Source organism: Amblyomma maculatum, chromosome 3 (genome assembly GCF_055883805.1).
Source record: "Amblyomma maculatum isolate TAMU_Amacu chromosome 3, ASM5588380v1, whole genome shotgun sequence".
NCBI classification, from domain to species: Eukaryota; Metazoa; Arthropoda; class Arachnida; order Ixodida; family Ixodidae; genus Amblyomma; species Amblyomma maculatum.
This window is the reverse complement of record NC_139346.1, coordinates 196,861,024-196,987,243: the sequence shown is the minus strand read 5'-3', so window position 1 is coordinate 196,987,243 and position 126,220 is coordinate 196,861,024. Positions and strand designations below refer to the sequence as shown.

The 126,220-nt window shown below is 46.0% G+C and overlaps 3 protein-coding genes across 3 annotated transcripts; 1 reads left to right on the top strand and 2 right to left on the bottom strand.

The window, feature by feature from the left end:
* The first annotated feature begins 12,345 nt into the window (after positions 1 to 12,345).
* LOC146197364 (sodium- and chloride-dependent GABA transporter 1-like) lies at positions 12,346 to 83,931 on the top strand. Its single transcript, XM_084599175.1, has 13 exons — positions 12,346 to 13,657; positions 47,992 to 48,126; positions 57,873 to 58,042; positions 58,870 to 59,120; positions 67,046 to 67,313; positions 67,401 to 67,504; positions 69,290 to 69,417; positions 71,374 to 71,486; positions 72,383 to 72,523; positions 77,362 to 77,461; positions 77,551 to 77,651; positions 78,736 to 78,909; positions 82,922 to 83,931. Exons 1-13 carry the CDS (start codon positions 12,946 to 12,948, stop codon positions 83,120 to 83,122), a joined length of 2,598 nt encoding a protein of 865 aa, XP_084455301.1. The 5' UTR covers positions 12,346 to 12,945; the 3' UTR covers positions 83,123 to 83,931.
* A 7,237-nt stretch (positions 83,932 to 91,168) lies between these two features.
* On the bottom strand, positions 91,169 to 105,291 carry Ufd1 (ubiquitin fusion-degradation 1-like). Its single transcript, XM_084599174.1, has 12 exons — positions 105,186 to 105,291; positions 104,569 to 104,686; positions 104,208 to 104,240; positions 102,997 to 103,118; positions 102,053 to 102,183; positions 100,226 to 100,298; positions 98,513 to 98,581; positions 97,434 to 97,511; positions 95,726 to 95,767; positions 95,126 to 95,214; positions 93,262 to 93,340; positions 91,169 to 91,331 (listed from the first exon to the last, which is right to left on the bottom strand). Exons 1-12 carry the CDS (start codon positions 105,186 to 105,188, stop codon positions 91,257 to 91,259), a joined length of 912 nt encoding a protein of 303 aa, XP_084455300.1. The 5' UTR covers positions 105,189 to 105,291; the 3' UTR covers positions 91,169 to 91,256.
* Positions 105,292 to 110,372: 5,081 nt separating this feature from the next.
* LOC146197362 (uncharacterized) lies at positions 110,373 to 120,105 on the bottom strand. The gene is made up of 3 exons (XM_084596476.1): positions 116,095 to 120,105; positions 112,872 to 113,119; positions 110,373 to 110,682 (listed from the first exon to the last, which is right to left on the bottom strand). The coding sequence occupies exons 1-3, from the start codon at positions 120,100 to 120,102 to the stop codon at positions 110,553 to 110,555; spliced, it is 4,386 nt and encodes a 1,461-aa protein (XP_084452602.1). The 5' UTR covers positions 120,103 to 120,105; the 3' UTR covers positions 110,373 to 110,552.
* Between the last annotated feature and the right edge of the window lie 6,115 nt (positions 120,106 to 126,220).

Sequence of the window (126,220 nt, the reverse complement as noted above, 5' to 3'; positions counted from 1 at the left end):
ATCCTTCTATTATTGTAGATTCAGACCGGATGGGTGTCCTTTTATTGACCCCCTTCTCTGTGTTACCATTCGCCCTCTTCCTTCAAGCCTCCACTTTTTTCCGCTTCCTCGTCACGTGCTTCCTGGTATCACCCGTAAATTATTAAGCCTTATAGTGTACACAGAGGCTTCTATTTGACATCCGGAGACCTTGGCTGAGCAGGTTACGTGATTTACTCCTCGAACTCCCATTCGCCCAATGTCCACACTGTCGGCCATTTTACGTCGTCGTAGCCGCCTTCCCTTACTATGGACGTTTATCTGTCCTGCATTATATACCTGACAACACCACAACCGAGCCTGACCTTTAACCAGATCTCAATGTGGCTCTGCGCGTCCTCTCTGCTTCCTCTGTTAAGATATATTTGCCTCGTTACCCAGACACAAGGTGTTGAAATGACGCACAAGTTTGTTCATGACATCAGGCGGTGCTACTCACCGCTCAACTGCGATTCTCTGGCCACGCCCACCTAACAAGGAGGTTTCATTACGTTACGGGCAGCGTTACTACAAAGGCCTAAGAAATTAGAGAGCTTTAGTTTGGAGGGTTTTGCGTAATTGAGTGCCTAGTGGAGTAATGGATTCAAAGTGCTAAGTTGCAGAACGCTAACGGACAAATAGCGTTAGCGTACGCCCGCAATTCCTAGAAGTAAGCGTTGTGGCGTTTGAGTACTTTTAATGAAAACGTGGCGGCCCCCTCCTAATCGATAGCTACCCGGTTGAGTTGAATAAGAAGCCGATACGGTCCCAGCTGACATCTTTACCGGCAAGTGAACGTGTTTCTGTCTTTTGCTGCGACTGAACTTGCTGCAACGACAATGTTGGAGCGGTAATTAATCATACTTTGAAGTTATCCTCAATTCTGCTCCGTCAAAGCCTAATGAAGCCTTCATCTGCTGTATGCACACCGTCTGCAATTGCTCAGAGCCTAGCACAACGTGGCGAGGTATGGCAGATATATATGGTTGGAGCCTTATCCACAAAGTCTCCCGATGAGATCTTTGCAACCTTTGTAATGCAGATAATAATTTGCCACTTCTTCTTTCCCCATATTACCCTATGCAGACCGTGACCTCGATGACCGTTTTATACTGCGCGAGCTTGAATATGCCTTTTTGCTAGCGTCACACGATCGGCTTTCGGTAGAGATGGAATCACTTCCATTCTTCGCAATATTACCGACAACGCAAAAGAGCACCTTCTCAACCTCTATAATATAGCCTGGGAACAAGGTTATTCACTCTTCTCCTGGACTCCCTCACTTATTTCCTTCGTTCCCAAATCTGTCAAGATGCCTGCCCCTTTTATTTCCAATCTCCGCTCCGTTTCACTGACCCTTTGTATCGGCAAGACGGAGGAGATAACGGCGATCACTAGGCTTTTATTCGACATTGGGATCCTTTCAACTTTCGTCCCCATGTGTCTGCACAGGGCCTCTTCCTTATACATCATAGCACTTTCTTCATCTAGCTCTCAGCTTCATGCTCTGGTCACATTCAATGCTCGCAAGGCATTCGACTGTCTCTCTCGTGACCATATTCTTACCTGCTTGTTCTGTGGGGTTCAACGTCCCAAATGAGAGATGACGTCGTAGTGGAGGACTGCGGAAATTTCGACCGCCTGGGGTTCTTCAACGTGCATTGACATAGCACGTTATTCTTACCTGCCTTTTCAACATCCACTGCGGTTCCCGCATGCATGTATAAATACATTCGAGCTTTTCTTCCTAATCGCGATGCCCGTTTCCGAGCATCGAACTTGACTTCAACACCTCATCGTCTCACCCGCGGTATAGCACAGGGTGCCGTTCTTTCACCCACCGCGTTTTAATACCGCCATGGCTCCTCTCACAGTTCATCATCATCATCATCAGCCTGACTATACCCACTGCAGGGCGAAGGCCTATCTTACATTCCTCCAATTAACCCCGTCCTGTGCTAGCTGCATCCACTTGACCCCTGCGAACTTCTTAACCTCATCCGCCCACCTAACTTTCTGCCGCCCCCTGCTACGCTTTCCTTCCCTTGGAATCAGTTTGTTACCCTAAGCGACCATCGGTTATCCTCTCTTCGCACTACATGTCCTGGTCATGCCCATTTCTTCTTCTTAATTTCCACTAGAATGTCAGTAACTTGAGTTATTTCTCTGACCCACTCTGCACGCTTCCTATCTCTTAATGTTACCCCCACCATTTTTCGTTCCATAGCCCTCTGAGTTGTCCTCAACTTAAGTAGAACCCTTTTGGTTAGCCTCCACGTTTCAGCCCCATGGGTGAATATAGGTGAGATGCAACTGTTGTATACTTTCCTCTTGAGCGATCCCGGTAAGCTGCAAGTCATAATCTGCGAGTGCTTGCCAAATGCGCTCCATCCCAATCTTATTCTCCTTGCTATTTCCCTTTCGTGGTCCGGATTTGCGGTTACTACCTGTCCTAAGTAGACAGATTCGCCTTCTACTTCCAGTGCTTCACTACCTAACGTAAACTGCTGTTCTTTCCCGAGGCTGTTGAACATTGCATTAGTCTTCTGCATATTGATTTTCAAGACTACCTTTCTACTTTACCTGTCTAAGTCATCAATCGTTCTTTGCAGTTCATCGCCTTAATTACTTAGCAAGGCAACGTCATCAGCAAATCGTAGATTACTGATGTATTCTCCGTCTACCCTTATCCCTAATTGCTCCCATATTCCAAGTCTATGCATACTTCCTAAGTAGGCTGGGGAGATCGTGTCTCCTTGCCTAACAACTTTCTTTATGGGAATTTTGTTATTTTCTTTATGCTTTTTCTCGCGGTTCAGTCGTCGTCTATTCCCGATCTTCACAACATTTTGTACGACGACGATATTACGCTGCGAGGCTCGCGATGCTCTTCTAGCCATGTTAAAAACACCAGTCAGCAGGGATTGGATATAATTTCTTCCTTTGTTGGCCATGCAGGCCTTTCTCCCGCGCCAGAGATGCTAGAACTCCTACTTCAAACCCACACCCCTCATCAACGAGCTCAGAACTCACTGATCTTCCTTACTTTGTGCGGCTCCCCGATTCCTATAGTTTCTCACTGTCGCGTACTTGGCGCGCCTCTGCATACTGACAGGAATGTCCGGGTTCTCCATGCGGCTGTTTCTGCCTGACAGTCTGTCACTCACTTACTTCGCCGAGCCGTGAGGAGGTCTTCCAGACTAAGGAAAGCTCACGCCTGTTGACTGGCTCACACGCCATGCTCTTAACAAATCATTTTACTTCATACCATGTCTTTCATTCACAGAGACCCAACTGGACGCACTTGCCATAGCTCTTCACGGAATTTATAAGGCTGCTCTCAGTCTTCCCATAAACACCTCGCAGAAGCTTTCTGCCACAGGGGTCTTTTATCCTCTTCGCAGTCTCCTTTTTATTCATTGCTACCGAAATGGGGCTCGCCTTTCCGGTACAGTTCAAGGGCGCTGCATGGCTTCTCAACCAAGTTACTGTTACACCATTCAGTCAGTCCCTCTCCCTACTCCTTTCCTGCCTGAGGCTACAATCTCCGTGTACATCCTCTTCCAGCCATCATGTCGCCGGTCTTGCATGCTGGCCGCCGATATGCTGCTGCATCTCATCACAGCTGCCCTTCAATTCTCACGAAGTCGCGTACGCGTACACGGATGCCTAGCGGCTCAGGAATTCAGGTTCTCCTTCATCCTCTTCTCTCTACCCCTATCACTCACACTAGTGGCCTCTTCCTCTACATTCCAGATATTATCTCGCTTGAGGTATTCTCATATCATTCATGCAATTCAAAATTTCCATTCTCTCCCACCTGTGTCTCAGCATATAATCTACACTGACTTCCATGCGGTTATCCGTGCTATCAAATCTAAAAAACTCCCACTTCATCTTTCCACGGAGCTAGAGGCTGCACATGCTTCGCTGCAGCCTTGTCCCGTCTTCCTCCGACGAACACCTGGACACTGGTCGACTGCAATGAGTTGGCTAATCAGCTCGTCCGTGAAGCTCTTAACAGGACACCGTTCATCCCCTGACCTATGTCCTTGGAGGGCGGTTGAGTCTGTCTCTACGCTCCACCATCACAGAATATTATAATGGTGCCCGCCTAGATCGCAAATTCTACCCCGCGATCCTCATCCTAATCTTTCTGTACAGGAGGCTCACGTGACGTCCTTCGACAGATATAGCTGAATACACTCATCACACCTGCACGGCTGTATCTGCGCTAATTACGCCGTGATCCTTCATGTCCAAACTGCACTGTTCCTTATGCCAAACTTTCCCACTATTTTCCAGCACGAATGCACTGTAATCGGCGCAATCTTTCCCATATCCTCCCATACTGTCGAAACCTGGCTGGATTGGCTTGGTGCTTAGGGTAAGGGAACAGCATCTACTCGTCCACTACGCCTTAACTACTATGCCACCACGTTTTAAACGGCGGGTATTTAATCATAAATTCATTCATTCATAAATCGTTATTCCCAAGGATGACCTGAGGCTACAACCTCTCTGAAGTAGGATTAAAGAACCGGCGGTTCTGAGATGGCACCAACAACCCGTGGAATCCGCAATCAAGCGCGCCCTTCCACCGGAGATGTACGGGGAGAAGTTTGCTGAGGCCGGTTAAACGTCCGCCATTTGACGCGGCGACTTCTAGATGGCGCCACATTTACAGCTAAAACTGCAGCTTCCCGTGGTTTCGCACTAGCTCCTGCCATTTTCTAATTAATATTCCGTCTTTCTGCCATCGCATCTGAAGACAATCATTGTGGAAAAAAAAAAAGGAAAAACCCTAAAATGCATGTATTAGTTATTTCATCGCAGTGCTAGCTATCCGCTATGGATGAACGAATGGAGAAGAAGGGGACCTAAAAAATGAGTCCGAACCACTTGAGCTATACGCCATCAAATATTAGACTTTTAGGTGGTTACTACACATGCTGTTGAGAAAAAGAAAAAACAAAAACAAGAAGTATCGAGATTCGAGTGGACAGGAAAGTTGTCAAAAAAGGGGATAGGAACACGGGAGGTGGCGAAGACTAGAGGGAAAGGCAATCGGCGATTTCCGCCTGTGGGGTCAGTTGGGCCTTGGTAGGGCCAGCCTGCGAAAGCAGGGGTCAATGGTGTGTTGCCTTCACCGAGCCCTCGCCGTCGGCTCAACCACCAGGATTCCTTTTTGCCCGGGAACAGTCAAACGTCGTGCACGGCTACACGTGGGTGGGCCGAAGCCGCATATGCGCCCTGGAACACCCGATGCTGCAATTCCCCTTCATCTACATATTTTACCGATGGCTTTTCGAGGAAAACTTATAAGAATAAAAAGTTTGAATGAAACCATGATACCTAAAGCATACCTCCAGGCGGAACGAAAGTCCATTTTATGATTAGCTTTTTGCACTATATGCTCTGCTGTGGAATGCCAGATGCGACCAGTTACATCTGGAATAATCGCAGCCGCAAGCAAAACCTGCATTGTTGGAGATATTCTTCACCACCACGTGGCAATATGTACTACAATAACAGTGGGAAAAGTTCTGTGGCCCAAAGGCTCAAATAAATTCGTAATGTTATTTACAGTTATGATTTAAACATCATAGCATGATCTAGAACCTACTATTATAAGGTTTAGATTTAACATTAGGCTGAAATTTACAGTATACGATAACATTACTCATTTTTATAACACTGTAGACTGTTATACAAATAAGACGAAAAGTATGCTCCATCGGTACCGCTGTCCACATTGCCGGTAATTTCGGGATGCGCATTTACTTTTAAGCGTGCGCAGAAGCGAACAGGCCGCCGCAAAGCTTTTATTAGTTGAGTCGACTTCCCCGCATAAGAGCGATTTATAGTATGAGCATTCGATACAGGAGGTCGAAGCCAAACCTCAAGCATACACCACGCTCATCTTGTAAAGCGATAGCGCTAACAACATGCTAGACCGTGTCATCTCCACAAGGCCTCCGCGTGCGAAATGTGATCAAAGAGTGCTGTCAGGAGAAGCGCCACTTTCAGGACATGACACACAGTTTACTATGCAATCGATCCAGGATTGTCGAATTCGAAGAAGATCACGAAGTAGTTCGATATATCGATATACAGAACAGGCCAACCAGATGAGCCTCTATCTAAATGAATACAGGGCACTCACGCTAGCGGCGTGCTTCCTGCAGGAACGTGCTGCCCTCCGGCGTAGCCGCAGCACCCCGCTCGCCGCGGGGCGGCGGCCAGCGAGGAGTACGGGCGCGGAACGGCGCGCCAATTAAGCTTCACCTCCCGCCAGGCGTGGAATAGGAGAGCACATTGGGTGCACTTTCATTAGAATAGCATAGAATACTAGAATACTTTTTTCCATCCATCCATGCAAATATGTGGCCAGGACAGAGCGGAGCGTCGGAGTTGGCGCTGCTCGTATACCTCGCGCTGCCTGGTATATGAGCCGCTGGAGTTGGGGCTCCTATTTCAGCTGCAGTGGACGGTGTCTTGGGAGAAACCATTGTAGATCATAAGAGGTTTGTTTCTGGTATCTGTAAGCATAATAAATTGATTAACTTTAATGCACAGTTGATTTCTACGTTAGTTTTAGCAAAAAAGCAGGCCACACGAGAGCTGATTCAAACCTTCGGTCAGCTAGGCTGGCTTCACCTTATTACAACCATGTCCACCGAAGATTGTCGTTTTCGCATGACAGCAGTGTCGCGATGGAAAAAAATGAACTGCAATCCGAAAGCCGCTTTTAAGAGGACTCGGCGCTCACCTCTTCACGCGGTTTTGCAGCGTTGAAGCAACCAGCAGGCGCCAGGGCCTCGAAGCCGACCCAGCTTCATGCACGCGAAGTGATCGTCGGAGAGAAACGGCCCTTCCAAGGGCACGGCGCAGAGTTGAATATACCGCTGAACGTTAGATCGATAATCACGAACAGAGCTGCTAGACTTTTGCATAGGATTTCCAAGGTGATATTCTGAGAGTTAGATATAAGCTATAATTCAATATATTCGGGATCGTGAGATGAAACTGAGGTTCGATATATTGTTCGCGACATCCCTACACTTTTACGTAGAATTTTCAAGGGGATAACGAGCGGCTGCCGCTAGTATCCGTACGCATGTCATGGGCCTCGAGTCAGGATCTGGATAGGGCAGCCTCACAAACCTCTATAGTTGACTTGTTTGGATTGTTTGGGCAGGTTCATACGATGTGGTGCAGTCCTTCCCATAAAGTTTGTATTTGAGGTCGCAGGACCTAGCGTGTGTTGTATTTAAACGAGCGGGTGAGTTGTATGTACCTGTCTTCAGGCGTCGCCTTCTCACTTTCGCTTTAGAAAGCCCCCTGGCTGGGGACGAATATTCCGTGTTGAATTTTCCCCACGCCACCTGGCGGGAACTCTTAGCATGGAATGAAACTTTAAAAAATTATGCAGTAGTTTGTACGTACGTTCACACCCAGAACTGCAGACGAGAAAAATGACTGAATACTTTGAGCGTTCTATGCAATATAGCGTCGTGTGCTACTACTGACATCGTAGGCCGACCTTTCGCTACACCAGCCAGTGTCATTTGAAAGAAGTAAGTGTGGGGTGTCGGTTCTCTCTCCATTTCTCTCTCTTTCTCTCTCTCTAGCTCGCTTGCGCTTTCGAAGTGCGGGCAGGCTGTCCACTGCCGTCAGGTCATTACTTTTATCCAACGCACTGATCACGCCTTGAAGTCGAGGGCGAGTACAAACGATGGGAAAGAGCTATATGATAAGATGCAACAGACGCTGAGGCTGCAGAAGCTCCGTGGCCATGGTGGCACTCACTATGAGGTACCGCAAAGCATGAGATGTTTTTTATCGCGATAATGTGGTACCAATCGCCAAAAAAAGTTTCCTTTGTCTCATTTTTTTTCTTTTTGATGGAGATTGGAAGGGTTTTTATCTAAAAGAAAAGCCCCTTTATTGCCACCATTATGAGCTCCAGTGATATGTAAAAGAGAGATACTACTATTATGCAACCTATAAGATTATCGTCATCTTTCCTAGAAGCAGCTGATAGACTGAAGCCGTCTATTTTGCTAAAGTATTCCTCTAAATCATGCCTGACAAAGTTCTCACATCCCATGCTTGAGGTTTGTCTGAATGGATATTCTTTTAATTCCAACGCTTGCCATAATTAGGTCCCGAACCTAAAACTCTACTTCTTTGTTCGTCTAATCAAGTACGTTTGCCAGCTTGCTAGATGGGAGGAAGCCTGAATTAGGAGGCTTATTACGTCAGCTCGATCGGCAGTGTGAAGAATTTGAATGAAATGGAGAGGTTCCCTTTGAACGCTCGTTAGGCTTCCTGGTAGTGTGTAGCATCAGAATGGTGCGCGTATCCCGACTAACTTCGAGCACTCTCTCATCTTCGATCACTGTTCATATCGTTTGTGAGCCCTTCGAATGATTGTTCCCGGAGTGACGCTCTTTGTGGCATTCGTGCTTACACAAATGCACCGGTGAAGTCGCTTCGCTACTCACGATGTAACCGTTCATGATGTCGGCACCTCTTACACGAACTTTGCAGTCTCTCTGCCCTCCTATGTACAGTACATAGAGCGTTATCGTTTCTGCCAGCTCCTCCGCATGGCTATCCGCTGATACCCTAGGACAAAGAGAAGACAGAAAACGACATGTAAGTACACCTCTGTGCCCTACTTAGTCGAAGGGAATCAATACTCCCCCCCCCCCCCCCCCCTCCCAGTTCATAGTAACGGCAATCCCATCTGCAAGCTCGATCCGGAAGGGACGCTTGAGGAAAAGTGGAATGAAGTAGTGCGTGAAGGAGTGAAGGAAGGAACATACGCGCTTGTGGAAGCAATTTGTTCTGCAAAGACATTTGGGAGGGTGGTGAGCAGGAGACAGTCTTTTCAAATAAATGTTATTTTTGTGCAATTGTCACATACGAACAATGTATACTGCCGGCCATATACAAGCACGAGGACAAGCACTGTTACCAGCAAGTAAAATGTTTACAATAAAAAAAAAATTCTCGAAAGAATTCTTCGCCGAGAAGAAATATTTGTCACATTACACCCTTTCGTCTAGAAGTGGGACGCAGAAATGAAAAAAGAGGGAGAGAACAGTGAGAACAGTGAGAACGTCCAATAATGTATTTGAATCCACATTATAAGCACACAAGCCTACGCTAAATGTGAAGCACGACTCCAGAGGTGTTACTCCAAATTTTGTTTTCAGGTTGTGGTAATTATAGAAGTTTCTTTTCCTTTAGGATCAGGACAGAGGTGTGGGCTACTTGGCTGTTCATGCTTCTTAGGGTGGACGCGACAAATCAAATGGCCAAGGACGGCGAAGTTAATTTTCATTTATTTATGTTTTCTCGTAGCCCTCAACTCTCCGGCTATTTCGTGAATAAACTTCTATAGATTAAAAAAAGGAGGGGAGGTGAGGGGGGGGATCCCGCTCCACCCTCAGGGGCATTGCGCAATTAACTGTTTTAATGGCTCCCCTTTGCGGCTCCCATTGTGGACCCTCGTTCACGTACACGCCCTTTGTTACGTGCTTATTTACTAATGTGTTCATTTGTGCCTCTATTAGTTCGCATGTGTTCATCACATAATCATAGGAGTGGGTGAACAATGAGAAATAAATTTGGGGAGGTTAAACAGCAAGAATAAAGGTATGCCATAAGCGACCTCATTCTGTGAAACACTATTCGACATAAGTATAAAATCCCGGTTAACCAAGCCGCATGAACGTCCCTGCGTGTCCTAAGGTTAGCCTGTAAGGTTAGCCTGTAAGGTTAGCCTGTAAGGTTAGCGTGTAAGGTTAGCAAAACGCTTCATGCGAGTCGATATTGTGATGACAGAGTGTAGGATATAAAATTCGCCACAACTGTCGGGAATTGCTGAGTAGCTGTTTTGGCAAGTCTTGCAATCTTTGTGATAAGAGGAGCGCTTGGTGTTGCTAACAGCGAATATGTATGCTTTTTTAGATGTGAGGAATTTTTTCCAGGCGGCCTGATTGTCAGTGCATTAACTGAAAGAAGCAATCGTGTACTGTTATTTTCTATACGGTCGTTTTTCCATTTTAGGTGTTTAGTAAACCATGACTTAATACGATTAATTGGAAAGTGGTCAAACATACTATACCGAGCAGATTTAGCTCATTTTTGAATATCGGCCAATTTTCGCTAATATAGTGGGCTTTGAACGTGAATTCGTACTGTTATATTCGTACTGGTATGAATTGAAGCACGGTATAGCTCGATTAATTACAACCAGGACACTGTAGGCCTCTCCCCCCCCCCTCCCCCCCCCCCCCCCCCCCTTTCCCACGAGCTTTACCGGTCGCTTCGGTAGACATTGAATTCGCGTAAGTTGGTTAAAATTTCAGCTTGTGCCACGGTAATGTTCACCCAGGTTTCAGGTAGCATAGATATGTTAGCAAAGGTATAAGTATGGAAAGAGAGAGTGGGTCGCTGTAGCAGCAGCTGGTATACAGCTTGTCGCACTTTGGCGGGCTCTCCTCTATATTTTGACATATGCTAAAGTGCTATGCAGCAAAAGAATAGCCAAACCGAACAAAGATAAACAAAATTAGACAGGGACAAGACGCGCTATCACACCTAAGACGAACTTAGCATAGCGACGTAAATGGGGAGCTATATGTTTTTTCAGCAAAATATGTATCAGAGGACTTGTAAATCATGGTGAAATATAATGGACACTATTAGATGAAGTTAAAATGCTCACAGAACCGCTAATCGTTTATGTAAGCAGAGCTACTACGAGAAGTATACAACTAGAAATACCACACGCTGTCTGGTTTAAAAAATGAGAGAAAGCAGGGAGTGGCATTGTCAGAGGTACCAAGTCGCACAAGGCATATGTTTCAATTGCTCTGCAACCTGAACCTTTCCGCGTGGCTTTTGTTGTTGTTGTTTTTTTTTTTTTTTTTTTTTTTACGATATGTGAGTGCATAGAGTGAGCAACGACCTTATTTATACTATAGGGGAAAGGGGCAGGGGGTCAAGGCTGGCTCTGGCCTGGCAGAAATGACAATCTAAGAAGGTATAGATAGCTGTGTGAATGAGGTGGCGAAAGACAAACGGGCAAATATTTGCGGACAAGGAAAGGTGGAAATTCAGCCGATGGACACATTCCCACACTTTAGTCAGTTGCTTCTAGGCCTCTCGCACACATAATTGTGCTAGACAGATTCTGGGGAAAAGTTCCTGAACGTAACTTTCTCACATATTTTTGCCGGCATCACAGCAATCAATTTATCCGCAATTCCTTCCTCGGCAGGCTTGTCGTTATTTTGCTATTTATTTCCAGAACGCGCCCCATTTGTTTGCTATGGCAGTTTTAATTGCGCATTGCGCTCATAAGAAACCCCAAACCAAGTTTTTGCTTATACAGTTCCCACTAACACGTTCATAACAGTATCTTACAACAAGCCAGAGCTTCCTCACTGTACAAAGGTGTTCAAGTAAGTTGTATCTCAAAAGCTACTTTAACAGAGTTCACTGCTACATAACGAACGAAGTCAAGGAACAAGATGGGACAATGCTTTTTTTTTTTTTTTTTTTTTTTTCCTGGTTGTTACTGCTTCACTCCCCCCGAACTGCGTTGTTTCCTGCATTTGCAGCTACGTGTGGGATCTCGGTGGCCTAAATCACATCTATTGATAAAGCTTATCTTAGATGCTAGAAATCATCGAACATGTATTCAGGCAGTCTTCTCGAGCCGTCCCTGTCTGTCATTTTAAACAGAGCTGCAACTATCTAAGAGCCGAATTATTTTGTATGTTTGTCAATTTGCTGAGGTTGCTGAACGACGAGTGAATGCGACTCCAATCGCGGCCCCTTATCCCCCAATCCCCTATCAATGTTTTTAAAGCCGGATTTCATTCATTCTCGCGTATAGCAAAGCAATGTTTCCTGTTTTCCCCCTTAGAGAACCAATAAATCCCGTCGGTCGAAGAACGCAGCCTCCCGAGCGGCCCGTGTCTATGGTGCCAGTAAACAGTTTAGAACTCGTTTTATTTCTTTAAAAAAAAAAAAGAAAAAAAAAAGTCGTGTTGCAGCGTTGTGTCCTGCAAAGCAGCGAGACGTGACGCAGCATTTCTCGTTCCGGCCGGCGTTTCGTGAGTGGCAACTCGCGCGTGCCTCCGCATGTAAAGAGTAGCCCGAGCCCCGCTTCCGCCTCCTTTGTTGCTCTCACGGCGCTTTTGAGCGCACGCTACGCGCCAGCGACGCCCGCGCGTGAAGTCCCATCGTATTGAATGCGGTGGACGAGTAATTCGTTTCCGGTGCGAGTAAACAAGCGCGACCTTGTCGAAGGAACCGACCGCTGGCGCTAGCAGGCACGTCGCAGACGCAAGGATTCCCCACAGATTGCGCAGGAGCAACGTCACTTTTAGAGGAGGATTGCGAACGAGGGAACAAAACCGAGCTTGTATCATGCGAATATGCAGGCGAGAGGTCCAGGAGAGGGACTGTCACTAATATTCAGATTGACAGGTGCTTCCATCTGCCGGCGCAGTTGCGATCCGCCATTTCGGAGACCGCGTTATCGCGAGGACACCGCTTTGGCTAGCAGTACATACCTGCTGGGAGCTCGGCGTGAGCAGCAGCGCGCAGTCAACTCGCGCGACCGCAGCGATTATTTTACTCTGTCGGCGTTGAGAGAGGGACGGCGGGAGACGGAGGGAACGTGCCTTTCAACGCGGCTTCCCACAGAAGCAGCGGCAAAGCCAGCCCGGTCGCGACGCTGCACAAGAGGACGCGGAGACTCCGCCGTCGACGCCAGCGGCAACGGGCCGGAGTAGAAGACGAGGCAATGACGACGCCGCTGGCTGATTTCCTTTACGCAGCGTGAGAAGCCACGACAATGAGGTGAAACGGTCTGCTTAGAAGAGACACGGTGGGACCATGCAGCCGAATAACATCGGTCACCTGTATTCTGCGAGCCCGCAGCCCTCGCCGCTGCTGGCTCGGATTTCTGCCTTTCGTTACCCGGACAGGAACTCGGGCAGCTTCAGCGGCGATTCCTATGAACATGCCGTGGCTGTGCCGTACTTGCCGACCACACAGTACGTGTTGCCGGACGGTTCTGCCAACTCGGGTGGCGGCGATGCAACGGAGTGTTACGGTGGTCTTGGCCCCATCATCCTGTTCCCAACGTCGGCGGGCCTGGTGCCGGGCATCCCGACCATGGTCAGCGACCCGGACCAGCCTCCCGGGACGCCGACCCGACTGGTGTTTCAACCAATCGCGCCCCCAACGCCTGCACCCGCGGACATGATGTCGAGCAAGGGCTTCGAAGAGGCCGCCCGTTACCACTTGCGCTCTTTCTCGTTCGGTGAAGAACCTCGCAGCACTTTGGGCACACGCAGGTCCCGGCGCCTGTCCCGATCGGTGCCCGAGCTGCGGCCGCTCGAGCCGCCCAAGTACTCCAAGGTGATCATCGACGAAGACTACGAGACGTCTTCGGACGAAGAGAACGTCACTGAACAGCCCAAGAAGAAAGTGAAGGAGTCTCGCTGGGTGCACTACCTAGATCTCTTGGCCGGATGCTCGCGGGAGGCCGTTGGCCTGGGAAACATATGGAGGTTCCCCTACTTCTGCTTCGTCCACGGTGGAGGTGAGATCCTGCGTCCTGCATGTTTGCAGCATTCTGCGCTTTTGAATGTTAGCTGGAAATTTAACATCTGCATTCAAAGTTGCTCCAGAGCATTTTCGTTCCTTTCGATACTATTTAGCTTTGTCTTAACTGAATGTGCCTTCTTGTACAGCTCCGATGCTCGGAGTGCATGTAATTGTCTAGCAGGACATCGCGCTCTGTAGGTTTGCTGTACTTGGATGTCTTATTTCAGCATCCTGCAGAGCGCCTATCGACGGCTAATGAGAGATTCTGTAGTGAATACATTCGCAGAGAGGGCATAGTTTTAGTGATATTTTTCCAATATTAAAAAGCAGGCATTTCTTCTAACGTACAGGACCTAGATGCTGTTGCATGGAACAACGTTAATTTATGCAAGGAAAAGAACTGCGGCCAGGTTTCTTTACAAATCATTCAGCGTTCCGCGACTGCCGTACGCGAGTCGTTTGTTACTGTCTCTTATTTGACCCTTAATGAATATCGCTTAGCCTGGTCCCCTTGGAGGGACCGGACGGTTACGAACGAAAAGCGCCTTTCCACCGTGCTTAGTGATAGTTGAATCGCGCCATTTGGCTGAGCGCGCTATTTGCTGCTACGTCACTCAGCAACATAAAAAAGAGCCTCACATGTAAACGTTCCAAAGTGGATTGAAGGTGTCCACCGAGAAATGAAACTAGTACTGTGCCTTTTTGCCCAAACAACCAAGCCATGACCAAATACGTTTAACACTTTGCCAAAGTCTGTGCCAGTCTCTGAATGCAAAAAAAAAAAAAAAAAAAAAAAAAACAAAAAAACTATCTGAATGAAAAGCGGTGTTAAAGGCGCTTTTGCGTTTAAAGTTTGCGCCCACTTTGTTTTCTTTTTTTTTTTTTTTCGTAACGGGGACGGTCTCAGGTGATCAACGAGCTGCGCAATGCATGCATGTGGCCGCGCAGAGGAGGGAAGGGATGGGGGAGGCGAGCGTACCTGGCTGAATGAGCGCACGATTTAACGTTACCGCGGAAGATGTTGCCCCGCCGGGGTGGTGCAGTGGTAAGACGCCCGACTACTGTGCCGGAGTACCCGGGTTCGAACCCGACCGCGGCGGCTGCGTCTCGATGGAGGCGAAACGAAGTGGCGTCCGTGTGCTGTGCGATGTCAGCGCACGTTAAAGATCCCCAGGTGGTCCAAATTACTCCGTAGCCATCCACTACGGCTCCTCTTTCTCCCTTTCCACTTTCACTCCCACCTTCCTCCCTTCCCTTACGGCGCGGTGCAGGTGTCCACAGCTACAAGTGTGACAGATACTGCGCCTTTCCCTTCCTGTGGACCAATCAATCAATCGCGGAAGATGCCAGGCTCGTAATAATAATAATAATAATAATAATAATAATAATAATAATAATAATAATAATAATAATAATTGGTTTACAGGAAGGGAAAGGCGCTGTATCTGTGGACACCTGAACCGCGCCGTAAGGGAAGGGATGAAGGTGGGAGTGAAAGGGGAAAGAGAGGAGCCGTAGTGGAGGGCTACGGAGTAGCTTAGACCACCTGGGGATCTTTAACGTGCGCTGACATCGCACAGCACACGGGCGCCACTTCGTTTCGCCTCCATCGAGACGCAGCCGCCGCGGTCGGGTTCGAACCCGGGAACCCCGGACAGTAGTCGGGCGTCTTACCGCTGCACCACCCCGGCGGGGAGGCTCGTAACCGCCGTGTGAGTTTCAACGCGTGCATTGTTCGCTTCTGCTGTAAACAGGCGATTCCTCTGTCTTTTTATAGCTTGCGCTAGTTTTGCTGTTGGCGTACAGCCAACTAAAACGCTCAGACTGCTGCAGGTGTGCAATAAAGCCAGGACGAAGCTGCTTGCGCAAAATCGCAGAATATTTGCCGCGCTCGCTCTTGGAGAGCTTGGCTGACTCAGTCGAGCGTGCTCGTTTACTCGGGCGCACGCGGGAAGAGTTGGGGCCGGGGTAGTTCTGACGCTTTTTTGTAAAATGTGGGCCCCTGCGCATCGCTCAAAAGACAAGGTTGTATTTGGGTTATGTTTGAAAAACGCAGGCCGCCTCCGCAAATTCCGAACAGAGGAACCAATTATGTGCTTGGAATGCATTACAATGTTACAGGGAGCGACACTGTACATCGCGTAGTGCTGAAACGCAATATTGCTGCGAGATATGCGTGTCTCTACTGATACGGCGAAACACTTCGAATGTAATAGTCGTTAATACGGGGTGCTTAGTGCAGAAAAAGAAATGTTTGCCATTCGCTGGTGTGAGTATGCACCGTTCGCAAAGTTTCCATGCCTTGAGAGTAAAATGTGGCCAGTTAAGAGAAGAAAAAAAAAAAAAATCCCCGGCATTTGTTTTCATCTTTTTTTTTTTTTCCCTCACCTAGCAGGACAGGGCGGAAATAGGGTAACTTAGCTCAGCCTTGGTGATGGACGCACTCGTCGGACACCCGTCACTTTCGACCGCGCTCCAATCAGAGGCGGTGTAGAGAAATTTGGAGACAAGAAGGTGCACTCGACAATCACCTCGAACATCGTAGAAACTGTCGCACGATCGTGACATCGTTGATGGCGTTGCAAAGAGCACTGCGTCCGCGTGCCGAAAGCAGCGAACAAGAACTTTTAAAAAGAAAACTTTACAGAAACGGCGCCGCTCTTCCTTGACCTGAGGTTTAGCCCGAAAATTCAGGGCACACGAAGACACTCCACAAGATACGCATCCGTCAGCGCGCCTCTTCACAACACACGCCAAACCTGGGTGTGTTCGGTGCCCCTGCGATGCTGTCGTTGATTTGGAAACAGAGCGCCGAGTCACCGCTGTATGGTCCAAAATAATGGGGTAACAGACCTTCACTAAGCTCTCGACGACAACCTACTATACTCTCGGCACGCCGCCGGTCTTTTAACACATGTACAGGCCAGCCGATGCGACCATTGCGCCGAGTGTAGTAGTGGCTTCTCTGCAATGCACGACCTTAAATGGGGTCTTCTCCTGCACAGCAGGAAGGCCAATATAGACGGGGCGTAGTGCAGGATGCCGTCCCAGCACTTGTTAGGCGTAAACGTGCGCGACAAGCATGTACGCGATACTTACCCCCCCCTCCCCCTCCCCCCCCCCCCCCTCCCTTCCGGTGGATTATTTCATTGATTGTTGGCTATCCCTTCCGGTGGATTATTTCACTGATTGTCGGCTATAGGTTGTGTAAGGTGGACGGCAGACGTTGTTCCCTTGTACGCACTTCAGAGGCACTGTGACACTAAATGATGCCTCAAAGATTTCTGTGCCTTTGTCAAGGCCGTCATTGGATCGCGTTGGTGTTTCCCCTGAACGAAGAGCAGTACGTACCACTTGCGCGCGCTTTGGTGCGCTCATGCCACAGATGACTCCGGTCGCAGTTGGTTTCGCGCACACTCAGGTGTTTCGCCGCTCCGACACAAGCGTGGCTCCTTCGGAAACACGTGCAAATATAAGAGCGCTTTTGTAGCACGGCGCCCACTGCTACAGAGTCATGAGCCGAGGCATCGATATACTGTTCATGGGACAACGAATAAAACTCTATAAAGGAAAAGAACCAAAATGTCTGCAGTGTGCATTTGCGCACTTTATCTTGACTAAGTAAACAACTGCACGGACGGGGTGATACGAGCCGACGCTTGCAAACAGCCGTCTTCGCCTCGGGAGAGTGATTGTCAGGTTATGGTTGTGGTGCGATTGCTCGAAGTCTTTGCCGAACTGCGGAGAAGAAACCCGCTGATAGATGACGCCCCTCATCTTATACCGGAGGTTCACAAGCAAAAAACACGCGAAGAAAGTGTTCACTTCACCAGCGATAGTCAGTTTCTAAGGAAAAGCGAGTGCTGAAAAGCAACTTATGTGCACTTTGCGCAACGCTGACGTAGCGAGTTTGAATAGCAAAGATAATATACCTGGTGCTGTTCGATCTTGCTTGTGAAAATCTAATTAACCCATCCCACTCCTCCTTTCCTTTTTTTTTTTTAAGAGGGAGGAGCAATGCCGTGGAAGAAAACTTTCCATGGAAGAACTATGAGCCACTATTTACCGGCAGGCTTTCAGTGCCCTCATTAATTTCGCTGCCAAATCGCCCAGCGTAAATAACCGGTTCTTTTTCTTCACGGCCTTGCGGGCCAGGGAACTGCGAAATCTCGAACTGCGGCTACATGGTCTACTTCGCTGAAAAACAGCACGAAAGAAAGTTTCCACCGCTCAGCGTGATTCACAGAATATCGCTGGCTCTTATGTATAGACAACAAAACTGCTTTCGTTAACTCGCTGCCGAGATCGTGCCTCCTTTTCCCTCCCCATTTTCTCTACCGCATTTCAAACGAAAAAAAAAAAACTAAAAAAAAAAGAACAGTGCAAGAAATAAGATTGCAGGTCAGCGCGAGCAATGAAAGAGGTCCTGCTGAAAACTACGCATTGGGCTCAAGGTTATTGCGAAACTTTCCGGACGTGCGGCTGCGCTTTGCCATCTGTCATTTATTCATTCTGCCTTTAATATTGAACTACTCCCGCATGTACGAAAACCTACGAGGAAAGGATGAACTGACGTCTAAAGCTCCTCCCCCGTGTGGACGTCGAAGGGCCGGCTGACGGTGATTGTTCTGCTCGGTAAACTCGCGCACACTGATTTCCGGGAGGGAAGTCTGGTCCCGTGAAATGACGGTAATCGCTACCCGTTTACTTCATGTCACAAGACAGAGCTAACTACTCGTGCATCATAGAAAGCAGTTTTCGCTGACAAGGTTTCGGAGAAGGCAGCGGCGGCAAGCATCGTTTCTGCGTGTCGTCAGCATTGTTCCGCTTTTATTGCATGATTGTTCTGTGCATCTATACCGTATAACCGGCGCAGAATCGTCTTGACCTTGGCGCATTCGCTTCGTGGCCATGTCGGCGGTTTATTTTAAAGCTATACCGATGCGTGAGTTCTGGGGAAGCTGCGCGGTAATTGCTTCGGGTTATTTCTTGCGCCTTGTAATGTGAGTGTTAATACCGCTAGAGGCGCTGTCCACTCTGGAGTAGCCGGAATAATGAAGCATAGGGCATTGTGGAGATACAACAGATATGAGGTTTTGAGGGGTATTTGGAAAGGAATTATGGTGCCCGGGCTTACTTTCAGAAATGCATTTTTGTGCCTAAAATCAGAAGTACAGTCGACAGCAGAAATAAATCAGTTAGCCGTCGGACGATTAGCACTGGGTGCCCGCGGCAAAACCACAAATGAGGCGGTAAAGGGAGATATGGGCTGGTCATCTTTCGAAGTACGGGAAGCTCAGAGTAAAATATTATATGAGGAACGCTTGAGGAAATTGGACACTAACAGATGGGCAGCTAAAGTATTTAAATACCTATACCTAAATAGCGTTGACTCACAATGGAGGAAAAGAACTAGGAAATAACCAGTAAGTATGCTGCTCACAAGGACGAAGAAATAAAGACCGTTAAGCAACAGGTGAAAAACACAGAAGGTAAAAATTGGATAAATTCGATGGAAAAGAAACAGTGCGGAGCTATACCGAAAGTGGAAAAGGTAGATCGGGAAGGAAGCTTTCTTTGATAACGCAAGAGGCAGTGCCCTATGCCTCCCTACTTTTTGAAGCCAGATCAGGGTGCCTTAGAACACGCAGCTACAAAAATAAATTTAGCAATGAAGATGACGCATGTGCAGTATGTGAACTCCACAGAAACAATTGACCATATTGTACTCGAATGTAATGGTATCCATCCGGAAGATGCAGGCGCAGTCACTCTTGCTGAAGCTCTGGGGTTTAGAGATACCAGTGGCCGGGTGAATGAACCTGCGGTGGAAGCTAGCAAAAACCGATTGGAAGATTGGTGGCTTAAAAGCGGAAACGTGACCTAATGTTAGTAATGTAGAAACAAAAATTCAATAAATAGAATGATGGTATAGTTAACCAATCTAAAACAATAAGATAAAGGGGGGGGGGGGGATGGGCATGATAGCAACTGCCACCACCCCGTTTCAAAGGGGGTAACCTCCTATATTCCATCCATCCAGCCCTTGAAAGCTTCACGTTAACAGTTCCTTATATCTGTTCCTTGGGGCTTTCATCTTCCCATGAGCCGCCCGATACTTAATAAACAAAATCATGCACCTCTGAATTTCAGAGCAATGCGTTGTTCTAATTCCTGCTACTATACCGACATGACCTGGACCGCGAAAGGGTTTTCTACCATGAAATGCGGGCCCTGCGACTCTTCAACGCCCAGGGGTCACGAATTTGCGACACGCCGCGAACTCATTACTACATAAAGCTAACACGCGAAGTAAGTTGTCGGCATGTTTTCAGTGATCAGCCCTTTCAGATCAGATTCATGGCGCCTTTGTGAGAAGAACAAGGGAAAGCGAAAGTTTGACGTTTAACCAGCTTTCAATAACTTCTCGTCTCTCATTTTAAACCACATATGTTGAGAAAATATGAAGTCGCTTTTTGGATAAAAACTGTCAACTCTTCCTGGGCCTTTGAGATGGTAAAGACCTTAACGTTGTCCTTTATCTAATCACGGACAAAGCTCGCAAAATGGACCAATGGCACATTGTTTGGAATGCACCACGCATAGATTCTATGTTTTACCAAAGGTAACAAATTTCTGACATTGTCACTCTAATTTAGGTACAGTATAGAGCATAATGTGGAAACTATTGTTTTATCCTTTAATTTCCCCATAATTAAGATGAATCCATTGAAGAACGTACGCTGGAACAGTTTTATAAAATACTTTAGAATATGTTTTGGTGCTCAGTTGAACAATCCAAGTCCAATCAAAGCAACTATATGAGAGACACGTTGCAGTAGAGGGCTCCTGAATAATTTCATGTAACCTGAGTTGTTTAACAAGCGCGAAAAATTGGGGAGGTTCAATACGATAAAACCTGGTTTATCGAGCTCAAGCTCTGTTTTGCATGGTTTTGCAATGACTAAGCAATTGTGTAACTAAAGTTTGCTCGTCAGTAGCTATCCGACGATGTACTACAATATATGTCATATTTCAATGTCAATTAATTGCAATAATTAATGTCGCTAATGAATTAAACTATCATATTAACTAGCTATCATCGATAGCTATGTAACGATATATCACGTGGATCACTACTTATATTTTGCATGCTTAATGATACTTAACTATAACTAATTATACCTTGTCACTAACTAGAAACGTGCACGTAAACTCAACACTAATTGACTTGGCCGACTGTTTCAAAGACGAAGTCCGAAGGTCAAAGCAGAAAAGGCGGTAGATTTCCGAATTTATTAGCCTGGAGTAGTGTAGCTTACGCTCTAGGAATTGAATACACGAGTGTTAATAATTTCGTAACCTTCGTCCGCAACAAAATGCATTGGATGTAAGCATTAGTCCAGTCTAGTTGCTTAGTACACCTGATGGAAGGAACAGCGTTGGAAATATTAATGTCGAAGTCGAGATTCGTGCACGTGTTTTTAACACTACTGTATTAAGTATTTCTACAGTATTTCTCGTGGGATCTTCAGAAAACAAAGCACGGATTTCACCCCTGTCCGTATTGTTCGCAGCCCCTCACCTGAAAGCACTGCGAAAGACGAGCGCCACGGGAAATCTAGCGCACATAAAAGGTCGCCAATGCTTATCTACAGCCCACTGCCAGGCGTGGGCATCCGTTGTTTATCTGGGTCCTACGGGCACAGGGCGTCCTCAGTTCTCGCAGCGAGATGCCGGCGGGCAAGGGACAAAGCCTTACTGCTCTCATGTGTGTCCCGTTGCGGAATTATTGCCAATCGAGAGAGCAGGCGAAGAAAATAATTACTCGAGCCACAGGCGACGTACGCATCCTCTTAGAACATTGGTGGCGAGCTGGACGATATCTCTGCCATTCCACATCTGAGAAATTTTTTTCAGGACACAACTGATTGGCTGATGTTAAGGTATTAGCATCAATAAATACTGTGTGCACCAAAAACTGGCTCCTACGAGTTCGGCTGACGTGATTGGCTTGCTCACCGTTGCGCTTCCGATCACGGGGTAGTTAGAGGGGTGCCTGCCAGCCGCGATAAAGTGGGGAAGACATATTTACCCCTCCCTTCCCCCTCAATGCACAAGAGAAACATTGTGCAACAACAAAATAACACTCATTTGTGTTCAGAATTGATGACGCTCTAATTCCTAAGACATAATGAACTCCATTATACATCCACAATGCAATTTGCTTACATCTGAGATGGGCACAGTGAGAAATTGTTTCCCGAATTTACTGAAGCTGCAAGCGTAGCGTGGCAACGTCACCAGCTTGTAAGTGAGGGCTATTTTCATACAGCTGTCAACAGAACTGACTTTGCCGTAAGGGGTGATTACCTGCTTCGCACGAAGTGTCACACGACAGTAACTTGCCTCCCTGTATAAGGTGCCTGTTTCAGCGCTCTTTGGATGCATTGCACCCGTACCTGGTCGTGTTTATTTTCTCCCCACATTTTTTTCCTTTTTTTTTTCGTTTACTCGCGCAGTCAAAACCAGGGCGAATATAGAAAAAAGAAAAAGCGAGAAAAAAAATTCTCTCACGGTTTCTAGATATTAACGACTTGCCCGAATTAGCCAGCCAGAAAACAGATCAAATTTCACCCCAGGTTTCTTTAGTTACCTTTTAGATAAACTGCCTTCAGCTGCTCGTTCGCATTCTGTTAGGAAATCGTGTCAGGACGCGTAAGCATATCGCCCTCCTCTACGTCACTCTGATGTCGGTGTCGTGGAGAGCGCATGATTGCATAAAGGCAGTCAGAGTGCTGGCCTTGACAGTGCACATTGCGTTATGGTAAGGGGACATGAACGATACGGACGAGTCTTCGATAAGAATCTTCTCAACGATCCATGCTGTCGTAATAAACTTCCTGATCGAGGCACGAAAGCCTATAACCACGTATTTGGGCTATACAGTATGTTGATAGCTACCTTGTGACGTGAAGCGGCTCGATGAAATGACGTGTTGTTCCCTTGCTGTCTTAAAAGCAAAGCTTAAGCGTCCTTCAAACTTTGCTGCTTGACGTGCCGCAACCACGACGGGGTGGTGCGGTCAGCGTCCTTCTATGCTATACGCGAGCAATGCATAGTGCTATTATATATCTCGCTCTTCAACTTTAATGAAGCGCTCAGCAGCCTTTAGGCCGTAGTATACAAAGGTCAGATAAAAAGCCTGCAATAGAAACTATCACAAACCTGTCAATTAGCCCTGCTCCTATTGGTTAATATGCCCATCGGTCAGTATAGGCCAATAGAAGGGGGTGTAATTGCTCGGTTTGTGACAGTTCTTGCGATGCGATCGCTGCGCAATACGCCCCCTGGCCTCCTTCTATGCGACTGAAAGAATAACGTTAGCCGCTTCCTTGAACCATTTGGACAATGCCCCTCTCGGAGGATTTGCTATTAAGCGCATGGCCGGAGAAATGGAAAACTATGAGGGCAATGATGGCTTTTTTCCGCATTTTTGAGCGACGCGGGGCTCTACTCGCGCTTGTGATGCAATTCGCCGTGAATTCTCCCCACGTCGTCACGCATCATAATCCTCTTTATTCTCTCCTTCTGCTTCTGCGAAGCAGAGTAGCAGGCCAAATATTCAACTTTCCGACCGACCGACCTCTCGGCATTTACAAGCAGTAAACTAAGCTATATATCTAGAAGCTATGACCCGTGGCGTAAGGCGATAATTTTATTTCTATCTCGCGACACACGTAGCCCCATTGTACGGACTATAGCGTACAGCAACACTGCGATCATGCATGCAGCAACAGAACGATCGGATGAAGGATGAGCAGCATCATTATCATCCGGGCCCTTCTGCTCTGCGTTCATGTGGTGGGGTGCACCACGTGAAATTTCACAGAGCACTCGAAGTAAAACGTCATCTGTTGCTCTCACACCGCGACCGCACATTTGGCAATACAGTTCCAGACGTTGCTGAGATTGGAGAATACTTCAAGGAAACTGTATAACCTTCGTTTGAGATGTTTTACGCATGGAACAGAGAAGCGGATAACTACGGCGCATTCACTGGCTGTCGCTTGTAGCGCTGGCTTTAATTACTGACATCTTGCCGGCTAGGCCGTTCAACTTCGTGTCCTATGCACATTCAGCCTATAATGCAGTAGCATGTTTTTTTTTTTTTTTTTTTTTTTTTTTTTTCACAGATTGGCTTTACAGAATGGCATCGGGAAACAATGCTTTTCTATTTGAGCTGAAATTGACAGAATGGCATCAGGAAACAATGCTTTTCTATTTGAGCTGAAATTGATTCAAACCTGCTTGAGGGCTGTGGATGGGAAGGGTTCTTTTTGCTGGATGCCGCATGAACAGAGAACTTCAGTGAATTCCGCGTCGACGATGTTAATTTACTGATGGAATATAAATGCATTACACTGTTAAGAGAATGAAGAGAGTTTAATTTGGGGCTAAATTCTACCATCGTGGGAAAGCGGTGCTGCAGAGGTTTTGTTCATCTTTCACCTATAGCTTTGCGTAGTTGGTTGAAAAGTGATACGCATCTGTCACCAACTAAGCCTCTGCTTTCACTGATTGACTGCGCTATTATTATTGATTGCATTATGATGTTGCTATAGCAACGCGTTGCTATGCAGCTGGTCCATAAGTAAGACAAAATTTCGCTCGCGGTAGTAGTCTCGGGACTAGTGCTTCATGTTAGCTTTTATTTATTCGTTCGCTTTTACTGTATTAATATTTGATGTATTACTCTTTTTTCTCTTTTTAGCCTGACCTTTGTTTCAATCCTGTGCTTTGCCCAGCTCGATTATTGCATTGTTATTTATAGTTACTCTCAAAAGAGTTAAGACTCTGAATGCCAGGCGATCGAAAATTAGCCCGAAGCTCTGCACTCCGCTGCGCATCACAGCCGTTTTGTCGACTCCGGCGCACGAGAAATTTAACTATGGATAACATATAAGCTGGCTGGCGCGGAAAGGAGTCGAACCAGCGACTCCGCCGTGTTCAGCCGCACGGCGCCAGTGCTGCCGCGTCGTCGGGTGTTTTCTTCGCCCCCGTTCGGCGTGTACACATTCAAGGCCGGGAAGCGAAGTCCATCTTGTTAATGGATCTTGTGGCTGCGATTACGCTGGCCGAACCGAGCGGAAGGAGCAACCGTCCGTCTGCGTCTGCATGCTCGCTCCCGCTATACAAGAGACACGCCAAGATAAGGCACAGGAAAAAACAATCAAAAAGACGGGCGAAGCCAACAAAGGACATTAGTTGTGAATGGCCCCGGGCCAATAGAAACCAGTTTCTTGACGGCGACAGAGTGCGGTGATGGATGGTGTCTCGGGAGCGGACGCGAGAAAACACGCTGCGCGGAAGACACATTTCCAGTTGGTAAATAAAGAAGAACGGAGCGAAAAAAGAATCTCTCGGGTACTTTCCGACGACCGCTTGTGACGTCTTCCTGTTAGAGGTGTCAAGGCCAGCGCCCACGGTCTTGGTGTGCTTCGACCGCGCTGAGTTCACAGCGCCGGAGAGCCCTTGTGGACGCCCTTTGCGCTTCGTGGTTTCTTGACTGGCATGCTTTGACGAGTGCTCCTTCGCTCAGCACGCTCTTGTGTGTCAGCTGTCGGGGGGGCGTGCTCACAATCAGGCTCTGGGCCTCTGTCTTCGTACTCTCGTGCTAGTGAATGCCAGAGGTGCCCTGGTGAAGACTTGACTGAAATAACGAGAACTATACGCGTGTTAACAGCGTGTCCAAGCATGCGGGATTCTGTAGTCAGTGGGCACTGGGTAGTAGGACAACGATGGTAGTGAGCGTGCGGGTGACGAGGTCGTACAGTGGACATGGTTTCTAGGTGAGTCGGGCCTAAATCACCCCCCCCCCCCCCCCCCCCCCCCCCCCACCCCCGCCTTCCCCTTTCAATAAGGGTGCGACATGTTATTTTCCGGGTATCTATAGCATATACTGGAGCTTCCCGCTACACTGACGGAAATTCGTTCGCCTCGCTCCAAAAAGGATTCGGGGCATTGGGTGGATCTGTTATGAGCAAGAGAAAGCATGGCTACTACTTCATTTGAGCGGACAACCGATCGATCCTTACCCGGAACCAAAGCAACACGCATCTTGTGAAGCTTTTATGCTGGTATAAGGCGTGTTTACGCTTCGACGTAGCGTCTTGGTATGGAGTTCGCGCGAGCGCCCATGACAGGGAAACGAATGCGCGCCTGCACACGCCTTTAGTATTGTCTACCGCCTAATGGAAGTCAATGCGGCACCTTTTGATAGATAGCTACAACTGGTACTGGATAAGTTGTTGCGCCATGCCGCAGCGCCACCTCTAACGCTTGGCACGATTATTCGTTTTGTACGAATATTTGTAAAAATATTCGATTCGATAGCAAAACCAACCCATTCGTATTCGATTAGAATTTCATAAAGTATACTCACCTATGGGGCTGAAACGTGGAGGCTAACCAACAAAGTGCTACTTAAGTTGAGGACAACCCAGAGGGCTATGGAACGAAAAATGGTAGGGGTAACATTAAGAGATAGAAAGCGTGCAGAGTGGGTCAGAGAAATAACTTAAGTTACCGACATTCTAGTAGAAATCAAGAAGAAGAAATGGACATGGGCAGGACATGTAGTGCGAAGAGAGGATAACCGATGGTCGCTGAGGGTAACAAACTGGATTCCAAGGGAAGGAAAGCGTAGCAGGGGGCGGCAGAAAGTTAGGTGGGCGGATGAGGTTAAGAAGTTCGCAGGGGTCAAGTGGATGCAGCTAGCACAGAACCGGGTTGAGTGGAGAAATATGGGAGAGGCCTTCGCCCTGCAGTGGGTATAATCAGGCTGATGATGATGATGATGATGATGATGATGATGATGATGATGATGATGATGAAAGTATACTTTCACACCACTTACTTTTCAGTCACCTTTACTTCGCCGCGAACAGTTAACAGCTCTTCCGCTCTTCTGCCCTTTTGCCCATGCAGTGATAATGTAATCCCCTTCTACTCCCATTATCATGCGAAATGTCCTTCGCGGCAGCCTTAATCGATAAAGCTTACTCAACTTAACGATTCCATTCGCATTTAAATCGTGCATGCGGTCGGTGAGAACACCCTTTCCGGTATGTTTAAAGCTCCACGGCACGCTACCGACCACTGCGCCCACTGCAGCCATGCACGTGCACGCTGCATCTGCCAAGCGGAGCAGTGCCCTTGCTGGCGCGTCCGGGACCGCCGGCGCTATTACACGGCGGCCATTGTAACGGCGCGGCGCTCCGGACGTGGCACGGTTCTTGCTCGGCGTGTTTGTCGCGACATCTTTATCGCGGTTCGGCGGGGGCAGCCAACAGGGCGCTATCAAAAACGCGGTCGGGGCTGTATATACAAACGGCCGTAACGGCTGCCGTGTCTTTGTCCGGGACTACAACCACGAGGCACATCACTGGACTGCCGCCACAACGTTGCGAATAATCCTTTCTTCATCTATTAAATTTGTGCTAGTTACGCATTCTAGAGTTAACCAGTGCTGTTTTGTTGCGCACTTGCGTTGTTTACTTCAGCGGGAAAGTTCGGGAAACAAAGAAGACCTTGCAAATGCAGCTGATTGGCAGGAAAAAAGAAAAGGTTCGAGGCGATTAATTGGATAGATGCGCAAATAATGATGCTATAGCATTTTTCGTGTTCACTCACTAAACTATTCCAGTGCTGGTTTTACTCTTATTCCATTTCTACTCGGATTCACTTCTTAGTTACCCGAGTAATTTTTAGTCCAGCCTTCCCCTCATACACGTGAAGAGCGGCACTTTCCTCTCCATCTGCTACCTCCCACGGTTGACAGGCGGAGGCTTCACACTGACGCCTGCGCCGACCAGTTTTCGCCTTCACGGCATTCCCAGCCATGTGGTTGAGTAGTAAGGGCACTAAACAAACAAGCAAACAAAGCGCATCAACTTAATGCGGTCGCATTTAAGCATTTTCGCACGTTTCTTTTTTTTTACTCTTTCTTTCTTTCTTTTTCATTTTTTTTTTTCCCTCTAAAAGTCACGGGGCTGGATCAAGTTACAGTGGCATTGCTGACGCAACATCTCACTGTTCAGAGGATGCGCGAGATGTCTCGAACTCGTGCCACTGGCTGCGGTCTTTTGACACTGGCGTGATACAGGGAACAACCGCGTAGAGCGATTCACTTCTATGGTGAGCTGCAGTGGGCCGTTACCAAGCCGCCGTGCTAATGTATACGGCGAACGGGCCGCGTTGCCGGGAACTGGCGCGTTCCTAGGCCAAGGCAACCTGCGGTCGCTCGCGGCGATATACGCTGGCACCGACAAAGAGGCAGTCGCAACAGATATATAGTCGATGGCAGGTGCGAGCGCGTAATTAGCGGCCTTAGGTGTGACACGCGCAGGAGCCTCTCCCTCCCTTTCTCCGCCTTAACACTTTCGAGTTACGTGCGTTGGTGTAAATGAGAAATGAATGCCGATTTAGACCTTCGCTACACTGGCGCTCGGTCTGCTGTTTGCAGTTTCGAACAAAACTTTCAAAACATTGTCCGTGCGTAAAGCTCTTATATATATTCACGGTACTGGTCGCCGCAATTGGTACTTCCATATAGTTCAATTTCATCCCTGTCCAAGTGTGGATGCCTGTGATTACATTTGTATTACTTCGACTGGCTGGCTAAAAATAGACGGGAAAAGGCTGATGCGCTGATGTCAAGCTCAATTGGATAATGACTCGTTCAGCGTCACCCATTACCATCGCCATCATTACTACTACTACTATTAATAATCTCCATCACCGCTGGCAGTTTACCTGCACGAAATGTACCCTGCAGCAGGCAGGTTAGCCGGTATAGTAAATAGGGTTGAGGCATTTTTGATAACATACATATAGCGTCGGCTTCGCGATGACGATGGGAAAGGGCGCTATCGCACAAAATCTGTTTCGTACGAGGTATGCTCAAGAAACCGTTTTTTCCTGAGCATAACGTTCCGATCACAGAAAAGCCAAGCACCATTTAAAAACTCGATGTTATTCGACACAAGTAGATCGAACCCCACTCGAGGTGCATTATGGTGCTGGCTTTGACTTTTGTGGGAGCTTGTGAGATTACACGCCTTATGGAAGAGGGCAAGTGAAGAGCGGGAGATAGAAAAAAAGAGGAAGAAAAGTAAGGGAGGGAAAGGACGGGTGGACGGTCGGATGGAAATAGGTGAAAACTTCACAAACGAGATAAGCCACCGCAGCTAACCTAAACTGAATGTTAATCACCGCTAGCATCGCATATAATTTGTCATTTTGCTCTGTTATCTAGTAATTTGAATTTCCCGAACACCGTACTCGTCTCACTCCAACATCCTACCTTACCCTCAACGCAGGGCTATAGTACTGCTGATTTCCTTTGAAGCCTGTATTGTGGCCTCCATCCGAGCATCTTGAATACAGAGATATTTCGCTCTTCGCTTCACAACTTGATGGCCAATGACAGAGAACTCCCTGGAATGTGTGAGGGGCCAAGACTTGAAGAACGCTGCCTATCGGACTCCCATGTTCAGCCTTTCTGAGAAAGACAATTCGTGGCTCAAGGAAAAGCTAGTTCGCGGCGGCGGATTCATACACGGGGCGTCCTCTCTCCTGACTGCAGTCGGCTATCGTCTTGGCCAGCGCTGCGCACAACTACAACGGTGGCCATACAATTACGACGCGGGCACGGCGCCAGCGTCACGGCGTGAGCCTACGGTAGCAATTTGCCTAATCGCTTTCAGCGCACCAGTCGCCCAGTCTGGCCAAGCGAGCGGCAGGCTAAGGGCAGGAGTGCATGCGTATTTTCTACGCGAGACTCGCAACGATGTCGCAGCGTTGGTCCGAGTAGCTCTTGTTATGCCAGTTCGTATGCCTGCCGGGCTGTGCCACGCGTGCCGAGGTGTCATTGAGGGCGGAATTAACTGCACGAGACGACGAAAGTTGAATGGCGGCAGGGACAGAACCCTCATTAGAGGCGCGGTAGGAGGGGCGAGACATGCGTAATGGCCCTCTATTTTGTATCCTCCATTCCCTCTCTGTACTTCTTCGTTTGTTTTTTGTTTACTCTCGATGTCACGGTGAAGTAGACATATACCTGTATACGATAACCTTAGATTTATAATGTGTCCTTCGTTTACTACTTACCCGATAAACTGACACTAAAAGGCGCGGTTGATTGTTCCAGGCAAATACCCTGTCGGAAAAGGCGACCTCGCTGGACTCGGTTTGCACCTGGGCACAGAACTAGAAATTGATAGTCATATTTAAGTAGTATGGGGTTAATATGACTGATGGGAAACAAAGGCAGAATGGTGCAGGTTCTTCATCATAGAACTGCAAGAAAATAAAATTGAGCTTTTCGCCTCTACGTCGTTACGACGGATATTGGCACCGTCGCCATCAAAGGCTGGTGTTTATTAAACGGCCTTTTAGTTAAAAAAAAAATGTTTTAAGTGGTTTACTTACGTGAAAATAAAACGTGCCAAATTGTTTGTTCTTCGCTATTTTATGTCTGTTTCATGCGTTTACCTTTTGAGGCTTTCAGCTTGAATGAAGGAAAAAAGAATGGAAAATGAAAATTCACATGGATAAAACATTCTTCATGAGAATATCGTTAAAAAAGAATCTTTATTGTACAACTACAGTACTGACAACGTCTCCGAGAATACAAATATCTGGGTCTCTGAATTACGAACACACTCTCGTGGAACAAACATGTAGATATTGTCACAGCTAATTGTCTCCTAAAACTATTTTTCCTATGACGCTCTCTAAAATTTGCTACACCTGCTGTGCGTTTTCTTGCCTACAATGCGATCATTCGCCCAACTTTAGGATATGCGATATCCATATGGGATTCTTTTACTAAAAGAAATATTATTAAACTAGAAGAAGTCCAAAAAAGAGCAGTAAGATTTATTTACTACTCCTGCAGCCACACATCGATCACTGAGCTCCTCATGCGAAGTGGGTTGCCGCCTGTCACACAAAGGAACAAAATATGCCGCTTAAAAATTTTCTCTCAGCTTATAAAGGGACGCTATAATATTGACACTTGGCGCATCCTCACATTTTCGGCTGGTTACGATACATGACAACGCCACTCGCTGACAATAACACCAATACTTACGAAAAAGAATTCCTTTAAATTTTCATTTTTTCTTAGAAGTATCAATAATGGAACAATTTACCTAACGACATTGTAACCCAAGGTTCACTGTGATTATTTGAATCTCATTTGTGTTTATGTAGCGATTGATCTTATTGTATTTATTTTTTCAGTCGTGGTTGTTCCTTTGTGTTGTGTCGCCAGCTGATGCTTGTGTTTGCACGTAGCGAGTGACCTCATGCGTCTTCCGTTATGTACCGCTGCATTTTGTATACTTAGTTTTTTTTAATTTCTGTCTGTATCCACCCTGCCAAGGTCTTGGAAACAAGACCGCGGTATTAATAAATAAATAAATAAATAAATAAATAAATAAATAAATAAATAAATAAATAAATAAATAAATAAATAAATAAATAAATAAATAAATAAATAAATAAATAAATAAATAAATAAATAAATAAATAAATAAATAAATAAATAAATAAATAAATAAATAAATAAATAAATAAATAAATAAATAAATAAATAAATAAATAAATAAATAAATAAATAAATAAATAAATAAATAAATAAATAAATAAATAAATAAATAAATAAATAAATAAATAAATAAATAAATAAATAAATAAATAAATAAATAAATAAATAAATAAATAAATAAATAAATAAATAAATAAATAAATAAATAAATAAATAAATAAATAAATAAATAAATAAATAAATTCATTCCTTGATTTTTAGGAATATATATGCGGTGAAAACGTGCACAATCTCCTTGTCCAAGCGTTGCACATCTCACGACCGCCACAGCTTACTTTTGCCGCGCAACTCAGTTATAACATATATATATATATATATATATATATATATATATATATATATATATATATATATATATATATATATATATATATTTCACGCAACCGGGACAACTTGTTTTTAAATATATTTCGCACCTCTTGCAGATCCCTAATTTCATCATATGCCAAATACAGCTCTGTGCAAATTGAGAGCAAGCAGTTTATCTCGCTGACTGCCATAGACGCGCCGTTTACCGCCATTAGCATCCTTCGAAATCTGCATAGTCGTATCGCAATATGCAGCTTCATGGTCGCTCATGACCAGCAACACAATTGTAGGTGGCGCCGCCTGTAGTGCATCACTGAATAGTAAATCTAAATAATTGGTTTCTCGTGTAGGCTCTAGAACTGAGCTATAGATGGAAAAGACCGCACTTTGTAAGAGTTTCTTTCGTGGACTGGCCGCAAGCACTAGAATTGGAATCCACTATAGATCAATCAACTTAAGGAATATCAATAATCTCCTAATTTTATTGCATGATCGGGGCTTACTGTTTCTATTGCTTTGCTAAGCTAACCTGTAAGGTTACCTGGTTACCTTGCTGCAAGCTATAAAATTTAACCCACTGTATAGTGTTCTGCTCTATAGAATCCCCGCCCACTACACTCTGAATGGTTTCCTAGATAACGTCTTCCCGGAACAGTTTCAATCCGTATGATAGCAAGCAAACGCCATAAGGAGTTTCTCATTGGCTGCAATGGCCAGCATCAAACCAATATTGCGAACAGGGAAGGAGGTCGGTAAGATTGTTAAAAAACTAGAAAATTCATTACTTTAATTTTTATACCCGTGCAATTTACGACAAGAAATGAAGAACCGGCTCTTCAGACGCACATCCCATTATTTACGTAAAGCGTAGCAAACTTCTGGCTCACATCTGTCAGTGCTCGATTAGCTTTAGTATAATCCTACACTTTTCCCATCGTACTCGCATTTTCTGAAAAGTAATCCGATATACTGATAACGCTGCCTGCTTGTGGACAACGTCTACCCGAAGTGGCGATGTCTTTTCCTTCACGTAAGTCGTTGTGCATTTCATTGGCGGGCTCCCATGGAAAACAGCCAAACGAAGACTTGTCGGCCGGTGGCGATGCAGCTTTAAATAATTTGTTCCACATTTCCGATTTCTCGAGAAGCACTACAGTGAAACCGAAATGAGTGCCTGCTCAGATTAAAAAAAAAAAAAAAAAAAAAAAAAAAAAAGAAAAGAAAAGAAAAACATCTGCGTGAGCGGTGCCCCCACGATCTTGTTGGTACAATGCCCCTAAATTAAAATACCCCCTTCCCTCCCCCACCCCCTCCTTTCCTCCAGAAAAAGGACAACTTAATGGCAGGAAAACCTGCTACGGATCGCAGATTGGAATCCGCCACAAAGTTTCCTGTTTTGGCATCTGTAGACCTCGGGCGGATAGTTGGAAGAGTATGCTATGCTTTGGACAGGCTACTGCTGAAGTATGTTTTTCGAGTTGTAATTCGGTTTCTCACTTGGTTGGTTCAGTTTATCCCATGGGCCCAAGCTATAGACTGTCAGTATTCAGTTGGACGCTTCACTTTCAAGGCTTGAATCCAACTGGCTTTCAGTGGCCGATTGGGCTTAATGCCTAATCTGAGTCAAATGCTATGGGCCGCCACACGGGTCCGTCGACAACGTGGAAAACATGCCTCGGCAGAAATGAATATCTTGTACCCAATTTCTCGGCCTTGTCAGGGCCGGAGCACATGGAAAAGGTGCTACCCAGTCCCTGACCAGCTTTATCAAAGATTTTTGCAATAGATAATCGGGATTGAATTCCGTTTGGTTTTTCGAAACCATGTATTAGAGATCAATCCGCTCAGTTGGTTTCATCGTTCAGATTCTTACTGCGGTCATAATTAAATAAAATGAGTATACGAGATGGGAAAGTGCCATTGGCTTCAGCATAAGGGTCCAGTAGAAGCTCGAAGGAAAATGCGTTTTGGCACTTCTGTGATGTGCCACGTCTTCTGGTTTCCAGTGATTCTGATATGTGCCGCGAAAGATTGAATCTGCCGGTTGTTTCCAGATAATCTGACGGTTTTTCGTTGAGCTTCTGGGAGCCCGCGGTTAGTCTTTTTATGCCTAAATGATTGAGGTATTCCTAATGAAACCTCAGAGCGAAATTTCGATTTCTTCCAAAACACAGTTCGGAATCCGATGATTCCCTCCGCGATTTTTTTTTCTTTCTTTTGACTGACAAGCTTTCACAAATACGTCAAAACGTGCGAGTGTCATTTCTGATGAACTCAGTGAAATATTCCAAAAGAAATGAAAAATTCATTTTCGTTATTTTAATCTTTGGTTGCTACATTTATAAAACTCAGTATGAAAACGCTATGGGCCCTTAACAAAACTTGTACCTTAGCTTGTACCATAACAAAACTTGTACCATAAAAATGACAGCTTCACCGGGCTGCTTGTAAAAGCCACCGTCACCCGTTGCAGGTTGCATAGTACCCGCCGTGAAAACAGTGACGCAGTATGAAGTCATACAGCTGTGTTGATGTCGGTAAACGGCCCCTGTCATGACGGGCATAACTCTGGTGTCTTGCATGGAGCGTAAGAGAAGACCCTCATGTCCCAAGTCGGTTTGGGGACAAATTCCATAAACCACTTCCCACTGCTCGCGTGAGAAAAAGGGGTCTTGCAACTTCTTCACATCCATGTCACCGTATCTCCTGTCGGCACTACATTGCACAGCGAACGAACGGTGGAGAGCAAGCGGACCCTCGAAGTGTGAGCAAGGCAATAACAACCTCGAAGACACTCCACTCGAAGCGATCGAGCGGGCTCCACATTATCGAGCCCCAACTGTGTTATAGAGTAACACACAGACGCGAATTCGCGTCATCGCCACGAGAGCTCCTCCAGCAGATCACACAAAGTCGCATCAATAAGGCACTGCTTCGTATCAGCACTAATCGTTCTGCGCTGCGTGAGGGAGCTTGCGACCGATTAACGTTGATAAGACGCCACGATTGGGGCATGCTGCCGACAAGTGTGTGGGCAAACAAGGTCGCCAAGACGGGATTGCCTATCGCGTTAATTGTGGATAGGATTCCCCAAGCATTTGCACCTGTTCGCACGACTTAGTAAAGGATTCCAGCGGCATTTTAAAAGGAGATAGGGAATGCACTTTTTCTTGAACTTCCGTTGAACTTCCGTTGAACTTCCGTTGAACTTTGCATTTCCTTGAGGGACCGCTTCTACACAAGACAGTCATTTTAATCGCTTAGTGAGCGAAGTGCTTTGAAGACGTATTCCACGGTGCGGATCTGGTTACAAGCGGGACAGGAATGGTTATCGTTCGATTAAACACTAATATGCGCTGCTAAAGCTTTCACAACCTGCCCAACATTCGTTATAAAAATAAAAGTAAATGGCTGCCCCTGTCGCAAGCAGCGAACCCGGAACCACCACCACGTGACGGCAACCGTGCTAGTAAATAGCAGATGGCGCGGCGAGGCCGAATCGATCGCCAACGAGAATCGGCGACCACTTGCTGTAAGCAGTCGATAGATTTGTCCTCGGCGCGCCGCCTGCCAGTCATCCACCCCGAGTAACTCAATCGGTGGAGCTGTTGCCCCATAGTCAGACTGTCATCGCGGATTTGATACCCCGATGAAAGAGTCACCTTTTATCAATTTGTAGACACGAGACAGCTGCTTGCTGCTTGTCTTTGAGCACAACGCTAGTCAGGTAGACGTTAGCGGAAACGACCACCTCATTTTATACCTACTATAATGCAGTCATGATCTCGCCACATTCCACGGCAAGTCAAGAGTGGTTCCGGATTTCTACAGGAATGTTCCTTCATCTGCTGAGTCCTGAGTGCGTTCTGCGTTTCCCCTTGGCCTGGTATACATTAGTAGTACAGGCAGGGACAGCGTTATGTATTTTTTTAACGCCACAATACGTTTTGTACAATTCTCCTGTGTATCTGTGCGATAAAAATAGCAAATATTAATGTTTCTTACCGTGAACTAGTACTTGTTACATTGCCTTCCTGTGTGGCAGTGATATGCAGCCTAACTTTGGCTACATCTCCAAAATGACAACGTCCATGGGCTTTCCGAATTGATGTGTTTCTTCTAAACTGACTTTCAATTCAGGAATGCGGAGGGCGCCGCCGAGGTAGATTCATTCGACTGGGTTCAAGAGCAGTACTTAACGGCAGCAAACGTGTCGACCTCTGCAAAAAGGTGCACCAAGGGTCCCTCAAGTGACCTTACAGAAAACCTTGACGCTACCGCGTCATAACTTTAAAGTAGACTTAAGTGTTCCTCAAGGAGAAGGAGGAAGATGAGGAGGAGGAAAGGCAGGGCGGTTAACCGGTAAAAGAAATCGGTTTGCTACCCTGCACTGGGGGAACGGGGTGAGTGAATACAAAAGTGATGGGTAAGAGAGGGAGGGGTGAAGTCAGCATAGTCACATCAAAGCCATATCACGTCACATCACATGACGTCACGTAATAGCAAAATCACAGCCTATTGATCATGTCCGTGGTTTTCATGAAGCGGAGCAGTGCCTGGAAGGACTTCACCGCCGACGATTGTCGCGTCCAATGACCTATAATCTTGATTTCAGTCAATGGGCGTCCATCTAGACGGTCCATGCGCACGGCAGAGGCACTGTTTTTCCGCACTGTAGTGTCCCTTAAAGCTATTCGTTAATGACATGCGTTCACCAGGCAGCAATGCTTCACCTGAAATTCTTTCGAACGAAATGCGATTGCTCAGATATTCATTGCGATGCGCTCGCTTAGTTTATCGAGCTTTTGCCCTTCTTAAGTGGTAGCATTACAACTGACCCGTTTAGTCGGAGGCATGCAATCATCGAGTGTCTGAAATGTCGGCCGCTCGCAAGCCGGCAGCAAGTTCAAAATTTGAAGAAATGCCTTTTTAAGCTAGTTAAGGGGCACGTCTGTAAGTTCAAGAAAATCAAAGATTTCAGGACAGGTACCATCTAAATACTTGGAAGTCGCTTAAACTTCGGCTTAACGATGAAGCGCTACAGCGCCTTTTCCTTCCTTTTCTCTTTTACTGTGCGCCATTGCAGCATTCATACATATGTTCTGGCGTCACACACACTGCAACGCATTTTCTAGGCTCTTTTCTAACGCGCGTGGACCAGCAAGCCTTTGTGGCCTATCTGTAGCGCGCTCGTTAGGCACGCAGAAAGTTTCAGGTTTGGTCCCCGACACCAGATATTGCGTTAATTTCTTTAAGAGTTATGTTTACCCGTTATAGGAAGTTCCTAGGAACCTCCTCTCCAATTTGACTTCATTTGAACTTCCCTGACCTTCAAACTCTATTTTTAGAGTCTCGAACACTTATTGCCGATTGACGCCGCCGGATTTTCTGCTCCACGAGCTCCTTAGCGCTTCAACGTTAAGGCACCAGTACAAGCCCGACTTCCACTTGAGTGTTTAGTTTTCGATATTCAAAGCAGACAAGACGCCTCGGAACGCGCTTTAGAACCGCTACTGGCGGACGACAGGTCCGGTGCGAGAACAAGGTCCGTATCGAATGCCGAATTTGCGTAGTTTTCAGAAGGCTCGTTTTCTCCCTGACCTCCAGTCATCTCTTCAGTGGAAACACGAGAGTCGGAAATGGAGCTGACATCCGGTTCCGGTGTTTCAATCAATCAGATGACTTGAGGTCAAGGAGTTAACGACACTTCTAAAAACCGCGCTAACTTGGAATACGGACGCAGCTTTCATGTTTCCATTCATGCTGCTTTTGCCTGAACAGTCACATGTGTTTTCGGAACTGGAGAAAACAAAACTTTCTTACTGCCTCACACTTTCAAGTGTTGAGTGTGTGAGTTGCACTCCATGAATTTGAGTTCGTGGCTCGGACTCCCTATACTTTCTCGTGGTTTCGCTTTCCGGTGAAGAACAAGCTGCAGTTTGCGACACGAGCCCACGCGTCTTCGCGCAGCATTATGCCTTCCTGAGCGAGACAAAGCACGTATACACCACTTGAGGACGACGCAGTTGAAGTACTTACGCTTATCGCTCCGTGCGTGATGCCTTCGCCAGCTGACGCTCCGGGACTCTTCCTTATCAAAAGGGGTCCCATTTCTCGTACACGTCTACCTTCTTTATGCGCGTCCGCTCAGAGAGACGCTGTCTGACACTGCGAGTACATTTATTCGAAGCGGCGCATAGCTGCCGTTCTTTGGCGGTAAAGAGCTCGTTGCGGCAGTTCTTCCAACGTTGTTTTCTGGGGCAAATATTATGGGCGTAATATTGCACAAGTGCGCGACTTACTGGGTTCGAATTTGCTTGGAATCTATAGTATAGGACTGGTCACAGCTTTCTCCAGTAATATTGGTTGGGAGTCGAACTGTCATCCATCACATTCAATTACGTTTATGTAAGAGAGTCACAATACGAGTGCCTGTGATTCTGCGTAATCGAAGCGGTTATGTTGTTGCGTTTTCACGCGTAATCAGCAATTAAGTTGCCTCCTGTGGCGGTAAGTTCTTACTTGCTGTGACCTCCTCTTTTCATACTATAAGGTTTACATCTGACACTGTTAGGTCACGTGCATGACGCAAAAACAGAGAGAGAGAGAGAGAGAGAGAGAGAGAGAGAGAGAGAGAGAGAGAGAGAGAGACTCTTTAATTTAAAACTGAGAATTTATATAGCCGGTTTTTCGAATTCGCTGACATGCTACTCCGCGTAAGAAGGGAATTGGGGAGAGAAAGACGGGAAGACGCTGGATGACTCCAGTGCTGGCGGTTGCGTTCGCGTTGCACTTTGTATTGTCCGCGCAACAACCAAAGCGAAAAAAAAAAGAAAAAGAAGAAAAAAAGCTTAAACCAGGGCACAACCGCCAGCACTGGAGTTTACCAGCGTTTGCTCTGTTCCACTATGCTGTTTTCTTAAAAGCAGTCGCTGACCCCATTTTTGGTTGTTACTCAGAATTTGTAGCCTTTTTATCGCGACTAAGACACTGAACACTCGCGCGCATTAGTACAGACCGATGTCCTAGCCGTCGTATTACACGCAGAAGCCAACACAATTAAATGCTTGTTCAGTGGTCTCAGTTGGCCACTGCGCTTATCCGAAGACGCTCCTGACGAATTACTATAGGTAGTTATCGGTGTATAACTGAACTTCTCAAGTGAACAAGAATCACGTACTGTCGAAATTGGGCACTATGACCGTTGCATATTGGTGATTTAGTTAACTCATACAGGAATAGTATGGTTTGGTTGTTCCAACCGCTGGTGCTCCATTAACGCGCACCAAGATCTGGGCACGCGTGCGATCCTGCATTGCTGAAGCCTTATGCTCGCCAGCATTTTAGCCTCAACTACGTTGATTTTGCGTCACTTCAAATCACGCAATCGTATGCATACCATAAGTATTTATGACAGCCGTAGGCGCTCGAGTGCAGTCATAAGTTACATTATGATTTGGTTTGGTTTGTGGGGTTTAACGTCCCAAAGCGACTCAGACTATGAGAGACGCCGTAGTGGAGGACTCCGGAAATTTCGACCACCTGGGGTTCTTTAACGTGCACTGACATCGCACAGCACACGGGCGCATTGCTTTTCGCCTCCATCGAAAAGCGGCCGCCGAGGCCGGGATTCGATCCTGCGTCCTTGGGAACAGTAGTCAAGCGCCGTAACCACTGCGCCACCCCGGCGGGGATAAGTTACATTATGAACACACTCACACACCTAAATATTGGTTATGCATATCACTTTCAAATACCCGGGAATGCTCAGCTAGCACTTTATTCACCTTCGTTTGAAAGAGGCACAGAGGTCGTTACCGTTTCCATGTCGTAATAATGCCTCTCGTTCGACCTGCAGAGGCAGACACAGATAACGCGCAGTGTTTCCAATGTCTGCGGGGTTCTACGATAGCAAAGTAAAGAGAGAGAACGCCTAATTGAATACGTTATGCCCAAAGTGCAACGCAACCTGGTTTGGTGATAGCTGATGGTACGTAAGAGAAGATAACCTTATTCGCCCAGAAAGAGCGACGTCGCTCTGTGGACATGCACGGTCAAGACCGCGGAAAGTCGTTGACCTTAACTGTGACAGGTACTCAAACTGGTCTGGATCGGGCTCACGGTGGGGTCTTTCTTGTCCCTCTTGGCCGTGCACTTTAGCGAATAAGAAAAAGAAAGTTTGAAGGCTTGCATGCATTTTTCCAGGGCATTTCAGCGAGTGAAGGACAGAGCACGAGCAAGGAAAATTTTAAAGGCCTTTATTATCAATTTTATAAAAACGGCGAGAAACGTGTAAGCATTGCCTGAAAACGTTTTTGTTAATATAAAAGACGTTCCTAAATATCAGCATGACACACGCGCCCACGTGATTCGGTGGAGAGATTAGTCATTTTTCAGGTGTGTACTATACGTTATTTATCACTGTTGTTTTCGTGCAGTCTAATTATTTATTTCTAGAATCGGTTATTCTTACTTGGTGAACAAGTTATTTCTGCATATTGATCGTGTTCATTTTTTATGCTTTCATGCCAAAAATGTTTCGTTTCTTGCATTTTGTGCCTGAGGATTTCGAAAGTAGTCAAGCTGAATTGCCAGCTTTTTTCCACCACTCCCTCCTTTCATAAGCGAAATAAAAGATATCTTCTTGGTTCCATCTATTGTTATTCTCTTCCTGTTTCGGTCTGGTCGTATGTGTATTTTTTATTGCGATCAAGGTTTGCGATTCACCAGAAAAAGGAAGGTCTGAGCATAAAATAATTTTGCAGATTTTTTTTTTTAATTTCCATGCCTCTCAGGCGGAATAAGTCTTCGCACTTGCGCGTTATTTGTGCTTCATTTCAGTAAACAACTAGTTACAGTTGGCGGCTCTGCGTGTTTTTCTGAGTATGTCCTAGTTCAATTACAAGCTGCATTAAACAAAATAATGTTTAATTTGAGCCTCTTTTTTTTTAATTCGTATTGATGACATACTTGGAATATCATCACACATATGTGGATAGAGGATAAGAGGGACAGTGCCGCAGGAACTGATCAGCTACTTTTTTTGTTTTGTTTTTAAGCTGCTGCTCGGACAGCACTTGCGGATGCGCCCCTCTTCAGTCTGTGCGTGTGTTGCTGTTTCCAAGTTATTTTGGCGGCTCCTTCGCCCGACACGGTTGGGCTCCGAGCTCACGACGTCGAAGCTAGTATATAGGCATTTGTTTGATTCGCGCTGGTTTTCGCATTCGTCCACAGTGGATACACTGCACATCGTGTGAGCAGCGCCTTCGGAAGGCTTCGAGAAACTGCGCTTTAGCCCAGACGCAAGTGGTTACAGAAGTTGTCACAATGTGGAAGTTCTCAAAACTCTCCGCTATCATCTTTGCTTGGATAAGCTGCGTGCATTGTGCAAACTGTGGATTGTAGAGTGTGGCAAATTATATAAACTGCAGTATTGTGATCCTGTCCGCCAGAGCAATAGTACTGTGTGGGTCAGAGGAGCCGTATCACATTACGTAACACTTCACAATGTTGTTATCATCGTATGCCAATGTTACAAGGAAAAAATTGTCAGTGGCTTAGCTTAGTTAAGCCTGGTAATTGCGAAAGCAATAGCTATGGCTACGCCTAGGTTCAGCTGGTGGTGTAGCTGGTTGTGGTGCTTGTGGTTATGCTTATGGTTATGCAGTGATTCACTCTGGCCACGGCATATGGTTCGAGTATTGTTTATTGCGGGGTGCTACCTGGTTATTCTATGTATAACTAGTAGCGAGGCAAGGAGTGCCGTGGCTGGGTGAGGTTAAGGCAGAATGTACAACTGCCGCTCCGGCACCGGCTGCAACGGCATTCTTTACGCCAGCAGAAATGAAAGCATCCCTGGAGACTGCGTTGGTTCCACTTGCCGCTAGGCCACCTCCTATAGTATCCAACGTTGCACCCCCGGTGGTAGCTGCGGTAGGAGCGGGAGTTAGGCCGCGGTTGGTAGCTACTGCCTCGCGAGTTGACGGCGCGAGCTGGGGGCACTGTTTTTGCGGTAGATGGGATGACGTCACTCCGGCTGTAGCGCTCCCTCACGGAGGGAGCGGGAGTTAGGCCGCGGTTGGTAGCTACCGCCTCGCAAGTTGACGGCGCGAGTTGGGGCCCCTGTTTTTGTAGCAGATGGGATGACGTCACTCCGGCTGTAGCGCTCCCTCACAGAGGGAGCGGGAATTAGGCCGCGTTTGGTAGATATCGCCTCGCGAGTTGACGGCGCGAGTTGGGGCCCCTGTTTTTGCGCAGCTGTGCTTGGCGGCGTGCCAAATGTCACGCTAAAGGTCAATGGTAGCTACCGCCTCGCTACGCGAAGGGCTGAAAATTGAAAGTAGTATTGCTTTCGCAATAAAATTCAAGGCGGTGCCGGCACTAAAGTCTCCTTACGTGCGGTAATGCAAAACCATTTCCCTTCCTGCTGCTGAATTTGTTACTGCATGCTTTTTCTTTACTCATTTGCCATTCCAACGCGAGTTTACGCTCTAATTTCGGTTCTACCATATGGTACATCCAACAATACGGGAATCGTTGCTGGAACGTTTAGTAAGGTCACATGCCACTGATTCCTGTAATTCTCAATTAATTGGTTGTAATTACATAATCAATTTTATTCTAAATTCAGTTCCGTCTATACTCAATCAATTATTGCGTAATTAGTCAGTTAACGAATTAAATCTTGACGAATCAATTTGCTTTTCATTTCGTTCGATAAATTTTTATTTATTATTTTAACAATTAATGTTATTTTAATTTATTTGTTACAATTAATTATTTAATTCATTTAATTACGTTTATAATTGCCAAGACCACTTCAATAATTAATTTTGTAATAGACGATTGACAGAGGGACGCTGTGGTGGCACGCTCTGTCCACAGCTCCTGGTGATAGGTCCCGTACACGGCACTCATGAAGCAAAATATGCTTTCGCATATATTCTCGTGCATATATGAGTCAACAGCATATGTACAGATCTAAATGGAGCGCCCACTGCGGCCAAAGATATTGGTGGCGCCGACTTCTTCTAGACTGTGCCGTTCGCTTTACCAAAATGCCTTCCATTATAGCTGTGAATTTTGAAACACTACATTTGCAAGCAAGTGTGCGGCCCTTGGCATTATGTTGGGCTTCACGAGAGGCCTCCACCTTCAATTAATAATGCCCCTTAAAGTAGAAATAAAAGTTGATTCTGGATTTTAGTTAACAAATTATAAAACCGTCAAGGCCTATCACGTACGTTGTGTCCGCCTTGCAATAAAACCCATTTGCACAGACCGCGCAGAGTATCTTTAGTAATTTCTAAAATACATGTTTAAAGTTGTTAAAAATCGCCTGGTACAGTTGTACGCCTGCTTTGGATTCTTTCGCACGTAGAAAAAGCAAGAAATGAACCCAGATGTTGTGCACGCCTCCTGCATCGTCAAAAATGCAGTATATATGTAGGAAAGCCGCTCTCCACAATGCAGCAAAACAAAGTCTATTTTCTAGGTGGGAGCCTGCGCATTGAGAAGTCTCATCAAACTCCTCTGTCGTTTCGTGTTTTCAAGCGAAATGTCATTTTTGATTAAGTGTAAAAACGTGATTTCTTTGGAGAACATGCAGCAGTACAGCGCTGTTTGTTTTCGTCTGTACTGCTGCTGTGTAGCGTTGCTCCAGCATAGTCAATAGAAATTATTCCGGGCGTTTCCGCGTTAGCATAGAGCGAACTGTTCAGGTAACCCCTCCAGAAGTGTACTAAAGATGAAATAATTTTGGCACCCCATAAAAAGCTGCTAGTTTCCGAGCCTTCTAAAGACTAAGCAAGTGAGGCATATTCTCTATTCACTTGGCTTATATTTTGCAAAAAATCAAGCGCCTCAGCCCAGGAGCTGTCCACAGAACACTACGCGGTGTCTGATAAGCACCGCGCCCTTACTCAGAAGCACGAACTCGCAAAACTACATAAACGATACAAAGTCTTAGCGTACACTTTACTACCAGCAACTTGTCCTGGTTTCCCGAAAATCACTACTCTCTCTCTTCACTGACGTCGGTAGTCACTGCAGTGAAAAATGCTGCAAAGTAACAGTAGACACGTCGAGCAGACCAACTCATAAGCGAGGTCATTGACGAATATGAGGTGCGAGTATCAAATTACGTTGATATCATACACAGAGGAACAGAAATGTTTAGCATTTACCCCTATTACTAGACTTGTTGCCAGGTGAAGACAGTTCACCTCTCAATGTACCTGCATTACGGATTCACGATCGAGAATTAAGCCTGCAGTAGATGCCAACATACTTCCCCCTACTCTCCAGCAGCCGATCAAGTGGGTACACCTTGAAAGGAAATAGCTAACCCGCTAGCTTGCTCTAGCACAGACAGGCCTTTTTACTTGCCAATGGAACCCTACGAACATGACAAGAAACGCAATCGATTCAAAGGATTGAAAGTGCCAATTGCCCATTTGTCGTTCCTGAACAAATCACGCACCATCGACCACCGATAGCTACTGCGACAGCCAAAACGCACGCACACCCTCAACCCACTCTGTGTATGATTACGCCAGAACCCAACCTTTGATTGTTTAAGTTTACGCTCAGTATTCCTCTGTCTCACATGTGTTATTATGGCAGAGCCCCAATGACAAAACTCGCATTGTGAAAATCAAGGCTCAAGAAGGCTTATTCAAATACAGCAAGAAAAACGAAATAGCGGTTGCATCGAGAGTAAGCAGAAGGACAATCCTTGACCCTCACTTGGTCTTTCGCAATGCCTTTAATTTCTTCTAAAGTTTACTCTTCTCTAAGAAATAAAATTAGTTCCCACACCATACCCCTACCGGCAGACGAAACTAGTGGACTGCCGCGCCAAACGGCCCAGAGCTCAAGCCGTTGTCACTTGACCGGCATAGATTGCCTTCGAGTCCCTTCGGAAGCTCTACGAAGTGTATTCTTCTGTTTACTTCTTCAGCCAGACTCTCCCGCATCGAGTGTTTGTCTCTGATAAGACGAACCTTTTACGGTTCGCGTACACTCTGCCGCACTCACGCACAAAAGGAAGCGCCCGTTTCGTCCCCGATGGTCCATTAAGCAAAGTCTCCCGTTTCCTGTTGTCTCCTTGTCGCTAAAGGTAGACTGTCGACTGCCGTGCGCGCGCGGCTTCACTACGCTGACTTACTGAGCGCGCCTGTGGGGAGCAAAATAATAATAATAACAATAAAGAAAGGTCTGAAATTGTTTGCCCTTCTTTCTTAGACGGTGCGTGTGCGGTCGATAACGGGCGGGAAGTCTTAAAGGTTTGCATCGAGGAGGTGCGAAAAGAGGACTGAGAAAGAAGGGTCCATTTCTTTTCTCCCTCTCCCAAACAGCGTTTCACTTTGCGCCCTCTCGAGATAGCGACGACTCTTTACGTGTTTTCCCAAGTGCATCCGTATCGGTTAAACTCTGCGATTATAGACATTTCCGAAATCTGACCCCAGAGATGTCGTCATGCTTGTTACGCGCGGCGTGCACTCGTGAGAAGCGACGAAGGCTCAGATGTGAGTCATTTTCCCAGTTGTTTTCCTTTACTGCTGTTCAAATGACGTCGACGCCAACGAAATGGCGAAAACAGAAATCTGCACAACGCGGCAGCCGACGTTCCGTAACACAGTCCGCAGTGATGTCGCAGGGCAAGGAAGGAATTCTGCCAATCAGAGCTGCGGACCGCCAGATCTTCACGGCGGGGCCTATACTTTCGCTACGCACCGACCGTAAATTGCCTAGCAAGGTTGGAGGATTTAGATATCTGTAAAATGTTTTGAAACTTATGTGAACAGTGATCCCTTGTGGAACAAGTGCATATCGTATACATTGTGAACGGTGGCGTAGCCAGAAATATTTTTCGATGAGTGTTTTACGCCGTCAGTCGAAAAAAAAAAAAAAAAACAATGGACGATAAAAAGCCCTAGAGGAGGGGAGGGGGGGATAGGGGGGTTGGGCGCAGCGCTCAGAAAATTTCGGGCGGTGTTATGACACCGATGTAGTTCTCGTAAAGAAGAGGACTATTCCTTTCAATAAATTATCAAATAAGAAGTGAGTCCGACCATTTGAAGCGCGTTTATCGAATTCCCCTTACTGGGATTATCACGCACACTTAGAGTTAGAAGGAAATATTTGAGGAGGGCGAAAGACGGTCAAATTTTTACACTCAAGCCAAACTCGTTGCTACAGTGCACCAATAATACATATGCATTATAGGACTTTCATAGTATATTCCAATTACCTGCGAACAAAATGCCGAGTGTCTGCTCTTAGTTGGCTCTAGAATTAAAAAAAAACAACAACATTTCATTAGGTAGCTCATTAAATATTCTTAAATGAACATTGAATAAATATATTGTTAACTGGTGAATAATAGTACGACAGCTACGAAAATTTTCTAGAAGTTTACTCACAATGACGTCCTGGTAATCTCCCAAGACTACCCCAGTGAACGTCCTCCGATTCTGTTTGTTTCGCGATATGAGTCAATATACTGGCACTGTTTCCGGTAGTTCCCACATCTGGAAGCAAAAATGACAAATACACATATGAATATGCATAGTCCTGCCTGAACTGGATAACAGCGTTACCACGCAATGCTAACATAAGAGTTCTCAACGTGCTCGAAATGTGGAAAAAGTCTGCTCTCAACAGTCTCTGGAGTACATAGTGCATCGACTTCCAAATAGCAATCATGCGCAAGCAGGTGCACATTGGATATCTGTGCGGGTGCGGAAAATATTACCAAAATAGCTGGCTTCATTATATAACCACACTTACTCGTGCAGATTTGAGACATGAGCTTTACTGATTACAAAACTTCACGCTTATTTCCCATTTACGAGCTTACCCGTTCAGAAATGTGCCTCTGCAATTATCTCTGTAGCTTGTCTGAACTCACTGCAGGGAAGAATGAACCGTATGGCGGTGTGTTCGTAGATTTTCCAGTGTTTCGTTCAATCATGAAGGAAGACAAGCTGAAACTTCCCGTTTTAGGTAAAGACAGCGGAGTCTATATTTAGCTTGCATAAGTGAAATGAGAGCTACTGCGTCAGGTGTTTACCAGCCCGGCCCATTTCGTTGAAGTTTCTGCATTCTTGGCTACGATGACCAAATTTATTACTTGACTTGTCCTTTCTGATTTTTTCTTTTATAGATTCTGCCACCGAAAAAAATTGCTCAAACCAGATGGCAGAAATTATCTGCCATGCTATGACAACTGATGATCTGTAAGGTGATCATAGCGGCAGTTAAAACCATATCTGGTATAAACTGGCGGGCACTTAGATATACACCGGCGCACCTAGACCCTAACCAGTGCACGTGGTTTGAGACTTTGCTGAGGACGTTTACTCCCTTGTGCACCTGTTTTCGTGTGGCTAGTGGGCTCTGAAAGAAAGCGACAGGAGCTAACCAAAGAAAAAAAAAAGAGCTATTTGCCCCCCCCCCCCCCCCCCCAAAAAAAAAAAAAAAAAGCTATTTGGCAACGCGTCAAGTTCACGCCCACGTCAACTTGTTTGCGGCGTTGCGTGTTTCTTGGCTATCTTTTTACTTCGTGTCTCCGTATTCTAATGTATCAAACGAGGTATGAACACGTGCGCCGGGCTGCGGATGTGGTAGATTGATATAAGCGCTTGATCTTTCGAGGTTCCGCGTTACGCCGACACGCGCGCTTACGTCAGTGATATGGAAGCGGCTGCCTTGACCTTGTCTGACTCGTATGCATGTATGCTTGGGTGTTCAAGTACGTTAATAAACCAGCGGTGGGGAGGGGGGCGGGGATGTGGGGAGCTGAATTGAACATCGGACACGAAGAAATGTGCGCTTTGCCAAAACTCCCTGATTTGAGGAGGGCCCAACAGAGGGTGCGTATTAAAAAAGCTCGATTTTTGTTTTCTCCGAAACTCGATTTCAAAGAGCATTCAATAAGATGCAGCGCAAGTTTCACGTGGCCACGGGCGTACAACGGCAGTGGTCGCTCCGCTTTGTTTTATTAAATATTCACCTTAAATCTATCTTAATCTCAAATCATTATTAAATCTCTCTTCACCGAAACTGACACGTTGATATCTGCTAGTTAACAGTGCATTCTTAAAAAAAAAAATGAATCTGCAAGTGCAAAAACAACAGCTACGTCAACAGCTGCAGATATTCTGGTCAATTTATTTTATTATGGCATGTGCTGGTGGCAATAATCTTTTACTTCTTTTACTAGTCGCCCACGTCGTATTAGGTAACTTTCTCCATTGCATCGGATCGCATGCAGTTCGAAAGAATCATTGCATGTGGTATTTTTTTAATGACAAGTCTATTCTTCCTCGACTACGCAGGACCCTTCATGATGGCGTACCTGACCCTGCTGGTGGTGTGCGGAATGCCCATGATCTGCATCGAGATGGCCGCTGGCCGGGTGACGCAATCGGGACCCATCGCAGCCATCGCCAAGCTCTGTCCCCTAATGAAAGGTATACGCCACGCACGCCTGCACTTCGCCATATGGCTGAGACACCTTGTTGCGTCCTGAACATCGGTAACAGGGTCGATGCTTACATTTTGATGAAATTTAAGTGCAAAAAAAAAAAAAAAAAAAACTGTCCTGCCCTAGGTGCCGCGATCTTCTACATCTATATCTGCGGACAGTAGCATAGTGATCGCGCATTGGTAAGAGGTGTGGAACCAAAGGTATGACGTCTCTCCTGCAGCAACTCTCCCAACCATACCGCCGTCCCGCGAGACCCACGCGTGTGTGAGGCCTACATGTCTCTAAAATTTGTTCTCCGGGTCATTTCTCCTCTTTACGCTGGAGGGTTTGTAAGGGACCTGAGTGCCGCCGTCGCCTCGTGCTCAGCAAGACACCAGGCACCTTCGCGAAGGTCTTCGTTCGCAGCTCCCTCACTGCCGCCCTATACTTGTGCAGTACATTCGCGTTGTCAGTAAAACTTCGGAGTATAGTACTTGCATTTTCGTTCAGGAGGAAATTCGACACTATCTTCGACGTTTCATAAGCATAAACCCCTCTATTGCGCCCGGTTGCAGGACAGCGGAATAGTGGGGGATATGGAAATAGTAGAGTTGGGGCTATATTTATCGCATGCCGTCAATGTCGTCGCATCGGCGAGCACTGTAGATTGCACGAGATAGCTGTAATGGCGCAGTTGATGGTATTATTGCATTCATACATCGGACGCAAAAAAAAAATCAATTTTAAAGCTCCTCGTGTCTGGATTTTGATTCAAATTTAGGGGCCCCAAGAGGTCGCGAGTGATGCAGGGTAGAAAGCCCGGTGCAGCCATGCACTGCCCATTCTCGCCGGATCTCGGCGGCAGCGCTTCATGAAACCCGCTGACTACACGTTTTTGTGTTCCCTCTATGTGTAAACTATTCCGTACATGTTCTTTTGTTGAAACCGCTCTATGAGCACTGCTGAACGCATCGCCTTGTCCGCCTTCCCCTCTCGAGCTTTGTGGCGGCCATTTTGCGGTGCGTGTAGCACGGCAAAAGGGTGCAAGGATATCTAATCACGTTGTCACCGCCTGTGCCTGTCTGCACTGTTGATGCTGTGCTATGCACCACAAAATGCAACCGCGAAGTAACTTTAATACCTTTTATACTAACTTTCATACACCGTCACCCATCCAGCCACGTTCAGAAACCTTCGAAACCGCAGACTCGTGTGAAAGCAAATTCAAATATTCGAACTGGTCGTCAAACTGCTGAAGCTGTGTAAGGAGGCGCAAACAGCAGACAGCCTATAATTAGTGCATACGCTTGCGTACGAATCACACTGAGCGTATGTGAAATGCTCAATGCGAAAGCATTTCTTGTCTCATGACTGGTGTGGACAGGAATTGTAGACAGAGTGGGTCGGCAGAGCACGTCCGCACGAACTGTCAATAAGACTGAGAAGAAATTATACCTGTGATTACGATACTCTCTCATGCGAAACTAGAACGCAGTTATTTAAGCGCTTTTGAGATATATTGAGGCAAATGAACTTGGGAGATGCTTGTACCCATGTACGTAGTAAATCAGAAGGCTTAAGTGCACCCCTATAATTTTTTTATTCTTTTGCTGGGTTACGTGTAGTTAAGGAAGTTATCTCCCCAGGAACGCTTTTGAGTTTTATTGACCCCTAAAAACATCGCACACATTCTCAGTGACAGGTGCGGGCAGGAGGCGAAAAAAAGTAAGAAATACGTCGCATGGACATCCCATGCAAAAATGTCTTCGTGCACGGTACGTATTCCAAATGAATAATAAAAAAAAGTCGGGGCTATATTCTACACAGTGCATAAAATTTTCATCAAAATATGTTTATTGCAGCTGAAGATTAGAGTAATTAAGCAGGTTGGCGCATTTTCAACGAATAAAGCAGGTTACGTTCTCAATTGATAGTGCATACCGCATATAACAGATGCTAACTCTCTTTTATATAAGCAGTCAACTTTGTAACGTTTCGTAACGTAAATAAAGAACACGTGCAATTGCTGTAAGCTGTCAGCTAGTTTAAGAACAATCTTTTCTTCAACTCTTAGGGCACAATTATTTAACAGAGTAAAATAAATAGGAAAATTTACTAAGCATCTGCATAAACATATGCCAAGTGAACTTTCCATCATGGACAACTCGCAGTAATTAAGGGACAAACTCAAAACGACAACAATTACTTACTGAAATCACTCAGATCATCTAGCTACTCTGTGAAAGTAATCGGAGTAGTCTCTTCAATACACTCGGCTTGGAACAGCCGCATAAACTACCTCCAATTTCACAAACATTCGACGCTGTCCCCAGAATCAGACGCTTGCTACCTTATAGAATCCTTATTTTGTTGGAAATGGCGCTTGTGTTGCTGTTTTGCTGGATGTCAGCTTAGTTTTTGTTAAATTTTATGGCAAAAGAGAACATTTCAATATAGTTGGCTGTAATTTATTATCATCCCCAAATGAGATTTTTTTTAGGGATTTAAATATTGCACCAGTGCTTTTGTTTCAGTTGCAGAGTTAAAACAAATCATTCGAGACTGACAAACGCGACATCAGGAAAAATGTATTGTTCCAATATCTCTTACGTACTCATATGCGCTGTCTACTCTGTACTGCTGCACTCAACTTACTAAAAAAGTTGAATAACTTGAATGTTGTCGGAATTGACCCATTTTTTTCACCTAATCGGCAGGTTATATTTCTTGTCTGTAACAGTTGTGAACAAAAAGTATTGCTTTCGGTGTGCTTCCCTCTAACATTTTTGCGTATTAGTATTTTATGCTTATAAATTATCGTTTTGAAGACGCCAAGATGCCGCACGAAGAATACACATAGTATACTAACTCCTTGTGCGGCATATTTTTTATGTGCTCAAATAACAGAGTCAGCGTGTCCTTTTTTTCATACTAGGTGTGTTCAGTTTCGGACATGAGAGCATATTTTTATCCTACCCTGCTGCCGTGGGTCTCGGTGGTTAGCTTGCTCGATTGTCGAGCCCGCGGACGAGCGTTTGATCCTTTCCTCGGCAGCCGCGTTTCCTTTGCGACGAAATACAAGACGACCATGTACTGTGCGATGTCAGTGCACTATTAAGAATCGCAGTGGTCGAAATTAATCCGGACCTTCCCACTACGACGTCCCTGATAGTCGATGTAACTTTTCGACGTTAAACCAGATTTGCGGTACCGTATCATACCATAACATACGATTGTTGGCTTGGGCAGGCTCGTATTTGTATGTCATTTTTGAAATAAATAAGTAGTTTAATTTAATTTAATTTAAAATACCATATCATACGATACCATACCATAGCTTACCCGACCATACCATACCATACCATACCATACCATACCATACCATACCATACCATACCATACCATACCATACCATACCATACCATGTCATGCCATACCGTGTCGTGTCGTGTCATGCTCTGCTAAGCCATACCACGGCATACCATATCATACAGTTCTTGTCCTATCCGCTACTGCGCCACCTTTTGGTTGCAAGGGCACCGTCGACATTATTGCGAAAGCAATGCTCCGACAGCCAAAGCGAGACCTCGGGTGGCCGCAGCTACGCTGTGAAGAGGCGCACCTACGGTCTCCTCATTAAAAAATCAGCCTGCCTTGACATTTGAATTCACGTTACCCCTATGCCACGGGCAGGAGCTGCCAACTCGGGTCGCTCCTTTCATTTGGGAGGGTGACATCAGAATTAGCCTGCCAGAATCGTTTGCATTCTCGTCACCTCTACGACACGCAGGCCCGTCCATACGGCTTGGTTGAAGCGTGACTTTATATGTGGGCTGGTAGCTTACGCTCTCGCGTCATACCCTTAAAGGATGAGCTTAAGTGTCCAATATAATGTAGCACCTTACACTGATAGGGAGTGATAGGGGAATAATTTAGCAGGCAAAAGAAGTTTCCGCTATTGCTTTCGCAGTTCAACTAGGGTTAACCAGAGCTAAACCACAACTAATTTTTTTTTCTCAGCTAGAATCAGCGTCGGAGTGCTCTAACCACGGATCCGCCGTGGCGGGTGCAACTGGAATAGCTGGGAGGAAAAAGTACTGAAATCAACCGTACTTGTGGTGAGTATGATACGCCACCGCTGTAAGCATAAAATCTCGTCGGCACTGAGTGTGTATAGGCCCCATTGCCAGCCTAATGAGGACAACGCGAAAGGTCATGGCTGCGTACAAGGACAAGTTTGGTCGTGATACAAAAAAGTACGCGTGCTTGATGTTGTAACGTTCCGGAACTCGGCGGCTGCGTTTGAATGGTGGCTAAGAAAGCCGTTCGGCAGCAGGTGAAAAGCCAGTCAGACGCGGGCCGTTCTTGGTTATTTTATGGACCCCCGTTGCGAGCGACGTGTTTGATTTTAGTCTCTTTGCGCCCAATGTCTCTTGCGTCCTCTCTTTGCGGAGAGGAGCGGTCGGACGATTTGAGCTTGAGGTGCCATTTTGTTTTTCTCTTTCACTTTCACTTTCCCTTTTCCATTTTTCTTTATGGTCTTTTTACTCGAGCTCTTAGCATGACCGGGACTCGTTTCCACCTCGTGCGGCCTTCATGTCTTGCACCGCGCCAAGAGGGGGAGGGGGATAGGTAGACGGTAGTGGAGAACGCGGCGCCATTGTGCAACTGGTCACGCGCCGATGCTCAGAGTGATTGCCTCTTGTGTGAAAGGACGTACCATGTAAAAAAAAAAAAATATTAAGGAGCAGCAAAGCGCACTGCTTCAATCTGGGACAGGTTCTTTTAGTTCGTTAGCTTTACTGCGTTCATTTGTGAGTTTCGCGTTATTCCCGGGTGCGACGTGAGCATACCGTCCCCAAAATCGCAATCAAGTCTACCTAATCTTTCCACTCGCAGTCGTATTGACAGTCCTGTTTTGTTTCACAAGTTTTTATTCACCACTAAAACAAGTGGCACACAATTACCCAATCCCACTGCGCAGATCCCATCGCATCGGTCATATACTCGTCAAATTTTGCGTCCACGTGCCCGTACCACCGCTTTTTTCAGCTCTTTTTTTCTTTTTTTCTCGAGCAGCTGCTGGCTGAAACGGTCTTCACCACCATATCGCTGCCCTAACATGTTCATCAACATTTTCAAGTGCTGTAGATAATTTTATCCTGTGAACCCTACCCCTTATGTAACAGCCCCAAAAGGGGTATTTAAGGAAAATAAAGTGATGTGATGCGACCTTTGACCTGTGATATAGAGAATACGTGACCTCGGTTATAGCGAAGACGCACGCATATCACGTGATCTCATAAACGAACACGCAACCTCTGTTATAACGAAGATGAGTGCATGCCACTTGACTTCGGATATACCGAACACGCAACCTCGGGTATAACGAAGATGCATTGGAGATCATCAGTGGTAAAATATCCTGATCTAACGCTCGATATTGTTACGGAGGAAGAAGAAGACAGTGGCGCGGGCAGGCGCGCGCGCGCTAGGGCCGCACACAGATTCATTAAACGTCATCTCACGACAATCGGGCATCTTCTCTCTGTCCTCTGTTCTCCTGTTGTCATCCTTGCCACCACGTAGCATTTGGTTGGAGGTGCGAGGTACGTCATTCCCATCCTCGCCTTGGAGCATCGACGCCATTTGTAAGCCGGGACCATCGACCGAGGACCCAGGGACATCGCCGAGCAGCTTCGCCCCAGCCCTTCAAGCCCAGACCTGACCAACTACCACCGCCCAGACCCCAGCCCGGACCTGAGGACAAGGAGAACAGACAGGCCAATCAGAACCGAGACGAAGGACCCGAAAGACCCGAATGATCCGAAGGAACCGATGCACACGAACACGCAACCACCGCCCAAGCTGCCCGACGTGGCCCCGAGCCATCGCTTCTATGGACTCTGGTGACGGATGGTTGACAGCTCCAGGGGAGGCGGATCACCCACGCATCAGACATCGTTGTTGTTGTTCTCCTCTAATTTGGTGGCACATACCCACACAGGGGAATCGGACAAGAATTGGGGTGCAGAGATATTACATTTTGAGATGTATAACTACATCGCAAAGAAAAAAATAAATAGAAATAATTGCTAGGGAATAGAGAAGGAAATGTAAATATGAAAAACCAAAATAAAAAAGGGGTAATTACTAACGCACGCAGTAGGAGAATACTAAGATTTGTATGTGCAGATTAAAAAATCAAAGCATATTAGCAAGGCGGGCGTTTTGTTTCTAAGAAGTTTGAAATGGCATTAAAAACAGACCTGTGGCTGCACCCAAGAAGGGTGGCGCCGAACGATAATAAAATCTGGCTGCTCAAATTAAGACCCAGCTGTTGTAACGGCTTCTCTAAATACCGTTTTCTCATCATGGTAAAACGGCGGCAAAATATCAAGAAATGATCTATTGTTTCCGGTTCCCCGCAGAATGCGTAGACGGGAGAAAGCGCCAAACCAGACCTGTGCATATAGAAATTTAGGGGCGGAATACGACAGCGTAGCCTGGTTAGATAGACCTCAGTCTGCCTTGATTGACATGATTTCCTATTCCAGGAATACTTGAGATGCAGGTAGTCGTCCGATGATAAAACAGATCCAGGCTGCGTGCTTAATAAGGAACGCCTACGAAATCGTGCTGCTGTTATGTACGCTGTTGCCGGGAGGATGGGCAACACAGGGCCATTCAGAGATTCTTAGCTAGTCTATCAGCAACCTCATTGACTGTCACATTACTGTGGCCTGGTACCAACACTACATGTATGAGGCTAAAATGTGAGGGGAGCAATGAAAGAAAGGTGTTTAATATTGGCGAATCCATATTCCAAGAAAGCGACAAGCACAAGGAATAATAGTCTGTAATTACAGCCACTGTTAAGTATGGTGGGTCTAGTTTGCGCAGAGCAAGCACCACCGCCAGCAACTCCGCCTGGAAAATTGGGGTAAAATCGTACCGGCAAGCCGTTCTATTCTTACTTCTTCCTCTTCTTCAAGCATCCAGACACGCCCATCATCATGCCATGGAATCATCATCGGTAAACTTCCTCGTCTACGATCGGGACGATCGCTCGGTGGCCCCGAGTCATGCTACGGACGAAGGAGGAAGAAGAGGGCAGTGGCGCGGACAGGAGCGCGCGCGCTAGGGCCGCACACAGATTCATTAAACGTCATCTCACGACCATCGAGCATCTTCTCTCTGTCCTTCTCTTCTCCGGTTGTCATCGCTTGCCGCCACGTAACAATATACATGTTCTACAGCGCCTAACTGCTCATTTTTTCTCTTTTCTTTCTAGAGAGACCAACGCAGGAAAGCTAAGGAGAAAAAAGATAATCTATGCTGCAGAAACGCAACTATTAAGGTCCAAATAACGTTCCTTGGGATGTCCAGAAAACCAGACTGCCGTGATGTTTGCAGGTCGTCTGTGTAATGCTCATCACCAAACATCGCTTATGAACTGTTGAGAGAGTATTGATAGAAAAGGTTGGGGCTGCTGAAAAGTCATCGCAAACCTTTCCTATGATCAGCACCGTATTTTGCTTTGAGCAGTGCGGTATCTGAGAAAGCAGTTCAATGTATAGCGACTCTAACTGTTCGTAAAACTAAATCATAAGGATACCTTACACTGTTTCAAGCAATAGCCGTTCCGTCACGGCATGTTAGAGAAGCCTAAAAATTGTAAAGTTCTACATCTGGCCCCAGCGACAGTGTTTTGTGGTGTTTACAAGTGTTCGAACAACAATGCTTCCTCTACAGGCGTACATAAGTGGCACCAGAAACAGATGCACAATAAGAAAGGCAAACGAGACCTGCATTAGAGCCCCGGTGGTTTTTCCCCATACACTATAAAAAGTATACTTTCTTGTGCACGACCGGCGTGACTGCACACATTTCCGTTTTCTTGGTTCGGGGCGCGCCAAATATTAATTCGATTCTTTTAGTGAAAGGGATTCACCCCCTTCTGCTCTCTGACGCCGTTCGCATACAGATGGTAAAACGCTGCAGCTGCGTCACAAAAAAATATATATATATATATTTTATGCGCCGATCGTCACCACTTTGCATGCGTTATTACTCCAGTGATTTGAAATTTCGACTTCGGATTTCTCATAACACATGTGAGGCAAGCAAACTTAAGGAAATAGATCTATTTGGTCGCATAACAAACAAATGTAAATGGGTGCTATGTGATGTTCATTGTTTTCTTTTCTTTTTATCAAACGGTCCCGAAAGACTTATCCTGAGTACACCATTGGGCTGTGTGAACAGAGAACAGCATGATGTATTTATTTACATTCGTTTCAATGAGAGAAATGATAGGTTGCACCGTTTCGTACTCTAAAGAATACGTATGTGTTGTGTAGAGCCTATAAAGTGCAGTTGTGCAATTTTTCGTCGATGTACACTGCAGAGAATGGCTACTATAAGCTCCGGTACCTAGATTGCAAGCGGCATAGCAGTGAAGAGTGCAACACATGAACAGAAGTTTTGCACTCAAATTCAGAAATAGCAGAATCGATTTGCTAATTACAATCTAATCCTGATAAAGTAATCTCAGAAGAATAAATTACAAAAATATATAGATATCGAGACTACATCAGGCATCTTGAGGGGGAAAAAAAAAGCGTTAAATAAAACTTCTAAGGAAAACGAGACAGACCTGCATAAACTGGGGAATTTGAATTTGCATACTTGCATTGTTTGTTTTGAGCCCTTGCAGAAAGGCTGAGTTGAACGAGCAAGTGCGCTATGTTCAGGGGTAGAGTGCGTAGCGATTCATTTCCGTCGTTCTGAGACGTGTTCAGTTAAACATATCAAGAAACCTTGGAGTCTGGCACCAGAAACGAACATTGGCGAAAAAATTGCTCTCTGATCTACTGCCAATATTACAGAGGGTGGGGGCGTTGCCCCCTACATGGCATTTGAGACCCCCCTCCATGTACGGAGGGCCCTCTTACAAAAGAAAAGAAAGCCCTTGGAGGGCTATCCGAGCGAGAGCGCATCTAATGATGAGCTTCCCCCAGTTCTCTAGGGCCACCTCTGGTGAAGGAGGTGCTACGCTTCTAATTCCTGATGCAGAAGTACATGCGTGCTGCGCAGTGCTTTGTCGTCATACATGCGCGCACAACGTTGTCAGTAGGAGCACATTTGTGGGGTCGAGTTGCCGCGCTTTGATTTCGTGCCGTCGTTCGAGTGCGGTGCGTGGTGGGAAAGTGCGACACCTGTTATAGCCACAGCTGCGTGTCACCAGACGTTCGCCGGGGCGCGCCGTGTGCATGTGTGAAAATACGAAATCATTTGTGAGAACGGGTAAGAGCATATTGTTATGCCGCAGTGAATTTTAATCATGTTTTTAAACGCGTAAGACCGTGGCTCCAATCCACTTTTAGTCATATTTTTTTCTTATAATTTTTTAAAACGAAGCATTAGCTGGCCGGACATTATGAATCATCAAGCTCGTTCCTTTTTATTTTCCATTCTGAGATGAATTTGGGACAAAATAGTCGCTGAAGCTACTCACTCGAAATTAAGCTGTCAAGCTTGTTTTCTTTTCCTTAAGCAAAAATTACTTCGCTGGCGCTTGGTTGCTCAGTCTCGCCAAACCGCAATTGTTTTAGCTGTGCTACGTCATTAAAATATATGGTTTCGGTATCAGCCATTTGCGTATGGTGCAGTATTCAATACATTGAGGCTTCCGTTGTTGTGTGTGTACGAGTTAGAACCAGAGGAAAACTTGGTTCATTGGCGCAGGCGTAGGCCTGGCTGGCGTGGCGGCTTCATTCTTCATGACGGCGCTTTATGCGGTCCTCTTCTCGTGGGCGCTGTTCTATTTCTTCAACTCGTTCCACGGCGTGCCCCGGTGGGCCCGCTGCGCCAACTCCTGGAACACGGCCCGCTGCTCCGAGGACCCCGTCACGTTGGTGAGACACGCCGTCATCCTCCGAACGCTACCACCCGTCTGTGGCTCTGTATTTGGATGTTTAACCCCTGTTCAGCGGAAAGAACAGATGCCGCAGTGACGCATGTCGAGAAGATCACAACTAGCGGACAGGGTCGTGACGTAACACAGAATAAGAAGAGATTAAATCATGCCTTTATGCAACGTTGCAACATGACTCAAACGTCGTTATGACATGTGAACATGTAAAGAAAATTAACTGCGCTTAAGAATAAAATTGTGGTAATTAGATGGAAATTGAACCTGAGGTCCTTGAGTCGAGAACACGCTCTACCCTTAGGCCGTGGAAATACGTTTGTCCGTCTTGGCTAAAGGGGTAGTAGGGGCCATCCCGTGTCTTGCGGTAAATGAAGATCAAAAATCTGTTCTTGTCTGCGAATCTATATGCAAAAAAGACCCCATCGCTTCGCAAATTATAATGCCACTGAGGGGATCCACTAATACTATCGTGTCATAACGTTAGGTGGAGTTCAATCGCCCCTCGATTTTTTTTTTTTTATTTCCATTCTACGTATTCTGATGCTATCGTTTGCTATACCGATTCTCCACTCACGGCGAATGGGGTGCCTACTTTCTGTGAGCCAATGATGAATGACGAGAACAATCAAACCTCGTCAGTTTTTGAAGGCACTTCATGCGGCATAATAGAATTATAGTAATTACCGGGCTTTGCCGTTTTCAGTGCTCCAACAATTCATTCTAAGAAGAGCGCAGCTGCTAGCCTATTCGGAGCAACGGCTTTTACAACTACGCGCTTTCCTGTCGCCGCTGAAAGCGTTCGCCTCGCAGGTGATGAGCCAGTACGGTGGCTTCCGTAATCCGGATGCACCGCCTCCTCCGTTGACGCTCGAGTTCCCCAACGTGACACGGCCCGCGTTCAACTGGTCGGCGGTGGTCAACGCAACCACACCGGGATTTCGCATCCCCGACCTGGAGCTGGACATGACGCCCCGGCCTAGGCTCGCCTCCGCTGAGGACGACAGCTCGTGGGTCTCCTACACGCTCTCCAAGCACACCACCACCGCGCAGGAGTTCTTCGAGTGAGTTCCTAGCTGCTGGGTGACGTCTTGGGAGAGTCACTTTCATTCACCTATACCATTCGAGATAGCAGAATCGGCTGATGATATCTGCGCAGAGGAAGCGCTGAGTAGGGTTTAACGTTCTCAAGGCGCATATGACTCATACTAGGCGCAGAAAGAGTGAGCTTCGGAATAATTTCAGCCATCTTTGTTTCTTTAACGTGCACTGGCATCGTACATCACATGGGCGTCCTATGAATTTCGTCTCCATCGAACATTAATAAACGTATTAGATGAAACGCAAAATGACGCAGAGCAGAGGATCAGCAAATTTTGGAAAAAAAAAAAAAAAAAAAAGGTCAACTTTGCACGCAGTACTTAGCTTCTCCGAGCTGCCGACATTTAATTGTTCAAATTATTCAAGGGGTAGCCTGTATCCACCCTTGTCGAAAACTCACAAAGGTGTGCCATCGTGCTGGTCGTGCGTGTAGACGAGTATATTATTTGCTATGTTACTGCCCGCAATTAAAGATTGGAATACACATGTCTTCTACTAAAATTATGAAAGAAATATGAGTGCACGGTGGCAGGCCTACTTTGATCTCAATGCGCAAGAAAGCAAATTTGCCACTAAGCGCTCCGGCATTCATAAGCCTGTCAAAGTAATGCAGTAAAGTATACATAAGCAACGTACAGGAAGATCCATCTACGATATATTGCCGGATGCCAACACCTGCTATATTTAGAGGGCAAATATTGGAATACTCTGGAGTCTTCGGACAAAACATGATGTATATACATTTTAAAACATCGCAATATACCGAAACGAAACTAACACTGAGCGGGTGACTTTTTTGACTTCCTCTAACCAAAGTGAGCAGAAGGGATAGTACAGTGGTATAGGCCGGGGTAGTGAATAGTATAATTATAGTTATAGTAGTAAATATTATCGGCAGTTTTGGAGCAGCGGTTCTATTACTCTAGGTCTCATCAAGGTCATCGAGTGGGACAATTTGACCTTGAAGTCCGGAACTTTGAGTTTGGTTTAAAATAGGCCGCTTTACACTGCGTTGACCAATCACCCCAACGATTTTTGACCTGGACTTTCGTTGTGCTGACTAATTACCCTAACGAACTTAACCTGCGACCTCGAGCCAGGCATGACGCTCCGAGCTCTCGTTCTATGCTTAGGTTTAGAAAAGTTATACATCCATAATTTTTGACCAAGCGCTGTTCACGTGCTCGTTCGTGGTCGTTTTGCTTGTTTTGCGGCTTGCGACACTTTCTCCGCGACAGACGCGGTACAGCTGGAAGTAGAGGTTGGGCGTGGTCGCATACAGAAGTGCCGGCCGAACATCGTCGTCAGATGAACGCTGCCTATATTCGGGAGTGTTGCAAGTGTGGCAAGGAAGCTTCGTATGTCATAAGCTATAAGGATATTTTCGACATGGGATATCTACATCGACTAGCATTCGGGCGCCTTATGCGTTTCGACCCCATCAAAATTACTCAGCCGTCGCGGCCTGGTTCGAAGCTTGACATTAATTTGGCCAACCTTCTCCGTTGACGGTGCCCTGATCGTCGACGGGCTGCTGCCTTCTAAACGTGTGCTAGCGAATGAACAGTGTGCTCGCAAAGTCGAACAGTAGCTCCAGCGTAGAAACCGTTTATATTAAGCACTGCCTTAGCTATTGAAGCTTTTTTAACTTCTTCCAGCTATAAAAGCTTCAATGTGACTGAGCTGAGTAGCCCTTTTGTGATTAGAGTGCGACAATCCGTCGATGCAGGTGAACCTGAATCCTCCTTATTTATTTTCCCTTTCAACCAGAAATTAAGCCGCTTTGCTTCCCTTTCGAACAACATTTTTAGGTGTAGAACCGTTCTTGAAGCTACAGAGTGTCCAAAACAGGTTTCGTAGTTCTGTTTGTATTGTTTTAAACTGTTTCTCTTTCCTGGCTTGATGTGCACATTATGGCTTAAGAAGGAACTCCGCACAACGCCCCAGAAAAAGGTGTTCATCAGGCCATGGAAAGGTGCATACGTATTTTGTTCAAAACCGTGCCAATTTGGGTGGACTGGTTCCGCATGAAATAGGAAGATAGGAACACTGGCATCTGTCCTTTCATGTGTTCCTGCCTTATTTCCCATCCTCTGTATGCGCAAAAGTTCATTTTTGTTTGACGAAATCAGCTGGCCAAGTTTATACCTGACTTCCAGCGGAAAGAACGCGAACTAAACGGGACAGAGACCAGCAGTCAGCAGGCACAAGCACTGTCGTTCTGTCCAATCGTTCTGACTCGAAGGGTTCTAGCTGGAACGTCGTGGTTCATCTGCCACTGTGTTACCTGAATTTCTCGTGCATGTAGTAGTGGCTAAAAAAGAGCGCGGGACCACACATGAGACGAAGAAGCGATGGGACGCTCGTTCAGAAAGCGATTCAGTTTATTCTCACCTGAGATGCACGATTGGCCTAGACAGCGCAGTGTTATCGGTCGAGACTGTAACGTCACAATGTAAACACTTGTCCATCTATTCAGTCACTTCGTCGGTCGCGACGGGAAGAGATATCAGTCCTTATCTTTAGCGCGGTGTCCGAGCGAAAGCAGAGGTCTGGTCTAAACATTTTTCGCAAGCAAGCACGCGTGTAAGAGCTAACGGAGGTGAGAAAGGCGTTCTCACACGCTTTCCTGGCTCTACACGGAGTAAGATTTGTGCCTCGGAAAAAATTAACCCTTTTTTTTTTTTTGGGGGGGGGGGGGGGGGGGGGGGTATCGCCAGCGAATGATTAAAGCGCCTACCCATTTTAGCAAATAAACATCAAAACATGCGCGCAGGGTGCGCATGTTTTTTGTTTTTCTTTTAATGCGTCAAGAATATTAGACGTTTTCGTTTTCCCATGTGCGTTTTTCAATACTCTCATGTTTTTGTCCGTCCGCGAACTGACCTGAGTAGGAATAAAGCGCAGACATTAACAGCACGGACCAGCAGCCACGCCTTTATAAACGCAAATGCAAGTTATCTGTCTCGCTTGCCTCAAGTCCAGGGTTCGAATCCTGGTGCAGCGCCAGCCGTCCTGTGGTAAAATAAAAGCAAACGATTAATGCAGTTAATGTGAAAGAGTAGGCGCTATAACAGACTGTGTTCCCCCTGTACGGAGCAGACGCATGACGGGTACAGACCGTGCGAGCGGGGATCAAGTCATCAGACACCATGTGACATGCCGTACCTTCTCTCCACTCCTCCTTTACCCGCCACCAAAGCGACCTTGCCTCCACTCATCTCTTTTCACCCTCTCTTCGTGTCCTCTCTCCAACTTTCAACTGCCCAGCCTTCCTTAGGAAGATTTCTTCTCTCCACGTTTCCACTCGTAGCGTCTTAACCTCTCATCGCTCCCTCTCACATCTTCCCCTCCCTCACCTCTTTTTTCTTTTTTTTTTTTTTTTTTTTTTTTTTTAAAGGGCGAATGGTATTTCCCTCTTTACCTTTTGCCAGACGAGGCTTCATACGTAAGGACGGATATAATTTTCGGCATAAGGTTTCTATTGCTCACGTATTAAATATGTTGTTGATAGACATTCAGGGCAAGTAGGGCAGCTTGGGGCCCTGACCTTCAGAGACAAATACCATTGCGGTAATAGTTTACCTATGCAGAAAGACTCGCTGAAAAGTGAACAAGCGAAAAAGAATTCCCTTCAGCAGGACAGAAGTTCGACCATCCGATGCTAATCCAAAAATACTAAGATCATTCAGATGTGGAGCGAAATTTGCTGTCATTTGAGTACAAGCTGTAAAATGTTGCCAGAAAGAATTAAAGAGCTGCAGCAGCCAGCTACAGAAGCTCTGTGAGACGAGTAGTAGTCGGATAAACTGATGAAATTTTACGTTTTGAATCATTGACCTTTCAAAGGATACCGGTCACAGTCTTAGATGTCCCTACTCATGTCAGGCTTTGTCTAGTAGGGTACTGCTACGGCCTATTTTTATTATTTTTTTTTTATTCTAGATGTTCCCCGTTAAGTATAGTGAGAAAGAAAGGGGGATAAAGTTTAGCTTAAATATTGCCAAAAGTTCTCGATAAAGCGATTATCTAGCGTCCTCTTGCAATAGTAGCGGTAAAGGTCCCACCACATGCCTATAACTTCTTCAGGAAGCGTTGTTTCACAGAACTGCAGCGGAGTAAGTCCGCAAGTGCTTTGCGGCACATACTTCCGGTGAAGCATTTGTGAGTAACTTGCAACCGTTTGTCATGCCACCGTTGACGCGCAGAAGGGGTCAGAGTCATTCCTGCCGGAATCCGGTTCACGGACACCTCTTTCTCCCGGGTGAGAAGAGCGGGTTGTCTGGCGTGTCAAGATGTGTCACTGTATCCACATGAATGCCATGTGGATCGCCATCATGGGCGCGAATACAGTGTATACGCACAGGACAGGGATATTTTGTCTAGAGCTATGCAGGACTGTGTAATTTAGAATATGCGCCGAACAAGTGTAAATGTGAACTATCAAATGTGGATGCAAGCGGGAGGGAAGCAGTTGCATTGTGCATCGCTTCGAGCTCCAATGTTAAGGAGCTGCTCATACCGGCGGTAGTTAAGATGATGATGGGAGGTACTGCACTGCGCTGCTGCGGTGCGGTCTCTACAGTGATGCGTGTGATCCAGTGGTCTTTATGCACCCTGGAAGCAGTGCACGGCTGATATCAGCGGCGAAGCAGTGGAGCGATTGTATGAGCTGAGTGCATGGTCATAGAGGAATAGTCTGTAAACTATGAAGCTGAAGCGACATTTTGCGTGCTCAGTTTGCCTTGCACTGGTCGATGAGTTGAGTGACTGTATTAAGTTGAGCGCGCTTTTGCAGAATGGGTATAAGTTTAAGACTAAAAAGAAAATATAGCGCACATAGCCTCACGATTGATTGCTTCAACGGAGTCCAACTGTCGGCGGGTGAGTGGATGAAACTGCCTGCTTGATTTGACATGACGGTAAGGGACGGCGCTAAGACAGGACAATGAAGATAGATGGCATAGGCGCTGCATGTATCGTCTATCTTCATCCTGTGTCCACGCCATTGCTATCCGTCATGTCAAATCTAGCACGCTGTAGCAGTAACCTTGTGCACTTAATCTATTTTGCCTTGTGTACTTTCTCTTCCCATTATATCCCCTGCGTAGTCTACTTTCATCGTTTTTTCTCCCAGTCGTTTCTTTTCGCCATGTAAAGTTAACTAGCTCCTTAGCAGCGCCTTTCAGATAAGTTCCGTCATGTCAGTACCATTGGCTGTTTCTGCGAAGCGTTTTCCTCGGGAGTTAGCTGCTATGAACAAATGTACGAAACCTACACGTCGCCCTCAATGGTATGGAATTTCTTAAGTTAGCGATAGAACTGCACTTTCTTTCTCAGAAACTTTTACAATTGTAGGAGGCAAGCTCCTTTTTTACTTAAGCAAGTTCACGACATCGATGAATGATATACCTAATGTGAACCTTTGCTCAACCATGTCACTTTATTCCTGTAACTCAAAGAAGAACTCTTCATTTTAATGTTTCAGCATGGAATTCCCTCCACATAAAAACTCCGCCGCCGTGGGACAAAATTATATGATTGGTCTAGGAAGTGTGACGCAATAAAATTAACCTGACCACGAAAGATAAATCACAGAGCGCCGCCCACAGGAGTTGAATTCAAAAAGGTCCGCTTAGACGACTCGAAGATTTCGGGGTTCTACTTTCTCTTCACACTGAAACCGCGCCGCCGTCAGAGACTAGATTCTCGGATTGGTCGAAATAGTGTAGAAGTCATAGAGGTCACGTGACCAAGAAGGACCAATCACAAAGCATCACCCATTGGAGTTGAATTACATGCCTCTTGGCCCGCCCGAAAATTTATTAGTCCTGTTAACCACGAGTGGACGTCTAGTGGTTTGATGACGAATGCAACAAGGAAACTGAGGAAAACACGCAAAAGGAATGCAGCAGAGGATGAGGAGGAGGAGAAAAGGAGGGCGGAAGGTAGGGATATTGACCAGAAATAATGAATTCTGGTTGGCTACCCTGCACTGGGGAAGGGAAATTGGGAATTAAAGGGGGAGGGTAGAAAAGGATAGGAGGTGAGAAAGTCACAGTCTGTCAATCAGGCTAGTCTTAAAAAGCGAAGGAGTGTCTTGTAGGCTTTGAGCGCGGATGACTTTTGTGGCCATGGTCCCAAGATCTTCCCTTCCGTTAAGGGGTGAGCGTCCAGATGATCCAATTCAGTACGCAGCGTATGTCGTTCAGTTGCGAAAACAGGGCAATCACAAAAGAGGTGCTCAATCGTTTCATCAACGCCACATCGTTCACAAGCAGGGCTGTCATCCATCCCAATCAGGAAGGCGTATTTGTTTGCGAATGCAACGCCAAGCCATAGGCGGCCCAGTAACGTTGTTTCACGACGTGTTGTGTGGTGGGGAATACGCAGGCGTCGTCCGGGATCCAATGCCTTGAGCAGAGAACTCGAATGTTAGTACTTAGGTGGCCTCATAGTTTTTCATTCAACTAATTCAGCGACTTATATATTTCCCACGGGTTCATAGGGTGATCATGGGTAACCACAGGTTTCCTCTGCATTATACAAGCAAATGTAACTATTTTCCAACTCCCTTTACCCGAAGAGGAAATGAGCAAGCAGTTCTGCTCTTTGGCACTCTCAGCCGAAGGAAGCATTTCACTCCTTACGTAATTTAGGCGAATTGCGGCTACGGGGCTACAACGGGCAGTTCGTTCCTTTCGGGAGATTTTCCTTTCCTAGAGAATAAAAGCAAAACCAGCGCACTTATCGATTTATCGACGTAACAACGTAACACGTAAGCGTACTCGTGAATTGTATAAATTAAAAATTAAGTATTTTTGCATGCCGTTGGCAGACACGAATGCAAATGAGAAAATTGCGTGGAACATATTTAACATCACTTGTAACCACAGCTCATCGGCGCTTCAACGACAACGCAACAATATTTGTCTCGCTTTTGAGCCGATTAAATAAAGTAAGAACAGCAATAACGATATGCAGCTACTAATCTGCCAAGACGTGCGTAACTGTGGTAAACGCTGTGGCTTTGTTTTATAAGAAGGTTATGGGCTCGTGGCACGACACAAAATGAATAAGTCCATCCCTGCTTGGCGTTTTCTTTCCTTCGCTATCGTTTATATGGTTAGGTCTCGCATTCATGGTTAAGCACCAATTGGATCAACAAGCTACGCTTCAATGCCATTTAGCAGGTTATCAGCCTGTCATAATAATTTGATACAAGGATAGACGCTGTAGCTAAAGGTTCAGCTGCGAATCTCGAGACAACGACGCCGTTCGGCACAGGCAGTTGAAGGAATAAGGTGCCCCTTCTAAGCGGCCTTACATGCATTAGTCATCAATTATTGAATTTTTTTTTTTTTTTTTTTTTGGAGCATGGTCAAGCAACATACGCGGAGCAAATATTTCATTCCGTCTTCAACTACAAAAGTAAAAACTTAACGAAGTTTACCAAAGGTTTGTCGTTACAACCTTATAAGTCCAAGGATCTATGTAGATGCCATTAAAGAGATTTTTAACGGCATGATTGCCGCATAATAGCTCATTATCCCGACAGGCACGAGCTTATATTGTCGTAATGTTCTGAGTTTCATCCTGATCTCCACAGCGCCCATTTTGTAATGAAAAGCTGTCTGTTATGCTTACGCGTCTTCGCAGCACAGTGTTAAACATTGAAATCGAAAGATAGAATCCGCTGCCAGAAAGGGGTGATTGAAAATGTGTATGCCCAGCTTGGTCGTACTAAGAGAACTACTGACCGCGCATCCTAAGCCGTCCAGCATAGCTTCAGCTTGTAATGGCAGCGCAGTGACAACTGTAGTGTATGCGCGCCAGTAATCGCAGTCGGACCGAGTGGTTTAGACGAGAAATGTTCTGTATCTTGAAGCCACAAGCTGCTGGAGATGAGCGGAGGCATCGACTCGCCGGGAGAGGTGCGCTGGGAGCTACTGGCATCAGTGGGCCTCTGCCTGTGCCTGACATACGTGTCGCTGCGCAAGGACACCTTCTTCAGCGGCCGCGTCAAGTACGTGCTCTCACTGGCGCCTATGCTGATTTTGTTCGCTTTCCTGCTACGAGTCGTGACGCTGGACGGCGCCACCGAGGGCATCATGTACATGTTCGAGCCCAACATTAAGGCCATCAAGAGCGCCAGGGTAAGAGCTCAAGCTGGATAAGGGTGGACGTTGGCCTTATACTTCTTCTCCCTCACCCTCCCCTCTCACCTTACACGCACTGTACAGCTGTGGATTTTCGCACTGGCGCAGACCATTCACTCGCTAGGATTGACTCTGGGCTCTAATTACGTCGTCAGTTCCAAGAACAAACGCCAGATCAGCCTCATGAGGTAAGTAGAGAATCGGTTTCAGAAAGCGAAGGCCATTCACACATCGGCTATAAAGGTTTCAAACACTTGCACGCAAAATGCTTAATTCATTTACAAGTACGGCAAAAACAGCAGTACGCGTTAGGGCCAAAGTCTGTCTATTCGTATATATGATAACTTATTTTACTTCAAACAATTTCTATTGACAAAAACGAATGGCACATGTGTTAATCCCAGTCGCTAGGCAAGGATATACGAAAAACCATTGAGTAAATGAATGGTGTCCTTGCGTGGCTTTAACTGAAATCATCCAACCTTTTGCTCTTCTAAATTTAGGAAAAACCATGGGCAATGCTGCTGCTCTGTGAAACCCGCGTCGCACATGTGTACCTTACAGACAGAATCCTGAAACGAAGGAGGTAAAAGGAGGCGAAGAAAATGTTTGTAAACAGCAAGAACCAACAAGGACGAAAAGAGAGATAACGAAATCGAAAGTGTTTATTGTGATCGTAAAATTCGACTTTTAATTTTCTTGGTGCAAATGAGGGTAAACAGTACGCATTAGATTCCCAAACCAGTGTTATTTCCTTAGAGCAGCTCTTCCCCCGCTTCTTCTTTTCTTCTTAAGCGAGCTTTCATCTTCCCGAAACTAATCCCGTGTGCCTTATTACTTTTGTTTAATGTTATTTGCTTTCAGAACTGCCACTTGCTCGGGCGCCGTATATCTCGCTGCGGCGATGTGTACGAATAGCGTTCAGCATCGCTTTTCCCATTTCACAAAGCTAGTGCTAAATTACTTGTCCTTAGTTACCTTGTGACAGCCCGCACCTAACGGACTAATTCATCGCGGGCTTAATCCAGTCAACCTGAAACTTGGCCTGAAACTGAAACATAAAAAAAAAAACGTAAAATTTACAAAATGAGCCAACTCACGGCATCATGTGAGAATTGTGCCACAAGGTGCACGTGCTATACGTCCCTCAGCTGTCAGAGCTAGTAGACCTCGCATTTCGTTTCGTCTTAACTGAGGCTCCTGTCACGCTTGACGCTTGTATAAAAGTATACCATGTATGTCAAAGATGTCTACGGCAACTCTCCTGTAACTGTGACTAGCGTATACGACCGAGATGATGCACTGGATGCTTCCATTACCGCTGTTATTTTATAGACGTTATGGAGATATCCGAAAACATAGCTTGCCGGCTCACGTGCAATATAAGCGGACAGCACACACGTACCATATAGTTCGTTTCAACCATGGGTGCGTTCGCTCAGAAAATTTTCAAACAGGCTGTAGATTTAACCGAGGAGCACTCGCGGAGTTTGCGTTTCCTTCTTTATCTTTAATGGTTAAAAACAGCGCTGCGTATTGCACAATTGCTCTGGCTGCCTTATCTTAACCAGAGTCCTTTTTCGAGGACCCTGGCTTAGCGCAACAAAATAATAGACGGCACGAAGGCGCTGCGATGTCTGGGCATTCTCAAACGAATATTTGAGAACTCACGGCAGCTTATGGACTCATCACCAGATGAAGCAGAATGCTTAATGATTAGGATTCTGAGTATCGTATATCTTTGCTGGTGCTGTCAAAGTTGCGCTTTCTGTTTTTCGTATGATGACATATGCGTAAACAGCATGTACTAATTAAGAGAAGAATTTGTGACTGTCTTCCAACAGCGATTATACTTTGGCTCGCCCTGTGTGTGTACGGTTCCTAAGCGAGTTGTTGATTAGCGATGTGCGTACAGTGCGAGCGGCCAAGCGAAGGAGCGTGACGTGTCTTCGTCTGCTTGCACACTCGCACAGAGACACGGTGATTTCTGTGTTTGTGAACACGTTGACAGTCCTGGTGGTCGGCTGTGTCGTGTTCGGAACCATCGGCCACATCTGCGCCCGCTGGCGTCAGAGGATCGACAGCAACTTCCTGCCAAAAGGTGACTCGCACGTTCGCATCTACTTGCTCCGTATGTTCATGTGTGCAAGGTCGTTATCTTCCCCACTGTGGTTTCCTAACTAGCGGCCGCAGAACGGCACTATAGTGGAACTAACGTTGGCCCAAGGAGACGGCAGAGAGATGGGGAGAGGAAGAATAAATGGCGCAGAGGTTAACCGTGTTAGGAAACTGGTTTGCTGCCTTTCACTTGCAGACTAAGGTTCGAAAACTGACTGGAATTCCACGAGGCAAGTGTGATTCGCGTGCAAGTGTTCGATGCTTACCCGCAGCGTCCACTCTCAAAATTAGGGTCAACACGCAATATATGTTGTTGGGGGCAGTTTGAGTGACGTAGTTCTCAAATTTTTGTAACAAGTCGTTGATACGATCCGCGGCGGCGAACAGCTTGTAAATTTTACAGCGGTGCGTTTGTAGATCACTGCCGAAAGCGTTCTTTTTTACTAACACATTCAATGGCGACGCAAAGAATAAGAAATCCTGCACCTGTACACAAAGTCTGGTGGAACTCTTTACTCTTATTACTGCTGGCATTTGTGGGGAACATCTCGGAAACCGAAAAACTGCTGGGTTTCACTAGACCGTCTGTGCAGACGCATGTTTCCCGAAATACCGTTAGACTTGCCGCGTGACCGTATTTATAAGCACGTGTCCTATAAGAGCCTGTAAAAGCGTTGAAAGACAGGTGGCAGGAAGTGTGGTAGGACTGCATTTTCTACTCCTCCGGATGCTTGAAGGATAGCAAGGCGGTTCTTTCTAGTCTCTATTTCTCTCCCAGGTAGCTGTAAAGAATAAATCGTGAAACGTATAGAGAAAGGGGCCATCACCATTTCTCGAGTTGTCTTGATTTCCATTTCTTATTTTTTTTTTTTTTATGTATGAGGTGTCTGTCAAAACTTCAATATCATCCATATTGAGGATCCCCAACCTGAACACTGTGACATCCATCAGGCGTTCCTAATAATGATGAGAAATGAGATGCGTGGTCCTTCTTGTACCGTTCCTCTGTAAAAGTTTCAGGGCTGCTTTGTTTGAACAGACCCCCCCCCCCCCCCTTCGTGAGAGATAAGACTGCGCCCTTTTTTTTTTTTTTGTTAGGCGTTTTCCTGACCTATGTACAACTGACGTGTATGTCATACTCTGCAGATTGCTAAGACCACTTCAGAACAAGTTTGGGTTCTTGACTTAAAAAAAAAAAAAACTAATTTAATGAGAAAAAAGACCGGCTATCGGTCATATTTAATGAAGACATAAAATATAGAGATTTTTCTGGACTGTGTTCTTGACATTGCGTTTGCTTGACGTCTTGAGTCGCTCACTTGCACAATGGAGCTTAATTGCACTGTGACGCAATGTTCCATAGGTCCTAAGAAAATAGTTTTGCGAGCAAAGTGCTGAATCAGTACGTTAATGATTATTTCGCCGGCAAAAAAAAAAAAAAAAAAAAAAGGCGAAAGACCAGGGCAGTAAAATCTCTGATAGGCTTGATTTGATTCTGGGCTTCAGGTAAAAAAAAAAAAAAAGAAAATAACAACGGAATAAATAATATGAAGAGAAAAAAAAGTTTACAGACAAATAAAAAGTTCATCCGTTCAGTATTCTGCTTCGACCCCTGTAGATTTTTTTTTTTTTTCCGAGTAAGATTATTCTGGTGGCGCGCCCGATCAAATTCATCTTCTTAGTGCACCGTTCTAGCCTTCTTTCACCTATGAATTCCCTGCAAGCGGCCACGTTTTCTACTCACATACTTAAGTTTGCAAATCAAGTTGGAAATTCTCACATCATTACTAGTTACGGGGAAAGTGAAATAATGAATAGGATCTCGCAAATGGAACGCCAATAATTTCAGCTTTCAGCTTTGTTGGGGACCTGTAGAATTAATGCGGTGTCAAAGGAAACCTGAAAGTTTGCTCGCTATAGAAGTGACACGGCTGCGCAGATCCTGGCATTGTGTTCGTGGTGTACTCGGAGGTGATCCGCAACATGCCGGTGCCTACATTCTGGGCTGTCTTCTTCTTTTTCTTCTTCATCTGCGTCGCTATGGACTCGCAGGTGAGCAGCGCATATTTGGATGAATTGCTTTTTTTATGGCGCAGAGACGCAGAAAAATAAATGTCTATGACAGTGTCCTTCTTATAGTGAACTATAGTCCTTGTATAGTCATTCCATTATATCAGTGTAACTATCGATCCATTCGTGCCCACCTGCCTCCTACTCCCCCCCCCCCCCCCCCCCCCCCTCCTCTGCCGCCCCCGGATCTGAGTTGAGTGCGCTGGGTCTTCAGGCCTTCACACAAAAAAGAGCTTTTTATGGTTTTAGTCCAGCCGTACGTGCGTAATTCGAGCGTGCATTTCTGCAGCGTATTCTCATGCGTTGCGAACGCTATGACGTATAGTGAGTGCGATATGTCAGTCTTAATATCCAGGCAATCAAAATGTAAAAAAAAAAAAAAGAAAATTCGTTCTCGCATTTCCTCGTTTCTGGCCTCTGTATTAAATGATTGCGAAAAACAAAATGCTGTGAAAACATGGTAATGCATTCTAAAATTGCAAGAAGTTTCTAAACGACAAAGAGAAATATAATTTTACAAAAGGAATTACTGGGGCTCATATTTAGATGAAAAGTGAAATCCAAGAGCATTCTTAATGTAACTGCATATCCGCTGCTGATTCGCGGGAGAACTGGACCTGCTGCAGCAAGTGATATTAGAGCACGAATTCTGAATTTTTTTAAAGTTGCCACTTTGAGTTGGTGTTGAGATATATGTCGAAATTTGCGCGGCTGTGAGGATTTGGTATTCGTTTGCTCGGAAGGGCGAAAACTATTGGTAATAACATACAGTCTGTATTGTACACAAGACGCATGATAGTGATAAAATAGGTAATGTGCGCTTGAGTGTGTTCGTTGTCATCGACCACTCAACTGACCTTGTACCTGGTCGCACGCAGGTGACTATCGCTAGCACTGTGGTTCAGGCCCTAGAGGAGTCTTACGGCCGCTTCATCAAGCAAAGATTCCAAGGTCACGGGCTCTTTCTCCTTTTCATCTGTGTCGCCTGCTTCATCATCAGCATCGTATACATCACGCAGGTAAGATGACTGTAGGCGCGCTTTTTTTGTGCATATGTTCAGTAAAGTGTTATCAAGCTGCTTTAGGGTCACCTAACTAGACTGTGCATATATATATATATATATATATATATATATATATATATATATATATATATATATACATATAGTTATGGCTACAGCAGATGGACTGGAATGTTACAATGCCTCAAACACAAATTATGCAAACTTTTTGCATTCTTTGCGCGATTATGATGTGAAAGTGGTAAGCGTAAAACTGATGGTAGAGAGTCACCAAAGTGATGGAAGTGACTGATCTGTGTTAATGTGAAATGCTAAACACGACTCTAAAATAAAAAAAAAAAAAGTAATCTTCATCGTATTTTCTTGAGAAGTTGCACGGAAACTAATTGTTTGCAGCGTGCACCGTGTGGGGGAGAGACTCGGCTAATAAGGTTTTTGTTAGTCTAATTACAGTGTTTCTGTTGGGAAGACTTATTGCATTAATCTGCTCGCATAAGTAATTCCCGGAACTCGTTGTAAATGCGCAGGAAGACCTGTAATCTTGCTCCGGCTGGTCGCTCCTGTTCATACCTTATTTAGCTCTGGGCGAGGTCTATCACGAACGCGCAGTTGGGGAGCGCCGGACTTCATGTTTAGATTGGGCCTCTTGCCGCTTGACTCCCTCTCTCGCAGCTTGCGTGATGGTTTGTTCCAAGGCCAAAAGGCCAAAATATTAGGCTTAAGTTCCGTTTCACGGTATAAGGCGATAGCGGCTTGTGGTCTTCTGCGATGGCACACGTACTTATTTGCATACAGTCGTAAGATACCACTTTTCGCGAAAACCACATGGCATACATATCACCCATTGCCTGTTTTATGAGACACAAGCATACCTTCGTCGGTCTAGCCGGTAGCATGTCTGGCTGGCAACATATGATACCTGGATTCGGGTCCCATCTGTAACGTAAAATCCTTGAAATTTCGTTTGAGCAAAATTGATCATATCAAGCATGAGACAACTTTAAATTCGGATTACATGTCATGCCTTAATCAATTCGATTACACGCGGGACGTCACGCTTCACGTGGCGTTGCTTCGGTGTTCGAAATTTCTGCACGAGGTCATGTGACTGTCCCGTCACGAGCGTGTCGACCAATCAGTATTTTTTCCTTTCAATGGCAACGCCGACGCCGGATTTCCCGACTCGGAACCTTTAAGCAATCGCATAAAAGCGAAACACGCATTATTCGGGGCACCGGAACGGCCGGGCTCCGCCGGGGTGGTGCAGTGGTAAGTCGCCCGGCTACTGTGCCGGAGTTCCCGGGTTCGAACCCGACCACGGCGGCTCCGTTTCGATGGAGGCGTAACGAAGTGGCGTCCGTGTGCTGTGCGATTTCAGCGCACGTTGTTAAAGATCCCCAGGTGGTCGAAATTACTCCGTAGCCCTCCACTACGGCTTCCCTTTCTCTCTTTCTACTTTCACTCCCACCTTCCTCTCTTCCCTTACGGCGCATTTCAGGTGCCCACAGAGTAACTGTGACCGATACTGCGCCATTTTCTTCCTGTGAACCAATTATTACTATTAAAGGCCGGCGTCGAACGGCCAGGAAAACGTGATTTGGCGGCCTGGAGTACAACGTCACAGGCCACGTGAGGTAGCGGAAGTCACGGTTTGTGCAGTGTGACTGCGCCGAAGTACTCGGGTTCAATCCCGACCGCGGCGGCTGCGTTTCGATGGAGGCGAAACGAAGGGGCGTCGTGTGCTGTGCGATGTCAGCGCACGTTAAAGATCCCCAGGTGGTCGAAATTACTCCGTAGCCCTCCACTACGGCTCCTCTTTCTCTCTATTCACCTTCCTCCCTTCCCCTACGGCGCGGTTCAGGTGTCCACAGAAACAAGTGTGACAGATAACGCACCTTTCCTTTCCTGTGAACCAATTATTTATATTAAATTATGACTCGCAGAAGCTCTCGGTGGGCAAGGCAGCAGGCTAAAGTTACTGCAGTCGGCAGCAGGCTTGTCGGGTCGTACCAAACTCCGTTGGCATGGAATCACAAACAGGGCCATCGCGCTTGCCCCGCCGTGGTGGTACAGTGGTAAGGCGTCCGACCACTGTCCGGAATACCCGAGTTCGAACCCGACCTCGGCGGCTGCGTTTCGATGGAGGCGAAACGAAGAGGCGTCCGTGTGCCGTGCGATGTCAGTGCACGTTAAAGATTCCCAGGTGGTCGAAATTACTCCGTAGCCCTCCACTGCGGCTCCTCTTTCTCTCTTTCCACTTTAACTCCCACCTTCCTCCCTCCCCTTACGGCGCGGTTCAGGTGTCCACAGACACAAGTGTGACAAATACTGCGCCTTTCCCTTCCTGTGAACCAATTATTATTATTATTATTATTATTATTATTATTATTATTATTATTATTATTATTATTATTATTATTATTATTATTATTATCATCATCATCATCATCATCATCGCGCTTTGTGCGTGGCACTTAAGCAGTGCAGTAAAGGTCGCAACGAGGTGCTGTATGCTATCGCATTGTCAGACGTGATGAATTAAGTCTCTCTTCAAATTGTTTTTTTTTTCTCCAGCTTATATTTGTTTATTTCGTACACAACTTCACAATCTCCAACTGGAGCACTAGCAGGACTCGAATAACATCAGAAACAGGGGTGTGAACAGAAGCAAATAGAACGTCGGTATTTGCACATCGTTATACAGGGTAAACAACCAATTATAAAACTGAGCTGAATTTGAGATACTTCAGAACGAAAGTCTTTTTTTTTTTTTCTTTGAAGATAACGTGATTTGAGATATGAACAATGTTTTCAAGAAGTTGACTGCTGCTGAGAGTGGCGGTTCTTCCCGAAAGGCATTTGAAACCGAGGTGATTGGGCAATCGGTGATATGCGCGGCTCGGTTGTGTAGGAGGTAGGGTGAAAAAATGCCTGCAAACAATTTTATGGAAGAGGCAAATAAGTGATACTCCTGTGTCATTCTAAAGAAGGGAGGGATAGCGATGCTCAATATGCTACGCTGGAATGTCGGCTGTAGTTTCAACCAATAATACGATCGACACTATTTTTAAACTCTCTAGGAAGTGCTTTAAGTGTTCTTAATGAAGATATAAGTGGGGAACATGCGTATTCTAAGGCGAACAGGTGTTTAATGTGGAAGCTGCCGCGAGCTGCGTGGAAGAAGGCACACCTCTGAGGTTACGTTTTAAATAGTCTATTTTCCGGTCAGCTGTGGCAGTAACTTTATCTATTTATTATTTTTACTTTTATGTACCCTCAAGGCCCGAATTTATTAAAGATGGGAGTGGGAAGAAATACATTGCATCACACAGCACAGCACGTTCTATCTGTGGGGGATTAGAGATAAGGTAAAATATGGACGCCAGAGTCCATGCGAGAGTGACTTGTCTCTGGTTAAGCGAATAAGTGAAAAGACAATTTGGTCTTTTACGGCCAAATGCAATTAATTGGCATTTAACGCTGTGAAGAGGCATTTGCCAAAATGAGCACTAGTTAGTAGCGTGGTCTATATTTTCCTGAAAAGCGACGTGGTCGTTAACAGAGCTGATTTTGCGATACATAATGCAATCGTAAGCTAACAACAATTTCATGGTCGAGGTAATGCCTAACGGTAGGTCATTGATGTAGATTCGAAAAAAGTCTCTTCACTACTTCGTGGTATGCCTGATGTTACACCATTCAATGGGGATGAACAGTTACCACAAGAAGTGAATTGTTTATGAAATCAAAACAAATGTCTTATCGAAGACATGACTTTAAAGAAACGAGGCGAAATAATAGCAGTTTCGCTATTAAACCACAATGCGGAACGAGGTCAAAGACTTTAGCACAGTCGAGGAATATACAGCCGATTTGAGGATTTCCGCCCATGCTGTGAAGCAGCTCGTTGGTAAACTCAATCAGTTGTCGCTCATGTAACAGCCCGTTTCTTAACCTGTGTTGTTGTGAAAAGAAGAAACCATTTCCATCTATAAAAACAGCGCCGTGTTATAAGTTTGCAAGGTATACGTGTCAGCGATATTGGGCGATATAGTTATCAACGGTAGTTTGGTCACCGGGTTTGAAAATTTGAGTTACTATTCCGTTTTTCAAGTCGTATGGCATCTCTTATGTGAAAAGTGATCGACAAAAAATGTGAGTATGACGCTAGATATATGTTTCAAAATTTTTGAGTTGATGTCATCGACACTATTTGAAGTAGTCAACTTCAGATTGTTAGCCAATGACGCAATGTCATGGATAGTAACGTCTATAGACCTCATGAAATCGTCATAATAATCTGGCGCCGATGGAATATTGGAATACTCTCGCTTAGGGAGCATACTGGTGACAAAGTAAGTCTACGGGCGTTTGCCTTCAGCAATGGGATCACCAGCCTCATCAATCAGCGAAAAATGTGCAGAATTTTCAGAAGGTGAAATTGTTTTTCAGATTTTCTTTTTATTGTGCTTAAAATGACCTCACTTGCAGTGATTTCGCCCCGCCGGGGTGGTGCAGTGGTAAGACGCCCGACTACTGTGCCGGAGTTCCCGGGTTCGAACCCGACCGCGGCGGCTGCGTTTCGATGGAGGCGAAACGAAGAGGCGTCCGTGTGCTGTGCGATGTCAGCGCACGTTAAAGATCCCCAGGTGGTCGAAATTACTCCGTAGCCCTCCACTACGGCTCCTCTTTCTCTCTTTCCACTTTCATTCCCACCTTCCTCCCTTCCCTTACGGCGCGGTTCGGGTGTCCACAGAGCAAGTGTGACAGTTACTGCGCCTTTCCCTTCCTGTGAACCAATTTAACTTGCAGTGATTTCATTTCGTGTCCCACAGGGCGGCATCTACTACTTCCAGATGACCGACTACTACGTGGCGGTTCTCTCCCTGATACTCATCACCTTCCTCGAGCTGTGTGCACTCGGGTGGTTCTATGGTGAGATCACCCGACAGTTACCGATCAGCGCGGCCAAGCGCAGGTCGAAATCCGTGGCATTGCCCTTCACTTCGCCCTCTTGCTTCCAGGCGGCCACAACCTTCTGAGCGGCCAAAGTGAAATCATGCACCACGTGCCGTACATCTACCTCAGGATTTGCTGGGGTCTCATCACGCCTCTGGTATTCGTGGTGAGTGGGCAATTATTGCCACAAGTTTGCTAAACTAGGGAAAGCGAAAACGATCACAGGTTACTGAGTGTGACGGCTATGCAGGGGCAACACGCATATACGCATCGACCGCATACTTGCGTCTCAAACAAACACACTTGTGGCCGTTTAAAAATAGAAAAGGTCGAGACGAGCGAGGTAACGGTAGCTGTAGATTGCTGCAAGACGTCAGTTGGAGCGCGGCGGCTGGCTCAGCGGTCATAGACGTGTCTCAGTTGGTGGAAAAGGTTTCGCCATAACACCTCAACCTCCTGGTGAAACACGTCGAAGAACCATAAACATTGGCTGGCTACTTTCTGCCTCAAGAGGACACAGAGGGGCTCATCTAACCTTTGTTCGAAGTAAGAATCGAATCAATGGATATTTCTCTCTACTCCGCTGTTTGTCCGGCAAAAGAAAGATGCATTGATCGGCGAGGAAATAAGACATGGACTTTCTTGTCATTCGATTCGAGCGCGTGACGTCAAGGCCGAAGATGATTCGTGATCACCGTTTTTAAATGAATGACAAAGAGCAACTGAGAAGCAGGGGGCAGAGACAGAGTACACTTTACTGAGCTACCCCTGTGTTTGCCTCTAAGTTGGTAGCTAAATGGTAGATGAGGTGGAGCTTGTCTTGTATACTCGTTCAATGGGAGCCAAGCCCTCCAGAAAGTAGGGGGTGGATAAGGGCAATGTTTTGAAAAATGGGAACCGTTTGGTTGAAGAGACATGAGAGAGTTTAGCATATAGTGTTCTGGGTTCGGTCAGAAGGTGTGCATCACTTTTAGTACCGATGTATGCAATTAGCCGGTGTAATATAATTTTGCGTATGAGACGGATGGGTGAGTTGGAGAGTTCGTTGTGGAGTGATAGGTTCGCTGTGCTTATTTTCTAGAAAATACTCGGGGCGCATTTTTTATCTTATAGAAGTTTTCTGTTTTCAGTGAATGTAGATATTTTGTTGTAATTTGGCAACTCATTCACTTCGGTTCGTCCTTAATCTCGAATTAAATGAGCTGCTACACCCCCGCTTTCAGTGTGCGTACTCCGCTGTTGTGTCGCAGGCAATCATGGTGTGTGGGGGCATGTCCTTGACAAGGCTACGGTACCGCAACAAGCACCACTTCCCCATGTGGGTAGACATTGTGGGCTGGGTGCTGTTCGGCCTCATCGCCAGCGTGGTACCAGTGTTTGCCGTCAAGGCACTCCACAAAACGCAGGCGTCCGGCATCATCGAGGTGAGCCGTGTACTTTTATCCTCGCCTTCACGCTTTGAATGGGAAAGCATTACTAATTCCACTGCGACAAATGCCTGCGGCTTGTGCGCGTGCGTGTGTGCGTGTGTGTTGTGTGTGTGATGGACCTGCAGATCCCAGCGATGACAATAAAAATAGAGTGGAGTCACCGAGTGGCCATATGACGCACACAGCAAGCCGAGCGTCCATGATGCACCACTGGATGCTCAAGACCCATCCGCGACCGAGGTCACCGCCACTTCAAACAACGCCACAGTGCCTTTCATCTGTATATACTCGGTACTGACGGACCTCCATGTGGTGGCAGTGCATGTAGCATATATCTGTTAGTTAAGTTCGAAGCACGATCGTGACAGGCATTCGAGCTGACAACATATGAGCCCAAATTGTATGCCTTCTCCGACTTTCATACCAAAATTTTGAAGCAACAGTTCGCTGCACTGTGTTCCAGGAGGCGCCATACGATTTCTCATTGCATGTAGCACGCATCTGCTAGTCAAGCAGGAGGCTAGCTCACTACCGAGATTCGAACGGACGATATATATACTTCCGCTTTCATGCCTTCAGACCGAAGTTTCGGCGATTAGCAATGTTAGTTGCTGTGAATGTAGAATGAAGGAAAATAAAATGCACGGGCCTCCTGACTGGCTCAGCTGAGGCAACACCGCTGCCTCGTGCTGACAGAGAGAGAGAGAGAGAGAGAGAGAGAGAGAGAGAGAGAGAGAGAGAGAGAGAGAGAGAGAGAGAGAGAGAGAGAGAGAGAGAGATGTGCTTCACAACAGCACCGAAGCTGAGGTGGGTTCAGTGACGGTCTGCACAACAGGTACAAACGCCGGCTGCAACCGCGCCCCTGCTGTAAACGACGGGGGCCTTTGATTCCCAGACCCGTAGGACCGGGAGCAGGCAAGAACGTTGCGTATTTTAATACAGGCTGAAAACCTCACTCGTGAACATTTCACCCGCAAATCTCTAGTGTTTCCGCATTCATACACCTAAGCAGACTCAGGTGTCTCTCTCTGCCGGATTTGTCTTGTTTATGCCTATTTTATAGCTATTTTTACTGGGTTGGTTGTTTACACCTCTAAATATATGCTTACTCTCTACTGACCGCACTTGCTTTCTAAGAATCTCAACACCGTCTTATGCCGCAATCGGCCAAGTGCTCCCAAGGTTCACGAACTTTGAAGAGTGGTGCGTGAAGCTCGTCTCCACGGCAACGAGAAGCCTTCCATGCTTAGTGCCCAGCCTGCCGAATGTCTCTGAGATGAGGCCAAAGGAGCATTTCCTTCACTGTAGCAGTTTCAGATACCCCGAGTATCCGATAAATTTCTCCTACTTACCGCCTTACGCGACATTCCGTTTCCCTTACCGCATTTCGTGCAGATAAAACGACTACACAACGTCGCCAGTAATTTTGGAAACGGGAACAGGTGACATGTACATGATCTCTGCTCCTTTTTGCATATGTTCGTGGGGATTCTTTCAAAAGAACGATTGCATAAATTATTTTTTCTATTCTCGCGCATACGCTCTTTCGCGAGGAAGAAAGGACGAGATCGCGTTATTTCTAATTCCTGCTTGATGAGTTAGCCTGCCCACCGTCGTAGAAAGTGTCCGGCATTGGCGGCGTCGTATGAAAAATCAGCTCTGAGAAGGCTAAGGCAAGAGAGGAAAATCTATGTTTTAATGGGATTGGAAGAGGAAGAGTGGTAAAAGGAAAAGGGGTCAAACGTATGCTCCTCAGCCTTTCGTAAACTCTGCTTTCTTAGACATAAACTAAAACTTGCCCCACCTGAACTTAAAAAAATTAACCTACTTTTCAATAATAAGGCCATCACTAGAATATGCGTGCACCGTCTGGGATCCCTACACTAAACGTAACATCGAGGCCTTTGAAATGATTCAACGCAAAGCCGTCCATTTTATTTTTTCAAAGTATCGTGTAACTGACTCACCAACGACCCTCATGAGAACTCACGGTATTGAAACATTACAGCTGCGCCGGAAAATTCAAAGACTGAAACTGCTTTTCTTACTAAAAAACCATAAACTGTCTATGAATGCAGACCCCTTCCTTAAACCTAACACTACGCGCCAAACACGAAATCATCATGCACAATCATTAACCCCTTACAGTGCTAGGATTAACGCCTTTAAATACTCATTTTTTCCACGTACCATTAAGGAGTGGAACAGGTGCCCGCCATATCTTTTTAACCAGACCTGATTCTTTTGACTCAATGTTTTCTTCACAGCATTTAATTTGAGAGCCATTTATTTCTACGTTTACTTTTTGTACTTTGCATCTGAGCCTTGTATTTATTGTTGTATTTTGTGTTACAACTTGTATTTAACATTTTTCAATTTTGCTAATCCTGTTCTTTTTGCATATATTATGTATTCGCCCCTCCTGCTTGGGCCTACTGTAGGCCTGCAGTATGTTCTAAATAAAATAAATAAAATAAATAAATAAAAGGCGACAGGTGATACAGAGAAACCGAGGTCGCCAATCAGAGGCGAGGAAAGAGCACGGCGTGCCGCTCTAATTGCTGGACTGGATCGGGAAAGTGAAGACGGGGTAGGGCATGTCACGCAGTGATTTATGGACTGGATCGTGCCATGTACGTTCTACAGCCTGAATCGTACTTATCCCCTAAAAGTCTTATTTTCTTGTGTGCGCGGTATGTTCGAAATTGCGCATTGTTTCCTCGTGCACGCGCAGTTTGTCGCAAAGCGCGCTATGTTTTAGATTACGTTTTGTTTCCGCGTGCTCGCATTTTATGTCATAAAGTACGAATTTTAAGGCTCGAAGTTGGACGCTGCATTTCGCCTAGGCGTCTCATAAACAGCTCCCGCTATAAAATTTGTGAGGTTGAAATAGGTCGATAATTAGTTTGTCTCCGGGCGAGGCGACTCCCCACGAGTTAACCGGCATTACAAGTGAACAGCGCTATCTGACTGACGAAATATTCAATACAGTACATAACCGTTATACTATTTACGGAACCTTTATGGTGACCAAGTTCGTGCCGAGACCTGTGCGGAAATGGTCGTAATGCGGTTTGCACTGCTGTGCCGTGGTGCTGCGCAGAGTAGCCGCTCTATTCTTTTTTTTTTTTTTTTTTTTTAACGCGAAGTTCTCGTCTACCAAGTGCTTTCCGTTACGGCTCCGGCGTTAAAATAGGCAGTGAGGACAACTGATGCAGGGCTCTCTGTGTCCGTGTCCCACTCTCAACGTGTGTGTGTTCTTTCGTCCACCTCTACTCTTCTTTCGGTCCATTCCTGCAAAGTTAACCTCGTCATATTCCGCATATTCCATTTTAACGCGATAGCGTCAAATGTACTGTTCTAGGTATTCACTGATTGGTCGGCGGGTTGCGTCACGTCACGAAATCACATGACATGACAAGCGCTGCCGTCTCGGGGTTCACATTTGAGGTGGCAGGGCGAGATGAGAATCAAACCTTTCAGCGCTCTTAGGCGATGAGTAAGATACGCTACTCCTATGCCACTCAGGAACGTCTATACGGCTTGGTTAAAGCGGGGCTTTGTAGGTATCCATGTCGGATGGTCTTTCATGTAATCGTGCCATGGTCTTGTAATCGTGGATGGTCTTAATTTCATGTAATGTAATTTCATGTAATGTCAACACAGACGGGAACTTGTAACGCTGTTGCGATAGACCCTTAAAGGTGGAACTTGTCCTCCCATTTTTTCGCACGATGATCCACACAGTGTAGCAATGGACTGGAACGATAAATCCTCACTCATTGAAATGAATGTAACAAAATTGTAAAATCTAACACGCTCGGGCAGTACCATCTAATCTTGATTTTTGTTTTCATGGATTGCAAGGTTTGTTTTATGTTGTCCTCCTCTTTATGTGTCTTATTTCGCTTGCACAGGCATCATATGCATTGATGCTCATGCTCTGAAGCAATCGCTCAGCCTTTCACAGCACTATAACGTGTTGCGTATACATTTGCCTCTGCAGAAGGTGCGAGAGGCACTGGAGCCGCAGATGGAAGTGGAGACGCCCACAGACTACTACTGGGAGCCCAAGCCCCTCGTGGTCATCAACAATCCCAACAAGGAGAGCACCACCAATGGCCAGGCGGGTGCCACAGCCGCCAAGACTGCTAAGCCTCGCAAGGCGTACACCAGAAATGGACCACAGGGAGAGACTGTCATGTGACACGGTGCTGATGGTGCCCATGCAGACTCCAAGATGCAAAAACAGTGAATGTGCTGTAGTATACAAGTTGTTCCGTGCTAACAATATACGCACACATCAGAATCCGAAACGGAGTGAAGACATTGTGCTGTGCTGCTGACAGTGTGCTCTATACTCGAGCTCATATTGTGCGGACTTCTAGGATACAGAGACAGGAAAGTGATACGTAGACTGTTAGACAGTGCGCTGCATTACAGATATACAACTCCTATTTTCGTGCTAAGGTTGTTTGTTTGATTTTTCTTTCCTGCCACGTTCCACGATAACCGTTCTGTGTTTTTTTACCAGAGCGACACCTGCTTACCCAAGCCAAGGGCACCACGAGCTAGGGGAAAGTTGGGCGTGAACTAAGTCACAAATCGACACTCTCTCCATATGCTATTCTGAACCAATTGCAAAACCTTTATAGACTGTAGTACTAGAATAAGAACAATAACTTTGCTGGTCTGAGGCGAAATTTTATTTGTGTGCTGCACGACGTGCAACAAGTCTTCTGCAATGTATGCAAGCCTTAATTTAATTTTTAGGCGACGGGCGGCGAACATTAAGAGGCTCTTCGTGTGGCGAAAATTCTTTCATAATGATAGCGTAGACTTACAGATGTCATATAGCCAGAGCAAATGTGCACACACCTGCTGTGGACAAACCTTGCACGCGGTATAATGTAAATATTGTTCTTAATCAATCTCAACGTTAGCGAAAAAGTAAAAGCGTCTTTTTGCTTGAAAAATGTAATGAAAAAGTATTGTATGTATGTGTCATCTACGGAAAAATGCGGCGGCGTCCAGGGAAAAAATGGGAACTAGAATCTGATCGCTCAACCAAGATTGTGAAGTCTGCACTGTGAGACCAATCAAAACCGGCGCTGAATTCGAACAAGAGCATCTTCATCCACCTGAAAATTTTGGATGTACTACTGTGTCAGTCGGTGGCTTAACTCTAGAACATAGGAGTTCTCCCTTGAAATATAAGGTTGGCCCGGGCCAATCGTCGATATTTAGGGGGTCCATACCAAAACTTTAGAAGTCGAACTCAAGAACTGACGGCCAACTCCGAAATTTTGCGTTAGCCCGGGCCATCCACCGAAAAAAAAAAAATTAGGGAGTGCGCTTAACTCTCCTTCGGTGCGGTAATGCGAAAGCCTTTTTCTCCTGCTGCCGATTCTGTTAAGTAGCTTCAATTTGTCATTCCGGGCGCGCCTACTTCCCGGAGACATTTGCACTCGCTGCTCTTAACAGACGGGAAGGAGACTTGACACCCGAAAGTGCCGTGCCCTGGAGTCACACAAAACTCATCGACCTATCTTCATCCACGCAACACCGCTATAGTGATTCACCAGTTCAGCAACTGATTCCTGCAATTGCAATTAACTAATTATAATTAACTAAATATTTTTATTTTGATTGTTGCTGTAAGTAATTAATTACTTCATTATGACATGAACGCTCAAGAAACTAATTTTAATAATTGCGTTTGATTTGTTTATTTCGTTTAATGTGCAGAAGTAAATATTTCAGAGATTTATTATAATATCATTTAATTTATTCAATTAGGTTTTAGTTCATCACATCATTAATCTCGTAATGAGTGAAAGTTCGTGAGGTCGCCCTGTGGTGACATGCTCTGTCCACAGCTCCTGGCGACAGGCACTGTCCACGCCACTGATGCCGCAAGAAATGCTTCCGCATTAAAAACTGACAGCCCAAGTGAACAGTTTGAGGTCACCCTTTACCTGGCCTAGAAATTGTGGACTTCGCATTCTGAGCGCCCAAGTAGTCTTAAGTGGCAGCAGTGTGATGACTGATGCTGCGAACTGTGCCGAAGCGTCACCACTGCGGACAGATTAAACTGCCATCACCGGGTTGCCCCGCCAGCGGTAAGATACTCCGACTAGTGTCGGTTTCAACTACTTCAGCGCACCTGTCGACTTAAGGAAACTGATGCCTATCAAGGAATCACTCCTTGTTCACGCAAGTAGAGCGATGAGATGGGACGGTGGCCGAGTTTTCTAAACTGCCGGCATCGAGAAGTATTCCTTTTCCGTCGATGGTGGTTCGAATCGCGTTCAAACACGTGAAGTTTCTTTTACGACGCTTCAGTAGGCTTTCCCCACGCAGCAATGAAATCAATTCGTGTTAGCGTCTTAACTGGGGAACAGTGAGCTTCTATGGAAGTTTCCTGCCCCTGTCTCCCGCTGTGTCAACCGACGTACCAGTAAACAGCCGTTGCCGTAAAATTTAAAGTGCGTCTGGCAGAAGATTCCACGTTGGAATCCGGCAAGGCTCGATTTTCTTTCAGGACCGCGTGAAAATGTCGGTCATGTGATCACAGGCCGGCCGAAGCCACGCAGTAGCAAGGGAAGCATCAGTGGTAGCTCACACGGCAAAAGGCTGACTGCCGACGGTAACATTGCAGCGCTGAGAGTGAAGATGTGTGCGCACATCTAGCGAAAATTTTTTATTGACTCGGCTTCTCCGCCAGCCCATTAACAATGTAGCGCTGAAGACCCCATTCCGCAGAAAATTCAGCGACGGCGTTATGATCGAAACATAACGAGCATGCGATCGGCAGGAAGGGGGAGGGTGCCTGAGCCTGGCCGTAGTGAGGCCGGGACAGGTAGGTCACCGCCGCATGCGGCGGGGGCTAGCCTGCTACTGAATTTTTATCTGTTGTAGGCCGTCATTGCACCCACCACCGCTTCGGTGGTGGACGACGGCTGTTGCGGCGCGCGTCTTTCTCTCCCTCTTCTTTTTCTTCTCTACTTTCTCTTTTCTGTCCGCACGAGGCAGCGGACGTGGCTCAGCTACAGAGCCAGTAACAGGCCCGTGCATTTTCTTTTCCTTCTTCGTACACAGCCACAACAACAACAATGCGATCGGCAGGCTGGCAGGGAACATTGCACGTCCCCTGCGTGACGTCATGGGACTAAAAAACATCGTCCATTCTGCAGAGCAGCGGTATAGGACTATTCACTCCCGAATGAGACACGCTCCCCATAGGCCACGCAGGCACTTTCTCGTGTCTTGTTTATAAGCGGCGCTTTATATGTATATCGGGAGGTCTTTCATACAATGCGGTAGCTCACGTCTGTATGCTTATGAGCATGTGTGAGATAAAGGAGGCACAGATGAAAAAGAATTAGTGATTAAGTCAGTCGCAAAGTGCATGTATGCAAACCACGATCTGCAAGGGGAGCCGCCCACGGGCCACTATAATGCTGTTGCGTGTTAATGCGTTGCACATTACATATAAGTTGCAAGCAGCTAGGCATGGCTCGATAGCCTCTATTGGCCCAGGCCGGTAAAGCGAAGAACAAAAAATTTGCTGACGATTACGTTACTTCCTAATGCGAAATTTGAGCGCAGCTCATCAGCTGTTTCACCTTTTTCGATAGACAAAGGCAAAGAATTCGAGCAAGACACGTATGTACAATTACAGACTATTTTACTTTTCACACATATTCCTTCAAGAAACACTCCACTAACAGTTCTTGACTGTCATGAAGAAAGCTTTGTGGTCGGAGAAATGATGAGAGCAATTAAGTTATCGGGAGGTTGCAGGAGGCAGCGCGTGGGACCATAGGAACGTTGCGCGGTGAAGATAGCAGCGACTGACTGATGCCGCTGTCGCCGCTAGCGAGTCAAGACAACGTGGCTCTGCGTTTCGGCTTTTGATGCACGCACCGTGAATAGCGAGCCGGCGTTTCGGCAACCAGAGAGCACCCTCGCCGCCACGCATGAAGAGGGGGGGGGGGAGGGGGTCGCTTGGCTCCTTCATACGAAATGTCTCATAAGTAAACGCCGACACAGAACTCAAGAACGGGCGCCAAAGAGCCGCGCTCTAAAACGAAACTATGTGATGACTGGCCACCTGCAATATCCAGGATCTGCAAGGCCCACGGGAGTCATTAATTCTGTTGCGTATGCATTAATGCGTTGCACATTATATATAAGTTGCACGCAATTGGGCTTGCTCGATAGCCGCTACTGGCGCAGGCTGCTAAAGCGAAAAACAAAAACAAAACTATGTGATGATTAGCCGCCTGTATTATCCAGTATCAGCAAAACGGATGAGCATGAGTGACATGAGCATTTTCCAGCAACTTCGAGTGCAAATAAGTGAACTTTTATCAACCTGGACTAACATCTCAAGCTGTCACTAAGTCGGCATTGTCGCGGGCCACTAATGGTGTTGCGCATTATATATAAATTCCACGCAACTGGGCTTGGCTCGATAGCCGCTACTGGCGCAGGCTGGTAAAGCGAAGAACAAAAAACAAAACTATGTGATGATTGACCGCCTTTAATATCTTGGAGTTCTGGTCGGAAGTCGACACTAACAATGCTTCAGATGGCGCCCGAGTTACCCGATTGGAGGGACCGAACTTCCGGCTCACGCGGCGCCGCCAACCTTACATGTCCGACCTCGGCCGCCGCTCTTTTGCGAGCCGGAAATGTAGCAACGAAATACAAAGTTTGAATTGAGTGAACTTAATAGAAACAGTACCAGTACAAATTAACCGGATGAGTTCCTGCTATGTATGCCTTGCAAATTATCAAAAAGGCATTGCAGCTCAGGATTGAAGTGGGCTGAGTTGGGTAGGCTGATTAAAGTAGAAGGACGGGCTAAGTTGGTCGTCGTAATTACAATGCATCTTCTAGCGCAAAATAATCTGGACTAGAGAAGGGTACTGACACAAAACGAATACTGAGCCAAACGCTACTTGTGGCAACAGACAATGCTAAGAGACGGAACAACGCGTCTTCTTTTGTTGTAGGCGAGAATTTTTCGTCGTTTCTTTGTACCGTAGCGCGCGGTGTAGTCACGACTCAAGGTTCCTGAACTGGACTTTTAGCACCAAATCCGTAAGCAGTGACACTTGCTGTTGCTGCGATGGTGACAAAAGTCGACGTATGCCCCGCCGCGGTGGCGCAGTGGTAAGGACGCTCGACTGCTGTATACCCATAAGGATGCGGGATCGAATCCCGGTCGCGGCGGCCGCTTTTTGATGGCGACAAAAGGCTGGGCGTCCGGATGCAACAAAGTCGTTGCACATTAAAGAACCCCAGGTGGTCGACGTTTCCGGAGCCCACCACTACGGCGTCTGTCATGGTCAGAAACCGAAATCGAAGTAGTTCTCTTCGAAAGATCGCTCGAATGACCGCCCAGGTACTACCAGCAACTGCTTGCAGTGAAGTTACGCGGATAGATGGCACAAAAGAACTGTAGCTGCCGGCCTTATTGGCAACCTCTTGTGTCCAGAGTTTTCGAAACTGTGCACCACTCTCGCGGTAAGTTCGGTGGCGCTTTTCGGTAGGTTGCATATGGGACCAGCTAAAACCTGTTCCTTCATGCCTCGCATGTCAAATGCCTTAGGTTGTTAGTGACGAACGCAACGTAATGGGTGCATAATTTTTTTCCCCACATTGATGCACAGTTTCTTGAAGGTGTTTGATGCAATATTCATGCAAAGGCTCTGCCTTCTCCCTGCAGAAATCATTCGTAGACCTAACCAGAAGCTTTCTCAGAAGACATATATTTGGAGACTTTTTTCAGTTCTCGCACCTCGAACATGATGAGCCCTCTAGAGGTAGTAGAAAGAAGCGTTGTCACAGGAACTCAATGTCGCCACTAGATTAATAGGTCGACCCACCCTTCACTGCCTTCGTATGGCAGGCCTTAGAATCTCAGGGCGGCTCTTAGCGAGGAAGACTGATTGGCCAAGTCCGTCATCAGTGGTGTGGTGAATGGACGGTTCAGCACTCCAGCAAACGGGAGATGACAACAATGCCATGATAAAACTAATGAGCACACTAATTTGGTACTGAAACCCACTTTAAATTTATTGGGCTGACTTGCGCCCATAAAGTATTGATCAAACTAAGCGGTTATTCAAGATAATCCCCGCCACTCTCGGTCAATTTAAAGGTGATGAACTTTCAACATAAAACAAAAGCATCTACGGAAGCAGATATAGTACCATTTCGGATAGCGCCCTGCTGCAATCAGTTCAGATAAATCTAGTTGCATCTCGAAGACCGCATGTGTCTACGGCTTTGAGAATAAAAATTACAAAATATTGCGCACAAATGTCGTTTTTATGAAGTGAAATTCTTCTACAACTGTGGATCACAAACATTCAATGAAACCCGCTAGCCATTTCACAGCGTGTCAATTTTTATGGTGTCCAACATTGTTTCCTTGGTTAATTGCACTTTCAAATTTTGCAGCATCGTCTCATGGTAAAATCTTGCTGCAATTGGCGGTATAGAGCTTCTGGTTACACAGAGTCAAGCGGTGGAAAATAAGAACGTAGTAGTGATTGTCCCTTAGAGTAGTACAATTTTCATTGATCGAAATGCGACCATCAATAAAGCATTTTGCCTGGCTTACACATTTTTAAACAAGGGATTTGTATTATGCTAAAAAGGAATTGTAGCCCGCTCGTGCTCATGAATAGAGCGAAATATTGTGATCCAATATCTTCTCACCTTCTATACGTGATCTGGACTGCGGAAGACACATGCATGCACTTAATGAACTAGAAGTTATGGGGGTTATTCTCGCAAGAATGCGTCATGGGGGGGAGGTGGGGGGGGGGGGGGGGGGCTAGACGCTATAGTCGCTTTCTAGCCCCGACGTGCAGCCCTAGCAGACAGAGCTGTGACCCGCGGTGCGAGAAGTCGCTACTGCGGCAGGTTCGAGCCAGAGAGGACAAACACAGAGTTACATGCTCGAACAGTTTATTATGCTCGAGTACACGGCAAGAGAAATGCACTCAAGAACAACCGCCGTGTAGAGAGCGAATGTCGCGTACGGGGGTGAAATAAAACCACCTAAGGGGGAAGCACACGCAAGGAGGTGAGAGGTAGTCTGCTCACCTGGCGCGGCTTCGTGCTCACGGCCCGCAGCGGTAAGTGCATGCGGAACCGGGAGCATAGGGTGAAGGCGGCGGTCTCCCCGACGAAAAATGCTAACCGTGCGCGTGCACGCTCAACCATCGAAAGACGCCAAGGGAGTTGCCAACGTTTAGGAGTTGCGACAGACGCGCTCCTCACCTCGGATCGGGGAAAGGAGGTTTCCTGAGTAGGCCGGGAGGAGAGAAAGAAACCCGCGCGGTGTCGCCGCGGGAACCCGGGAGGTTGGCAAGGGTGGCCAGTGCGCCCTCTCCTCGCGGTCCACCCCAAGAGCGCGCGTAATCAGGTGTATTAATTACGCGCGATCCTTATAATGGGGCAGGGGATTATGAATCCCCACAAAGTTGATAAGACGGAGATAATCGATTGGTGTACATGTATTTGGCGACGTGACATGTACTCCGGGCATATCTTGACTACTCCCGGAGAGCCCATGGGCGGCACACTAAACGCCAGCTTTGCTGCCCTACGAAGTGGCCGTTAAACCCACTGGCGTATACGAGAGTTGCAACTAAGACGAAATAATCACATGGCCTCTTCCACGTAACAACGGGGTTAGACTAAAGCGCCAATTTTCGTGCAGGAACAAATTGATAAGGTATGAAAGACCCAAGACAATTTCTGGAGCAGCTCTTGCAGCAAATGAACATGCATTCTGCACCAGCTTTGGAGCAAAAAATGAGTTTCTTAGTAGGTGTGGAGTAGTGACATTGAGCATTTTCCAGCAATTTCGAGTGCAAATATGTGAAGTTTAATCAACCTTGACTCAAATCTCAAGATGTCACTGAGTTGGCATTTTCCTGCCATTTAATAAGCTTAAAAGGCAGCGTTTGTCACTGCTTATCAGGAATAGTTTTCGTAATGAAGTTGAAAGTTTTGATTATGAAAGTCTGGCCAGTGGAAAGTCCGAAAAACATGTCACCAGCCGGGTACATGCTGTTGGGTCACTCCACACAAAATATTACAATACTTTTAAATTTAATAAATGCCCAAGATCATGAGCAAATATTCAGTCTCCCAGATTTTCATAATAAAGTTTTAGAAGCATTGGGTAAGATGACAAAACTATATTTAGTCACGAAAAATGGGGGCCAGTGCCAAATATAGAAATTTTATTCAACTTTGGATGTGAAGTTGCCTGAACAAATAAATATGTACACAGCTGTACAGCACTGAGTCTACTTGATAGTTTTCTGCTGTCGCAGTGAGTGAGCCTTTCCTGAAAATGCTTCAAATTGCTCTTTATTCTTGTCCTGAAAAGAAAGTTCAAACAGAAAGAGAAAAAAACACTTTAGTTTCATAAACAACTATAGAATTTTTTTTTTTTTTTTCAGACAATTTCATTCAGAGGCAAAGCCTTGTTTTTATCATGGACTCAATAAATGAAACTAACCAATGTAATTGATGAGATGAAATTTTGCTAATTTTTTGTGCTACGTTAAAGACACCCTATAAATATGCATGATCATAAAAGAAAGCCTATGATAATGAACACTTGCACGACAGTCTCCAGCCTAAATAAAAAATTAGCTCCCTAGCATGCACAGAGGTCTTTTCATTTGAATTGGATTACACCCTCAGTGGTGGAACTGTGGAACTGACAACAGTCTTGTTGTAGCCCCTTCTGCAGCTGAAAAATTGTATTTTTCAAAGCAAAATTATCCTTATGGAGTACATAAAAAAAACGAATGCTAGCAAAATTTTGGCTGTTGGGTTAGCAAGTACACGTTTTCACTGTGAATGCCCGGTAAAACAAGGAGTCATTAACCCTATATTTAAATTTAGTTATTAAGCACTTTTAAAATGCTTAGAGTGAAAAGTAAACAAAGATAAGAAAAAAATACACCTGCACAAAATATGCAAGAATATTTATTCTTGCAGCTGAAGCCCTCAGGTACACTTGATGTCTGTTTTTATTTTGAAGGGACACAAATTGGTTGTGTGGTACCACACAACCCTCAAACGACAACAACAGTGGATTACGTATCTTGAGAATGGGGCCTTTAACGCTAACACGTTAACATCAGCGCGAGTTTGGGAGCAGTACTTTTTCTCGGCACATCAACAACACTTGAATAAGTAAGCTGTGCGGAAAAATTTTCCGACCATTTAATTTCTTCACAAAGTGATGGTATTATCCAAAGGTGTTTGAGGCATGAGCACGCTGTTATAAAATTGCCACACAGCTGCAGTTTTAAAATCCCTCAAGAAATTTTCAACTATTGCTCCACATGCTTACGCATGGCCTATTTTATTACTCCTGCAGACGAAATCTCATCTCTGCCGTAACTTGTGCTCGTACAAACAAATTAGCAAGAATGAAAATATACCATGAGAGAGAAGGTGCACACAAGCTGCACTCTACAGAATGCCCCAATGTGTTCTGGCACCAAGGCCTTTATTTCAGACTTCCACTTCTTTGCTTGTCCAATATGAGCTAAAAAAACCTACTAAGAGACTAAAATTGTCCAGAGTGAGAGTGGTTGCTTCAAATACACTGCTGCTGACACCTGTTGCCACCTGCTACCACCTGCCACCATCTGCTCAGTTACAAGCCGTTTCTGTGCGTGCCACGCATCACGAGAACTGAAAAGGGTGAGGACACTGGTGGCTGTTCAGATCCTTTCTTCTCATTAAATTACTCTCTCTCTTTGTTAGTGTGTTCACAAAACAACACAATGGTGAACCGTGGAGTGCTGCACTTTCGTTTTCCAGTTCATATGCACACAGCGGCCATGGAGGCTCTTGCAATGGCCATCAACAAATTTCTTTCATGCAATGCCTACCAATGTCGCATGAACACTTCTATAGCGTGCTGTTGGTCGTGCCCGCCAAGCCAGTGAGCACTGTCTAGAAATGTCAGTTTTTTCATAGAGAGTTCTGGGAGCAAGAACATTCACAGTTTTCAGATATTCACTCAGGACTGCGAACAGAAATGCGTGGTACTGCGAGATAAAAACTGCGGAAATGCAGTTTCTCTCTCGCAAAACTTTGTCAATGGCTTTTTGGTGCAAGAGTAGCGCAAACGTGAGGAAAAACTCGATTTTGTAGCTGCATGTAGCAGGATTTTCCATAATGCACAGTTTGGCTCCAATGGCACAGCAGTTTCGCTACTGCACCTAGAAACCATGCCAGGCCCAACAGCTCCACACAATGCATGACTTTACGCCATGTGAGACTCACCTCTGCCTCCTCAACTGTAGGTCGAGCTGTCCTGATGAAACGAAGGGTGCCAATTGTGTAGTCATAATCTGGAATTCCCCTGTGAATGGAACAAAAATGTGCTTTGTCTACTGCTGCCACGACTTGTTTCACGTGATAACTCAGACACACTGCAACCATTAATTAAACAATTAGAAGTGATCTGAGACTATACTGCCACTTATCACACAAACAGATCCTACGCACCAATTTTTTTTTCTTTCCGGTCCCAACAATCAACCACAGTGCAGTTAGGCAGCAGCAGTCATCAGCTCATTTAACTTTAATCATCAAGAAAGGCCGCTAGCCTTGTTAATGTAAAGAAAAGTATCCTTGGACACTGAACTGGATATAACTGGATATAACACGCAAATGCTTGTTTACCAAGAAGAACAGTGAAAATGTTTAGGTCTTACATTTTTTTTGTTGTTGTAAAGCACATTTTCTGGACACCACTCTGCACAGAGCTGAAATGGGCTTAAATAACTTACACAACTGCTCAAATGAACCAAACTTAGAAACTTTCTGCTTGTCTCAACTAACCGCAGATGCACTAGTAGGAAGATTAAAACAAGTTTTGAGTACAGGATTAAAACAAACAATTTTACCAGTTACTTGCAGCAACCAAAATTTTTTCCAAATATTGCATGTAAGCAGAAAGTTTAAATAGCGAGGCCGTCGAGAATCAGAAAGAACCCTTCAAGTGGCACAATACTCTTGTTTGGTTTAATAAAATTTACCCTCCCAGTGAGACTCTGGCTATGAGGGATGCTGTAATGGAGGGCACCGAAAATTTCGACCACCTGGTAACAATGTAAATGCAAATTTGTTGCTAAATGATGGATGCCACAATAACCCAAATTAATGAAAGCAAGCAAAAACAAAACAGGGATACACACAAACGTTCCTCATTTAGAGGCCGCTGTGATTGCAGTGGGGCCATGTACCTGCACAGATGGCTAGAGTAACGTGTACTATCAGGGCTTTTAATTATATGACGTGGTTCAATCAATCAATCATTTAGGAAAAGTAGAACAAGACATTTTTTTCAAGTCACCTTCATGAATTCTAATAGCCTTACTGTTTTGTGCTGCATTCGTGCACTTTATCGTTTGCTTTCGACGCTGCGTGTGCCTTCTGGACCACACAGAAATCATTCCATGTTACCGCACAGCCTGTAACCCTTCTACATTTTTTGCATTATGCAATGTATGTTTAAGCAGGGGGCAAATTTTTTTTCTTGCAGGGCATGCACGTGCACATGTGTGGGGAGACTGTTGATGCCTTGAGTTCCAGAGAGGAGCTAACTTGCTCGAATGTGGCAAAATCTGTTCGGCAGCATTGTAACTTGGCAGTGAGTGAGCATTCTGTGTATTCTAGAAAAAAATGGCAGCAAGTGCGTTTTCTCCGTCTGTGAGCAGTGGAAATACAATAGCTCTATGGTTTATTTGTGCGCACAAGATGCATTGTATGGTCTTGTCCAACTATAATGCACATCTTTTTACTTATACTGTAGGAAAGTAAGGGCTTACACACAAGTGTATATTACGCTCAATAAAACCAACTGTGAGATATAAAGCTTGCTGCCTCATGACAATGGCCGAGCGATTTAAGGCACGAGACAAACGTGGCTATAATTGGACACCCAGGAGATATGAGGGCTCAATCTGTTTCTCTTTATCATAAGCAACGTGGAAAGATGCAAAAGTCTCAAGTCGTATGGCCAGGGCACAGCGCACAACTATAGGTGTCCACATCTCTTGGGTGAATCCAAGAGTTGTCAGTTACCATGACCATATTGCCATTTGTTCCCCCTTCATGCAGTGAGAAAGCAAGTGGTAAAAACCTTTTGGGAACTGTCTTCACAGAGTTGCCTGCAGCAGCCTCTTGAGAGCGCACTTTACCATCTAGCCTATTCCCAGTGCCACTAAATGCCTAGAAAAGAGACAACAGGAACTTTCAGAGCACATTACACAAAAACCTGAAGGTATCATAAAGAAAAGTTCATCTCTAACAAGTGACTCCAAAAATGATATCTGAGTACGCTGTACTGTATTATGCCATGTAGAATAAAAATTCTCTCGGCAATGAAAAGAAACCTACACAGCTGAAACCTGCCTCCTTGTCCCACACCACAAAATGCAGCCTCCTGGCATGGTTAAATATTGTTTTCTAATAAACATAGTGCACTGGCAACACTCATTATTTAAGACATACTCTTAATATATTCGCCAGAGTTGAGGCCAACACAATTTCTATGATTACAACAAATTTCATAGACAGGTTCCATAACAAGAAGCTTTCGTATCCGTCACACGCCCCCACGCTAATGGCCAAAAGTATTAAAAGGTTCATAACATGACGGGATTAGCCATATGTCATTAGAGCAAGATGACAGGTCCAAGATCTCATTATAAATTACTTATAGTAATAACAGAAGGCTTACCACAAAGCTTAAGGGTTGTGCCTCATAGGCAGAGTAGTCCATCTGAAAAAGGTGAATTGCACCAACAGACATACGGTTGTGATCATCAACATCACAGCAACCTTTTTCATTAGCCTAAAATCAGGAATCGCTGGGGCGAAAATTGCAGGCAGCCCAACCACACAAATTTCCCGCCCTTATTATTATATTGGGACGCCTTCCACAGCTGTTCACTTGGAATCTACCCAGTTATACAAGACCACTGGTTTGCAGATCTCCACATTACGTATCCTGGCCACATCCGTTTCCTCCTCCTTCTGAATAGTACACATCAACTGCTGCAACTAACATCACAAAAGAAGGCTTAACAAGAGGAGGCCATGTGAATATGGAAGTGGCCCTTGTCCTGCAGTGGACATGGTCAAGCTAATAATGATGATAACATTTCGAGCTTTGCCACTACAAAGCGTGTTTTGAATCTCGTTTTCATACATTCCCTACACGGTACACACTACTCTCACAAATAAACAGATACAATTGGCGGCAGTCAGCTTCTGCGTTTTGTCATTCAGTGTCATTGCTTGGTTAATTGTTTTTTCCTTCAAAGAAGTTATCTGGATACGAGCAGAAAATTATTGAAAACGACCTGAAGAATACATTCATAAAGTGCTAGGAGCTGCTGTAGCATAAACCCATTTTTAATGATCACCTGCAGCACCTCGTGCATTCCACTGGGGCGTTTTTCATTCAGTGCTTCTCCCACTTCTTCCACACATATGTTCTTCCTACCCAGACAAGTATTCCAGAATATAGCCCTCCGATAAATAAAAAATTTGCTGAGCTAAGCATAGTGGCTTAGCGCATCAATCAGCACGAGCTGATTGGCATTTGCCGCCAATCAGCCTATGCTGATGGTGGAAGGAGGCTCCAAACCTAGGCCGGGAGTGCAGACGGAACGCTTAACTCTCTATCCCTACTCTTTCCCACGGAAACAGTGTTGAGCAGCCCAAAAAAGCCTATAAGTAACACCTGTGGCTGCCTAAGAGGCAGCCAGGTTATGGACTCGATCGATGGAAACCCCCGGTGCGACTGACCGTCCTTCCTCCCCACTAGCCTACAAGGCAGACGGAATAAGGGAGTAATTATTCGTTAGCATCCATTCGGGCATGGCCATATAACTACAAAGGAAAGCTATGTATATAGCTTAGTCACTAAACTTAGCTCTACCAATTTTATTTGTCGAACAGCCACACGTTAAAATTTTGGCTTGCACTTGCTAGTTGCTACGTGGTCTTGCTTTGAGACGGACCTGCGTACGAATGGAAGTTGGTGAAGGCAGCGGCGCACAGCTCTACCACATTTACCAGCATGCTATCCTTCATTTAGTGCATAAAGAGAAATGCAAGAATATTTGAGCAAACGTATACGAGCAAAATGAATGCAGCATTTCGGAAATGCCAGCATGAAAAGTACCTATCATGTGCCTTTAGGTTTTTCTCCTTTTTTTTTTTCTTCCTTTCTTTCCAGGTTCCATTCAGTGATCATTCCGAACCACAATTACAGACAAGCCTGGAGACCAGAGTCGGAAGTTCATGCACTACGACACTGTGCATGTGGACACAAGATTGCATGCCGGCGAATGTCTTGTGGGCTTCATTAGTTCTGTGCCTCCCAGTTCCCCAGGACAGCTCCTTAGGAAGACGCAGCTCAGGCTGCAAAAAGCACACACCTCGGCTTCTTTCTGTGGCTTCTTCTGTGCATTGACAGGCTCAGGATCCTTGTATCCAACAGGAGGGGCAAACTCAACCTGTACAAGACAATAAATGGTCGTTCACTGCACTGCTGCAGTGCACTTCTACACATCACATATATGGCACCAAATTACAATGCAACAAATCAGCCAATTTTTGACAATTAGATACAGTATTCATACTAAGTGGACCCATGCTGTGGTTTAAAAAGTGACAGGAATTACTTATGTTTGTCCTTTCTTCCTTTGCTTTGCAAGCACTTTGCTTGGAAGAAGTTTAAACAGGGTTTTCAACTCTTTCTTTATAACACATAGCTTTAGGTGCTTGGGGTGGCGAGTTTTTCGCACAGGCTGCCCCAGTTGGAAACAAGTATGCAGTGGAGCTTGGAAAACAATGTAAATGCATGAGTACTACATAGAATTCCCAAACTCCATTGTCTTGGCAAACTTCATAGATTAAGAATACAGGCATCTTTTAAGCTGCTGAAAGAAGACACTGCCCTAAAAAGCAATTTTCAGATTTGTGTAAATAAATTTTTTACTAAAACATGGACCATTGCCATGCATATGCCTTTGTCTGATCAGGCACAACTTAACCCAGTGCCACAAACATTTCAGCCATGCAGTTCTACCAAAGCTGATGTAATCATGGTCAGGAACGAAGGTTCTTAGATTTCATATATAATGAAGAAACCAGTGATGAGTAAAAAATGTTTCTGAAACATTGGATTCCAGGGCCATAATTGTCCCCAAAGTTATTTGGAAAATATTCCTTTATTTATTATAAATATGTTCTTTCCCCAGTTGAAGCGCAGGAATTTCGTTCACTTGTCTCTGCAGCGCATTTGCGCTTTGTTTACAATACCGCAGGCCACTGCCAGACCAAAAGCTGTCAAAAAAAAAAAAAAAGCCAGAAGAGCTTGACCAGACAAGCTGATTTGTGTATTTAAAAAATTTGCACACTCCAGCAGAAGAGGCAGGTGGCATTTTGTATCATGTTATTCAACCATAGAAGGCAAAGTTAAGCAGAGAGGCAATGAAACCAGCCTACTACTCACATTCATGTCACATTCGATGATGGACACTGCATTGCCAGGCTTAGTCTCGAGCACGCACAGCTCATACGTCTGCATGAAAAAGAAAAAGAAAAGAAAACAGGACCGGCATAGGACTTCAGCAAGGAGCACAGTACAGTAGAACACCGCTATAGTAAACTCGGATATAGTAAAGTGAAACTGAAGTCCCAGTTCATCTTCCATAGACAACTGTACATTTTCCCCTCTTAATATAAAGAAATTTTTGGTAAAATTCGGTTAGAGTAAAGTGCATCTGGCCGCGGCGACGATTTCTCACGAAATGACATCGCCGCACAAGAGCTAGATAAGATCGCGAGGCAAATGTTTATTCGAAAAAAAAAAAAAAAAAGAAAAAAAAAAACAAGCGCAGAGAGTTTTTCTTTTTTTTTTAGTGACTTTACCACTAGGCTTATCAGCACTCAGGAAAAGCCATCTTCACCTAGGCCTTGGAGCCGCGAGGGAAGGCATGCAGCGTGTAGGGAAAAAAAGTAAAGCTGTCCACAAACATTGAAAGAAAGCGACGCAATCCATTCAGAAAACAAGGAGAGTAAAAATGCAGTGAGTGAGAAATAGGGAATAGAAGAAAAGACAGAAAAAGCAGAAATTGATGCCGAATTCAAGCAAGGCTTTAATTTTCACATGAAATCAAACTCGGTTGTATTCATTGTCCTCGTGCTTATGAGGTACTTCCACAAAATGTAAACAAAATCATATAACTGAAAAAGTGTTACGAACAGAAAATAAGTGAGAGATGGAAGGTATTTTAGAATGTTTTTTTCATAAAGCGATAAGATCTGTTCAGTAAATAAGCATTTAATTACAAAACAGCAACTTCGGCACCATGTCATCAATGACAAGACCCTGATATAGTAAAGATTTTTTCCAGTCCCAGTGACTTTACTATAAAGGGGTTCTACTGTATAACAGAAACAGAGACAATGGAAAAGAAGGCACTTTCTATAGAAATCCACTAGGTAGTGCTGCCCTATATTGTCGAGAGCAACATATTGCCTGCCGACATCCAACGCAAGGCGAAGAAGCACAAGGGAATTATTCAATTTGCGAATTACAGCATATCCTTTTTTTCCCCCATTTACTGCAGACAATAGTGGCGTAATACTTTATTTTTTTTCCTTAAAAGCCAAACAATGCAGCCGTGCTTTATGCACTGAGAAGCTATTACAGACATTTAGTATAATGTACACCACTTAGTGTGTACCACCAGCCTCCAGTGCACATGCTCGGATGATGCCTGCACTTGGCATCATCTGCACTGTTGCAAGATCCCCAGGGAGAAAGAATAAACAACTTTCGTGCTGATAATTCAAGGCTCTTTAAAAAAAAAGGTACAAGTAAAGATTTTTCGCTAAAAAGGGTATTCAAACTGCTATCATACACGTTCAAGAACAGTTTCAGAAAACACAGCAATAATCCATTATGCCACAGAAGTTACAGGAAGAAGAGGTTTTAATTGTATCGTGATCTATTTTCATATTCTTCTATTTTCCACTAAGTGGCTTCTCACTTCTTTACTATGCAGCTTCAGGTAGTGTGGCTATGATGGTCCAGAAACACGCTTCTAAGCCTGATAGCAGTTCACATTTCCGGCTTCATAGCACCCATGTGCCGTACCATCCGCTTTTCCAGTGCCTCTACTTCCAAAACTGGAGCAAGGGCCATTCACCACCAACATACCTTGTTGTTGTACTCTATGGCAATGACGTCATTGGTTGACAGGCAGGCGAAATTCCTCAATGCATTTTCTAAGCTGAGACTTCTGTCAAGGAAATCCACAAATGGCACTCTACACAGTCCCCGACTGCAATCAGCTCATCTTTTACAGCCGGGGTCTCAAAAACGCAGCCTTCGGAGCTGTGTGACAAGGCTCGCCAGCTCCACAAATTTCAGTCTGTGTCCCGAAAGCATGTGCCCGCTTCAAGAGTTAACTTTACCACCAGACTCCTTTCCAGACTGAAATTAACAAAAAAGCCTCGTCCCCAGACAGTATGCATTGTTTGTGGAAATGAAGAAAGGCATTTTCCTTATAATCTGCAAGAACTTCAGGCAGACGTCACCTGCCTTCAATAACGAGGCGCCAGACAAGCTGCCATCTCATCTCCAATCATATATTTTTTTCTTTTGTAAATCAGTGACTGTGGTATTAACCATTGCAGCCTTTCAATGCAATGGTTAATACCACAGTACCAGCAATGGTTAATACCAAAGCTTTCCAAGCCATCCTGAAGTGATGACCGTCTAGATTTTACGTAGAAGGGAGCATGCACAGCTTTTTTTTCTTTCCCATAAAGAATGAGAGAATGTGGTTTGGAAACAAGATGTTCCGGTTGTTTATTGTTGTTTATGTTTTTAATTTCTTATTGTTTATATGTACTTACTGTTGCTGTTGTAATTTTCTGGCTCTTGGCCTGTGAGGGACGAGATTTCCTCAAGTCGCAATGAGACTGAGACACCTGCTTTGTAACATACTTACACAGACCGAATTTTTGATGGACCAGACTGGATTAAGAACCTTTATGCAGAAGGGTTCCAAAGATATCCAAAGATTAAACCTAGGCTGGATGCATTTTGGTCAAAAACAAAAAAGCTTTGGCGCATGCTATCTTCCGAGAGCACTAAAGTACAATAAGTACTTTCTTCTAGGCGAGTTGGTTCATATAAGCAAAAGGAAATAAACTTGCGCAAAAATTAGAAGAAGAAAGAGATTGCGCTCCGTCCTGTCATCACGTCTCTTTCTTCTTCTAATTTTTGCGCATGTTTAGTTCCTTTTCCACTAAAGTACCATGTGCTGACCATGACGGCGATTGCAACTTGAGACTCACGGTGATCACAACCTGAGACTCAGCAGAAAGACACCAAAGAGACCATTTTATCAGCCTTGGCTCGACACATGTATCAAACCTACCTTGAATTATCAACAAGGTAAGTAAAGTAGCACTACACGACAAACTAATAGTTTCGTCCAACATCAAGACACTTTCTACATGCGTTGCTATTGACTTCATTGCACCAGTTTTCTCTTCTGCTAGTCTCTAACTCAAAGGACCCCTCCTAACATTCAAGATTCCCATAGATTCCTACTGTTCTGCCTAAACAACACTATCAAAGGCCATTTTTCTAGACACCTTCAAGAAAAAAGAAAAAGAAAAGTCACTGTGCACTGAGAAAGACATCATTCCTGAATAAAAATACCTTGTTGGCGTTTACAACATACCATATCCCAGCTGTGCCTACATTATCACGAATGACACTTTGAGAAGGGCCTAAAAATGTCATGTTACGACGTCAGATATTAAAGAAAAAATGGCTTGCAATGCTCTTACAAAGCATATTTGATCAAAACTGAAAACGTTTTAAAATTCCTGTAGCTTTCCTAGGGTTTCGACGCCTGTCGGCTTCCTTCACACATCTCTAGAGAGAAGGACGGGCACATGTTTTCTATCGTCAACATCCTTGTTTCTACAGCCTGAGCAACAAGTATGGGCTCAATATACCAAAGGATACACAGCCTTGGGATTTGTGATGTCTAGGAAGTCCACCGAAAGGGGCTGAAACTTGGAGAATGTAGCCACAGGAAGAGTTGCGCTCTCAACTTGGACTATGTCACCTTCATCAAGCAACAAGTTCCTTTGCATCTGCAAAAGAAATGAAACCATTGGTGCACATCTGTTCTTTAACATCATTAGGTATTAGCTGCATGCACTACATATATCAGTGAGTCTCGTACACCGTGCACTGGCAATGTAGCCTATGCCAGCAGTTTCAATCCTGTAGGAACAGTAATAACCTTTTGTTTTTGCTGCCTATCAAGACGGTTAGTTTAAGATAACTAACTAAGCCAACAATGAAATATGACAAAATGGCCGAGAAACAACTCCATAGGAATAACTAAAAGCCAGTGTGTACTACAAAGAGAGCGAGGTGCCAAAGCACAGCATAGAATTGTTCTAAACCAGCTTTTTAAATGCACAAAATTACCTCGCAAAAACCAAGCCTATGCACTGAAGACAAAACCATTCATACTACATGCTGTATGTTGTTCAAAAATACAACACTAGAAAAAAGGAACACTTAGAATTTCACTGTGCTATATTACGCCAAACTCTACTATCACCAGAAAAAATTGTGGGCTAAGGTAATCATAAGTGTAAAAGTGCTGAGGATGTTTGCTCCGACATCACAGCATGTCAAGGTGACCTCCCCAAGAAATCACACCTTAAATATTTATTCTCAAGGTGTCAAATTCTGCAGACAAGCTAACATAATTACAGCATGAAATCGACCCTCACCATGGCAGCATTTTTGTTTTGTGGTTTCATCCAGCCCTCACTTTTTCAGAGGTGATTGATCTGTTACTCTGCCCTGATAACAGTGAAATTAATTCATCTTACCATGTCACACAGGACAAGGTGCAAAGCAATATGACTGATACAAGAGATCATCTTTACCCAGTATGGCAAATACACTTTGCCTTCATCAGCAACAAATTCGAGGACGCCACAGTGTGTTTCTCGGTTTGACTTCTTATTGGTCAGCTTGAACAACATAGGGTAGACAATGTTGAGGCGTGCTAGAAGAAAAATGCAATCAAAAGGTTTCATTTCATACATTTCCATACAGCATTTACGATGAGTTTCCAAAAAATTTGCAAATAAAATAAGCTTGACAAAAAGTCAACTTTTGGCAAAGCATCCTGCATCATCACTGAAGCAGCAATCAAGTTTTACATAGCTAATCCCTGCTCAAAAGACTGCCTTTTACATAAAGGGGAATTAAAAAATGGTAATGTTAAGTGAGACCAGAGTAGTATGTTACCATCCAGAAACTACCAGTCTCCCTTCTAGAACAAAATTGCTCAGTAGTAAAGGAAATCACAAACATTTCTTTTATTTCATCCTCTGCATTAATTCTTTCTACAGTACACTCTGTATCAGCCTCTGCGGATCCTGGTGATTCGGGTACCCAGAAAGGGAGCTGACAGAGAATAACGCATCCTTTATCAGAGTTCAGATTATAATGAGACAGCCTACAGACACTAGGAGTTAATTTTTCCTTCCACTCTCAGCATTCGTGGTCACACAGGACCTCCCTGACAAGGAAGCAATATTTATGTATTGGAATTAAAATTCGTGATAAGGTAGAAAGACAACCAAGCGCTGTGTGAGGGCCCAGGCCACCTTTTGCTGCACAACTATTGACAGTTTATTCAGTTGCTTTAAACCTCAGCCCAACAATATGAAGGCAAGTTAAAAATAAACACGGACTTAAAAAAAATTTTCAAATCTTAGCTTTCAACCACCCTCGCCCCCAAGAGGTACGATGGGTTCGATATTGACACTTCACCAAGGCAAAACACACGGAAACTCGGATGGGTGTGGTTATGCCCTAGTCATTTGAGAGCGCAATGCAGCATACCTCAATTATGAATTGGGCCCTCACACTCACAACACACACAGACACCAGCACTACCTTATGCACCTCCTTAAAGCTCAATATGACCTCAGTAAAACGGCAGACCTTTGTAAGCTACACAGTTTCAAATGTCTTGTAAAACAAAACAGATGCACACCAAGAGGCAAGAAGTGATGTTCTATTGAAAGTGTCAAAGCAAAAATAAACAAAAACAACTAGCACAACATTGTCAAAGCCATATACTCACTCAAGTGATCCAGCGCAGATGGAGGCATAATAACTGGAACAAAGTTCATGAAGAACATAGTATTAGGTTCTTGAATGCAGCAGAGAAACAATGATTGTCTAGTCTCCGATATAGTTCTAGTAGAAAGATTCAGAGAAGCCTCAGTGCTACAGCGACATAACATGAGAATGAAGGATGCATGAAATGCTCACAAAGAAACATGTATGCAATTGCTGAGCCAAGTCTTATTTAACTCAAATACCATTATACGATAAAAAAAAAAATGACAACGGCCAAGGAGTCCCAACATAAATACTGATATGAATGTGTCCTGCTGCACCATTCAGGAGGTGAAATAAAGTTAGTGCAATAGTGTACTTACTCTTGCCACCCCTCTCTACGTCTTGCCGCTCATTGCCAGGAAGCATCGACACAGAGTACGATCTGTACTGCGTGTTGAAAGGCCGAGCAAGGTGATCGTGAAACATGTTGAAGGGAAACTGAAAACAGAGCACGAACGTTAACTAATGCCAGAATCGAGGTACCCACTTGATGATGAGCATGTCCTGTGCTAGTACATTTAAAGCCGCACTGCAACAAGGTGCAAATAAGGTGCAGGAATCGTAATGGAACCTTATTTTTAAACCATGGCAGAAACCAAACCGGTTCTAGGAGCGCTATAACAAAAACGTCTTTTCGGAACGAGTTTTCATAACTCGCACCTGCCCTAACAGTGTGATGGACTAAGAATATACCGTTGCATGAGCGTAAAGGAGTGGTTCAAAATGTGGCGATTATTTACTCGCTAATCTGCGGTACACGGATGTTGAGTTTGGCCCACGATCGTTGTTTGGACACTATTTTCACAAAAACGTAGGAATGAACATTTACAAAAACCACACCACACGACCATGCTGATTTATTAGCGCTGTTCTGAGCTATATCTATGGTTGCAACACAGTGACCACAAGATAATGATTCAATAACGCTGACTCATACCATTTTGAGACCGCTAGCAGGCAATTTCACGTAGTCTGTCACTCGCGAACGGCCATTCACAACAAACGAACAGCTGAGTACAACGTTGCCTGGCGAAAGCGCCCATTAGGCTACATTTACAGATGTGAAAATAATTCAAAGTTGGTTTTAAAAACATTCACTTGCCTGTCTCTACCAGATACAAGTAAAACCCTGTGTTTGCCTGTGCTATGTTTTATTTCAATTGTTTCATTGCTCACTTTAATTAACCGTATTTATGTCGTATGTAGCAATGTTCTAAAATCATTGATGTGAAAAATGAACCGAAAGTGAAGCCTAACGCACGGATGGTTGTGGTCACGTGACAACAAAAGCGGGAGTTTTGTCCACTCTCCGCTGTTGTAAAGCGGTTAAGAGACAAAGGCTTTCGGCATGCTTTTGAAGCAGTTATGACATTGGCAAGTTCGAGATTACCACCGTCCTCGCCTCGTGGTAGGTTCGCACGTTTGTATCTTCGTTCCTGGGCTTTTCTCCTTCCCTGTCTAGCTCCTCCGAGGCGGAGAGAAAAGCGGAAGAGGCCACCGTTTTCGCCGATCTGAAGAAAAATGGCTACTACACGCGCCTTTATTCAACGTGCTTCCTGCCGCCAAGCTCGCAGGACAAGAGGGTCGGTCAGCGCGAAAACGACGAAGCGCCCTCGCATTGTGCTCCCATACGTGGCGGGCATCAGTGAGGCGCCTGCACGCATCTTGCGCAAACACGTCTGTGTGTCGCACAAACCTGCCTCAACAGTCGGCCGTTTTCTGTCGCTACCAAAAGGCCACATCCCCAGAGAAAAACAACCAGGCGTTGTTTATAAAATCCCGTGCACCGAGTGCCCGGCCTCGTATATCGGCGAAACAAAAACTCTCCGTCAGCGAATATAGTACAGAACAAAAATGACGTCCGGCAAATGAACTCGGAAAGCAGCCCCCGCTCGCCGAGCCGCGCCGACCACAAAATCGCTTTTGAGGAGGTGAGCGTCCTTGGCGTGGAGACCAACCCTTTCAAAAGACGTCACGTCGAGTCGTGGTTCATCCGGCTGACAGCTGCAGCAGTGAATAGGAAACCGGGAACGCTACCCTCCGCATACACAATTGGACTCCGCCACGTGTTAGGAAAGGGGAAGCATAGGCCGCTGCTTGCTACTGCGGGCTCCGAAATTTAGTCGCCCCTGAGGAAGGGACCGAGTTGGTCCCTAAATGTCGGGTTCTAATAAATAAATATGTGGTTGGTGATAGTGTTCTCAAACTTTTGTACAGTGTCGAAGGAGGCAGCCACGGAGAGCTGTTCATGTTTATGCATACTTATTAAAAGGTCATTGAAAGAGGGTTACAAAAAGTGAGAAATGCCTATGATACTGATCGATATTGAAATGACTATCATCCTCCCGCCAAAAAATGTTCCATCATATTTAGCACAGACAGTGGTAATTGAACACTGCTTAATTCCGAGTTTCCTTTAAAATCATACAGAGGTCCGAGCGACGAAAACAGACTGCAGGCCACCTTTTTGCTTTCTGATCAATACGACCTTTTTCTGCCGTATTGCATATTTATATTGCATATTTATATTGCATATTTATATTGCATATTTATATTGCATATTTATATTGCATATTTATATTGCATATTTATATTGCATATTTATATTGCATATTTATATTTTTTTTTGTTATCTATTATCAAACAGCATAACTGCCTTTCTACTGGATTCATGTGTGGCCCATCCCCATCGTGGGTATGTGCCATTATGTGAGGGCACAACAACAGCCACCAACCAGTCCTGGCTTCGTCGTGTATGGTACGCTAGCACCATCCGCCAAAAAGCCGTTATACGTGAGGGCGAAGCCTCGGAAAAGCTGGGAGCGTGGCGGCTCATTTGTGTCTGTGTTGAAAAATCAGAAGGAGCTCATCCCAAGAGGGCTGGGGTGGCAGCGGCTTAGGCTCAAAGTGTCTGAAAGTCCCGTGATAATTATGATGACCATCCTTTGAATTCGGGCTCGCCCGGCCCAAGCGCCCTTTGCCTCCTCTCGATCACAGCGCGGTTGAGATGTTCACGTAGAAGTTAGTATATACGCGTCCAAATTATGTTACTGCGTCTTTCTTTTCATCAAAACCAATTTTATGTTTTCCTTTTTTTTTTTTTTTTTTTGCGCGAGTAACGAACATATACCGTGCTATGTTTTATATGTTGTGCGCTACAGGCATGCTGAGCTTCTGAGTTATTAACTGAATCAAGTGGCTTGAAAATGACTGCACCGTTCGGAGGACCCGTCCGTGCAGACAATCGCCACCGCGACCGGGCTGGCAGTGTTATGAGTCTTAGGGACATAAACTCTCCAGTCGCAGTGATGTTCTGCGAGGACGCGGGGGCATGCGCGCCCTCAATTAAAGTTTTTGTCTGTCTTAACAGCACCTAAAACATGGCGGCTTACGCAACGAGTCTGTTCCTCCCCAAAATGCGTATAAGAATTTTGTACCGACCGACAGTGACACATTGAAGTTCGAACATTAAAATAATGTAGTTTTATTGGAACGTCACATTAATGTTAAAAATGAATGAATAATTTTATACGCTATATCGAAAAAACTAGGAGGGTACTTAGGTATCACTTCAAGAGTAGCCGCACCGAAATTTTTAGCCCGGAGTGACTGGCAAAGAGGTTGGCAAAATATTAAACGCCTCGAGTTAAGTTGATTTTGGGGCAGAGGAAAGCGCGGTATCTGTCGCACTTCTCGGTGGACACCGACACTTACAATGTACGTATGTCATCGGTTGGAATCTCCACAAAAAGTATAGTTTCCATCTTGACTAGCAGATAGATGCTGAGAAGCTAAATGGCATGACACAACCCTGAACCCTACCCAAAGAACGGTTGCGTCACATTTTTGGTCCGAAATTCCATGCGTAGTTTTTCCTAGACGTTTTTCTCAATTCTGGGGTAAACGACGTCGGCTCTTCTGCCGAACGAGCTGTATATGTACGCTTCGCGTGCATCGAGCTTTCGTTTCATCTCGACTATACCACAAGGTATGAGCGATAAGTGTGCTTTACTATTTAAGTGCAGTAACACGGAGAAAAAAAAAAAAAAAAAAAAAACTTTATACGAAGAACTTCGGGCACGCAGGACCCCGAGTGGCCTCACGACCTCACTGCACTGAAGTGTTTATGTCCCTAAGGATCATAAAACTGGCACCCTGGCCGAGGGCGATGGTCTGCATGGCTACCAGGCCTCCTAGGTCTTGAAATACTCTACAGGTCCCCACGGAAGGGGAGGTCCACTGGACAAATGGAGATGGTGTGGAGGAAGGAGGCGAATGGTTCTGAGTATAGAGTACAGGCAGGAGGGGTGAACGAGACACGATAGTGAGATAGGGTAAGGGATAGGGGAAGTGTGTATGTGTTTCTGCTGTCTGCCTCACAGTGTGCGCGTTTCTTATGGAAAGGGTTGCATGGAGAAAGAGTTGGTGCGATGCTCTGTAGGCATGCGCCAGCTCACTGAACGAGTGCGTGCACTCCTTCGTGAATCAAATCCCAGATCATTAGCCAAATGAGCGATGTTTAGAGTACCTAGGGATAAAAGTTGGCCTCGTTTCCGGAATTCCCGGAGTGCGCAGGCGCCTCCATCAGCCCCATTAAGCGGGTTGGGGGTGCAGAGGATGAGCCCAGTATACCAAAAGCAGGGAAATGGGCTCGGCCTTGTGCAAAATCGCAATTTGCGAATCTGTTAAGCGGGTTACGGCTATTGCGATGGCGGCTTCCTCTGCAGCCTCTAGGGCGGTATCTAGAGGGAGAGTAGCATATACATGATGGGTGGTGACAAGGGATCCACCATATGGCATTCAGCTTAGCGCCGTAATGTCGATGAAGTGCCCTTGTACGGGCTCTGCAGCGCTGGTAATGGTCGGATGGATGTATATTTTTCGGGAGTGGAATTGATAAGCAGCCCTTGATGGGTGTATCGAGGGATGCATGGGTGGGCTCGTTAGATGGTATCCTGATTCAAAGGAAGTTTTGTATATACAGTCCTGGAGGTTTTGTGTTAGCCGCCACTAATTCTGATATGTTCAAATTAGGTTGGACACTAAAACATTTGCTAGGGTTTAGCTTTAGTTAAACCAGGTAGGTTGCTTAAGCAAAGCCGACGTAGCTTCCTCTTTCTGTTCTTTCTTCTTCTTCTTCTTTTTTCCTTTCCTTTTCTTCTTCTTTTTCGTTTTCTTCTTTTTCTTTATCTTTTTCTTCTTTCTCTTTTTTATTTTTTTTTCTTTTTGTTATTTTTCTTTCTCTTCTCCTTTTTCTTTCTTTTCTTCTTCTTCTTTTCCTTCTTTTTCTTTTTCTTTTTCTTCTTTTTCTTTTCCAATAGATTCTAATGCGCAATTCATCCCTTCATCATCAGCAGCAGCAGTAGCAGCAGCCGGCGAAGGCCTCTCTCATAGCCCTCTAACCCGTTCCTGTGATAACTGCATTCATTTGACCCGTGTGAATTTAACCTAATCCGCCCACATAACGCTTTCCTTCCCGTGCAATCCAGTTTGTTACCCTGAGCGACCATCGGTTATCCTCACTTCGCGCGACATGCCTTGTCCATGCCCATTTCTTGATTTTCACTAAAATGTCATTAACTTGAGTTATTTCTCCGACACCCTTTGCACGCTTCCCATTTCTTAAATTCATCCCATATTACAAACACCTTTGGGATAAATTTTAAGCCCTGAATATCTACGCCTGTAATCAATATAGGTTATGGAACGCAATTCTGGACTAGAAACTTGTTAAAGTGCACGACTTAATGGCGAATTGTGGGATCCCCGCCTGCTGCGAATTCCTGGACACTTGAGCGCAAACCACGCATACTTTACATTTTTATATTTCTTAAACAGCGCACAAACCTCTTTCCCGTCCTTTCTCTCTATTGCTTTCTTTTTTCACTAGCGTCTCCCTGTCCGTTTTATTTCTTCCAGCTGCGGCGCAGCTCAGGCGCCAAAGGTATTAGCAATTTCCGTGGCTTGCAACATACTTCTTTCTCTTTTCAACTAATTTGAAATAAACCACCACTGCTACAAATACTAGTACTAGAACTGTTATTATTGCATTCCACAAACTTTTGAGTGTCGCTGAACATGGCCATTGTCCACTGATATGCGTGCCATGTGGCAGTGGCCTCCATTTTATAAGTTCCGCTCGCTTCAAGCATCGGCAGGGAAGTCGTGCACTCGTCGCACAAGCGTGCTGCAGATGACAGTGGTCTTCTGCTGGACGCCCTGTGCGCGGAAGGAGGGCACGATTTTGAGGAGAACCTGCCGGTCCGAGGCTGGATGCTGTTATTAAGGCAGTGCTGAAAGCGGGTCAGTAGGCGCCGGTGCGCCGCTTGCCGAGAGTGTTGATGACAAGAATGACGCTGATGAGGGCCACCAGCGCGACCAGGGCATAGGTCAGCACCTGCTTCTCCTGGGCTGGAATCCGTAGCCGGTACGCCCTGTCGCGAAGAGAGAAAGAGTATTAAACCATGATTTAGCTCAATTGGCTAAGTACGGATACTAGGATGTATTCAAGTGACGTCACGGGGGTCATTTTGTGGTGCAGAGCACAGCTTCAGCAGTGCAAGTGTGAGCAGGCGATAGCAGAGCGATTAGATATGCTTGCAGCCTTGCGCCGGGCTACATGCACCACAAAATATCCGCCACTGCAACGTAGTTGCATACTCCCTATACATGCAAAATCAATGTTTAGCGCTCGTTTACCTAACTTTTGCGTTGTTTAACTTTGCTTTGCCACGTCTTACAATGTTCAGCTTATCTCACGAGTGTTTCATGTTTGTATTGGGACGGGGAGGCCCACTTTAAGGCCTTTAATGCAATGTTGTCAGAGGAGATGAAGACGACGACATTCGAGGCGAAGCTGAGGAACTGGCAGTGTAGCACGGGGAAAAATTGACTAAACAGGCAATAGAGGGAGAGCGAGAGAGAGAGAGAGAAAAAAGAAGGCGCAATGGCCGAACAAAGTGGCCAACGAAGCCACTCCGAAGTTTGCCTCGGACTGCTTCCGAAACCGACCGGCGGTGAGTTTTTCTTCGAGAGCTTGCTCGGAGGAGGCTTCACACGCCACCACGATGAAATCCGAAAATGCGGGGAGTAACCCTTCGGCATTAAAAGTTGCACCCAGTAATCACATAGAAATATATTTTTAAAATCATCTTGGTTCAAAAAAATCTCCAGGTTGCCGCTAAAAAAAGAAAAAGAAAAAACGAGAACTGCCACTAAAAATCTATTTAACCCAATCATTCTAAAGCTGCACAAAGCAGATTAACCTATCACCCTGTCATAATACTTATGATAAGAGAACCCTAAAATACATCGGCGGGTATCACAATGCCACACCGGAAAGCAAAAAGAGGGAGAGAAAAGAAGAGTAAAATCCGCACTAAGCGTGCCCTGAAATGATCATCCTGGCTCCGACCAGCATTCAGATTAGCAATGAAAGCGACAAGCAAGAATTGCTACTATTGAGCTTTAACTGTGTTGTGACAGGCTGACAGGAACGAATTCTTCACGGACATGTTCGCTTTTCTCTCTCTCTCTTTCATAAATCAGAAGCCGGGAGTGGATCCAGACTCAGTGCCCATTAATGTGCAATGTCAAGTTTAATCAACATTTAGGGCTTAGGGCCGTGAAAGTTGAACTGCACATCTGTTTAGACACGCTGGTTAGAGGCCAGTGCATTTACGTTGGTTGGAGCGTAGGATCATGAACCCCCGTGTGAACACGGTAACACAAACACAAACCACATTTGCAGGTTAAGGCGCTCGTAACTTGTGGAAGAAAGGTTGCCATTGAAAGGGCGTAACGAGGTTTGTGGAGCCTCTTCCAAACGATAGGCTAGGGGGACACTTGTACCCGTCCATGTCCGGCGGCGGGTTTCGAACAAGCAACCTCCCGCAGCCGAGGCGGGCGCCAAACTCGTCGCCCCCATCCCCTCTCTCTATTTCATATCCCGCACTTAATGCTCCTTTTTTCTTCTAAAATTGTAGAGTCGACATTCTCTTCATTTTGCTATGTTAACCCGTGAAGGTGCTCTGCGGACGGCGACGCAAAACTCGCAGATCACATGAACAAGTAACCTGACTTAAAAAATTTGTTTAAAGCTCACTCTATTGTTATCTACTCGAACATAACACGTTCTAGTTTGTGGGGATTCACAATACCCTGCCTCCATTATAAAGGCCGCGCGTGCACACCGTGCGGGCCGAAATCCTTCTATCGTCCAGACAAGAACGAACTCGGACACGACAATCTCTGTGCCTCGCGCAGTTACACATAGATACGGTGAACTGAGGAAGCTGAAGTGGACATGTAGTTCTTTTAGGTGACCGGCTACAGAAGCAGGTTTCACCGTCCAGTCTTCACTAAGCGTCAGGTCTCCACACATCATTAACCTACGACATACGCGGAATAGAAAATGTACACAAAAAATACGACACATTGAAGAGTTTCAGTGCTTTCGCAAGCGTCCAAAACGGTCATTGCTGTATCTAGCTTTGAACAAGCTATGGCCGGAGTTTTACTATTTCTCAAGATTTGCTACCTTTCCTCTCCTCTTGGAACACGACTCCGAGCCATACCACTGAGGCTCCCTCGATCTCTGCTCAAATTAAGTGTACTACCATACCGTTTGTAGAAGTTCCTCTTCTTGTCGCCGGGGCAAGAGTTGAGTGGCGTCATCCTTTGAGGGCTCTCAGGTTCGACGGAGCGCAGCATGACACTGGACAGTTGCCCCTGCTGCTGCTGCTGTTGCTGCTGCTGCATCATGATCACTTTGGAGCGACTCCTCTCGGGGTTCGCCGGAACTCGCGAGCCGGCTGTACGGTGCTGGCTGTACTGGCTGGAAGCAGCCATGCGACTGGGCTGACCCGCCACCTGCAATAAGGCCGGCGTCTGTTTAAAGGCAGTGTAACTGTTCTGCTGTATCTAATGTATTCTTATATAGCCGTTGGACAACTACAGCCGCCTACTGCGTCACCTAATGAGCCCTATAAAAATAGATGTAAGGTCTGACCTCCTGTCCATGGTATCATATGTACACGTACGTCTAGTAAACGTCGAATTTGCTACCGGAGCCATCCCTCTCTACTTACTGGATGTGGCTGGCAGGCAGGGATTGGCAAGTTCAGTCGTGCCTCGCTAAAACAATAATTTTATTTCACATCAAAACTGTCCGTGAACAGTTATATGGCCACGTAATAACGAATAATGATGAAAAGTTGAACATACATTCTCGTATTTTCAGAATAACAGTGTGCTGTGAAGGGAATGTTATAAGTGCTTCCCGCTTTGAAGTGCGATATTGCGGTGGCCATTTTGGTCAGAGTATTTTAGTGCGGCTTGACACACCTCACCAGCTGTATGGCATCATCTAACTCTTGACCACGGAGCTGTCTGTATTCTTTGAATCGGCGAATGATACCGCCTTTCCTGTTGCGTTCGCAACGGTATTGTCGCTGAGTTTGCTAAGCTGCTGTTAAAATTCGACTTCTTTATCGGCGTCTAACGCCTTCTGCACCAATCACGAACGCATATCGAAATTATAGAACGCCGGTAAGCTTTGATGTGTTCAACGGAACGCTGGTTGTGTTCAACAAGGAACGCGCGATGTATCCTGTGCTGCAGCAAAGCTCGTGGCTTTCGCATTTCTCCACTGCAGATTCTGCAGTGCTCTCGGAACATTTTCTTAGCTAAGCACCATATGCAACCACGCAACAACTGCGTCCCACCAGGGAAGAGCTTCCTGTCGTGTGCCGCGGTCTCGCATGCGTAATTAGACTGGTTTGGCTGAAACTTTAGGAGTATATAGCTCAGGATAGATGACTAATAAGAACTACAAAATAAAAAGTCTTTGAACGCCACTACCACTGCATGCAAGTTTATAGTATTACCATGCATGCTAACTACAGTGAATAAAAACGTAGCCAATTTTAGTTCATCACTGAGTTTAGATATATTTTTCAGACGGTTTTACTTATTCTGCTGCGCAGGCGACCATCTGGTACCATGCTGTGAGCTCGAAGACTTTGAGGCTTTGTCGGAACGAGATGCATTTTCTGTTCATGTCTCCCCGCCATAACCCGGCGTCTGTGTTCCCTCTATTAGAAGCCCGTGTCCCGATTCTTTTTGTTTTTGCGATATTTGCCACCTTCTTTTTTTTTTTTTCTATCTTGATTTAGTCAATTTTATTAGTCAGCATTTTATTTATTATTTTTTTTTTTTTTGCCTGATGATTGGCGTGACCGTGCACAAGCTGTGAACACAATGTGCCACCACGAGCTGCCAATCATATAATCATAAGCATGAAACGGTTGTGGGCATTGCACGTTGTCGACAGGTGTGAACAGTGTTCTGCTGTAGCATATTAATCGCTTTCCGCATTGCGCTTCCTCCTCCTTTCGGTAGACTCCACTGTTCGGTTTAAAAGCGTACGCGGCCTCGAAGTATCGCTGGGCTGACAAGAATGTAGCCAATCAGCGCGTCCGAGTGCTCGCTGAGCGTGTATACAACTGTCTGCTGAAGAGAGAAATGCCAAGAGCTGACGCCGCAACACAATAACGGGCTTGATTTTAAATGCCCTAATACGATTCGAACGCCCGTCGCCTCGACCGCCGGCGTCGAGCGGTGTTCTGCCCAATAAAGGTTGGTTCTACGCTCAAATGACACCGTGGCGCCATCCTTAACGAGAACTCGTTAAATCTAGCTCGGCTACCGGAAAAGGGAAATCATGGCCTGGATGAGGGGAAATTGGTTCACAGATGAAAGAGAATCAGTGCCCGGATGTTTGCACTCCCATTGTCGGCGCCATGCTAAAATCATATCGTACTTGAAAAATCCTGTCCACGCCAGGACTCGAACCACCATCCTTATATTATGTGCGCCAGCCGAGCGCGCTAACCATTCACTACTCTACGCCGACGTCCTGTGAAATATACCTCTTGGTTTAGGGTATATATGACGCTGGAGGGCGTTGCAGGAAAAAAAAAATATGAGAGATAATAAAACTAAGTACGTAAGATAAATAAATATATAGAAAGAAAGAAAACTAATCAAGCAAAAACTAGGAAAACGTAAAATACTGATAAAAAGTAAAGCAAAGCAAAGTTGTACACGTCGGCTAAAGCAACAAAATGCAGAACGAGCTCATAACGGAACTCGGCCCGGAACTATATATATTTGTGCGCCCAGCGCCACACCGGCCACACCACATGTTCCTGGTGGCCTGACACTGCCTTGCTCCCCCTCTCAACGAATTTCAAGCCGAAGCACCTGGTCATCCGACTGTTGTAACTTGTTGGTTGTAAACGTATGCAGCTTCCGGAGCGTGCATACGCGCGGGCGCCGACATCGCACGAAATGTTTACAGCACTACGAAAGGCAAGGGTCACCTGAGCCAATCGGAGTGGCGCACACTACACGACTATGCTCGTGCTCTACTGTGCTGGCGTCGGCGATATGAGCACAACACTAATGTAGTGCGTGCCACCCTGATCAGTGAGCTATACAGTGAGCCAACTCGTTTCCTTTGTTCCCCGAGTGTGCCGGCACCAGTGGCACAGGTTGACCTTAACTGTCGTAGCGCTACACACAGCTATATTCTTAGCGCCACAATCACGCGCACACTACGCCATGAGTACATGCGCGCACGCAGGCACGCATGTATGTGGTTCGTATGCCCTTTGCCCTCGTCCTTGGAGTCAGGGCAAGGACCCGCAAACCCTTGCGGCGCTGTGGTTTTTGTGTGCATGCGGATAGGCGCTAGAACAGCGTAATGCCCTCCTGCGGATACCAGCAGTATCTTGCGCTGGGGATCCACTAGCATGGTTGCAAGGTGCGCATAAATCACTGACCTGCAGCTGAATGGGCAGTATGTAGCGGGCCTGCTGTGGACTCTGCCTGGCGCCATAGGGCGAGTGACCTCCGTGCCGCTGCCCGCGATACTGGTGCCCGGTAGAGCCCACTGCGGACATCGTAGCGGATCGCCGTGGCTGTCCGCTTGAGTAGCGTTGCGGAAAGTTCTGGCTCAAGGAAGGAGAGGTACCGCCAAGACCGTAGTGAGAGACCTTGTTCTCGGTCACACAACGCGAGCCCTGTGTGTTGTTGAGTCTTTCTAGGGAGTGCTGGGACACGACAGTATAGCGGCCGCTGGCGCGCTGAGGGAAGCTCTGGCTGAGAGAGGGAGCGGCAGGACCATAGCGGGTCATCTTGTTCCCGGTCACACAACGCGAGCCCTGCGCATTGTTGACCCGTTCGAGGGAGTGCTGAGACACGACGGTGTAGCGGCCGGTGGTTTGGTACTGCGTGCTGTCCTCGTAGCGGGTGGTCTCGTGGTCCTTCTTGTGAGGCACCTGGCGGTTCTGAGAGCGCTTTTGCTGAACCAGTTGGTGCAACTGCTGCTGTTGTTGCTGATGCTGCTGGTGCGCAGTCGCAACCATGCTCTGAAGTGCGGTTGGCTGGCCGCTCTTATGCTTCTGTTGGAAGGGCTCTTTCTGGCGGGCGGCGATGATCTGAGGGGCAATCTGCTGAGCAATCTGTTTGGCGATGCGTTCGGCTTCGATGTAGCTGGAGTTGCGGTTGACGTTCTTGTGACGAGCGTCCACGGCTGACTGGAAGACGGACGAGGCAGACTGTGGTGGTTTGCACACGAATCCGGTCTTTTCGTGTGTGCGAGGCGATGGGGCTCTGTCTGTGCCGACCAGCGACGGCGGCGGTCGCGGAGAGCAGACTCGCTTCTCCATGCGGGGGCTGAAACGCGAGCTGTCTGGACGCTCGTCGTAGATACGCTCAACGTACACCTTGTTGGACTTTGGCTTGGCTTCGACTGGAGGCTCCGCAACGTCCTGAGTATCTTGACACGTTATATTGGTGTCTGAAGTCACGATGACGCAGCGCGCAGCCATCGGGCCCTCGCCTTGGGCGGCGTACCTGGAAGGCACGCGGTGCTCCGCGCGCGCCGGCGAATTGTCGACGTACGCTTTGGCGTGGCAGCTCACGCTTTCCGGGTTCGACGGGGGCCCGATGATAGACACATTTGTCTGGCTGCTGATGCTGCCTGAGCTGCTGGCAACAACGATCTCTCTCCAGTGCTTGGCGCTTTGGCGCTGCGAGGGAGTGTCACTACGCACTGCACCTGGGCTGCGACTGCGGCGGCTGTTGCGGCTGCGGCTGTGGCTCGGCGAGCGGCTGTGGTCTGTTGTAGAGCTGGTGCGCCCCACCGAGATGGTCAGACTGCGCGGATAGGCGCAGTCAGAACGAGTGCGCTTGGCCCTCTTCTTGGAGCGCGACCTGCGCTTCGACCTCGACCTGCCGTTTTCTGAGCTGCTGGAAGACTCTTGTACTTCCGTGGCACTCTTCTCGTCTTCAGACTGTGTGACGCGAAATGCTTTTGTCGTTCGGACCCGTTTGCCATTCACTTGGCACTCTTTCGTACTGTAGGTGGCCTTGATCACACGCTCCCCTTCACCGGCGTCGGTATCTAAAGACTTTGCACCTTTGACGCCCTTCTTGCCCTCGGTCTGGATGCTCTTGTCTGTAGGTTCCTTGGCAGTCTGGATGCACTTCTCCTCTTTTACAATCTGCGGCCGCTGCGGTATGAGGTATACAAGCTTGTACGGGGAGTCCGGCCGAGCGACGAGGATCTTGGTGTCTTCGTCGCTAATCTTGACTTCCAGGTTCTCATTAACTATATTGATGATGTCTTCCTCAATGTTCTTCTTAAGATCTTCGAAAGGTACATCATCGCAACACGACTTCATCTGCGCACATTCTTCGCATGGTGGAGGGGCTGGCGGTTCGGGAGGGGGCGGAGGGGGAGGCGGAGGAGGCGCCGGTTGCTGCATACCCATGGCGCCCATCATAAACGGGTTCATCATGCCTGGAAACATGAACGGCATGCCGGCACCCGGAACAAACGGCGACGTGCCGAAGGTCTGCGTGTCCATTGTCCTCTCGGGCTGCCGATTCCTCTGAGTTGCGACGTCGTCGGTGTCAACCCGGGCACTGATGCTCTTGGAATCTATTTGCGGCCTTTCTGTCTGTGCAGTTGTGGATATGGGATCATGGCGCACCGTTTGGACTGCGGCTGATTTCTTTCCCGATTCGTCATCACCTTCCGTCGTTGATGACTGATCCTTTTGAGCCTTTACCTTAACCTTATGCTCGATGCGTACACCGGAGCCTGTTCGGTTGAGTTCATCAGGCAATCCCACGGCGTACGTGTTGGTCCATTTCACGTTAACATCAGTGTCTGAGCTGCTCATTACTTCGATGTGGTCTTTCTTGTTGATAGTTATGCCCTGTGCGGGGTCGTAAGTTTCCTGCCTGGCGACTGGCTGTTGCGCGTAACCGTACTGTTGTACTGGCATAGCCTGCATCATGGGCTGCCCCATTGGGGGCATCATAGTTGGAGACATCTGCGGCATCATGGACTGTCCTATCGGTTGCATCATAGGCTGCGCCATCTGTTGCATCATAGGCTGTCCCATCATCGGCTGCATCATGGGTTGTCCCATCATCGGCTGCATCATGGGTTGCATCATAGGTTGTCCTACAGGCTGGCGGTACAACATTCGGTTCCCCTGGTACATCATATGCTCGTCTTCCATGTAAATGACGTCTTCGGTCTCTTCCTCAAACATATCTCCTTCGTCAGCGTAGCCGATATCACCTTCATCTTCGTACATCATTTGCGGGCCCTCGCCTCCACCGATAACTAGCTCGTCCTGAAACATTACGTCAAAGTCCTCTTCGTCAGGATACACAGGACGACGTGCCTTGCGGCGCTTCTCTGACGGATACATCACCCGGCCTTCTTCGGGCTTGTACACTGCCTCGGTGGCCTCAACTTTGTTGAAGTACGGGTCGTAGTCGTCTTCTTCAACTTCCATCTCCAGCATAGGTGGCCTGTACGGGCGTCTCGGCCGTGGTCCATAGATATTTTCCATGCCGCAGTCCAGCACCCGCTGAACGCTCTCAGGCATCAGCCAGCAAGCCTTGCGAGACTGCTCGTCGGACTCGGACGTTTCTTCTTCCTTAGTGTAGATGGTGGCCGCCAACTTGGCCGGCGGTGATGCCCGCGCGGCTGCCTGCTGGCTGCCACGCGGGGCGCCTCTGATGGCTCCTCCTCCAGGTGATTGTGCACGCAGCTCTCTCCCGGATTCTCCCGGAAGCGACTGTCCTCGCCTCTGTCCCTGTCCCTCCGCGACAATTTTAGCAGCGTTTACCTGCCGTGCATAACTCGCTTCCTCCTGTAGCACCCTTTTTTGGAGAGACTTGCTCAGTTCCTGCAAGTGCGAGCGATGGTCGGTGATGACGGCGGCCGTGTCTGTTTTCGGGTAATTGCCATCGGTGGCATAAGACGTGCCCGTCGCTTTTCCTCCGAGTTTCTCCTTGGAGGCAGCCTTCGGTGGCAGCTCGCCTCCAGGTGGCGGGCCGCCTCCCTGGACGCCACCAGATGGAGGCTTGGGTGGCGCGGCGGCATCAGGATCTGCTGGCCCTCTGATGTCGTCGCTTAGCCGCATATTCATATCAGTCTTAATGTTGGCCTCCGACGCGAAGGACGATTCTTGCTTCGCCGTCGTTTGCTCTCGCAGCTTTTGGTCCAGCACTTCAGGCTTGTCCAGGTGCTGCCCGATCTTCGCCAGTCGAGCCTCCTCGCGATTCAAAAGATTCGTCATTTCGTGTTTTGTTCCACCACTCTCCTCGGCCTTCTTGGCGCCAGGCACGTCTTTCCCCAAAATGTCACGCTGGTATGCGGCCTCCTCTTCCCGCAGTTCCTGGGAAACTTTGGTCGGCCGATCTGGGACCCCGGACTTGTTGTCCGTGATCTTGGCCGCCATATCTGTCTTGGGCTCAGCCATGGCTCGTTCGGTCTGCGAATCGAGAGCGGCGCGACATTTTATGCTGCTGAACTTATAGCTGCGTCGGTGAGTATAGCGACAAATGAAATATCCGTATGCTTCACCAGTGTGAAAACTACAGATCGCCGATGTGGTGCAATTTCAGTTTTCCTGCCCGCGATGTTTTCAGGCTTTGATCCGGTTCAAACGTTTCTAAAACTTCGTTTATTTAAGAGATATACAATAATCTTATACCAACCGCAAGAATTTCAGCCCGTTTAAGAATTCTTTGCACAATTAGAAACTATTAACACATTGAACTTCGTTTGATAACAATCGAATTATTCAAACAGAAAAGTCAGCTGTTTCAAAATCATTTCCGCTCAACTATAGGCCCGACCTGTGAAGTGTACAAGTGCACGCATTATTCGGACGTACAACGCGTGCACACGTGCTCATGGGACGAGTTTTTTTATCGCAGCGTGCAAATTCAACGCTAAACACACGCTCAGAGCACGTGATTGGGGTGCAACGATTTCGGTACTAGACCATGTGCTGTTACTAGCTTTTAATCTCCTTTGATTTGAAGCCTATGCATGACAACGAGGCAGGAAAAGCCAGCTTTCGAAAAGCCGTAATTGTACAGAAAATGAGAACCCTTAAACTCGAGCAGATGTTTTTTTTTTTTTTTCGCGAAATGATGCCCAAAATGAGCAGCGCGGTAAAAGCAGGAAGGCGTCGGTGCCTTAGTCGAAGGAAATCACCAAAGCAACATGGCATATGCTCGTTCATCTCATACATCGGCGTATACAACACGGTTGGAGATATGTCTATGGCTCTTGCTATGCATATCTTGAACTTATGGTCGATTACTACCACGACGTCTGATCTGTCGCTGAACTTCACTGGTTACGTTAGCTGAACGGCCAAGCAAAGCCTATGGCAGAGCAACTATGGCGTTCGTTAGCTACCACGAGCGAAAGTAGGTTTGGCGCGCATTCTCCCACAATTTGATGAACTCCTCTTATTCTACAGGTAAATGCTAGATTTGCTTGTTGCGGTTGAAGAGATGCGCCGAAAGCTTTTGGGGTTAGGGAGTGGCTCAGCCGGCCCCGACTGCGATGACAACGCTTTCTCGAGCAGTCAGCTATGGCGCACCGCCTTCCCCTGTCACACAGTTCGATGAAACGCCTCACTGCGGACTGCGAGAAACGGGCAAAGAGGGTACGAGGCCTTTGGCACGACTTACTTTGGGCGCCTACCCCGTCGGAACCATAGAAAACCCAGGACGGGAGCTGCTGCAATCGGGCGCCGCGCTCGAGACGGCACTCTCGAGCTCGAGGGACCAGCGGGACGCGCGACCAAGCTGCGCTCTTTGTCTTCGTCGCAAGAACATCAGCGTGGCTTCTCAAACCGCTAGTATGAGAGGAAAAGAGCAAATTCTTCTTCTTCTCACCTCTGTGCATATATCGCACATACCAACAGAGGATTAGATAGATATATATGTATTTATTGAAAGGAAAGGCAGAAAGGATGGCCGGAATGATTAAAATCGTACCTTGCTGCTCTGCACTGGGGAGAAGAAGATCATGATGGGTAACAACGTGGAAGAAGGCATATGGAAGTATATACAAGCACGGCAGCTTGCTTTACAAGCGCGAACTAAGTCCGGTGGCGCACGAAAAACGGCAAAGAGCCCGCATTGCCCGGACACCCTTCCCCTCGTCCTGCCAAGCGCCCAGCAGCAGTTCCTCCGACAGAGGCCTCTTGTCCAAACGCTTCAAGGAAGCGGCTAGCGCATTTCTTTAACACGCATACACAGGGCACACCAATAATATATGGTCCAGTCTCGGGGATGCCACAAGTTGAACCAACCGTCTGGGGACTCCACCTGTTCAAATATATGTAAGTACCTGCGCGTGAAAGGCACGTTTAAACGAAGTTTATGTACCAAGCATGCATGATGGCGCGGAATTTCACGCGGAACATAAAATGTCAATGTTCGATCGAGTCTTCTTAGACGAATGTGTCGGGCGTCTGGCGGGTCCCAGTAAGCCTCCGTAGAATATCTTCGTACAGTTCGTAAGAAGACACATCGTATCCGTTCTTGAAAGAGGCACAGCTGTTTGGAGGCCATTGCTGAGTGCACTTTTTGCTTCAACATCGGCCTGTTCATTTCCATGGAGCCCGCAGTTGGCAGGGATCCATTGACACATTATCCTACGGCCTTGCAGTCGGGCAGATGTAAGGATGCTCCATAATGTTTAGTGCCATTGGTAGGCGGTGTGGCGCTAGAAATTTTCCGAAATTTGTAATACTAATTTTTAATATGTAATACGGGATACTAAAGAAATCAATGATGCCACTTAGCGGGCTCAGAAAAACTTACTCTGGCGCCCATCTGGTCAGAATATCCCACGTATACACCGACGGATCTGTGCCAGCACAGGCATCCGCTGCAGCTGTGGTCGTACCAGCTCAAAAAACGACTATTTCCTATTGGGACATACTTCTACATCAACCGCTGCTGAATTTGTAGCCCTTAGGGAATTTATTCGCTACATATGTGGGGAACCACATCAAAAATGGTGTATATTCACGGATTCAAAGACTGCATTACCCACAAAGGGGATTGGTCAGAGATCAGTGCATGTGTAAGGATTGAATACATGATCCCAACTTAGACTGTATGATATATAACTTGTTAAGTAGGAATGAATGTCGCTAAAATAGTTTGGACAAATTTTGGGGTGCTAGGAATAATAAATAATAAAAGAAGAATATTAAAAAAACGCAAATAAAATTTCTATATTCTATATATGCTATATTCTGAATTAACTTGAAATTCTGTTCTCGATATAAAAGTAAGTCATTTACGAGATTGCGAACCTCTCATCCCCTTCGACCCCAACAACCCCAAGCGAAAAAAAATATTTTGGAATATCACATAAGTCCCTGATTTTTCGGAGAAAAATGTTCGCGAAAGGCATGTGCATTTCATGCCGCCGCTTCACGAGTTACCCGAATATCCGCTCTTGCGTGCGACCAGCGTAGAAAATGTGCTGCGAATGGTTTCCTTCACACAATTATTTAACGCACCAGGTGTTTCAGCGAACGCTTTCGAAAATTCTTAAAACTGTCAGTTTTAAATATAAAAATATATTTGCAGGAAGACACTATCAGGCACGGTGGACGCGATATTGCTGCAAAACTATTTTTTACTACAAAATATAATTGAATCTCTCAAACTTTTTTATATATCAAGTTGGGTAGGTAGTCCTAATGGGGAGTTCAAAGCCGTGAGATGGCGTCATATCAGTTTTTGAAGCGAAAAAAAAAAAGTTCATTTTCAATAACCCTGCAGCATCGAGGAAATCCGACGCTTTCTATTTACTGCGTACGAAACCGAAAGTAAGCGCAAGAGACGCCCAGAAAGCTCGGTACGTTCGATTTGGCTTGCGCTGGCTGCTCTATAGTTCTGAAAAGTGCTGCGGTGGTGCCAAGTGGTCACTTGAGCATGCAGTGCCAGTTCAGACACTGGCGTGCGATGGCAGGTGCCAAAACGAGTACGCAAGTAGGACTCTAACTTATCATACGTACGCTAACGCGCGCGCAGTACATGGTAATGTATCGCTTGCCACAACGCGATCACTATGGCCAATTTCGAAGCTGCCGTGGACCTACTGTACTCGGAAAGTGACGACGCATGGCGAAAGTGACGTTGACTGCGACATGTTCACCAACATATACCGCACAGCTACAATCGCTATATTTATCTGCGAAAATATCATTCTTGCGCCTGGGTACGAGAGAACGTTGTAAGTAGTTGTCACGGTACTCGAGTATTAGTTTAAATCAGACCACCTAACGAGGCGTTCGACTGGTTCAGCGGTAATAAATCCAAGGTTCCGTTCTTCAGTGCAAGAGCGCCACTGCTGAAAAGACGCACGTGTCATCATTGCGCGGTCTATGTTCAGTACTCCGCGGGCGACAAGTTTGATGTCGCAGAGATGTTGTGCACTCTCGTGACACGGGTCTCTCACGCCACTCATCAGCTTCCAGGTCACGCTGGAACGTACGGCGCAGTGCAGCGATCGTACTGCGTTCTGTTCTCAGCTGCCCGTCTTCTTACGTCAGGACCAGCGCCACACAACACGATATAAAAAAGAAGAAAAAAAAAAACTACACAGGACAACGCGCGAAGGCGCCCTATCTTGGCCATCGCTGCATACATGTGGCCACAACTGCATATAACACCACTCCTAACCATTGTGAGCAACCATTCGCGGACCCGTTAGCGATGAACCGTCCGAGTTCTGGCTCATGCTGCACTTTTTTTTATGCCCTTCCTCTGGAGCGAGTGCACCGTGGGCGAGAACTCGAGCATAGCTAGTCCACAGTTACAAAAAGAGGAGGTAGAGAAGTGCAGGTCGCGTGCGGCACCTGCAAAACGAGGACGGAAATTCGAACTGCCTGTTGTACTTATACAACGTACGTCGTGCAATTTATTTAACTCCGTCGCTGTCAAAAAAATTACAAGGGTTCAACGCTGCTGAACCAAATATTGAGCGAAAACATTAGCTGCGGGTGACCGAGCGCTCTTCTTCTTCTCTTTTTCTTCTTCCTCAACCCACATATAAAGCCTCGCTTTAACCAACCCATATGGACGTGCCTTATTGGCCTTTTGTTTTTCTTTTTTTGACGGGACATGACGGGAATTTTGGCGTAGGCTTTCCTTTCCCAGGTGGTGCACCCCGGGCGCTTGGCCGGGGGACCCCTGTACCCAATTAAATTTACCGGCTGGGTAACCGGCGGCAGCGAGGATTGAACCCACACAACCTCCCGCAGTAGAAGCAGGCGCCCAAACGCAAAGCTACGGTATCGGGTGCCGTCAATGCACCGGCTACCGTTTCGGTGGTGGACGACGGCTGTTGTAACGCGCGTCTGATGATGATCATGATGACCTCAGACGAAATGGCACATACCCACTGCGGGGGATTGGCCAAGGTACATTGTAGTTGGTAAAATATATGTGGTCAAGTACTGGAGTATTCAGATAAATATGGGTGTTTAACTAAAATTTGGAAAACATAAAAAGGAAAAGAAAAAGTAATCGTCTTACCTAGCATAGAAATCTGCCTGTTGAAATTATGTAATCATGAATAGAATCGCACACTGGTTTTAAGGCATATCCCTTGACGCTTGCCCCGAACGAGAAGAGAACTGGATTGGTTAGAGGAATTAAGGCCTAATCTCGAAAGGGGAGTCGCTAGCGAATAGATGCGAACCGCCGGCCTTTTTCTTTCTTCTCTGTTTTCTCTTCTGTCCGCACGAGGCAGCGCGGAGGTGGCTCAGCTGTTGTTGTTGTTGACTTCATAAATGGCGCATACCCACAACGGGGATTGGCCACGACCAGGCAGTGATTACAGTTTCTGAGATTCCATTGTGTAGAATTGAGATTAGAATTTTGATAAAATCCGGTTCACTGTCAGTGATGGTTGACAATGGTGCATGGGCTTGCTGAAATTTTAATTACTGAGAATAAAATTAATAACAATATAACAATAAATAAATACATATTTAGGAACAATAAAAAGTATATCAGCAATAAAAGAAAAAATTGTAACAATAATTTATGATGGAATACGTTTAGAAAATTTTGTATGGCAGAGCACAGATTCCCATCGGCACGTCCCAGCATAGAAGCGCCAAGAGACAGAACAACCGCTGACGACAAGTGCAAGCTAAGCTAAGGAATGTCATTACAATTCTAATGGCATTTCTAAAAGCCGTCTCCTTAGCGTTGTATATCGGCGACAGAAGAGCAAAAAACGTTCAATTGTTTCTGGCTCATCACAATATTGACACATAGGAGAGGTTGCAAGACCAGGCCTGTAAGGTAAACGTTTAGCTGAGGAACACGACAACGAAGTCAAGTGAAGGAAAATTAGAAGCTTGCGAGATCGCCAGGTTTTGCTCCTCCAAGGGAATAGAAGGTAATGAAAATCATCCAGGGATGTAAGGGCATTATTGCGAAATTCTCGCCTTAATATATAATTACGAAAGCGCGCTGCCGTGACTATCGCACAGGTCGGAAGGAGCTTAAAGATCGGACCACTCAGGGCTGCTTTCGCTAAAG

What these genes read in the sequence shown, in the direction of transcription:
- LOC146197362 (XM_084596476.1), bottom strand. Translation starts at nt 120,102, where the DNA reads ATGGCTGAGCCCAAGACAGATATGGCGGCCAAGATCACGGACAACAAG. An exon ending in TACTGCCCATTCAGCTGCAG is followed by an intron (nt 113,120 to 116,094) that starts GTCAGTGATTTA and finishes GCCTTATTGCAG; the next exon opens with GTGGCGGGTCAGCCCAGTCG. An exon ending in AAGAGGAACTTCTACAAACG is followed by an intron (nt 110,683 to 112,871) that starts GTATGGTAGTAC and finishes TCTTCGCGACAG; the next exon opens with GGCGTACCGGCTACGGATTC.
- LOC146197364 (XM_084599175.1), top strand. Translation starts at nt 12,946, where the DNA reads ATGCAGCCGAATAACATCGGTCACCTGTATTCTGCGAGCCCGCAGCCC. An exon ending in CCGAGGACCCCGTCACGTTG is followed by an intron (nt 58,043 to 58,869) that starts GTGAGACACGCC and finishes TTCGCCTCGCAG; the next exon opens with GTGATGAGCCAGTACGGTGG. An exon ending in TCACGCCTCTGGTATTCGTG is followed by an intron (nt 77,652 to 78,735) that starts GTGAGTGGGCAA and finishes GTTGTGTCGCAG; the next exon opens with GCAATCATGGTGTGTGGGGG.
- Ufd1 (XM_084599174.1), bottom strand. An exon ending in AAGTGTATTTGCCATACTGG is followed by an intron (nt 102,184 to 102,996) that starts GTAAAGATGATC and finishes TTTCTTTTGCAG; the next exon opens with ATGCAAAGGAACTTGTTGCT. An exon ending in GTGAAGACAGTTCCCAAAAG is followed by an intron (nt 93,341 to 95,125) that starts GTTTTTACCACT and finishes TTCCATTCACAG; the next exon opens with GGGAATTCCAGATTATGACT.